Here is a 144,179-nt window from a genome sequence, read left to right as displayed (position 1 = left end):
ATAGCCCAGCTAACTAAACTAGATGACAGGCAGGGTTCTTGGTAACATAACATGGCTAGTCTCTTCACAGGCCCAGGCCCACACAACAACCTCCACTCCCTCAAGGAGAACATACAAAGACCCGGCCCTTTCCCCTAGTACTGCATGCTGTGTGACTTAGTCACTGATGACGACGGAGAAGCTAACCTGAGTGGAACAGCACAGGTGACATGCCCATGGTCTCTCTGCCATCCACTCCTTCCTTTTTGTCCCAAAGTCCTTGGGACATTTCTTGCTTGGTACCCCTCTCCCCAATCCCAATGTCTAGGGAGATCCCTGCCTGTCTAGCACTTTTTTTTTCCACTGTGTGGCCTTATTGTCTGCACTCACCTTACAGTGCAAAGCGCCAATTAGCAGCTATGGGGAAAAGCAGTTACATCACCGCCAATCAACGCCTTGTGGGGTTTGAAACACCCCTAATAGATTCCCAAGCTTTCTCCATACACACTTCCTCCAGGACATACAGCCAAAGGTGTGGCTTATCACATACAAAGAAGGAAAGTGAGAGAGGAGGAACAGACTGTCTTTGGGTAGCAATTGAAGATCTCTACCAGGAATTTGGAAGGAACAGCACGCATAGCTCATATGACTTGGCTTCCCAATGGCATCTTAAATTGTCACAATTACGGCCCTAATAAGGGTTCTACACCCTGCTGAAAGACAATCCTGCTTTGGAGAGCTCACACCTGCCTTCCCTCCCACCAGTCTTGAGGAACTATTCTCAACAAACAAACTCCTCTCCAGAAAGCCACAGTGCACAACAGACTGTGCTGTGAGAAAAATGAGAAAACGTCTTCCGTGTGGGAAACTCAGAGGCAGAGGGCTTGCACCTGCTCCCCTCTGTCTCCACATGAGTCACTGGGACACAGGAGGCTGGCATCAGCTCCAGACCACACAGTGGCAGCACACACGGAGGGCAGTAGCCTCAGCCCATCCGCCACTTCCACTGCTTCCTCGTCCACCCTTTCTCCAAGCCTTGTCAACAGGGCAAAAATCATTGTTCAGGAAATACCTGGAAAGGAACGACGCGTGGGAGTGATGATCCACAGCTTCTTATTCACGGTTGACGTTCATTTACATCCGGTTTCCATGGATCTTAGGCTCATGAAAGAGCAGCTGCACTTCTTTTTTTTTTTTTCCCCAAAGTTGGGTTCTCATCTTATTTTCCTCACCATGTATTTTAGGGACCTCGGCTCACGTAGATTTTCTACCAGTTACCTATTTTCCTGGGTATGATGTCAAGTGTATCTTAACTGGAAAGGTCTGTGCTGCCGGTGATGTTGGCGGCTTTGCGGTCTAACACATGGCTATATGTTGCGATGTCTTTCCTTCAGCAGCATGGTACAAGGCCTTCGGTAAATGGTGGCTGGGCAGGTCAAAGGAGAAGCGGGAGGGTAGAGTGTGTACATATGCATGCGTTCCCACAAAGGCCAGAAGAGGGTGTCAGGTCCCCTGAATCTGGAGTTACAAGCTTTTGTGAACTGTCCTATGTGTGTGTGATGGGAACTGAATTCAGGTCATCCGTAAGTGCAGCCAGTGCTCCTAATGATTGAGCCATCCCTTCAGCTCTGTAAAGTAGATTCTTTATACTAAAATAATAATCCAAAATTGTCATAGTCTAGCACAAAATATAGTAATTCACATGCATGCACCCTAGGATATAGGCATATGTTTTTTGAGTTACCCACAGCATTATTCCACATAAATAATTGATGCCTAAATTTATAATCCACAAATTTTAATTATCCTATCTTTCATTCACTTATTTAATTCTCTCAGTTATCATTTATGGAGAAGTAGATATGAAGATCCCTAACCACATTAGCTTACATCCAAAAGTGTTTGCATCTTTAGTTAGACCAGAGAGGAATAATTTTTTAATAAATTCTGAGATGAGGCTGGAAGATGCTCAGTTGGTAGGACACTTGTCTTGAGAGTGTGAGGCCATGATCTTGAGCCACAGAACCACTTTTTAAACAAAAAGCCAGGCATGGTGACATGCTGTTACATGCTTACGATGTCACCGCTGAGGAGACAGAGATAGTGATGTCTTTGACTTGCTAGACAACTAGCCGAGCCTACTTGGTGGACTCCAACCAAGGCAGTGAGAGGCCGTGCCTGACAAGCATGGCATGAGGTTAGGGGGAGGGCCTTCAGAGTAAACATGAGGCCAGGTCCTCTCCACCCACACACAAACACAAATGATGGCCATGTCAGTGTATTACTGTCATCCCAGGTCTTGGTGACAGAGAAACAGGGATGCTGAGGATGCTGAAGGAGACCAGGTATCCAGGCTAGCAGAGTCAGTGAGCTTCAGGCTTAGTGAAAGGACATGCCTAAAAAAATAAGATGGAGAGTGATAGAGGACAAACACACACACACACACACACACACACACACACACACACACACACAGTGTATCTGGCACATGAGTGACAATAGCTGAGAGTGTCCTCTGACCTCCACACGTATGTGGGCACACATAAACAACCTAAATTCACTAGAAAAGAAAAGAAATGAACTAGATAGACATCTTGGTTTTCACATTATTCTTTCATATACTAATAAGCCAGCGCAGGGAATGGAGAGACTGCACACAGACACAGACACACACACACACACACACACACACACACACACACACACACCTGGTGGAATGCTGCTTTCTTACAATTGTACTGCTGGCAAAGCAGCAACCCATGGATTTGTGATGATCACTAGCTGCTAGTCCTACAGACGGGGTGAACTCCAGCTTCAGAGAAAGACTCTGTTTGATAAAAACAAGGCAGCCATGATATAGAAATATGGCTAACGTCAGCCTCTGACCTCCACACAAATGTGTGCACGTACCCAACACACGCACGTGCACAAACACACACTTCAAAGAAAAATCTAAGCCAACACAGATAAATCAATTAGCTAGGCTGTCCAGCCGCCAAGTTCATGGATTGGCCTGTCTCTGCCTCCCCAGCACTGGGATTCCAAACACAAACCCCCAAACCTGGCTTGATTTTTTTAGGTTGATTCTATGGGATCAAACTTTTGTCACCATGCTTTTAAGGCAAGTACTTTATCAGTAAAGATGATAATCAATGTCTGTCATCATTTTTACTTACAAAATTAACCCCAAGTGAAATATAGATACTGTGAGTCAGGACCAACAAGCATATAGTACAAACACATTTAAAGCAAGCTAGTAGAAGGTGAACGATTCCATGAGCTTTCACTGCGGCTAATCTAACTTAGATGGAGTGATTTCCCACCAGGGTTATATATGGATTAGTTGCTCTTAAGAAACTTGAGGTCACCGGTGGCTTGAAGAAGCTAGTGAAATATGTTGACCCTTTTTTAGGAAAAGCCTATATCATGTGCAGAGTAAAATATATAGAAAACACAACTTTGTTATTCAAAAATTCCATTCACTAACCCTAGACTCTGCACAGCTATATGAAAAGAAAACCTGGATTTGGTAAAAAAAAAAAAAAGCCTGAAAATTTTGACCTCTTAGGTGCCTAGGGGTGTAAGGGTTCATTTTCACTTTGACAGGCTTCCTCTAAGGCGTGTCTCAATTCTCTTCACCTCCAAATTAATGCTGCTAGAATTCAGACGTGTTTACCAGTCAATATAGACATTGAAAGCAGGGTGTATTTTGTTTGCTTTCTGAAGAGCTTTTATTCAATCAATGGCGATTCTCTTGCAATCAATAGCATCTTAGAAGTAAGAAAATACAGAACAGCAGGCACCGGATGTTATGGCAGTGCTAAAATTAAAAGCAAAAGCAAATGCCTTCCTTTGAAAACTTCATAAACTGGAGTCTGCCCCAAGATTTATGTGACAAGCTAATTCTTAACCACACAGGGCTAGCAAGAAGTCCTATGTGTGTCCCATACCTGTGATGGAATCCCTGACAGGACAACAGAACAGAAAAAGAAGGAGGAGGAGGAGGAGGAAGAGGAGGAGGAGGAGGAGGAGGAGGAAGAAACAGAAGAAGGAGGAGGAGGAAGAGAAGAAGGAGGGTCAGTCTAGAATATTCTACACAATTGAAAAAATGTGGTTTTGTGACTGAGGCAGGTTGGTATTTCAAACTGCCAGTGACTTACTTTAGGTGTCATAGGTGAGGAGCAGGAAGCACCCCCCAAAATAAGTGATTGCACGGGGGATGGTGTCAAGAAACTTTTTTGCATTCTGTGGTATAGCAAAAAGTTGTCCTCTACAAAGGTCATCCCTTGTTTCTTCTTTGTTGTTATTGTTGCTTGTTTATTTCTTTGAGACAGGGCTTTCCTAGGTATTCCTGGATAGCTTGGAAATTAGCATGTACACTAAACTAGCCTTTAACAGAGATCTGCCTGCCTCTGCTTCTTTAAGTGCTGGGATTAAAAGCATGCACCCTCACAATTGGCTCTTCTTAATTTAATACTTTTTAACATTTATTGACTTTGTGTTTTCTGAACACCTAGGTAAGAGAGGAACATGCACAGCATGGCATGGTATAGAGGCTAGAAAACAACCTGTGGGAGTCACCTCTCTCATTCTGCCGTGTGGATCCCAGGATCAAATTCGAGTCCTCAGACTTGACAGCAAGTACCTTTATCTGCTGAGCCATCCCCCCCACCTACATCCCTTGTTTTGAGGAACTCCCTCAGTGAACCATTTAGTCATAGGCATTTGGAGCAAGTGTGAACTTGCTGTGTGAAGAAGACAGGAACACATTCCAGTGACCCTGAATGTGAAAATCACAGTCCTTCATCAGGGGCACACTTGCATCCCTGAGATGTTAGTTATGTTTTGACCACATACCACATTCTGTACTTCTTCTTAGTCAAATCTACATGCTCAACAAACAACAATAACAATAATAAAAACAATAACAAAAAGAACAGGGAAGAAACAGAGACAGTGAAGTTTAAAAAGACCAAGTATGGGATCAACTCTTTGGGGCCAACAGCAGGATAGCTATGAGCCAGGGTTCAGGGTGACCACTAGGGAAACCTTCATATTCCCAATAGTTAGATTTTTTAAAAAATTGTACTAAGTTCCTCTGTGTGTAATGTATATAGATGTTCAAGTGGGTGTATGTGAACACTGCATGTGTGCACATGCATGTGTATGTGTGGGTGTGGAGGCCAGAAGTCAGTAATGGGGTGTCTTCCCCCTTTCTCTCTACCTTAATTTTTGAGACAGGGTCTCTCATTGGACCAGGAGAGATTCTTCTGTCTCTCTCCATCCATCCCAACCCTGGGTTATAAACCAACTGTTGTGCCTGGTTCTTATACAGTTGCAGGGATTTGAACTCTGGCCCTTGTGATTTGCACGGCAGGCACTTTGACAATTGAGTTGTCTCCACAGTTCCACATCTCCCTCATCACTGCAGGGTAATCCTCTAAGCTCTAACTTCCATGCTACCATCTTAGATGAACTCTCACAACTCAAAGAAGTCTTATGGTCCTTACAGACCACAGAATGTGACAGTTAATTGAAGAGGTCTTTAGGCATTGGGAGACTTGACTCCAGGCATGTGGCTCTGCAGTGAGCTGGGCAAGCAGGCAGATTCCCAGATGAGCCCAGAGATGCCCAGGGGAGAGCAAGTTCACTTGATGTTGGTGGTACTGTCAAAGGAAACATGGTTCTTTAAAGACCTTTGAGCTTGGAGGTAGGAGTACTTATGTACTTTGGTTTATAGCAAGGCCCTTGGGGTCTCCTCCATGTGTGTTCTACAATCCCAAATAACTTTGAACCACTGAACCAAATGCTGAAAATGAATTGGACAAGTGAAAAAGGAGAGGAGGCCACACAGAGAAACAAGATGCTCTCTAAACACACATCTCAATACACTAAGGCAAACAGCCTGGAATGTGAGCCTCACATTTGATAGCACATTAGGTGAGATTGGTCCTGGAGACCCACTGTATTATGCTCCCTGAGTATCATTGGCCTTTGGTTCCACTGCTGTCTCAGCAAGTCAACAGATATTGCAGCTGCCCTAGGGAGCTCACTCTGTGAGGGAGTTTGCAAAGCCCTCAGCACCTGGCTAATTAATCGCTATTTATCATTTTAGACTTCTACCACATTAAGGCATGGCAAGCATTGGAAGTGAAATTCATCCTAAAGAAATACATATACAACACACACACATACATTCATACATACATACACATATATATGCACATATAAGCATATACAAACATACACATATACATGAATACATAAACGTAGATATATTATACCATATAAACCCATAATTTAAAATAAAATAATCTTAAATATGTTTTTAAATAAAAAATAAACTTCAGTAACTTATAAATTTAAATAAAACTATCACAAAACTAAAATCTAGCAATATAATCTAGAGAGGTTTATTACCTGTAGTATTATAAAACTCTCCCTCCCCCAATTTTTGGCTACCTGGTATCTGACTGCTGCTTAAAACTGTATTGGGTGACTCCCATACACTGTTAACTGTAACATCATGTACCTTTTTTATGATCCAACTCCAACTTGATATATCAGTCTCTCCAGGCAAAGCAAGGAAGAAAAGTCAAGATAGGTTTAGAGAAGGCATGGGCAGTTGTTTGTGCCTAGATCTGGCTGGCTTTCTTGTCCATTGGTATTCATTGGCTACCACAGTAGTAGAATGTGCTTATCACCTCTGTTTTCATTCCTGAGTTATAGTACAGATGTAAAGGGACATCTGCACCCCCCAAGTTGTTGCTTGTGTAGATGGGTGGTTTATGTTGTCCTGCCTTCTGGTCCTCAAGTGGAAGGGTTCCGCAACTCCAATGGCTGGAAAGGTTTCACATCCCTGAGGGGGAACAGTCTCTCAAGGGTGTCCTGAGGTACAGGAACCCAGGAACCACACAGCTCTGAGAGGAGTCTTCCTCAACAGAGCTGTTGTAGCTTCCAGTGGATGGTTGCCCAAATCCTGAGAGGCTGAGGAGCCCTAGAGCCTGAGTTCTGCTCCTTCCCCAGCTGCTGCCACTCCCAGGGGAAGATTGACCCCAACCTTGAGGCGCTGAGGACCTTCAGAGCCTGACCTCCACTCCTTTACTTCTTTCTTCTCCTCTTCTTCGTTGCTTCTTCTGACAAGTGAGTCACAGCAGGCAGTAAATTTCTTAAAAGAGATCTGTTGGAGGGACAAATCCAGGACAGGCTTCCTCTGTTCCCAAGAGAAGACAGTAGGGAACTGGGCAGACACAGCCTGTATATAGAATTTCTTAGGGGGCAGAGCTTTCTGGGGCAGGGATTTCCAGAGTGTGGATTGGTGGGATTTCAATATTCCTGAGCTGGGGGAAACTCAGGGATTGGTGGGCTCTTGTCCAGCCATCTCATGCCAGAGTAGCATAATCTAAGATGAGTCCTACTGAGGGGCTGGAGATGGCAGTTACAGAAGTCTGGGGATGGGGGCTGCTGGAGCTTTCTCAGTCAGAGGTCTGGCCACTTTTCTGCCTTGAGGGGTAATAAAGTTTACAAGGTGTCCAAAATTTACAAAGAGTTCACTGTGAAGGCAATAGGCTGAAGCAGGAAAGGTTGTCATCATCGTGGACAGGTCCCAAGGCTGTGGCAGCAGGCTTTTTCATAGAGCGTAGCCTAAAATGGGAATAGTCACCATGGACAGCTCCCATGGTGCCGGAAATGTGTCCAATTCTATAGCTGTTGGCTGAGGCAGGAATTGTCACCACGGACAGCTCCCGCTGAGGTGCTGACAGGAGCCGCCATTTTTTCTCTCATCTCCAGCTCTGGGCTCTCTCTGCTGCGGCTTAGGGAGTTTTGATTGCTGCTGCTGCCGAGATGGAAGGCCTACACCCCAATTACAACCAAGGAGACTTAACTTCTGTGACCTACAACACTAGGGACAGTGCTCACTGAGCTCTTTTGGACCACAGTGTGAGCTAGCCACTGCCCTGTTGATTCTGGCTTCACCTGTAACACATAATTACAGATACCATTTGTCACTCCAACTGGGACACTTCTGAGAGAGGAAAGGAATGCCATTTGTAATTGAACTGGATCAAAAACATCAAAGGGTAAAATTTCAGATGAAGCAGGATTTATGGTTACCCATTGGCATTGGTGTGGGCATTGGTGAAACACATAAAACCATAAATGTGGAGCAGGCAAGATGGCTCAGTCAGTAGTGTTGGCTGTGCAAGCTTAAGGACTTGAGTTTGGTCCCTAGCAACCAGGTTAATGTCAGGAACACGGGGCACCCATTTGTAACCCCAACACTAGGGAGGCAGAGACAGGTGGGTCTTTGGAACTCCATGGCCGACCACCTGCAGCAAATCAGATAGCCCAGTTCCCAGCAACAAACTGTCTCAAGAAACAAGATTGATGGTGCCAGGGGAATGATGCCGGAGGCTGACCTCTGGCTTCCATATGTAAATACACATGTCCACAACACACATGCATGCACATAAGTCCACAGCAACACATGCACATATGTATGTGCACAGATGAAAAGAATGTAATAGCAGACAAAATAATGCCTGAATGTTTTTCTGGAGCATTCCAATATTTGTGTCTTCCTGCTTGGTGATTCTGAGTCCTTCCCACCCCTTATGTCTGTTTCTGATCTTTCTGAGGGAGATCTGGACTAGACTTTAATTCCTCAAAAAGCTTCAAATTCAGCATATCCACACTAAGGGTGATCTCCCACTGGTCACACTCTTTCCCTTGCCTTTCCTGTTTTTGAAAATACAACCATCCTTTGTCAGTTCGCGAGGCATGAGACATTAACGGCTGCATGCAAACCCTCTACTCTATCTCAGTGACTCTGGGGCAGTCAGATGTCCTTCACCCTGTTACCTCCCGTCTCTTTCACTCTCTCATTTATGTCTTACAAGACCAGGCCTCTGCCAGTTTTGTTACTGTTCTCACCACCACAGCCTCCTGATTGGTCTTACACTTCTACCCCTCGCCTTTCGTCTCTTTACTTGTCCTAGTTAGGTCCTGGGATTCTCAGATCATGGTGCAGGTAGAATCATATAGCAAGATTGTGTGTGTGTGTGTGTGTGTGTGTGTGTGTGTGTGTGTGTGTGTGTGTCTGTGTATTATGATGGTTAATTTTGGTTATGAATATGATTGGATCTGAAAATCACCATATAAACAGGCCTCTGTGTGTGTTTGTGAAGGTTTCTCAACTTAATTCACTGAAATAGGAAGACCAATTCTAACTGTGGTGGCACCGGGCCTTGGGCTGGGGTCTCAAACTGAATAGAAGGAAAAAGCCAGCTAAGCACCAGTATTAATTAATCTCTCTCTCTCTCTCTCTCTCTCTCTCTCTCTCTCTCTCTCTCTCTCTCTCTCTCTCCTTCCTGACTGTGGACACATGTGACCAGCTGCTTCATGCTCCTGATATTGTGACTTCCGTGCTGTTATGGACTGTACCTGAAGACTGTGAGCCAGAATGAGCCCTTTCTCCCTTATAATAAAATAAAACCAAGCCTCTTTGGGTTCAAATTAAACATTTCCTATGGTCAGATCCAAACCAGCTTGCTAGCTTCACTCACTGTCTCAGCAATTTTTCTTTTGCTGTGAAGAGTCCCCATAACCAAGGCAACTTAAAGTAGAAAGTTTATTTGGGACTCAGAGTTTCAGAGTGTAAATCCATGGCTATCATAGCAGGGAGCATGGCATCAAGCAGGCCAGCATAAAGCTGGAGCCTACATCCTTATCCAGAAGCATAACACAGAGAGATAGAGACAGAGACCCACAGAGACAGATGGACAGACAGATAGACAGACACACACACACACACACACACACACACACAGAGAGAGAGAGAGAGAGAGAGAGAGAGAGAGAGAGAGAGAGAGAGAGAGAGAGCGTTGGGAATGGGAATGGCTTTTGAAACCTCAAAGAAGACCACCCTGCCATGACATCTCTCCTCCAACAAGGCCACACCTTCTAATCATTTTTCAAATAGTTCCAAGTGGAGACCAAGAATTCAAATATATGAGCCTGTGGGTATCATTCTAATTCATACCATCACTTCCACCTCTATCTCTTTCCCAGGTATCCTATGTCACCAAGCTTCTCCAATGACTATTCAAATGTCTAGGTCTTTTCAAACACAAGGAATTCAATTCCTACCCCCCCTTTCAGTTGCTGTACCCTATTCATTTGTAGTGCTTATCAATTTCTGTGGTGAACATCGTGTCACTCTTGGCCAATTTTATGCCACCAAAAGGACATGCCTGGATACAGGGTTGGGTGGACATGCAGGTCTTAGATTCAACATATCAGTGCTCTTCCTGTCTGCTTCTAGAAACTCCAGCCATCTTTCAAGAGGCAGTTTCTGTGGCTACATCTTCCTAAAGTCTTCTGGGAACCACCCACCTTTTACTTGAACTATGGCCCATTTAGGATTACTCACATTTCCCATTGTTCTTTCGATGGACCTGTGCAGAGCACATGCTTTCTTTTGCCCCAACACTCAGGCAGCACATTAGCTCATGCTAAACCCCTTCTACAACACTAAGAGTTTCTTCTATGATACATAGTGTATTGGGTTTCTCGGGTCAGTACTCTCCACACACGAGAGCTTTGCTTAAAGTGAGTCTGTCTTTTACTGTGGCTTGCTCTGGCCACTTTGAAGGAAATATGTAAACATGATGTGCACATCTATGTCTCTTCTTTTCTGCATGAGATTCATAAAGCCATGAGGTACTAAAGAGCCAGAAGAATTGGGCTTTCCGAATCTTTAAATCTTGTTGTGCTTGTGACTCAACATCACAGGAACAGGCAAACTATTATCTCAGAATTAGCCCACAGGAACACTTCCTGCACTAACCTCTTATAGCATGCTATTTCATCCCAAAGGCTTGTGAATGGAGTTTAAGAAGCTGTGCAAAATTATTGACCTACCACATTATAGCTGGGTGATACTGAATGAGCATTTATTCTCTGCCTCAGTTTCTCCCCACAGAACATGGAAGTAATCATAGACAAACTTTAGAATGTGGGTCTTAACTACATGAGATCATAGCCATGAGTGTGTGATAAGGGGACTGAGCCCCTCCACATCATGGCTGTCCACTATCCAGTTCTAGCAACCACAATTCCAAGAAGAGAGCCACACTCACTTTGTGTGGATGCCTTGACCTGCTTGCCCACTCTTGGCAGCAGGCCACATGCATGAATCCAGCTTGTGTAGTCATCTTGCTACTGTAGTTCTTGGGTGTGGCTCGAGTACCCAGGGTATCTGCTGCTGCTATCTTTAGCCATTTGTTTTCACCTCCTCAGTGCTCTGGTTTTCTAAAACTGTTAACTCTTCTGGCCTTCATGGTGATCTTTTTTCTCCTCTCATTTAGGAAGTATAAGCCTTCTTAAAATTCCCCTTCAAAAACTCAGTGGAGGAGCTTGGGAGAGGGCTCAGAGAATAAAGCATTTGCTCTGCAAATGTGAGGACTGGAGTTTGGATCCCCAGAACCTATGAAAATGTCAATCAGGCATGGCAGCATGCTAGCACTTCCAAAGATGAGGAAGAGACTGGGGCATCCTCAGAGCAGGCTACATAGTTAAACTAGATGAATCTGCACAGTCCAGGTACAACAAGAGACCTGCTCAATGTATAAGATAAACAATCAAGAAAGACATCAGATATCAACCTCTAATCCCTACATGTATGTGCACAAAAAATATGTGCACTCACATACACAAACATGTGTACATGTAGGAAAGCACTATCTATCTATCTATCTATCTATCTATCTATCTATCTATCTATCTATCTCTATCTCTATCTCTTTATCTAAATCTAAAACAAGAAAAGTTCAGTGGTGGCATTGAACCTATTTTGTCTCACTTTCTCCACTTGTTCAGTTGTATTTATGCAGGATAGTAACTTTGGTCCCATTAAGAGAAGCTGAAAAGATAGGGAAAAATTTTGTTGGATTAAATAATGGTTCAGGTGGGGATCAACCAGGAGTCTATTCTTTGACATTGGTGTGTTCTTGCCTCTGTGCATCTTCTACATGAACCACTCACAGGTTCTCCCGACACAGTGACTAAAGCAAAGGGCACTCTGATATCATTCCTGATGAGGGTTTATTGTCATGAGCCAAAAAGTGTTCTCCTTCCACCACCAGCCTTGCTATCGAACTGTTGTCAAAAATAAATAGCTCCAAACCACAGCTGCTTTGAAACTGGCCTTAGTTTTGGCAGGCCCTGAGCTGGGGTGGTGCCAACAACTCTATAAGCAGAACGATTCATTTGACTATTCCAAAACATTTCACAACTAGCTTATCTCAAAGAGGTCACCGGGGTGTCACAGATGTAAGAGTGGTTGCTGTTAAAGTATGCTTCTGAGGTGTTTTAAATGACCGTGTAGACCGATGGGAAATGCCTTCTGAGATGGTCCTGTAGGCTAGTAAATTTCAATGTTGACAACATGATAGAATCACTTGAAGAGCTTTTGAAAAAATTACATTTTCCAAGCTGTATCATATATGAATGTTATAAGAATAGTCAGGCATAAGACCTTGGTGTCATCATTTCCAAAACATACCCTGTGTGTATGCAGTGTGTAATGAAGGCAGAGAGCCACTGTTCTGCTTAAGATGATCACCGTCTTTGGAAGTTGTCCTCAGACATTCATCCACAGTTTTTAGCTCTATATTTGTGGTGTGTGTGTGTGTGTGTGTGTGTGTGTGTGTGTGTGTGTGTGTGTGTGACTGAGTGCAATTCCTCAAGAAGCCTGAAGAGGGCACTAGATCTGCTGGAGGTGGACTTGTAAGCTTCAGGGAGCTAGCTACAAATGTCCACTGCTGAACCATCTCTCTAGCCACTTATATTCTATTATAATTCTCTACAATATTATATCATAAATCTCTATAATAAGATGAATGAGAAGAGATAGGCTGTTGAATAGAACTTGTCCTCTGGAATGCAATCTCAAACTAGTTGCCTCTCTCCTAATGAGCAGGTAGGATAGGATTTCACAGAGTAAGTTACAAGAGGGTCATCCATCCTGGGTTTGCTCTCTTGCTGACCACTGGTCATGGCTCAAGGAATCGAGTGGACATTGAAAGATTCACCTGAGTGACCTTGGGGAGTGAGTCTGCTGAGATGTCTTCATGGCCTCTTCTGTAAACTGTTTACTGAAAACAAATCCAATCCAGAGCAAGACAGAAAGATCTCAAGGAGGAGAAATGGTGTGAAGAGATGGAAAGAAGTGAAAAAAGTCACACAGGGAGAAGTTGTGTTACATGTGCACATCACTCTCCAGCCTGAGACTGCAGCTCATTCATCACAAAGCTGGACAGAAAGTAAGTGCTTAGCAAGGATCGTTAGTACAATCTCCTCAACCACTCTCTCCCTTCTGGGTATTTTCTCCCTGTTTTTGCTCCCAACACTGTATCCATCTGTGAGTCCCCTGGGCTTTGGCACTGATCTGACATTGTTCTTTGATTTTTTTTAAAGCAATAAAAGCAACTCCCATTTGCCAGATATTTTCTGAGTGCATAAATTTCCAATTTTGATATACTGTTCATTTAATTTCTACAACCATATTTACTTATTTATTTATCCATTCATTTCTTATGTGCTTTATTTACTTATCTATTTATTTTTAGTATTTTTAATTAGTGTGCAAGGTAACGGGGTTCACACATTTTCATGCATATATATCATCATATTCTGTTTTTTATTTGATCCTTCCAACAACATCTTAGGTCTCTTCCTCTACCCAAGTATCTCATTTCTACTTTCATTTCAAATATTTTCATTACCCTTTCCTCCACTTCCTTACCTCTCATAGTTCCATTTATACTTTCATGTCCTAAACACACACACACACACACACACACACACACACACACACACACACACACACTTTTTGAGTCTGGCTTATTGTTTAACATGATAATAATCTTCAATTCTATCCACTTTCCTGTAAAAATAATGATTTCATTGTCTTTACAGGTGAGTAAATTTCAGGTGTGTTTGTGCCATTCTCCTTACCCGTAGATCTGTGGATGGGCATCTTGCTGGTTCTGTATCTTGGTTGTTGTGAATAGCACAGCAGTAAACATGGCTGTGAAGTCACCTAAAGCACTATATTATTTTTGGCTCTCAGAGGAGAAACCAAATATCAAAGCAGTTCAACCACTTTCTAACATCACCCTGCCACAACGTGGGGCTACTGACCCCCATGTGTTCTTTCACCATCAATGCTTAAATGGTTTTCAAAATATAGCACTAAATTAAAGATCAATAATACTGTGAAACATTAACTTATGAAAATAGGAAGAAAGAAGATTGAATCTGGCAGAGAGAAGATTGTGGACTTCTTTGCACAGAGGAGAAGCAGGGAACAGAGGCAAAACAAAACAAAAACAAAACAAACAAAAAACCTCTCACAAATTCCCACAGCTGGTTCAAGACAGGCTGGGATCTGCATAGGTCTTAGCAGCAGGACAGCGCATGCCCAGGAGAGTGGCCAGTAGGCTCAGATGGGTTTGGTTTGAGACTCAGCACCTTCCACTATAACTATTGCTGAGCAGACTCTATGCAGTGGTTCTGGTTTTATTGAATATTGTGAACAAAAGCAGTATGGCTTTGATTTAATAGAATGATCCTCTACTCAAAAGACACATATACACAGGTACAGACAGACAATAAACAGGAAGATAGACAGACACATAGATAGATACATAGATATATAGATGATAGATAGGCAGGCAGACAGAAAAACAGACATAGAAAGAAAAATGGAGAGATAATAAATGGATAGATAGATGATAGATTGATTGGTTGATACAGAGATGTTAGATGATAATGCATTGATTCGCTGATGATAGATAATACATAAATGACAGATAAAAAGGTAATAGATATATGTCTTAGGGGTTCTATTGCTATGAAAAGACACCATGACCACAGCAACTCTTATAAAGGAAAACATCTAATAGGGCTGGCCTACAGTTCAGAGGTTTGGTCCATTCTCATCACAGCTGGAAGCACGGCAGCGTGCAGACACACATGATGCTGGACAGGCAGCAGAGAGTTCCACATCTGGATCCAAAGGCAGCAGAAAGATTGAGACTAGGCCTGCCTTCAGCATCTAAAACCTCAAAGTCCTCCCCCAGCGATACACTTCCTCCAACAAGGCCACACCTCCTAATAGTGCCACTCCCTATGGGCGGGCCTATGGGGCCATTTTTATTCAGACTACTACATCCCATTCCCTGGTTCCCATAGGCCGGTAGCAATGTCATACTGCAGAAATGCATTAAAGAAACCTCACTTTGAAGGTCTTCATAGTCTAATACAGTCTCAACAATGTTTAAAAGTTCAAAGTCCAAGCCGGCATGGTGGAGCATGCCTGTATTCCCACCACTGGGGGAGACTGAGGCAGGAAGATCTCTGTGAGTTCGAGACCAGCCTGGTCTACAAAGTGAGTCCAGGACAGTCAAGGCTACACAGAGAAACCCTGTCTCAAAAAAACAAACAACAAAAAAAGGCCCCTTCAGAGACTCACGGCAGTCTCTTAATTATAATCCTCTTAAAATCAAAGTGAAAAAGCAGATCATGTGCTTCCAATATAAAATGGCACAAAATAAACATCACTATTCCAAAAGGGAGAAAAGGAAACATAGTAAGGAAATGCTGAACCACAGCAAGACTGAAAACCAGCGGGGCAAACTCCAAACTCTGCATTCCATGCCTGATGTCAAAGCGCTGTTCCGACCTCCAACTCCTTTCAGCTTTGTTGACTGCAACCCCAACCCCCCACTCCCACCCCCCCCCCCACCCCACTCCCACCCCTGCTGATGCCATTTCCTAATAGTAGCTGTCCTCAACAGGTATCCCAAGATTCTGATATTGTTTTTAAATTATTATGTATTATCTATAGGCCTGGCTAGCAATCAATCAAGACACAGACACTTGTTATATTGTAAAATAGCCTTAGTTAACCTGGGGCAGGGCAGATATCAGTCCTTTAAATTACCTCCCATAGTGGGGCAGACATGGGATCCCTGTTTTAATCCCATGCCACCTGCTTCTAATAGCTTCTATCAAGCTACCTCCCATCCATAATCCCAAATACTTGCTCATGTTCTTCATCTGGGCTGGATTCTCCATCCACGCCACTGGCCATGTGCTTCTCCTCCAGTTAACCCATGGCGGCCTTCCTCTCCTCTCCTCAGGTCTCTCTCCTTTTTCCTCGTTGTGGTCCTTTCTTCTTCCCAGAATTCCTCTCTCTCTCCTAGCCCCACCTATCTCTTTTGCCCAGCCCAGGTGGGATGGCTTTTTATTAAGCAAAAGGTGGGTCACATAGACAGCAAGCAGTAATTAGCATCAAAATACATCAGACTACCCCCAACACTGGGATCTCCGACATCTTGGGGGTCTCTGAGGCAATCCAGGCTCCACCTTCACAGCTTCACACAATGGACACTCCTGACATATGCCTGGCTTCAGCAGCTTTCCTTCATCCTGGAGGGAGATTTCACATCCCCTTTCTAGCTTTGATTCTAAAGCCAGAAAACACATTGCTGACGCTGCCGAGCTCGAGTTTCACATCAAAACCAGCTTTTGTTTTTGTTGGTTTCCTTCAGTACCTAAGCTTGGCTGTGCTAGAACTTGCTAGACCAGGCTGGCCTTAAACTCCGAAGTCTGGCAGCCTCTATCTTCTGAGTATACTAGGATTTAAGGTGTGTGCCACCACACCCAACTCTAAGGTTTTTTGTTGTTGTTGTTGTTGTTGTTGTTGTTGTTGTTGTTGTTTAAGTTGCCTTTTCACTTTTCTTTAGTTCCTTTTCACAAGTTGGAAGCTTAGCTGGGTGAGGACTTGCTTTAGGGCCATCAATCACTTCCTTTATTCCACCTGCCATTGGGCTTTTCTTTAATCTGTTCCCTCTTCCTGGTGCCTCTTTTCTCCTCTTGCCTGCTCAGCTTGCTCCTTTTCATTACGGATCTGCCTAAGACTGACCACTACTTAGCCACACAACACAGTCAGTGCTGGGTTGTTTGGAAATGTCCTCTGCCAGATCTGTTAATCCATAGTCTTCAATTTAGCCTCAGTCAGATTTTTTTTTTAGACAAGAGCAGAAAGCAGACACGTTCTTCACCAAAATATCACAAGAATGATCTATCTCTACACCACAAAGGACATTCTCCTTTGAGATCTCTTGAAGTGCCTCCACCTGCCACACAGTCCAAGTCACTCTCAACACCACTGCCTGGCATGCTTCTACTAGTATGGCCCATTAAGGTCAGCTCAAAGTGTCCAATAGTCCAAAGCCCCAATATTCCTCCGAACAAAAGCATGGTCAGGCCTATCACAGCAGTACCCCAGTCCCTGGTACCAACTTCCATCTTAGTTAGGGTTTCTGATGCTGTAAAGAGACACCATGAGAGTTCTGCATCCAGATCTGAATACAGAGAAGAGACAAGTGACACTTAGCTGGGATTGAGAATCTGACACCTCAAAGCCCACACTCAGTGACATATGACACACTTCCTCCAACAAGGCCACACTTCTAATAATGCCCCTCCATATGGACTTATGAATGTCATTTTCATCCAACTCCCCTTACACACAAATATATATATATATATATATATATATATATATATATATATATATATACACACATACATACATACATACATACATGATAGATCAGTAGATAGATGATAAATGCTTGGTTGAGTCATTGATAAATGATACATAGTGCTGGGGTCCTAATAGTCACAAGAGTCCAGCAAAGCAAAACTTTATTTTCCTAAGACAGGGTTTCTCTGTGTAGTTATGGCTGTCCTGGACTCACTTCGTAGACCAGGCTGGCCTAGAACTCATAGAGATCTGGCTGACTCTGCCTCCAAGAGTGCTGGGATTACAGGCATGGCTACCCCTCCTAGCTCAAAATATTTATTAGAATTAGGCAGCAATAACTGTCCAGTCATGGACAATAGCACAGATTTGGGAGCTGACTTCATCTTCAAACATTCATCTTAGTAAGCATTTTAACAGACAAAAAAAAAAAAAAAATGCATTATCCTTGGGCTGCTACTGATCAATTAAGGCCACAGAACAGACTTGGGAGCTGAACTGTGTGTGACCTAGAGCAAGAACCTCACACTTTTTAAGCTTCCAAACCACAAACATCTGTGCCCAATTATCCATCCCACCAATCAGGATTAGGGATAGGGAACTTCCTTAGGAATGTGTCTTTGTGGAACTTTTATCCTGTTCCCATTGGTTGGGTTACTCAACTGTAGCAGATCGACTTGCCCAGACTTCATGTCTTACCAACTTACCAACCAGGATGTCAGTTACCCACATACATTTCTCTTTCTGTCAAGCAGGATGTCAATGACCAAGGGAGGTCTTGGGAACTTAAACTCTATTTGACTTTCTATTCAAATGGAAGCTTATTCCAAATGGCTTCAATTTGGTTCCTTTGTACGACAGATGTTAGACACTACTGTCTTGATTTGTTGATAGTAGGTAGATTGATATATAATACATATACAGCAGAGTAAAAGATGATTGGTGGGTAATAGGTAGATAGAGGTAAATAGATGGCTGTATACTTGATCAATCTATAGATAGATTGTGGGGCACATAGGCTGGGTGACCAGGAAAAACAGAGACATGCCCAAACCCCCAAAACTCAAACCTGAGACCAAAAATCTCACCACTCCCTCCCTGCTTCCTTGCCTGCATGCCCTGGGGCACATAGACTGGTGGCTCCCAACTCTGCAATTCTCTAGATAGTCACAGGTAGTCACATAGTCAGGTACCTGGATGCAAATAGATCATCACCATCATCCCAGCCACGACCAATGAGATCCATTCACCACCACCACCACCACCATCACCGCCCCCCCCCCCCGCCAAACAATGACGACAATGAACAACAACAACAACAATAGCAACAACCTTGATTTGCTTTATGACCAAGGTTTATATAATCCATGTCCATTTCAAATAAACTGGCACAAGTTATTTCACTGAAGATCATCTGGGAGTGGTTGATTCACTGAGCTGTAACACTGGAGGAGCCGCTTTGGAAGAAGTCTTTCTCCAGACATTCAATGTTGAATCCTCAGACCCATCTGCCCAGCAGCTAGGTTCCTGCTCCTGCCCAGCCTAGCACTGCAGCCTGAGCTCCCACTGGAGCCGCTGCCTAGCTTTCTCCTGCCCTCGCTGCTCACAGAGTTAGCTGCTGGAACTTCTCCTCTCCTTCTTTTCTTCGTGTCCCTCTGGGAGAAGAATCACCCACCAAGATAAAAGATCTGTAACACTAAAAATCTGCGGAGAGTTTCCCTCTTCCACTTCCCTACCCCTGGCATTCCCAGCTGGACTGGAATTCTCCAGAGACCACCTGTTTGGGGGTCTGCTTCCTCCCTCCCAGACTCGGTGTTCTGGGTGGTGCCAAGGGACTGAGCAGAACGAGGAAGGACAGATAGATGATATGTGAATGAGAGATGACAGCATTCACCTTAGTAATTCCAGTGATGAGAGAAATGGTGAAAACTAAAGTAGGGTCTCACATGACATGGTGAAAGAGCAAGCAGACACTATGACAAAGGAGAGCTCTCCGTAAGGAGGAGACGGCTTGCCACATCCTGACCGATGGAATAGCCCATCTCAGAAAGATCTGGAGGGAAGCAACTGCCTTGCACATGGAGCATGAGAAGAGTATGAGGACCAGCCCCTGACTAGTTGCCAGCCCTTGTGTTCTCTGGGCCTCATTGCTCTCTTTCCAGGAGATACAGTAAAATTTTCCGACCTTGGCATATGATTAACACTTCGTATGAGTTATTGAAATAAATGGCTTTGATTCCTCTCTTTATTCACTTTACCTGTTGTTCGACTCCTGTCTAAATGAGCCGTTCTGACAATTTTGAACTCTCAGGGTTATCCATCTTTCTAACAAATTAAAAAGAAATACTGCTCCATCAGTAGAGCTCTTGCTGTACAAGCACACAAGGACACAAGAGGGATCCCTGGAAGCCAAGCTAAAAAGCCCAGCATGGTGGTACACCCTTGTAATCCTAGCAATGTGAAGGTGAAGGGAGGCAGATGCCCAGCGCCTGCTGGCCAGCCAGCCAGCCAGCCAGGCCAAAGAGATGAGGGCTGAATCCAGGAGAACCTATCTTAGAAACCAAGGTGAAGAACAAGGCATGAAATATACTTTTGGCCTCCATGTACACTTTACACACACACACACACACACACACACACACACACACACACACACACACACACATTGTATGTCCTTCAGGGTCTCAAAAGCAATCCCCCAGGTGCACAGCCATGCTTAGCCAGGGAACACGGGTTTGTCTCTACTGTTCCCAAGAGCCTTGATTTGTTCTCTGTCTTAGTCTGTCTCTCTTAGATGGAGGAAACTTAATGTGAATCAGCTGCCCCCGCTTTCTTGTGAGAGACAGTCATTTGAAAGAGACATGAGAGACCGAGCGACAGGTGGTGGTCCTTTCACAACCTCCAGTTTCGTTCTCGAAGCAGACAATAGGAAGGCTGGTGCTAAGCCATAAGGCCCTAGGTTAACATGCACTGCAGACTAAATAGGGTGCTAGCACCCCACTTGCACTCCTGCGGCTGCCAACTTGGTGCACTTACTCGGCTACCTCAGTCTAGAAAGAACCCTGCCAATAGATCCTTTTTCCTCTGCAGCTGTTCAGGAGACACTTACCAAGCACTTCCTGTGTGCCACGCACACTGCCACGCACTGAGGTTAGACAAATGAGATGACAGAGTCCTGCCTTAGTAAGGCTTGCATTTGACAGAGGGGACAGCATTCGTAATAATCAAATAATGCACATTATTTGTAATGTAATTGGTAATTGTAATGTAATGCTGTACATTAAGACCTTGGAAGACTGACGCAGAGTGGGTGGTGTTATTGATGACAGAGAAGAACACCATTCAGGAAATGACCCAGACTGCAACAAGAGTGAGGGAGCTGGACAGCCAGTGCTTTTTCTTCCATGGAGAGAGAACCTCAGACACAGGAGGAAGAATCCTGGAGTCAGCAGCGCAGGAGGCTGTGGCCATTGGCCCTTTCTTTCTTCCTCCTCTCATACCTGGAGAGCGTCCTGACTGTTACATGTTGGTAGTTGATAGTTTGTCCAGGTCTCAGACCCTCCAGTGTCTGACTATTCTGTTCCCTCTGTCACCTATTGTAGCCACCAGGGCCTCTTTGCCAACACCCTCTAGCCCTCTGGTCATTGCTGGCACAATTTGTACTCGATCTCATCTCTAGGTCATCGGATCTTGCCAGCTGTGCTATAGGTTTCTAATGCCAGAAAGTTTCGTTGCACACACACATTTACACACACATAAATGTATGATGCCATTATATAACTTTTGGATTGTAATTAATATATGTGTGTGGGGGTTTCTGGACGTGTCAAGCTAGGCAGCGATCTGCAAAGAGGCGAGAATGAGAACTCAGTTCAGATTGACTTCATCAACCTGGATCAAAACTTCTTGAAAGTCTAATGCCAGGTGGCTTATTCCCAACAAATTTAAACATAGTATAATTCAGAAAAAAAAATTCCTGGTGCAATACAATCTCTGGTGCACAAATAAGCATAATTACAGGGACACTATACTCAGGGTATATGTCATTTTTTTTCTAAGAAGATGGGTTCTAGAGATAGGCTACCTCTATGGCTTAATGGCCTGAGGGAGGATCTGGCTTGGTTTCAGTCATATACATAACGTAGAGGTCATTTGGGCTGTTAGCCATCTCTGTTCTTAGTTGTGAATGGTTGGGGGTTCCCCTGGCTGTAAGGGTCATTTAAGTTATTAGCTGCCTCTGGTCCTGTTTGTAGGAGCTTCATATGTCCTGGAATAGCTGTTAACACAGAACCACCAGGCTGTTCATCACTTCCAGTCCCCAGCTTTTTGGATGGAAGAACAGGTTTTTATGTCCATTTCTCTGTGAGGACAATCATGCACGCTTAACATTCCTGGTTTTCCTTGAAGATCTGTGGGCAGAAGGGAGCTTCACGCTCCCAACACACATATATTCACTGTACAAAATAATAACCCCAAGAAACATATATTCATTGTACAAAATAATGACCCACACTATGACATTTTTGTACATGCATTAGCAAGTGTTTTAGCACCGTTCACCCTTCACTGCCTCCTACTGTCCCAGCCTCCCCTCCGTCTGCTCCCTTCCCTCACTCCAACTCTTCCCCCTTCTACTATTAGATCTTTTCTCTCCTGTCACGTGGCCCCTCTAAAGTTCCGTTCACTTCCCTGCAACCTAATTAGTGTTGAGAGTGGAGCTCAGTGGTCACACGCTGGTCCAGCCTGTGCAAAGCCTTGGGTGAGATCCCTAGCACAACAAAAAAACCCGAGGGTGGACAAATTAATTTGTCTTTGGAAAGGGCTTTCTTTAGTCTCTGCTGGGCTGAAACTCATTATGTAGTCCAGTCTACCCAAAATTCCCAACATGCCCCGCCCCTCACAAGCCTCATGGTGTAGCTCAGTCTGCCCTAAAACTCATAATCCTTACAGTGACTGTCACCACATCTAGATGTGCTTGTTTTATTATTTGAATTTTTTTAAATGATTCTTTGATGTACACAATGTCTTCTAACATGCATGTGGAGGACAATTTGCAAGTAAATAATGAGACATGATCTTGCGTGCACAACTCCCATAGCTGTGCTGATAACAAATTGCTTCTAGTTTTGAATCTTTATTAAAGTGAATCCCCACCATAAGTCCAACATGCGTTCCATAAATCCTAGCTCCATCTCTGGGCATTCATCAGACCAGTGTTCACATGGCCCACAGCACACAGCACAGATTCTGCCTACAGAGAGCACCAGCATTTCACTAATCTTTTTCCTTGTCCTGGTTTGAATCACTGAGCCTTTAAAGCCAGGCCTTTAGCTCATGGGTTTGCCTTGATTTTCCCTCCTGGTGACAGTGGGGGAGGGAACAGGAAGAGATGCTTGCTCTGAATTAGAGCATGTTTTATAAGGGAAGTGACTTACCTAACTCTTTCTCATGTCAAGCACACTGGCCTACGAAAGATACTTAATAACTTGTTTTTATTAAATTGCAAAACCGAAGTCTTAAACTATCAGTTACTAGACAGTGCTTTGTGGACTGTGGTCTCTGCCCAGCAGGAGTGTCAGGGACATGGGAGCAAGATGCAAACTTCCTGTACGTATGTCTGCGGTCCATGCTGCCACCAGAAACCACGAAGAAGTCCATGATTCATGAGCCTGCTGACTGTAAAGGGCAAGGAAGCTACTTTTGCAGTGATATTGGTGCCTGCAGACTCAGAGTTGAGAAAGAGAGACATAGAAGGCTTCTCCGACAACCCCTACCCCCAACTCCACCTTCCCCACTCAAAAATGTAACAGCCTAGACAGGAAACAATCAAAGAGAACTCTTAAAATTTGTATAAGGATGCTGAAGTACACCTCTCCACACTTGATGGTTTCCGGTGGTGGGGGGGGTTTGCAGATGGGGAAGGACTCAGTTCTCTTTATGGGTCTGGCCACTGGGAGTTAGACATGCTCCAGGCTGTATGTGGGCAACACAAATTGGACCTGTAGGTTTATTTTTAATTTGGGGACATAGGTACAAGTGTAGAGGGGCAGACGTTGGAGAACTCGGAAGCAGATGTGCTCAGGATACATTATGTAAATTTCTGCAGTTAACAAAAGTATTATGTTGAAAATAGAAAGAAACGAAGGAAGGAAGGAAGGAAGGAAGGAAGGAAAAAATTCAAGCTATCAGGAAAGATCCTGGTCCTAGGAAACCAGAAATGAAAGTGGGTAGGGTCCAGATATTCACAGTTTCATGAACGTTTGAGGGCACAAATTAGGAACAAATTTAACAGCTAATACAAGTCCTATACATATGTGGTCCCATAAATTGCTAAGGCAGGCGTGGCCACGCCCCCACTGAACAGGCATGGAGACTGAGATGAAGTGTTCTCCCACCCAAGGTTGGCACAGTAAGTACACAAGCTGCAACCTGAGTTCCACAACATCTGGCTTCGAATCCCAGCATCGTTTCTGTGACTGTGGTTAAGTACCCAAATAAAACAGCTCAAAGGAGGGAAAGGTTCGCTTGGGGCTCATGATTTTGGAGGTTTTGCTCATCGTTCATGTTTCTTTGGGCCTGTGGTGTGGACTGACACAATAGCAGGGATGTGGCTCCCCTTATTGTGGCCAGAAGGAAGAAGAAATGGAGGAGGAAGAGGAGGAGGAGGAGAAGGAGGAGGAGGAAGAGGGGGGAAGGAGGAAAAGAAGAAGAGGGGGAAGAAAAGAATGAAAGGGGATGAGGTCTTAATTTTCCCTTCAATACCACCAGTGCCCTAACTTCTCCCCACCAGTCCTTGCCTCCTAAAAGTTCCAGAACCTTCCAACAATAGCACAGGATGGCCAAAAATGATGTGAGCTTTGAAGGAATATTTATGTTCCAAATCATAACAGAGTCAAAAGACTGGGAGACTGGGGATGGATATTAATATAGAATCCCAACAAGGAAATACCTTGGGGCACAATTCTGCTGTCCTCGGTCCTGAGGAGAGGCTCTGAAAGGGTTAATCTACCTTCCAGAAGCATCCATCTTCTTCCCAGTGAGTCACAGGGCACACAAGTGACCAGTTTGCGGGTGTCATAACACACAGTGCAGAAGGCATCCACACACGTGCACATCCCACTGGGAGCAGAATCAAACTCGAAATAGAAACCAGACCCCTCCTCTTGGTGCCTGTCTCTCCCTGTCACTTGCCATAAATCTTAGAACCCAAGAATTCTGTGAAAAATGAGCATCTCACAGTCGAGTGCATGTGGCTTTTGAGGATTCCTGTCGAGGAGCACACCGGCCGTGGGTGCTCGGTGCTTTGCACGGACATTACTGTCAGCCACCAGAATCTGTGGCTAGAGAAAGAATAGCGCAAAAGAGAAGCAGAAAGAGGAAGGTAACTGGTTATTTATATCCCTTCTGTCGGAAGTGGTGACAGGTATAATTACTGAGCAGAAATTACAGGGCTGAACTCCAATGGCGTTCCTCCTGCTGTTTTCGAGAAGATAAAAGATTGAAAGTGTTTCTGACATCTCTTCAAAGAGAGGCTGCTCGGGCACACATTTCCATTTATCTTCAAATTGATTAAAGACAACTTCCTGTTGTTTTTTGTTAAACCAAGGGTCACTCCTGATCCCCAGGACTCTGCGGCACCTCTTGCAGGAGGACTACTCCGGAAGTCCTATCCTCATCCATCTGAATCCTCCTCCAGGTCCTGTGTGAAGTGTCCTTCTACTCAAGAGAAAAACAAGCTATTAAGTTTGCTCACACGATGCCGTTATTGATTTAATAGGCTGTAATCTCAGGGGGGTATTTATAAGGAAAACAGGAACGGAACATATGGTAAAAAAAAATCTATGGCATGGAAGCCACGAGGGGGCTTTTAAAAAGTCATCAAACTCAGTCGTGTATGAACAATCAATTATCGGAATTACCTGGTCCCTTCAGATATAGCCTCGCCTTCTCTCCCCACCCAATGACCCACTCAGGTCCTATGAATCAACCTCTCTGGGTATCAGATGTAAAAAAATTTCTCGTTTTATGAGTTATGTGGGTCATTTTGGTGATTAAATCTGTTTAGGAATGCACATAACTCACAGATCGGGGGAAATGAATGTAGCAAGATAGCGGCTGTGGCGGTTTGGATAGAAAACTCTTCCCAGGCCCACCAGCTTAAGCACTTGGTCCCCAGCCTGGGGCACAGTGCAAGAAGGAGGGGCCATACTTAGAAGGTGGAGCCTTGCTAGAGGAAGTGGGTGGGTCCACTGCGGGTGGGACTTGAGACTTTGCAGCTTGACCTCACTTTTCTGCTCACTCTCTGCTTTGTGACTCCACGGGCCATGTGGTGGCCAGATCCCATCCACTCCTGTCCCCATGCCGTGATGGAATGCCCACAAACATAAGCCAACATGGACTGTTCCTCCACGGAGATTATGTTTATCAGCTATTTGGTCAGAGTATTGAGAAATGTAACTAATACAATTCAGGGTAAAGGAAGAGTGACAGTCCAGACTGGAGTGAAAATGAGGAATGCCACAAAAAAAAGTGGGGGAGGGGGTGTCTCAGAAATATTGCAATATGACAGCTTAGTGTCAAAACCCATTGCACAAGGGACAAAAAGTCAATTGCAGATGAGACAGATTAGAACCACTGATGCTTCTTTTTCTCATGCGACAAGTATAGATCAGCCTAGAACTGTCGTCAATTGCTCGGTAAATATTTACTTTGACTCCTATGGATTTGGGAGTGTACCATAAACTTCACTGGAGGGAAGTGTACCTCAATCTCTCCTCTATATATTGGACCAATATTTAAATTGGATGCTGATGGAGGTATGTACAATCTAGCGAAGGGATTGTTTTAAAGTAGAGAGATGGGCTAGAGATATGGCTCAAAAATTAGGCAATTCTTCTTGTAGAAGACCCAAGTCTGGTTCCTTGCACTTGCATCAGGTAGCTCACAATGGCCTGTAACTCCAGTCACTGAGAGCCAACACCTTTGGCAACTCACAAGTATGTACACACTACCCCAACACACATAGATTCAAAATTAAATCATTAAAAAAATAAAGTAAAAAGATTTTATGCACATAAACATACAAATGTTTAATTCGAGTGTGTGTGTGTGTGTGTGTGCTTATGCTTGTGAAAGTATATGTGTGTGCACATGCATGTGGAAGCCAGAGGTCAGTTTCAACTGTCATTCTCTCATTTGTCATCTAAGTTGGTTTTTTAAAGACAGGGTCTCTGATTGGCCTGTTGCTTGACAACTCGGCATGACTTCATGACTTGTTAGTGCCTGTACCCAGCCTATCTCAAACTCCCAAGTTCTGGAGTTACAGATGTGCACCACCATTCCACCATCCCCAGGCTTCTGGCTTATTTATTTATTTATTTATTTATTTATTTATTTATTTATTTTTGATGTAGGTTCTGTGGGATCAAATGTCACGCTTTGTCAACTGAGCACTCTCTCCAGTTAAGTCTCCTCAGACTTAACGTTAAAAAAATTATGTCTCATCACAAAAAAAACGTGAAGCTTTGTTTTTAATATTTTCATGATGGTAATAGGCAGTTAGGGCAGAAAGGCTGTTACCTGAGTTGACAGGGCTAGATCAGCTACACCACATCTCCATAGGGACTTCTCTTCTTGATTTATCCTAACTTTTCCCTGTGGGTGTTTGATTTTTTTTTTTTTTTTTTTTTTTTTTTTTTTTTTTTTGTGATTCCTGACAAATCAGGAGGTGGCTCAGAGGAGCCATGGTAAGACAGTACTTAGCTCAGTAACCTCATTTACTCAAAGGCACTGATAGATAAGCCATGACTTCAAGGCCTGTATGCGATGGGGTAGAAGCCCTACCCCTTCTCTGCCTTTGGTTATTGTGTAACATGTATTTATTGTTGGATACTGGCATGTCTACCACAATACTAATGTGGAAGTCAGAGGACAATGCATGGGAGTTGGCTCTCTCTTTCTAGGACGTGGGTCTGGGGGTTTGAACTCAGATCCTCAGGTTTGGCAGCAGGTGCTTTTCTGCACTGAACTATCTATCTGTTTTTATTGCTGATTCTGAGACCCTTGATTTTATTCTCTTAAACCAACACCCCAAGTAGGAAAATTAAAAGCAAGGCAGCTAGATGGCCAACTGCTGTATTCAGATTGCTTTCCCCCAACTGAACTTGCACCTGCTGCCTTTCACATTTGTGTCTCCATCTTTTCAAAGAGGAAATCCTGTGTGGACCCTTTTCCTTTGGGATTTGGAGTACTGCTGCCCTGTCACCTTGAAACCTGGAGATTTGTCCATGACCATACAAGTTGTTGACAAATGTTTATAATGTGCTTCTTGAGTACAAAACATGTATCCTTAACAGTGTACCAACAGATAGGATTACCACTCTCTGGAAGTTTTGCTCTATTTGTAGCCCCACACAAATGGTGATGTTAACTGCATTTCCCCACAAACTCCGCTGCCAGTTTCTCATCAAGTCTTCACATTCATACACACACACACACACACACACACACACACACACACACACACACAATATGGGACAGAATAAATACCATGTAGGCAGTAATATGAGAAATACATCCAGTTAAGAATAAACAAATACATACTTTTAAAGATAATGAAGTAGCTGTAAGAGCTAAATTTAAAGACTTTATTTATTTATTTGTGTGTGTGTGCACAGATACCAGAAGGGGCCATAGGATCCCCCAGAGCTGGAGTTACAGGCAGCTGTGAGCTGTCCTACATGGATCCTAGTAATTGAACTCCCCTGGTCTTCTGCGAGAGGAGTAAGTGCTTTAACTCTGAGTCTTGTCTCCAGCTCCGACACTTAAAAATGTGAAAACACAATGATGTTTAGAATTAATCATGACATATCTATTCTGAATAGTAGTTATAACAACTGGGAAATAACTCATGTGCTCCATCCTCTGTGCACTGCCAGGATCTACCAGCTCCTGGTAGATCTGAAATACCCATAGCAACCATGGTGCTAATGCAAAGACGCATGATTCAAAGGGAAAGCCCCCTCAGCAGGCAGTAGTCAGCTCGGTTCTTTAAATTCACAAATCGGGAAGTGCAAATCCATGCAAATGAAGCTGCAATGTTTCCTTCCTGTTCTGCCTGAAGACATGTGGGGGTCTGTGAAGAGGAAGCTCTGTGCTCCGTTTTCCAACAAGGAGGGCTGGGCTCTACAGATCGTCCAAGCTCATGGTGTATAAGGACCACAGACAACACTCCTTCCACTCTTCACTAACATGGCATACAAGTAGCCAGCGAGTGTACCAGAATTCACATGTGACAAAGGTCCTGAAAGGAGGGGGGAAACTCCTCGATCAAGGTTTTTTGGATTCTTCAGTTTATCCTAAGGAGCTGGTGGAGTAATGCACGGAGCTTTAAGCACAGGATGCCTGGGCCCAGCTGTGCACAGAGTAATATGCAGCCAATAAAAGATGATGTAGGTACGTGACTGTTGACGTGGAAAGATGACAGCCACAAAGCAGAAACATCATGGGGCACATAAAAATAATTTCACATGCATAAATTTGCACAGAGAAAAGCTGCAAGGATATTCACTAACTCTCTTAGCGGTGATTTCTAGTGATTTAATGATCATTTTGTATACTCACATTTTATATTATCTGAACAAATAAATGGATAAAAAGGAAGGAGCTGTGCCATTACCACACCCAGTACTTATTTACCTAGATTGGAAAGGATTCTGCATGGGAGAACGTATACATGCTCTTGTTCGTCCAGAAGCTGCGTGTCGATCGCTCTTCTAGATGTAAGCGATGCAAAATTAGATGAGACCAGCAAGGTGCCTCACTTCCCCGAATGCCCTATCCAACGTAGGAGGCAAATGACTATCAAACAGCAATGCATAGGCAATAATATAAGAGGCAATGATAAATGCTTTGAGGAAAATTTATCAAACAATTGAGGATGGTGTGGAACATATGGGGCACGAGAGACTTCTGTAAATTAAGGGATAGGTCTTTCGTGGTGGTAAAATTGAAATAGAAAGGCAGCCAGAGACAGGTGTGGAAAGGTTTGAAAGAAGAGAGAAAACAGAATGAAGGCCCTAAGACCAGAGGGAGCTTGGCATACTTGTTGTGAAGAAGAAAGGTGTGTGTTAGATGCAGCGAGGATGACAGAGGCACTAAGAGACACTACAACGGACAAGAGCCAACCACACAAAGCCATCAAGGGTCATTAGAATGCTATCCAGAGCGTGTGACAGATGGAAGTTTTGGTTATTATATCAGAGAATCTCAGATACGCACCCTTGAGAGGTTATTTAGATTGACTTCTTTGGATCACATTGGGCATATCTGTAGGGGATTGTCTTCGTTGTTAGTTGATGCTGGGAGACCCTTCTTGCATGTGCAATGCATCGGTCCATGGGCTTGGCTCCGAACTATGTGAGAGTAAAGGCAGCTAGCTGGGTATCAGCAAGCAACTGAGAATGTGTTCACTCTTCTTGGCTCCTGACTACAGATGTGCCGTGACCAGCTGCTTGAGTTTCTGCCTTGGCTTCGCCACAACAATCAACTGTGACCTGTGATTGTAAGTCTAGTAGCCCCCCTTTCCCCTACGGGTCTTTCATCACAGAAATGAAACTAGGAAACCATGTAAGCCATTGTCCCATTTTCAAGTCTACGTGTCACTGGACTGAGTCCCTTTTTAGAAAGTTCCACTTACAGGACTGAAACTCAGGCAATATTTTACTTTGAATGAGGTCTGAGAACCCAGGTGGAACATTTTAAATCACAGAACACCGTAGAAGCCCTTCAAAATGGAAGGTTTCCCAGGCGGCTGCCGAAGATGGCGGAGGGGCAGGTTTTGGTGCTGGATGGCTGAGGCCATCTTCTGGGCCACCTGGCGGCCATCGTGGCCAAACAGGTGCTGCTGGGCTGCAAGGTGGTGGTTGTACGCTGTGAGGGCATCAACATTTCTGGGAATTTCTACCGAAACAAGTTAAAGTATTTGGCCTTCCTCCGAAAGCGGATGAACACCAACCCCTCTCGAGGCCCCTACCACTTCCGAGCCCCGAGCCGCATTTTCTGGCGCACTGTGCGAGGCATGCTGCCCCACAAGACCAAGAGAGGCCAGGCTGCCCTGGAGCGCCTCAAGGTGTTGGATGGGATCCCTCTACCCTATGACAAGAAAAAGCGGATGGTGGTCCCTGCTGCCCTCAAGGTTGTGCGGCTGAAGCCTACCAGAAAGTTTGTTTACCTGGGTCGACTGGCTCATGAGGTCGGGTGGAAGTACCAAGCAGTGACAGCCACTCTGGAAGAGAAACGGAAGGAAAAGGCCAAGATCCACTATCGGAAGAAGAAGCAGCTCTTGAGGCTACGGAAACAGGCAGAGAAGAATGTAGAGAGCAAAATCAGCAAGTTCACATATGTCCTCAAGGCCAACGGACTCTTGCTGTGAGCCCAATAAAGACTGTTTGCTAAAAAAAAAAAAAAAAGGAAGGAAGGAAAGGTCCAGGAAACATGCACCCGTTATGTCTCCCGGTCCTTCGACTCTACCGGGAATCATGTTAGGTTGTTACCTAGCAACACAGAGCTCATCTCTGGTCGATTTACAGTCATTCCTCATTTGTCATCATTTGTCTAATCACATCTGATCATAAGCAAAATCTGCCCATATCCCACTGACTTCTGTTTGCAATTAGGATCATTCTCCATCAGGGGAAGGACATTAATAGTCCCACACCTCTCACACGCTGATTGATTTGTGTCTTTCTGTCACTGTCTAATGTGCCACTCCCTACTGTCTCCCATGACTTCCTTCGGTAAAATTCCATCTTCCCTCATAAGCTGCCATCAATCCAAGTGTCTTTGCGGAGTATCTGCACATTGAGCATCTCACCTGTGAAGGTGGCTCAGTTTGGTGTTATATTGTTTATGTTAACACAGTCTCTTCCATGAGGTTATAGAAACTCACTTTCCTAACACGAGTCCACACTAGAAGCATTTCTTATTATCAGTGGTGGTGGTGGGCGTATGTTGTTTATTTACGTTTGTTTGTTTAATCTGCCTGGCATTCTATCCTCCTTATTCTTCTAACACAAATCCTATGCCTTTGGGGACTTTGAGCAGCAAGAACTGTCCTGCATAGTAGACACAGCCCTGGATTATAAATCCGGATGAGTCGGCCATCAAACCTGTTTTGTTCACCATTTTATCAAACAGTTTTAGTAGCGACTGGTTCAGAATAGAGTTAAATACACTAGTTAAACACAAACGAAGGCTAAAATGGTAATTTTTTTTGTGAAATCCATAAAAAACAAATGAGCTGAGATTCCCTCGTGTTAAGTGTCCTCTTCCGGGCTTAGAGAAGGTGTGAGGACTCTCTTGATTTAGGTGGATTGACATCCACAACACCTGCTCTGTAAGGCGAGCCACATCATTTCTTTTACCACCTGAATTTCTCCCGCCCCACCTGGGGACACCTGGGTCAGCCTGTGAATCATGCTACAGGGCCCCACTGACCTCAAGATCTGAAAAGATACCGCAAAGCATAGCACGAAGGGCAGTGCGGCACGGGGGCACGCACTAGTGGGCTTTGAAATGTCAGAGGGAAAGAAGTCACATCCCAGGCAAAGGACAGCTCTAGGAAAGGGGAGACAGGAAGAAAGGTAGACAGAAAACTCAGTGGCTTTCACTGCTGGGTGCTCCCATCAGTCACAGCAGCGGTTCAATGACAGGTCAATGACAGCCACCACATTGCCTGAAACACAGACTAGACGGAAGATCTTGGTGATGGAAGGGTACGTCCCTAGCTACTGACTAATGAAAACTCTGTGGCAAGGATCTAATACACCAGCTACCATGCCCCCTCACTGTGGGCACTGATTTGCCTCTCTTTGATTTGTTATCCACCCCATAAGGTGCTGAAGATGAACATGTACAGCCACTCTCAGATCCTCAGGAAGGTCATAGGCGAGTGTGGTCAGAAAGCCCAGCTTGCTCTGACTTTAGCAGAATTCAGAGACCAGGTAAGTAAATCAGCCAGATTAATTATTTAAAATTGTCAGGATACCTCGATATAAACTCATAAGAAGTCTCTTCGGAAGGAGGTTCAGGAAGAGAATCTAGCAAAGCCTTGGTCAACAGAGATGTCTTTCAACATGATGAGTTTGTTCCTCATGTTCTTTTTGTTCAGCATAGACCCATGTCTGGATCTCTGTGGAGATATGGAGGAGAAAACTGTGAGCTACAACTACAAGACTACTGTATTCTTTGAGCCACTGGGCACACTGAGGCTGGATTGCCTCTCTACTGTGTCACCAAAGCTTTGCAGAAGCCGTGTCTATCTAGCCATGGGCTGACTTCCTTAATCGAAGGAAATATGCGTGTATGTTTTCACAAGTGTGATTTTCAAACCAATTATACTGACATTAACAATGTAACATATATAATTTGACATTTATAATATATTATCAATATTCATTACATTTTTAAATTACTTGTTCAGTGTGTGTATGTGTGTGTGTGTGTGTGTGTGTGTGTGGGTGTGTACAAGTAAGCACGTGCACATGCCATGGCATGCATGTAGAGGTCAGAGGACATCCTGTAGGAGTTAGTTCTCTGGTTTCACCCTGTTAAGTTCTGGAGTGCTACCGCATCCATTTATTGTCAGTCTTAGTGGGAAGTGCCTTTCCCCCTACACCATCTCACCAGCCCAATATTCTTTCTTGTACGTTTCATGCAGCCCCTTTACTCCTTACAAGAGGCTTTCTTTTGATTTGGGAAAAACTCTTGTGTCCATAACCAGCCTTGGGCTATAGCTGACTCATGGTCACGATGACTCCTGCTGCCATGTTCACAAAAAAAAAAAAAAAAAAAAAAAAAAAAAAAAAAAGACGAAAGAGAAGTAAGCCACGTGGAACTTGAGGTACAGAATTCATTTTCCCTGAGGAATATTCCAAGAATTATTTTGAGCACTGGAGGATCGTTTCTTGAAGCTTTTTGTCTTGTTCACAGTGTGATGACTCTGTATACAGCCACTTAAAAGTAGGGCCTGGAATTTTGCTTTTTAAATCTTTGCATTTCTGTGTGCCGGTGTGTGGTGTGTGTGTCTATGTGCATGTGTATGGGTGTGCCAGTGTGTCATGGCATAGTGTGGAAGTCAGAGAACAACCTCAGGTGTCAATGCTTGCCTTTGACCTTGTCTCTTGTGTGTCACTCTGTATAGACCAGGCTGACTGGCCTATGAGCATCTGAGGATTCCCTCACCTCCCTGGCACGAGTTTACAGCTACAGCATATTCACTTCATCCACCTTCAATTCTTATGCATCAGGAATTGGAATAGATTATTCCTGAGGTCTCTGTAGGTTTTTTGTTGTTGTTGTTGTTGTTGTTGTTGTTGTTTTTGAGACAGTATCTCATATATAACAGACTGGTCTCAAATTCACTACACAGCTAAAGATGGCCATGAACTCCCCATCTTCCTGCCTCCATCTCTGGAATGCGGGGAGGAATCACAGCTGCGTGCCACCACATCCATTTTTTTGTCATGCTGGAACTATAACCCCGGGCTTTGTGTGTGGAGCTCCAGTGTTGTATATGGGTCTGGACAGTTCAGCTGTGAAGTCTACCCCTGCCTTGCCAGCTGTGGTGGTCCTTAGCTTGCCTCGCAGCGATCTCCTCCTGTCACGTAGAGATCCATGTGCACCCACCTCATTGAGTCATTTTCAGAATTAAGCAAGATGATGCATAAGGATTTTTAACAGCTTTTTAATTAACATGTATTAGTTATGCATAATAGTGAATTGTAGGGTATTAACACACATGCATATCAGGTGGGATCAGCCAAGGTCTTAGCAAAGTAACAGACATACAAAGTAAAGTCTCAGTAAATTTCACTTTCTAATTTATATAGCAGAAATGAAGAGTTTACAAACTGAACTTTTCAAAGCCTCAGTATTTGGATTGGACTTTTCTTCTTCTTCTTCTTCTTCTTCTTCTTCTTCTTCTTCTTCTTCTTCTTCCTCCTCCTCCTCCTCCTCCTCCTCCTCCTCCTCCTCCTCTTCCTCCTCCTCTTCTTCTTGTACATCATCTACAGGATTCAGGATTCAGTTCAACAAAGGTAATATGGCACCACTAGAACTAAACTAATACAGCAAGCCCTGAGTATCCTAACACAAGCAAAACATGGGAAAATGACCTTAAACCTATGATTATGAAGATGATAGAGGCCTTTAAAGAGTAAATGAATAAATCCCTTAAAGAAATATAGGAAAAGATAATCAAATAAACAGGAGCCTTTAAGGAGGAAATTAATAAATCACTTAAATACAAGAAAATACAATCAAACAAGTGAAGAAAATGAGTAAAATGGTTCAAGACCAGAAAATATAAATAGAATCAATAAAGAAAACACAAACTGAGGAAATCCTGTAGAAACAAACTTAGGGAAGAGAACAGGAACTACAGAAGTAACTATCACTAACAGAAGGATATACTCACAAACAGAAGGAGGATATAACTTCAGGTATAGGCGATACAATTGAAGAAGTTGATACATCTATCAAAGAAAACACTAAAAATATTCCTGACACAAAACATCCAAGAAAGCAAGGACACAATGAAAAGATAAAACCTAAGAATAATAAGAATAGAGGAAAAGAAGATTCCTGGCTCCAAGGACCAGAAAATATTTTCAACAAACTCATAGAAGAAAATTTCCCCAACCTAAAGAAAGAGATCCCTTTAAACATACAAGAAGTTTACAGAATATCAGATAGATTTGACCAGAAAAGAAACTCCTCCTGCCACATGACAATAAAAACACTAAATGTGTAGAAAAACAACAACAAAAATATTAAAAGCAGCAAGGGGAAAAGGCCAAGTAACAGATAAAGGCAGACCTTTCAGAATCACACTTGACTTCTCAACAGAGATTCTAAAAGCCAGAAAGGCATGGACAGATGCTTTGCAGATCCTAAGAGACCAGAGGTATCCTGGTATAAGCCCAGACTACTGTACCAAGCAAATTTTTCATTCACCATATATGGAGAAAACAAGATATTCCATGAAAAAAGCAAATTTAAACAATATTTATGCACAAACAATAGAAGGAAAACTCCAACCTTAGGAGGGTAAATATACCCAAGAAAACACAAGACATAAATAATCACTTCAGCAAACCAAAGAAGCCAATCATACAAACACACTACAACCACCAACATAAAAAAAAAAAAGGAACTAACAATCATTGGTCATCAATATCTCTCAATATCAATGGACTCAACTCTGCAATAAAAAGACACATGATAACAGAATGGATGCATAAACAGGACCCAAAATTCTGCTGCATACAAGAAATACCTCAGCAACAAAGACTTTACCTCAGAGTAAAGGGCTGGAAAAAGAGTTTCCAAGAAAACCAAAGAAGCAAGCTGGAAGACATCTTAATATCAAATAAAATAGACTTTTAATCATAAAAGATAGGCAAAGACACTTCCTTTTATCAAAGGAAAATTCCATCAAGAGGACATCTCAATTCTGAACATCTTTGCCCCAAATACAAGGGCACCCATATTTGTAAAAGAAACATTTTTCTGTTTTCTTTTTTCTTTTTAATTTGTTCACTTTACATCCCAATTGTAGATCCCTCCCTTGTCTCCTCCCAATTCTACCCTCTCTCTTTCATTCCCTCTCCCCTTTTCCCTAGTCCTCAGAAAGGAGGAGCTCTCCTCACCCATCATCTGATCCCAGCTTATCAAGTCTCTTCTAGTCTGCCTGCATCCTTAAAAGAAACATTATTAAAGCTTAAATCACACATCGATGCTAACACATTAGTAGTGGGAGACTTCAACACCACACTTTGACCAATGGACAGGTCATCCAGACAGAAACTAAACAGGAAAACAATGAACCTAACAAATATCATTAATCAAATGGACCTAATAGATACCTACATAATTTTCCACCCAAACACAAGAGAATATACCATCTTCTCAGCACCACATGGAACCTTTTCCAAAAATTGACCGTATAGTCGGTCACAGAGCAAACCTAAACTGATATAAGAAAATTGAATTAACATATTACATTTTATCAAATTACCATGGATTAAAGCTTGACTTCAACAACAACAAAAATAACAAAAGGCCTACACACTGATGGAAACTGAACAACTCCCTACTCAGTGACCACTGGGTCAGGGAAGAAATAAAGAGAGAAATTAAAGACTTTTTAAAATTCAATGAAAATGAAGACACAGCATACCCAAATTTATGAGACATGATCAAAGCAGTGCTAAGAATAAAGTTCAAAGCACTAAGAGCCTTCATAAGACATTGGAGATCTCATACTAGCAATTTAACATATCTGAGGACGAGAGGGCAAGAAATAATCAAACTTGGGGCTGATATCAATAAATTAGAAACAAAGAGAACAATACAAAGAATCAATTAAACCAAGACCTGGTTCTTTGAGAAAATCAGCAAGATAGACAAACCCTTAGCCAAACAAATTAAAAGGCAAAGGGAGATTATACAAATCAACAACATCAGAAATATAAAAGGGGACGTGACAACAGACTCTAAGGAAACCTGTACTCCACAAAACTGGAAAATCTAAATTAAATGGACAATTTTCTTGATAGATTTCATTTACCAAAGTCGAATCAAGATCAGGTAAACAAGTTAAATAATCCTATAAGTCTCCCATTAAAAAAAAGAGAGTGGGATGAAGAGAAAGGGAGAGAGGGAGGGAGGGAGGGAGGGAGGAGAGAGAGAGAGAGAGAGAGAGAGAGAGAGAGAGAGAGAGAGAGAGAGAGAGAGAGAGCTGGGATGGATGATTTCAGGGTGTAATTCTACCAGACTTTCAAAGAAGAGCTAATACCAATACTCCTCATACTATTCCACAAAAAAAGAATCAGAAGGAACACTGTCAAATGCATTCTATGAGGCCACAGTTACCCTGATACCTAAACCACATAAAGACTCAACAAAGAAAAGTAATTGCAGACCAATTTCCTTTATGAACATTGATGCAAAAATACTCAATAAAATACTTGCAAATTGAGTCCAAGAACACATCAAAACTATCATCCATCATGATCAGGTAGGCGTCATCCCAGGCATACAGGGGTGGTTCAATATACAAAAGTCCATCAATATATCCACTATATAAACAAACTGAAAGAAAAAAACCCACATGATCATCTCATTAGATGCTGAAAAAGCATTTGACAAAATCTCACACCCCTTCATATTAGAAGTCTTAGAAAGATCAGGAATACAAGGCACATATCTAAACACAATAAAGGCTACATACAGCAAGCTGATAGCCAGCATCAAATCTTGTACAATAAAATATCTTCTGGGGTTATCTCAATTCCTGATTTCACTCCGTACTACAGAGTAATAGTAATAAAAATTGTGTGGTACTATCATAGAAATAGATTGGTTAGTCAATGGAATCAAGTCAAAGACCCAAAAATAAACCCACATACCTATAGACACTTCATTTTTGACAAAGAAGAAAACCCATATGATGGGGAAAAAAAGAAAGCATCTTCAACAAATAGTGCTGGTCCAACTGGATGTCTACATGTAGAAAATGCAAATAGATCCATATTTATCACCCTGCACAAAACTCAAGACCAAGTTAATCAAAGACCTCAACATAAACCCAGAAACACTAAATCTATTAGAAGAGAAAGTGGGGTAGAGCCTTAAACTCATTAGCACAGGAGACAACTTCAGCCTGAACACCAACAGTTCAGGCTCTAAAATTAACAATTAATAAATTTCATGAAACTGAAAAGTTTCTGTAAGGCAAAGAGCACTGTCAATAGAATAAAATGGTAGCTTATAGATTAGGAAAAGATCTTCACAAACTCCACATCTGACAAAAGGCTAATATCCAAAATATATAATGAACTCAAGAAATTAAACATCAACAAACCAAATAATCCAATTAAAAAATGGGGGTACAGAACTAAACAGAATTCTGAACAGAGAAATCCCAAATGGCTGAGAATAACTTAAAGAAATGCTCAATATTTTAGTCACCAGGAAAATGCAAATTAGAATGACACTGAGATTCCATCTTATACTCATCAGAATGGCTAAGATCAAAAACTCATATGACATCACATGCTGACAAGGATATGGAGAAAGGGGAATACTTTTCCATTGCTATGGGAGTACAAATTTCTACAACCGCTTTGGTGCTTTCTCAAAAAATTAGGAGTAGCTCTACCTCAAGACCCAGCCATACTACTACTGGAAATATACCCAAAAGATGCTCTACCATACAACGAGGACATTTGCTCAACTATGTTCATAGCAACTTTACTCATAATAGCCAGAAACTGGAAACAACCCAGATGTCCTTCAAACAAAGAATGGATAAAGAAACTGTGGTACAGTTACACAATGGACTACTCAACTATTAAAAACAGATGGGTAGAACTGGAAAAGATCATCTTGAGTGAGGTAACCCAAACCCAAAGAGATACACATGGTATGTACTCACTTATAAGCACATTTTAGCCATGTTTTACAGAATAACCATACTACAATTCACAGACCCAATGAAGATAAGTAACAAGGAGGACCCAAGGGAGGATGCTTTAAATCTCACTCAGAAAGGGAAGTAGAATAGACAGGAGAAAGGGTTGAAAAGAGGGAACAGGGTAGGAGAGGAAACACAGAGAGAAATGAGGTGGAAATTAGTCCTGGGAAGGAGGGCGGCAAAAGGACAGAGGGCTAGCAGAGAGAAAAGAAACTGTGGGAGGGGACATCTCTGTGACAAGCTGGAAACCAAGGACAGGGTAGGCTCCTGGGAAGATACGGGCATGACTCTAACAGAAACTCCTAGTCTTTGTCATGGAGACAGAAGAGGCCACCCTCTAACAAGACAGGACTCCTAGTGGAGGGAGGGAAACACCAACCCACCCACAAAAACTTCAACCCAAAATTAACTCTGCCTACAAGATGTGCAGAGGAAAAAATAAGAGTAGAAATTGAGAGAAAGTCCAACCATGCCTGTCCCACGCTGAGACGTACCCCATGGGAGAGAGCCAGCCCCTGACATTATTAGCAATACTCTGCTTGCAGACAGGAGCCTAGCATAGCTGTCCTCTGAGAGGCTCCATCCAGCAGTGGATTGAAACAGATGCCAAGGACTCACAGCCAAACATTGAGGCCAGCACAGAGAGACTTGTGGGAGACTGAGGAGAATGATAGAAGGACCCAGAGGGGACAGGAGCTCTACAAGAAGACCAACAGAGCCAAATAATCAGGACCCAGGGGACACTTGCAGAGACTGAAACACCAGCCAAGGACCATAAATGGACTAGACCCCATATGTACCCGATGGGCAGCGTGGTCTTCCCATGGATCCCCTAGTAAGGGGAGTGGGGGCTCCCTCTGATATGGCCTCTGTTGCCTGCTTTTCAATTACCTCCCATGACAGAGCTGCCTTGCCGGGCCATAGGGGAAGAGGATGTGCTCAGTCCTGATGCAACTTGATGTGCTGGGGTGGCTTGTGGGGGGGGAGGGGCTCTCCTTTTCTGAGGAGTAGGGGAGGGGATAGTAGCAAGAGGGAGGGAGGGTGGTATTGGAAGAAGGGGAGGGAGGGGGCTACAATCAGGATGTAAAGTGAATAAATAAATAAAAAGAAAAAAATATATGCATATATTTAATGTATCACATGACTGTGGTTAAGGCCTAAGATTCTGGAAAGGAGACCATAGAGTAATGCTAGGTGATAGGGAAGGATGGGATGAACACAATGACTTTAGGACAGGGAAGGGCCAAGAATCTGCCTGGGGAGTCTGTAGGATGGGGACAGAGGATGCAAGTGATGAGGGTGATGGGATAAGGAGAACTACATACTTTATCTGAAAATGCCATAATGGATCTAACACATTATGCTGATTTTTAAAAAAAAAATACAAACTTAGGGGCTGGGAAGATAGTTCAGTGTTTACCAATGAGTACTGCTATTATAGAGGACCTGTGTTCAGGCAGCTCACAACTGCCTGTAACTCCAGGTCAAGGGAACATTGCCTCTGAGGCCACTTTACTCACATTCACAGACACACAGACACACAGGCACACACACACACACACACATACACACACACACACACACACACACACACACACACACACGTATAACTTAAAAAGTTAATCCCTAAAATAATTAGTAACAATATTAAAACCTAACACCTCTAATTCAAAGTAGACTGTTAGTAAGCCTGTTTGTTAAAAAGAGAGGGGTCCGGATGGGCACTGTGGCTCATGCCTGTAATCCCAGGCTCAGGGAGACAGAGGCTGGAGGATCTCTGTGAGTTTGAGGCCAGCCTGGTCTACAGAGGGAGTATAGGATAGCCAAGGCTACAGAGTGAAACCCTGTCTTGAAAAACTAGAAACAACAACAAAATAAAAGAGGGGTCCTATTCTATGGCAGAGCTTGATTCTAGCTGAGGTCCTGCAAGATGGATTCCTGGGACAAAGCAGAGAACGGAACAGAAGTATTTCAGGTCTACCTGGGAACCAATTACCAGTCCAGTTTTCCTTCCTCCAGATGATAACAGTAAATAATCAACTGAGAGAAATAAAATTGGTACAAACTGGTAGAGCCCTTGACTCACAGGGTTCCTGCAAAAGGTGGTTCTGAGTATGTCCTGCTGGCAACACTGGGGATGTGACATGGAGGGGCCAAATTCACCCCCTTACCTGCCCCCACCCTGAGGGAAGAACATTTGTGAGTGTTTCCCGCCTCGTGGTCACATAGGGTGCAGTTACTCAAGAAAGCCATTTCCAAGGGGATCTTTTCTTCCTTGATTCATTTGGGGGATTGTAGGAATTGAGGGAAAGTCCAACCAATACCTGTTCCACCCTGAGACATACCCCATGGGAGAGAGCCAACCCCTGACATTATTAGCAAATCTCTGCTAGTTCCACTCGGGCATTGCCTGAGGTAAAATGGTCTTCGTGGGAAGTAACCACACATTTCTACTACTACTGGGAAAATATCAGATACCAGGAAGAGACTCTCAAAAACAGCTATCAGTTCCCAATTTACGTCTTGCAGGAGACGGTCCAAGGAGACCGTCTATGTGTCTAGGGCTGACACACTTTGGTAATAGAAAAGAAACTGAGTGTTCCCCAAGGAACAAATGAAGCATTAAAATGCTCTTCCTTTGACAACTCATCCACACTTCCTCCCGCTCTCAGGCTGGAGGAATAAATGGCCAAGGAAATGTGCTTTTAAAAGGATGTAGATTTCTGGATATTTTTTGAAAGAGGTTGTCCTACTTAAGTACTGAGAAGCCTTCTCTCATCTGGCAAGGTTATGGGCAAAGGAACACTGTCTGGTACACCCTATATTTTGGTGAAGTCTGGGTAAAGCATCTCAGGGTATGTGAAAACAGGGGAGTTTCTTGCGAGATAGCTACTTACTGTTTTCAGTTCTTAAATTGTTTAAATATATTCCGAAAGAGTTACTCTTTCACAGCTCCCCGAACTGGTAGAAGCAATGTGGTCCATGGGTGACACCTGACAACAGTAAAGGAACTGGGTGAAATAAATAGTAAAAAGTTCGGCATGCAGTTTTATGGTTCTCAACATAATAGAGGGTACATGGGCAGACGTAGAGTGAGATGGAAGTGAGCAAATACAGGAGATAAGCAAAGTGTCGTTTTCTATTTTTACTTATGTTGTAGTTTGCCTGTAGAAAGGAAGGGCGGGGGGGGGGGCGTGTCATGATTATTCTTGCTTGTCAACTTGACTACACCTGGAATTAACTGAAACTCAAATGCACCTGTGAGTGATTTTTTTTTCTTAATTGAATCATTTGAAGGGAGGAAGACCCACTTCTAATACGGGTCTTTGAGGTAGGAAGATCCACCTTTAATCTGGGTCAGACTTTCTGCTGTCAGCCTATACAAAGCGCTCTCTTTGCCTGTCTCCTCTTATTCTCTTTGTCAAATCTACTCCTTCACTAGCATTAGAGCCTACTTATTAGGGATTCCAGAGTTCACTGAAGACCAGCTGAGACAGCCAGCCTCATGGGCTGATCAGCTACTGGATTCATGGATGTCAGAATCGTGAACTGGAATCAGCTAGCTGAAACACATCACACAAATGTAAAACCCAACCCTGGGGTCTGCACGCCAATGGCATAAACACAAAGAGAGAGACGGGAGTTCATGAATAGCACATGGGAAACTACTCAGAAAGACTGAACAGATAATAAATGCCATTATCAGGACTGTGACAAGCACAGTAGGAGAGCTGGGTATTTAAAACACCCACTTAGGAGCGATGGAGGGTTAAAATAGAAAATGGAGGGGCTGTTGTATTTTCTGGTCTTCCTTGGAGCATCACTCGTTGGTGCTTAGGAGGGAATGGGACCACGGGTAGAGAAAAAATGGAGGGTGAAGAAGGGCCAGAGCTTTGGAGCTCAGGGCTCTGAGTGACACATGTGCTCAGACACATACTCCAAAGGTTCCAGTTGAAGCCCTATTCTGTGGATTCATGAAGGCCTATGCCCCAGAAGGTGGGGGATACAGATACTTCAACCCTGGCAATCCACATTGGGAAGTGCTGAAAGTTATCAAACATATCTCGGAAATTGAAGGCTTAGCCTAAACAGAAATGTGTAAAACACCAAATCCATCCTAATAACACATATCAACAGGCCTTTGTACGTCTGTGGTAAATAAGACAAAGTATTAAAGTTGTTCTTAGGAGCCTGGCTACACATTCTCCCAAGTCGGAAGCACACAGGTGAGCTAACCTGCTCAGTAGCTAACGGGAGAGATGGGAAGTGCTGTTCCTCACTTGGAGGGAACTTGGGTCACAGGACCTGAAGAGGCTATGTGGAGCGCATGGGTTCAAGAAAAGGGCTTACAACTCCCCCTTCCCCAGCACCAGAGGACACACGAAACAGAACACAGAAGCTGCAAAGACCAGAGCCTTTGACTTGCCCTCCCCGCTATAGCACCAAGTGGGGACTGTTAGAACTTGATGATCCAAAAACGCCATCTCCAAGCCAGGCCAGCTGTGCCAGGAACTGACTGTTATTTTTTTTATCTTATATTATTGACTCTCCACTCTTGAGCTATGCCTCCTCCGGATGGGTCATCCTTGTCTATATCCTAAGCCTACATTTTAAGCTTGCTATGTGACTCTACACTCAGTCCAAACGAGGCGTTCTCTATCCAAATCTCTTATCACCCCCTCTTCCTTTTACATATCCTCCTCTTACTGTTTCTTAGAACCCTCCATAGCTTTTGCAGACTCTAAAGTCTGTGGACCCTGATGGTGTCCCACATTTCCCCTCTCACTTAGTTTACGCACCCTGATTTTTTTCTTTTTCACAGTCGGTCTTATTCATCCCTATTCTCCCCCACTCTTGTTCCCTCCCAACTTAATCTACTAACATGTGAATAGGCTCCATGCTACCTTTGGTTATTTATCTCTTTGCAGTGGCTGAGGTCAATGGGGACACTGTACAAGAGTTGCTTACTGGCCATATCCAGCAGCTGTTCCTATAGTTAGGGGATAATATAAAGTCCACACCAGGTGCCCTGGGCTCCTGAACAGAAAAATTCTCTGCTGAACTACACACCTCAACTCTGCCATACTCAAGTCACACGAGTACTTCCAATACTTCAACTGAAAGAAAATAGCTGATAAAATAAAGTCTGAAAAAACACAATAGCCAATGTCTAAATCTCAACTCTGTGTCATCAAAAACCCCAAAGCCATAGCTTTTTCCAATAATTATGGTAATGGTGCCTATTGAGAGTGAGTTATCTGAAAGCTTAAGAGAACTTAAAAGAGTGATTGTATGTTCAAATAAACTAAGGAGGGAGATGAGCTCCTGATCAAGACCAAAAAGAGCTGAATAAAATGAAGAGAGTGATGTGAGATATGAGGTAGGAATTCAAACAAGAGGCATACAGAATAAACCTGTCCTGAGACGCTGGACACTCAAAACCTAAGCCAAATCAAAAGCTGCAGGTAAATACTCAGCGAAAGAATGGATCAAGCACGGAGGAAGAGCATGAGGCCTGAGGACAAGGAGGAGGGGACAGAGCAGTCAGAAAGGGACAAAGATTAACTAATAAGAAGGAGCGCATGGGAATTCCAAGACAGATGTGACACTGAAAAAAGGAAAATCTATGGTTTATAGGCATAGAAGAGGGAAGAAAATCTCACCCTAAAGCACAGAAAACATCTTCAAGTCAATCATAAGAGAAACTTCCCCAGAGCTTGGAAAAGCCAGTCCACATATACACAGACATTTAGGAGACCAAACAGACAACCCCCAGAAAACCCTTCCCTCCTCACTTCATAGCTAAAATGCTAAGTATACAGCATAAAGAGCAACAAGAGAATAATGAAAAGGCAGGGTTGGCACAACAACAGCAGATGACCCAGCTGAAAAGCCAAGGAAGGCTTTGAGTGATGCTGTCTCAAGGTCAGAAAGACAATAACTGGCACCGCAGAGTCCTACACAATTTGAAGTCAGACCAGTTGAATTGGGTTCTGCCCTCGTGGCCTCAGTGTTAGCCTCACTCTGTATTAGTCCCTCTTCCCGTTAGTGTGACAAATACCTCTTAAAAGCAACTGAAGGTAAAAAGAAAAAAAAAGAAAGCTATTATTTTAGTTCACAGTTCAAGGCTGCAGTGCATCAACACTGTTCAGTTTGCACCCACATTCAGAAATCAGAGAGAAATGAATGCGGGTGCTCGGCCCTATGTCTCCTTTCTATTCAGGCCAGGACCCTAGCCCATGGACAAGAAGCAACCCACATTCAGGGTGAGTCTTCCCACCCGTTACCCTCGCCCAGGTGACCCCTGACAGACAGGCCCAGAATTTTGTTCCCATGATGACTCTACATCACCGTGAGATGACAGCCAAGATAGCTGTCACCGTCACAGTCACCGTCTTCACCTCTACACGGGATTCCGGGGGTTGTTTAGTTTGTGTTTCCATCATGTTCTCACTTAAGCACTGATGGCATCTCTCAAAGTGGGTGTGAAAAGTCTACTGATAGAGCCAAGTAATTGATTGGTGTCCTTAGTTGGTGTAAGGAACTAATTGTGTGAGCTTCGGTGTGTGAGTCCATCTCCCTGAAGCAAAGCAGCACAATGACCTAAATCAGGGCTGAAGAAGTTTGCCAAATGGTTAGCGTTTGCCTAGGATGCCTGAACTCAGTGTGCAGGAGGTAGGAGCTCCAGGTTACTCTTGGTATGCTAATGAGTTTGAAGCCAGCCTGGACTACCCTTTCTCTGAACAAACAAACAGTGGATGAAGGGGAAGCCTCATGCCAAGCGCCACTCAGGGACCAGAAGTGTTAACAGGTGGAGAGTGCTTGCAACCATCCTCTGCTAATCTCCTCCAGTGTGAGCCCTGTATATAACCTAACTTAAACCTCTGTAGAAATTCATAGTAACCCAGTTTCCCCTCGGCTGTACACCAGACCTCCCCTTTCTGAAAGGCCAGACCCCACATCTGCTCACTTCTTATCACTCACAGTCCTGCACAAGCATGCCTTATCCTCTGTCTGAACTGTAAAGGTCCCGCGTGAAAATTCTGTATCTGTCATACTGCACCGAGAATGGTATGTGTCCCAAAGTGGGTGATAAATGAATGCCAACTGAGCTACTAGTGACAGCAACCATTTATTCAAAGTCTATCGGTCCCAGCCGCTGCACAAAGCTTAAGCTTTTCATATACACATCTAATTTATTCTTTACTGGAAAAGCCAATATTCATCTTACCCATTTTATAGACAGACAGCAAGTCTTTCAGGGATTAACTAGCCATGATCACACCCATCTCCAGTGGAAGAACCTGAACTTGAGCTCGGACTGGCTTGGGCTGGCTCAGGCTGCCTTCCTCCAGAGCTCGTGATCTGAACCACTGTACCAGAAAGATAAGTGGACAGGGCTCAGACAAACAGAAGGATGAGTCAAACGAATGATGGACCGAGGCACAATGTCTGCGTCCTCAAACGCTAAGTTCAAGATCAGCTTTCAGACCAGGCTTTCCTCCCAGCATTCAATGGGGGAGTTCATCAGGAAAGGAGGGGCACATTTCACCATTTTAAAGATTCATAATGAGCTAAAAGGCCAAGTCAAAACCAATTTATTATTCACCCACATCTCAGGTCCCTGCCTGTTTTGTTCTGCTGAATAAAACATACCTTCCTTCTCGAGTGCAGGGGCTGCCAGAAGCTGGGAAGAAAGAGGAAGCCAGTAATATATATTTACATAATCAGGAAGAAGAGAGACACATTCAAGCAGGTTTCCTTTTGAATGGTTATGTTTGCCCGAGTCTCTGGCTCAAGAAAATGTTTACCTAGTATCCAAATCATGGGTCTTTTTCACGCGAAAGCAGGGTTTTCATGAGACAGGGTTTCTTTATTGTTGTTGTTGTTGTTGTTATTATTATTATTATTATTATTATTATTATTATTATTATTTTAGAACTGCAGCATTTAACAGCTGCCCTGAGTCACTCTGAGCTCAAAAGAAGAAATGCCAGTCCAGGAGACCTGGGTCCTTCAGATGGGACAACACCAGCCCAAGAGAGGGCAAGTCCACCAGCTTCCCTGGTATGGGTTAGGACCGAACTCTGGCTCTGAAGGTGACAGTGATTATGACTTATCACCCAGGCTGATGCCCAGGACTTGGGTCCTTGTGCAAACAAGTAAGCATTTTTGCAATTGCAAACCCTGCTGGATAAACAGGTGGACATTGTGTTATGTACATTACACGTGCACAGATAACACATCCCTGGGAAAAGAAGTCCCGTGTGGCTTCTTTTGAACTTTAAAGCTGTGTTTCATCGATGCATTTTCAGGGAAATAATGCATTTCAGAATCAACAGCCTTGCTCCCACTAAGCCCAGAATGTGCAGGCGAAATAGAATCCTGGCTGCACACATGCTTTCCCTCCCCAGCCCTCTCTGAGCATTTTGCAACAGGAGCCCTTTTTTATTCATAATGTCATATTTTAATCCGATCAATGCACATTAGCCGTGAGGTAATGTAAATGCCATTGTATTCTTTCCTGAAACTGTCCTTTTAATTTGTTGAAGTGCAGTACTTCGCAATCTTTCCACCTCAAATTAATAAGTATTGGACAGATTTTCTATATTCCTTTCCATCCTCGAAAGATTGCTATTGAACAAAGCTGACCTAGGACACTCCAGGGCCATGCGGGACTGAATTTTCCTGGCTCCCCGTGAATGTTGGCAAGATCAGACCTTCCCACCAGGACTCCTTGTTACCTGCCCCTGTCAGGTGGTCATGTTCTCCAGTCCACACTCTCCACACCCTTCACCCCACCCTCTGCACCCCACACTCCACACGACGCACCCCTCACTTTCCACAACCCTCACGTTTGTTCAAGTTTCTTCTGCTGCTTTGCCGTTCTTCCCCCATATCTTACCTGCCTGTGTCTGAAAAGCCAATCAAGGACTTCCCCCTTTAGGAAGCCTTGCTTGATTTCACCCTCATCGTGCCCAGTCAGGGAGGGTTCCTTTACTCTCCAAATGCTCAAAGTGCTGCCGGTGTAGTTGTCTTGACCCCCGGAAGCAGTTCTTTGGTTCTAGCTTATTTGTGTCTCTGTACTGTCTCCCTGTGCAGCACATAAGTAACTAGACTGTAAGGACAGACACATGGCATCTATGTTTCTCTTGTATCAGTACAACACCTGCTCGAAGGTGCTAAAAATGTCAGCAAAGATATAAGGAAAGAAGGAGTGAAGAGAGAAAAAGAGAAGGGGAGGGAGAAGGGGAGGGAGAGAAGGATGAAGAGAAGACTCCAGACTCAGACTCCTCTCCGTTTTATTTTCCACATCATCATCATCATCTTCATCATCATCATCATTGTCATTATTATTTATCCCAGGGTCTCTGTCTCCTCTTAGGTCCCTATCTGTGTGCACTGAGTGACTTTCCCGAGAAGACGTGAACAAATACCTATTCGAATGTGCCGGATAGGAGAGCAGCAACAGACTAGAGAAACAGGTCCTTCCATATCCATCCTGGAAGCCCAGCTAATCTAGTAACCAATGAGTTTTTGCCCCAAATCCCAGCCCAATTGAGTGGAGAGTGAGGTCTGACTCTAGTGCCCCGTATTTGACCACGTCCCCTAGATGGGGAGGCCTGGGGCACTCAGAGGAAGGTTAGCAGGCTACCAAGAAGAGACTTGATACCCTATGAGCATATACAGGGGGAGGAAGTCCCCTTCAGTCACAGTCATAGGGGAGGAGAGTAGGGGGAAAGCGGGAGGGAGGGAGGAATGGGAGGATACAAGGGATGGGATAACTATTGAGATGTAATATGAATGAATTAATAAATTTTTTAAAATGAGGCAATGAATGCTGGGAGAAGACTACTTCCCCTGATGTGTGTAGGGAGGAGCATCTTCTCTCTAGACACAGAAGTATGATGGCTCATCTTTATTGACAACTTGTCTAAATTTAGAGTCTCCATGGTAACACACTTCAGGGCGTGTCTATGTGTATGTCTTTGGGGAGGTTTAACTAAGGAGGGAGGATCTGCCTTGAATACTGGGCTGGGGACCTGACCTGAATAAAAAGGAGAGTGGGCTGAGCACCGGCTTCCTGGTTGTGTCTGCATTGTGACCAAACATCTCATATGCCGTCCCGCCATTGATGCATGGTGTCCTCGCAAAATGAGCCCAAACACTTCCTTCATCACACTTCTTTTTGCCAGGTGCTTGGTCATTTCAACAAGAGAAATAATGCAGGTTGTGACCACAATCAGTGACACAAGGTCCTGGCTGCTATGACCACCATTTTCATCACCACTCATGCACTCCATATATTCCACGCTACACTCGTTTATGAGGCCTCAGCCATCGTTTCCATCCTGAAGGATCCAAGGGGTGATGGTGATGGCACAATGGCGTAAGGTCTGATATTAGTGTTCAGTACACCATGAAGTGGTACTGGGGACATTCAGTAAAATTGGAAGGCCTCCGACTGCCTAATCACAAGCTCCCCTCCCCCAGAAGAAAGTCCTCAAAGAAGAGGACACCTCAAATAAGAAGACCAGGCTCTCCTGCAGCAGGTCCCTCATGCAATGCTCCCTAGCTGCCCTGGCCCACAGACTCATTCAAGCAAATCAATCGCAGCCTCTCTTGGAAATCGAGAGAGAGCACACCCGCTTATAACCACAGAGCTTGTCTCGCGGCCTCTGGTTTGTGAAAAGGCCCTCTGCTGTAACCTTCGGATTCTGAGCAGGATCGTTCTCCAAGCTAGGACTGTACCTGACCAATATTCTCTGTTGACCCTAACCACGGCAGGTGTCATGTATGCTCATGGCCTTCCCAAGCACCTTAGGGTAGTATGTCAGCTCTCACCCATGGCGCAAAAGAGAGGCATAAAACAATTTTTATGTTTGTCCTGGTCCTACAATTCAGTCCAAAGGAAAACATTTGGGGGTAAATGGGCTGAGAGGTGAAGGTGGAGATAGATTATGCTATGCAGGTAGAGACAGAGAGAAGTGAGATTTCAGGGCATCAGGAATCACAAATACTGGCGCATCTTTTAGGCCCACAACCCTTATGTGTGTCCTTGCTAGCATGTACATCACTCCAGCTGCCCGCCTACAGCTCATACCCAGGTTCTGTCCAGTGAGCAGGGCTCTACTGATTCCATGCTGAAGCCTGATGTTGGTGCTCTGTGCTTGAGGTAGGGCGCTGGGGTCCAGACCGCCTTAAGCCTGGCTGACTCTGTCTTTACTGTTCTGTTTCCATTGTTCCAAGGGTCCCTTTCAAACTTCTCTCTTTTCACACTCTGCTCTCGAGTATTTCTCTGCTGCAATAGAGTAGCTTGCCAACATCACTTGTCTTCTGCTTCCCTGTGTTCTGCGGAAAGCACACTACTCAATCCCTCTGGAGAGCTTAGCTGAGCCCATCAACCACCCATCCAAGATGAGAACTTTGTCAAAGGCAAAAAAAAAAAAAAAAAAAAAAAAAAAAAAAAAAAGACTCTGTTGCTACAGCTCCTTCTAGAAAATGCTTTCCTGTTTCTCTTCATTCTCTCCTCTGCCTTCTGCCCATCTACCTGCCTCCCTTGCTTTTCTCTTTCCTCCCTGCCTGCCTTCTTCCTCCCCATTCTATACACACACACACATATATATGATATATATGCACATCAAATTTATTACATGTTTTAAATCAATAATAGCATTTAGTATTTGAATGCCTATTGGGCCCCAGGCACTGTGGTAAGGATGTTAAATCCATTATCTTGTTTAAACCTTGTTTAATATTCCCACAGCCCTTCGAGGTATAGAGTTTTCTCAGTGAGAAGCTAGACTGGTGAATATCGAGTCATTGATCCAAGGCACGAAGTCACTACATATAAAATTAAGTATTTGGTTTGGGACTAGGTTTTCTTGACACGAAATCCCTGTTCAGAACCCCCTGGCTACCCTGATGCATGTATGTTGTCTCCAGGTGAGGCAGAGAGGCCAAGTAAACTGGCCACCAGTTTGAAAGTTTAAATCCAAAGCACCTGATTAACCCCCCTACCTCACCCCACCCCACCCCACCCCACCCCAATAACCATGAGCCAGCTCCTTAAAAACAACCCGTTAGAAACAATTGCCATAGATTCACCATAGATTCCTTCTTGCATGAACAGAATCTTGTTTTGCAGTCTTTCAAGCCAGATGACATGTTTATTTGCAGGCCCTGCCTACGAGGAGTGAACTAGGTTGAAGAACACAAGATTTGGGGCTGGTGGCCTGCGGTTAAGTGTTTTTGGAAAGATCTGCAACTTGCCTTCCTTTCTCTGCACCTCTGCAGGCTGGCGCCTAAGCAGACAGAATTCATCTTCCCTCTGTGAACATCATAGAGAAACAGTAGCTTAAATAAGCCTTAAAACACAAAAGAAAACAGCTTGTGTTTTCTCAGGTGAGACTTAGAAAAGTCAAATGGGCTGGAGGCTGGCTTTTCCAGGGGACTCAATTATCATAAATCCGGACAGATGCTGATGGTAGAAAAAGCCACCCAGAAAACCAGGCATGCAGTCCTGGAAATGGGCTATCTGGAAATATCTGTCTGTCCTGAACTGTCCTGGCCCAGGATTTAACAGCTTTCCCTTTTTTTTTTTTTTTTTTTTTTTTTTTTTTTTTTTTTACAGCTTTCCCTTTTGAGACATTAGAGAGACTTCAGCAAACTCCATCCAAGTGGCCCAGAGATGCCTTAACACCCAAGAGTGGGACTGAATCCCCCATGTTTCTGAGCAGTCGAGCCAGGCAAAGAAGTTTAGGCAACCGTCTCTTCTGGAAGTAGTCCAATGATGAAAAAGAAGACCCTGACTTCTGATAGGAATCTGGACCCAGAGATACCCGACCTGACGCCTTGCCCTGTGTCTACTGCCAGGCTTTCCAGGGAAGGGGGACTATCCAGGAAGCAGATACAGAATCTCCAGCAGATGAAATGTGAGTGTAACATCAGCTCTAATAAAGCAGCTAAGCTTTACCCGAAAGATGCCTTAATTGAGAAATATCAGCTAGAGGGACCGTTCTGCATTTAATCAATTACTCGTTTAAACCACCAAATGCTGGAATAAAGAGAAATAAGAGAGTGCCAGCGGAAGGTCACAGTTATGGTCTACTGAGGTCCTCTGCATGCATAGTGACCACAGCGGCCTCGTCGGTGACCACAGATGATGCAGGGAGCTTTTCTGCTCATGTAGAAACACTGGTTGTAATTCCTTTTCCTTTGGTGAGAGGTTTAAGATCTACTGGTGTAATTTAATATTTATTTACTTATGATCATACATGTACCCTGAAGAGATCAGATGATAGCATACGGTCACACAGCTAGAGGGAAGCAAAGGTGCCAGGCACCAGCCAGGGCTAGCCTGCTGCATCTAAGCAGCAGCAGTGGGCTTGTTTCTCTGTTGTTGAGAAAACATCATTGGAGAGACCATAGTCTACCAAGAACCTTGGAAGAGACGGAGGCCTCCCAATTCCTGCTAAACAATGTTTCTATGAAGCCCCTTTGCTTGCTTGCTTATTTGTTTGTTTGTTTGTTTGTTTGAAGTAGGGTCTCACCTTATAGCCAAGAATGGTCTGGATTGGCTCTGTAGTCCAGGCTGGCGGCAAACTAACGCAGCCTCCCCTCAGCTGTGAAAGGAAAATGTTGCATGAGTTAGATGAAGGAAGGTATGACAAATACCGCCCCCTGAAGATACCCACTGTGAGGACCCCTCCTTCAACAGCTCATTCAAGGTTAAGTGTTTGGTAGTTGTGACCCATCCACACTAGACAAACACCCTCCCACTGAGCTACCACCCAGCCCAAAGTACCCTTTCTAGTGCTACTTAAAAATGTTGATTTCTACTCCTCACTCTGTGTCGGGAGATACCTGATCCACATTTATCCCTGTACATTACTGAGTTAATTTCCATGGAGTCTGAACCTACTAGAATCTTCTACAGGTGTCCAGCTTCTCTCTCTCACATCTATACAGAATAGTTTCAAGGTCTCCTCCAAATAATACTACCTCATAACTGTCTCCTAGCTCACTCTAAGTGATGCCTGCACTTGGTGTCTATACCTGGGTGTCTCCTCTCAGGTGGAACAAGGCAGACATTTTATCCAATAGAATGTCCTAGAAATGACAAAACATCATTGCAGTGGCAAAATCTCTGATGCTTCCATTATCTCACGGACGGCACTGCCTGCGGGGGAAACTGGATGCCTTGTTGTGCAAGAAGGCCCAGAATTCCCCTTGCTGAGTACCACCTGCCAGTGGCCAAGCGAGTGAACTCTTTTGAAGAGGACTGCCAGTCGCGGGGCAAGGCTTCACACGCCCTCAGCTGCAGCCAACATTTAATCTGTAGCTTTATGAGAGACCCTGAGTCAGTAACGCCCAGCTAGGATCCCAGATTATGACAGATACTGCAGGACGCATTGATTTTTTTTTTTGACTCTGTCAAGCCTCTGAATTTCAAGATAATTTGTTACATAGGCTACATCCCCAGAGCTTAGCTTTTGGGACATTTATTTGTCGTGGGGGAGGAGCTGATGCATCTAGAGGCAGGAACAACGTTGAATGTTGTTCCTCAAATGCTACTACTTACCTTGCTTTGCTGAGAGATGGCCTAGAACACTTTAATTCGACTTGAATGGCTGAACAGTGAACCTCAAGAACCTCCCTGTGTTTATTTCCCCATGGCTGGGATTTACCATCAGGCACCATTTCATCTATCTTTTTATACCTGGGTTCTCATGTTACCTGGCAAACATTTGTCTACAGAGCTCACTTCCTGATTTGTTGTTCATTTGTTGCTTTATTGTTGTTATTACCTGTTTTAGCTTTGTTTCCTGTTGTGATAAAAAAAAAATACCCTGACAAAGGCAAGTGAAGGGAAGAGAGAGTTATTTTGCTTACAATTCCAGGTTACAGTCCATAATTACAGGAGGATAAAGGGGCCAAGATTTTGAAGCAGCTAGTCACATTATATCTGAAGTCAGAGGAAGAGAATGATGAATTCTGATCTGTGGATACTCAGCTTCAATTTCCTGCTCTTATGCAGGACCCTAGGCCAGGGAATGGCGCCACCCATAGAGGGTGGGTCATATACAGTCAAGATAGCCCTCCCACAAGCATGCCCACAGGTCAACATACTTTGTACAATTCAAGATTGAGACTCCCCCCTGAAGTGAGTCCAGTTGACAAATGAAACTAACCATCATGGCACGGGCACTCCGTGGTGTCAATCTACGTTGCTTTCTCTCCTCCTTTGTGTGGCCTGGGCTTTTCTTGTCCCATTCTGGCACCATTCCTGCATGTCAATGGCCTTTGTAGTGTCAATCTGTGTTAGTCAAATCTCCTTTGAAAGTAACAGAAATTCAAAAGGCCATTTGTGCACAAAGCGGGGACTATGAGTGATGTCTCAGGCTGCTGAATTCCAGAAGAGAGGACTGGTCTTAGAGATAGCAGAAACCAGGGTTTTAAACGATTCCTAGCTCATATTCTGCCCCCTCCTAACCCCCGTCTCCCTCCCTTTATCTTTTTATCCCTCCTGCTCCCGTCCCTTCTCCAAGGTATTGGCTTAATTTTAGAAGCATCTATTTCCGGGAGGTTATAATCAATTGCATATAGTTTTCACACTCAGAGATGTGTACCCAAAAACCAAAGAATGTTGAAAATATCAGCATAGAATCATGCTCCTTTCCCCAAGCCCCTGTAATGTGAACACCTTCTCATGCCCCTATGGGTTGTATGTGTGCCTCCCTGTGAACAGAGGCTCATGGAGTAGAAGCTTATAAGAGCTGCTGGGAGAAGTAACTCTAAAATGAAGGTGTCTTAGGGCAATAACTAAGTTCAGCTGTCTTTTCTGGGTGACATGACCTCCTAGCACCCAGATTCCTGCCACATGCATGGAGATTGTTTTCTGGTCATCAGATCAGTCCACTTTATGGGATAGATGTAGAAGGTTGATAGAACACGGGCTCTCTAAGACTAGGGAGATGCTCAAAAGCACGGCTGAAGGTAGAAAGAAAACCCATTCTTTATGGAGCACAAGGACAATGGGGCCAGAAAAGTGTTTGTTCTAGGACAAATAGATGCATGCCTAGGCATGGCTCCATAACTATAGAGTCGGGGCATGCTAGATCATGGCACCCTGCAAGACCATTTGGGAAGCTCACCTCAACACAGTGCAAAACACAAATAAACTATTCCTTTTATTTGATGCAGAAAACCACACTGTCCATCAAGCACATGGCAGGAATGTCTGGCTAGCAGGCATCCTGAGACACGGTATGGTATGGTGCCTGGAAAGAGAGGCATCATAGAACACAGCCTGGGTTTAAATCTTTGATCTGCTGCTTATTCTATGCATATCTTGGAACTGGTTCCTCAAACTCTCTCCATCTCAACTGTGTCTCATCATAGATTAAAAAAAAAGATTTATTTTTTTTAAATATCATGTGTCTTGATGTTTGCCTTCACGTATGTCTTATATGCAGGTTTCAGATCTCCTGGAACAGGATACACAGGCAGGTGGGAGCTGCCATGTGGGTGCTGGGAATTGAACATGGGTCTTCTGGAAGAGCCCTTAACCACTGAGCCATCTCTCCAGCCATTAGTCATAGAATTTGATGCCATCACTATAGGGGTACAGTAAATCAATCAAATGAATTAATATTTACAAAATGCTCCCAAGCTTCTGGCATATGATAACTTACCACATAGATAGCAACAATTATCATTGTTATTTTCAGTGTCATTTTGCTTGAAAAGGAATGGGAGTTGTTTACGCAAATCTATCAATGTAAAACTTATAATACACCCTCACGGGAAAGCGCCACCTGTCCAAATGCCCTCTACCCTGGATGAGGAACGAGAAGATAATTTAAAAGCCATTGCCAGCATCCAGCGGACTCGCTCGTGTTCTCTAGGATGAGCGTGATAAGACAAGTGAGTAAGGGAACGTTTGTAGGACGCTGGAAATAGAGACTTCTTAGAAGGCCTCCACATCTCTCTCGCCATGTGCTGATGGCATACGGATCTGTCTTCAAATAATACATGGGCAAATATATCCCAATGCGCTTCTAGGAGAAATGAGCATTCATCTGTGGTTTTGTTGGCTTTCCAAATGCAGAAGCAGAGACTTAAACCATATTTAGGTCCCAACGTATCCATCCTAAAAGCCAATCTTTCCTAATGCCCATTTTTATCCAAGTACAGTGCATAATTAAAACACGAGCAGGGAGAGCACCGTATTTAGAAATGCACAAGGCAGGATCATCGGCCACAGCTATTTATACATGTCTTAGCTCACATATCTCAGTCTGGGCATGCTCACTACTGGCATTGCTTAGTTTTAAAATTCTTTTTATAAAGTATGAATTTTGTTTTGAAAGGGTGTGTCTGTTGGACAGTTAAATCTAATAACCACACAGCTCTAAAAGCGATGTGACACATGAAGAGCATTCAGCCCACCCAGCAGGAAGGAAGAGGTTTTTTATTAGATGTTTAGAAAATGCCTGTCCATAGGTCATAGGCAGACTCAGTCACAGAACAGGTTAGTCACATGCAAGCACTGACCATGACTAGTTTTATTAAGGCACACACAAGCAATCCTGGAGCCATCATGAGCACTTCTTTGTCACATAAAAATGCCCTGCCATGGGGACACCATGACCACTTCCTGTTTGTCACACAGAAACACTGCCCTAGGGCCATCACGAACACTTCTTGTAAGTCACCTGCAAGCACTGTCCTGGAGCCATTATGACCAGTTCCTGGCAAGACTAGATGGAATATAATAGTGTTCCCACAGGAATCCACACAGACACATCAAATCAATGAAAATTAGCATCAGAACTGTTTACTCTGCCCTAGGACACTTCATTTCCATCTTTATCTTATTACGTCATTCAACCCAGTTATAAATGATCTGAACCAGATTTGTTCCTCTCTGTACTGCACAGATGACTCATCCATGATGGATCATTCCACCTCAGGGAATGCGCTCCGGGACCTGGTCAGTGTTGAGCCCCAGTACACAAAATGCCTTTTCAATGGGGCATAATTCACTCAGATATGCTTTTAAAGTAAGCAACACTGTAGATATTACTATGTCCTCAAAGCGGTTCACTCTGGCTAGCTTCTTTCGCTTACCGTTGTGCTCTCAAAGCTCGTGCTGCGACATGAGTCAAGACTTCTTTCCTTCAGTTGGTATGAATGATAATTGGTCGCACGAGGTACCACATTGCTCTTCTGTGTTAAGGAGCTGATTGATAGACATTGCATTGATGTGTTGTTGTCTACTATACATCAGGCCAATAATGCCACAAGTGACACTCCTGGACAAGGACTTCTCCCTTTGCTTTTTCTTATTGCCATTCTCTTGTTTTGCTTGCTTGTTTGTTTTGAGACAAATTATGTAGCCCAGGTTGCCCTCCTGGTCTAGACCTTCTTACCTCAGCTTCCCCAATTCTGGAATTGTATCTACGCACCATCACACCACTTTAAGGGCTTTTATCTAATGCTTTCAAGTGTTGTCTGTTTCCCTGCTTGCTTGCTGTGCTGAAGATTGGACTCAAGGCTTATCATGAGCTAGGACAGCACTCCACACGGAGTTAGATACCTACCCCACATTTTTCTTTAACAGAAAGGATCTGGGAATGTATGCCAAGCTAGCTTAGAGCTCATGTTATAGCCCATGCTGACCCCAAACTCTAGTGATCATCCTGCCTTAGACTAGTGAGTGCTGGGTTTATAAGCACGGGCCAGCACATGTGGCCCGACAAGTGTTTTATAGTATGATTTCAGTTCTCTTGGGAATATGCCTAGAAGTGATTATTTCATTGTAGAGTAGCCCTATGCTTAACCCTTGATGTACTTTCAGCCTGTTTTATAAGCGGCTGTAGTGTAATGTTCACAACAGCAGTGCACAAGTGTCACTCCCCTCCTCACTCACTGCTGCTGTCTGTCCAGGTATGAGCACTCTCACCACTGTCTTGTCTCAACATGATTCTGATTGCATTCTTTAATAACTAATAGTGTCAAGCAACTTCCCGTGTTCATTAGCATTCTTCTAGCTTATTTGGAGAACGCAGTGTTCAAATACTAGGCTCTGTTTTAATTAGGCAATTGCTCTTTTTGTTATTGGTTTATGCCAGTTCTGTTATTTGTGATCCCTCGGCATGCGCCAGATACATGCTCTACACATGTTTTTCCCGTCCCGTGAATCATCTTTTCATTTTCTTGATGGTGCCCTTGATGCGCCAACAGTTTTCGTTTTGGTGCCAATTCACAAATATTTTCTTTAGTTGCTTCTAATTGCGGAGCTGTTATTGAACCTCAGGCCTCTAAGTTTCCGTGCTACATCTTCATCCATGAGGTCTCTGGATTTAGCTCTTTCTTTTCTTTTTCTTTTTTTTTTTTTAAGATTTGTTTATTTATTATGTACACAGTGCACATCAGATCACATTACAGATGGTTTTGAGCCACCATGTGGTTGCTGGGAATTGAACTCAGGACCTCTGGAAGAGCAGTCAGTGCTCTTAACTGCTGAGCCATCTTTCCAGCCCTAGCTCTTTCATTTGTAGCTTTGATCCATTAAAACCAATGAAATCTCAGTAGTGTAAATGTAGAAACTCTGTTTCTACTTAGCTTCACCCTCTTCTCTTGGGCTGGCTTTCCCACATAAATGACATCATCTGCGTGTGACATGCTTATGGGCACAGATCTAGAGCTCCACTTCATATAGTGATCTTTTGATTTTTAAATCAGATAGGGCAGAAATAACTGTCAAAAGAATGGGATCTGCATCATCTGTTGCCTGTTATCCTCGTGGATGCAAGCGTCTTCCAGTTGCTCTTGATAGTCTTGTATTACAGTGAGAAAGGTTCAAGTTGGACTTTCTTGCAGAGATGATCTGCTGTGTTATGTACTCTGTGGCTGTTGTTTATCTGTCCTTACTTCTCCTTCATTTCTGAAGGACAGTGTTTTGGAATGTAACTTCTTGGTTGAGAGACTCTTCTGTCAAGATTTTGAGCATAGTGTTCCACTGTCTCCTGATTACTATGGCAGCTCTTGAGGAATCAATTGTCAGTCTTTTTAGTCTTATTGAAGATCCCTGGTCTACACCAAACCACCCACATCTTGACTCTGTCAAGGTTATCTCTTGGGCTGTGGAAGTGGTAGCCACAGAGTACTTACCTAGCACGCTCAAGGTCCTAGGTTCCATCCCCAACAGATGATGATGATGATGATGATGATGATAAATATTCCCTATTTCTGAATTTTGATAACTTTATTTTGATTTGTCCAGATGAGAATTACTGGGTTTTAGCTTATTTAAATTACATTCTTTCAATATTTCTGTGTATAGATTAATGGAATTTTAAAGTCAAATTTGGAGAATTTGGCCATCATTTCTAAATACTCTCTCAGCCCTGCTTCCTTTCTTCTGCAGGGTCACATTCATTGTCTCGATCTTGGTACTTTCAGTGGTCTCCCCCAGGTCTCCCTCAGGTCTCTTCAGGGCTCCCATGGGTCTCCCCCAGGTCTCCCCCAGGTCTCTTCAGGGCTCCCATGGGTCTCCCCCAGGTCTCTTCAGGTCTCCTATGGGTCTCCTCCAGGTCTTCCCAGGTCTCCTGTGTGTCTCAGAGACTGTTGCTTCTTTTCCTTGTGTAGACTGAACAATGCAAGCCATCCCCTCTGTTTTTTCTTCTGTTTGCTCAGATCTCTATTATCTGTCAAACTTCAAGCTTGTCTTGTTCATTGTTCAACTCAGAATGTCTGCTTAGTTTGTTTTTATAGTCATATCTTCATAGATAGTCCTTATCCCCTCACACATTTCTACTTGGTTTTTAACTCGTTTGGCCATGTTGTCTCTTCCTTGAACATAGGTAAGCATCGAAGTCCGGAAATGTAGTGTCTGGGCTCCCTCCCAGGCTCGCTTCCCCCACTCCTACTTACGAGCTACACTTTCTTGCTTCCCTTTGCCTCTCACAATCCTTTGTTGAAAACCACACATTTTACATAATGCAAATTAGTAAATATGGAAATTGATATTCCCTTCCTTAGGGTTTCTTGGTTTTCTTATAATTAGTAGTGTTATCTGTTCACTTTTGTGAATGAACTTTTTAGGCTGTAGTCTCATTTTTAGTTTGTGTGCTCACTGAAGTCGCAGTGCGACTCTCTTAGAGGACAAGCATCTCCTGAAATGTCTCAAACCAACAAAGCAACCAACCAGCTTTTGCCGAGGCCCTGCAAGGTGTGTGTGTGTGTGTGTGTGTTTGTGTCTGTGAATATCTGTCTGTGTGTATATGTATACATGTTTGATATGTATATATGTATGATTGTGTTAATGAGTACACATGTACATGTGTGTGCATATATGTATATGTGTACACATGTAAGTACATCTATGTATATAGGTGTGTGTACATGTGTGAATGTACATGTGTGTTGGAACATGTTTTCAACACTCAGAACACGAGCTTACAACTCTGCTTGGAAGTAGAGACTTAAGGAACCCCAAATTGAATAGAGTAAAAAGTAGTGCTCACACCTTTACTCACTTTTCTTTTGACTTTTCCCTTCACGTCTGTCTTTTCTTTATACAGTATTGCTTCCGTTGTTTATACAGCTTTCCAGAACACAAAGTCCTTGTGGTGAATTACTGGACGCTGTGTGAGCTCATCTCTTGGGTTCTCCTTGGCTCCCCTTTCCTGAGGAATAAGGGGAGGGGGAGGGGAGAGGAAAGGGGAGTGGGAGGAGAGCAAGGAGGGAGCTACAAACAAGATGTTAAATAAATAAATAAATAAGTAAATTTTAAAGTGTTCTGTCTCTGTCTGTCTGTCTCTCTCTCTCTCTCTAGTGTGTGTGTGTGTGTGTGTGTGTGTGTGTGTGTGTGATTGCATGCATATGCACAGAAATGTTCGTGAGTGTATGTGTGTGTGAGTGTGTTTGCACATGTGTTCATGAGCCCCCAGAGGTCTTACTCTGGAGTTACAGGAGGTTATGAGCCCTGACATGGGTGCTATGTCCTCTGCAAGAGGCGTGCATGTATTCAGCTGTGTGCTTGTAACACCTGAGCTATATCTGAATCCCTCCCCTCCCCCTTGCTCTTTGTTGTTGTTTCTTTTCTTTCTCTTTCTCTCTCTTTTTTTTCACTTGAGTGTATTTTCCTGACTTAGAAACCCCATAGAGTTTGGATCTCCAGAACAACCTTTTAGAATGAGAGCTGGAGCTGCTAAGCATCAGAGAAACAGCCCAGTGTATTGTGGAAGCACAGAAAAATGACCTCAGATCTCTTTCATCTCTTGGAGTAGTAGATTCACAACTTATTTCATTTAAAATAAAAAGTCGGGACAAAAACATCAGCAAATTTAATCCCAGATGCATCTTAGAGCAGCTTAAAGCACAGAAGCCATACGTTGGTTAAGCAGATGAGAGTATATGCTTTATTACAGTGCCGTAAACCTCCAAATGTCCCTGGCAAAAACATTAAAATGCCATTACAGACATAAAAAAAAAAGTTTCCATTACAGTGGCATCCCGGTGTTTCATATTTATCCTTTTGTTGTGCAGCACTCGAAATCAATCTCACTTCCTAAGCTTTATGCTGCTTTCCCTCTAATTGGCAAGCAGGGTGTGCATGAGACTCTAAGCACCTGGGGGTAGAGGCAGAAAGTGTGGTGAACCCACCTGACTCAGCACTATGACTGACTGCAAAGCTCTGTAAAAGGGAGACTTAGCTGCCTTGTTATGGGTTATGCAGAAATGGGCACTAACCCCAGTTCTAAGACAGGAGGCCCATCTGCCATCTTGGATTTCCCTGGGAAAAAGAATTCAAGGCATGTTTCACCATGCCAGTGTGCTATACTGTGGCTTTTCCCCACCAGCACCTCGTGAGATCGTCCCATTGACAACCTTAGAATAGCGGTAGCTTTGGCCTGGTAGCCATTACAATGAAATAAACAAAGCACAGTAGTGGTAGGGGAGTTAGACTTGTCTGAGATTCCATCCTCCACTCCCTCCTGCTCTTCCTCCAGCATCTTAAGAGATGTAGGAAGCAGAAAGTTAAGTGTCTTTCCCTCCCAGTCTTTAAAAGCCATTCCATCCTTTTATTTCTGTAAGTAAACTGATTTCTTCATCAACTGGAAAGGGAAATATTCACTTGGGAACATGAGCAATGCCCCTGAGCATGGGGTAGCTCCTTCTAGGTCACCGAGATGTTGAAATTGCCCCCACAGGGCATCAAAACCCCGGGTGGCAGACTGTGGACTATAGAGAAAACGACAGTTAGAGTTTTTGTAGGAATAAGAGAAGCCAGGACTTGGAATCAAGAAAAACTGCCAATTATACTCCCTCAGCTAGATTAACTTAGAGCCCTTAAAACAAATAACCTTGATTTATTTTAAATATTGGATGTTTTCAAGCCACCACCCTTGAAACCATCATCTTTGATCCCGAGGCAAATGATTGGTCATACTTGACAATCTGTAAGATATTGTATTCGACAGAATCAAAATCACTGATGTAAAAGGCAGCTTAGGGGGCAAAAACGGCCCCAATACTATACATACATTTCCAAATATTTCTGCCAGTTCATACACCCCACCTACACATACAACCCATATACTGCACATGTGCGTGCACATGCGCAGACACACATCACTACACATACACCATAACACACAGCAATAGATACATGATATAGCCATATATACCCATATATACACCCCACACAGACGTCCACACACATCATATCATATACATACATACATACGTACGTACTACGTACGTACATACATACACACACCCATTTATATATCCTACAACTGGTCCCTTAGTGTGTAAAAGAGAGCTTCTGTGTATTCTCCAAGCATCTGCAGACTGTTTCACAATTCCCTGTGTCCTATTTTTTTTTTCAATCCAAATGATCATTTCCTTTTTCCTGGACATGGTTTCAAGCTCTCATAATGCATTTCTGCATGCACAATTCAACACCCCATGCTTTTCATTTCAAGTCTGCAGCAGAGGCACCCAGTGCCCTCTCCAACCCTCTTCAACCATATTCCAAATCCAGGCCCCTGTTTCTCTCTACAGTGATACCCTGACCCATCCACTATTCTGGAAAATCTTCCATTTTAACATCTAGTCCTTTACCCTGAGATGGGTGCATGTGAGAGCTGTTCTTGGTTGTAAACTTGACAACATCTGGAACTAAAACCCAAAAATGAGGGTGCCCATGTAAAGGGTTTTGTTTTTTTTCTTAATTTGAAGAAGGAAGATCCACTTCTAATCTGTATCTTTGATCTTTCCAGCTGGGAAAAGTCACACCTTTAATCCAGATCCTGAGGCAGGAAGACACAGGCCTTTTATCTGGGCCACACCTTCTTCTGGAAGTCTATAGACATGGAAGAAAGAAGCTGTTATTCTTTGCCTGCTTGCCTTTGCATTGCTAGCACATCCATTTCTTCACAGGCATTGGAGCCTGCATCTTAAGGATTCCAACATATACTGAAGACCAGCTGAGACATCCAGTGAACTGAACAACTTCTAGATTCTTGGAATTTCTGTTCACAGCCAACCACTGTTGGGTTAGCCTGTAAGTCATCCTAATGCACCTCATATGTTTTGTGTGGAGTGGTGGTGGTGGCAGCAAGGTTCTCCTGAGGAAAGACTTTGGTAAGCCACCTAAAAGTTTTACTGCTGGTCTTTCGCCAGTCCTTCAAAGAAGGGACCTTTGGCCTTTTATAAGAGTAACTAACTGTACACTGGGGGAAATTAAATAATCAGCCTGATCTGGGCAGGATGACAGAGGGCACAGATCCATCAGAATAAAGGTGAGGGCCATTCATCCAGGAAAAGATGCAAGAGTCTGCCGAGGCACTTGCTGAGGGTGGAGAAAACACGGGACGGGTGGTAGAGGAAGGTAGTCATAAGTAGCAGCTAAGGCCATGTGACCAGTTACATTAATGAGGATTATAATTGACATAAATGAATGTTTATGTTGTATTTTGTTTAAAAGGCATTTGTACAGATATTTGTGCTTTCTTTCTTCACTTTCTTTATCATGTGATGTAGCATAAATTAAGAAATGCCAATGGTTATCATACTCAAGCTTGAGATACTAAAAGAATGTCCCCCAAGGGACATTGCCACATATTCTAAATTTATAATTTGTTTGTGGCTGTACAAGGAATAGTTATAGCAATTTAGGCATAATTATGACCTGGTTAATTACATGATGTATTTGTGATTGTAAATGGGAGAGTTATATTACATTTAGGCGTTATTATGCCATGGTTATTCCATTCATAGACAGCCACTGTTGAATGAGCTGAACCACTGCCTGGAAGTCATTCTAATAAATCCATATACATACATACATACATACATACATACGTACATACATACAGACATATACCCACTCTATAAGTTCTGTTACTCTAAAGAACCCTAACTAATACAGCATGCCTTGTAAATTTTGTGTGTTTTGTAACTGAAATACTATGACACCTTCGTTCTTACATATCACCTGAGAGTCCCTCCAAGTTTAGCATTCTGTATGTCATCAAATTAATAGACAATTATGGACTTGTGCCTCAGTGGAACATCTCTTAGTTTTAGTGGAAACTTTCTCTTCCTCCCTCCCTACCTCTCTCTCCTTCCTATTCATACTCACAGGTATTTTTTTATGTACCTGATCATGCTTAAGGCATGTATCTTGTGTTGTCAACTTTAATCATAATTCAGGGATCAACAAACAATGGATTACAAATCTATTATATTCTCGGTCTCAAATTCATGTTCTCTCTCTCTCTCTCTCTCTCTCTCTCTCTCTCTCTCTCTCTCTCTCTCTCTGTCTGTCTCTCTCTCTCTCTCTGTCTCTCTCCAAGGTCTCTCATGTGCTTCACACTTGCTTCAAACTCATTATGTAGCTGCCTGACTTTAAACTCATGATCCTTCTACCTCCACTTGTAGAATATTGCAATTGCAAGCATGATCCACCAACCCAGTTGTGGCCTTTCTATTCTGCTTTGCTTCATTAGAGATTGATTGATTGATTGATTGATTGATTTGTATGTGTGTGCAACTCCATGAGCTTGTGTGTACTATGCGTATGCCTAGCGCTGGGGCCAGCAGAGGGAATTGGATCCCTTGGAGCTGGAGTTTCAGATAATTGTGAGCCACCTTGTGAGTGCTGATAAAAAAGAAAGGAGAAAGAAAAAAGGAAGAGAGAGAGACAGAGAGAGAGAGAGACAAAGAGAAAGGAAAGAAACCTAGTCCACTTAAATAACAGTCAATGCACTTAACCACTAACCCACCTCTTTAGCCCCTCTTCTCACTTTAAAAGTAAAGTTTTACTGAGCCTCAGCCACCCAGGTGTGTATGGGGGTCACCTGTCTATGATGCTTCTTGGTGACAATGTCCAGTGACTTGTTGCCACAAGAATTGCAGAAGCACAGAGGCTAACTTACTTTTTGGCTCCAGAAAAAAAAAGATACCTGCTAGTCCCTGTTCACACTAGTGTTTCCAGTCTTGCCTCCATTATCCTTTCCCCAGGGAGCCTTTGAGGCTTTTTGTTCTAAGACTCCCTGGGCTGTGAAATCCATGTGTTGAATACGTATCTGCAATTCACACAGGAACATACCAAGATTTTCTTTCATCCCTAAAAACAGATTTTTTTACCCTGTCAGCTGCAGGATTACACCTGTGGAGAAGGCATGCTCTTGTACAGAGAGTCTCAATTTTAGCACTATTGACATTTTAAAGCATGTAATTCTTTGTTGTGGGAAACTGTCCTGCCCACTGTGGGATCTTAACAGCATCCCTAATGTCTCCCCACCAGATGCAAACAGCCCTCCTTCACAGAATCCCTAAGAGCCCAAACCATCTTCAGACAAGGCTTACTATGCATGGCAGGGCCAGGCAAGCAGGAAACAGACCAGCTCAGGTTGAGAAAGGCTTACTTCAGATGGTATCAAAACCTAAAGAGGTGTAATTTATATTATGTCATAAAACTTATATATTTTTCTTTATAGCATTTACCATTAACATAGACCATTTTTTTAACTTATAGTTTTGAATATGAGGTCTGGTGTTCCAGGTTGACCTTACACTTGCTATGGAGCTAAGGTTGGCCTTGAACTTGTGACCCTCTTACCTCTGCCTCCCAGGTTCTGTATTTGTGGGCAGTCTAGAGCCTTGTATACTTTAGGTGTAAGTGTTTGTATTGATGGTCAAGATGGAGTCTAGAATCACTTGAGAGCCAAACTTCTGGGCTTGGCTGTGAGGGCTGATCTTGATTAGAGTCATCGGGGTGAGAGAATCCACCCTAAACTCAGCAACACCATCCTTGGGCTGGGATTCCTGGGTGCAGATATAAACAGGGAGCTGGCTGAGCAGAGGCACTCACTGCTCTGCTCCTTCTGCGGACAGTGTAGCCAGCTGCCTTGACTTCCCATCATGATTTACTACACCCTTGATCCGTGAACCAAAACAAACCCTCCTTTTCTTAAGTTAAAAAACACCCACGTTAATTGGTGGGGTGCACAAAGCAAAGACCTTGTGTTCTGTCTCTAATATATATAAATATATATATGCTTTTTTATTAATTATAATTTTGTAATTTATACTTGTAAAATTAATATTTATAGCTATTAATATTTATTAGTATTGATAGATATATAAGTGTGAGCCACCATGTGGGTGCTGGGAATCGAACTCAGGACCTCTGGAAGAGCAGACAGATCTCTTAACCTCTGAGCCATCTCCCCTGGCCCTTTTGTTTTGTTTTGAGATAGGATCTCACTAAACTAACAAGACCGACATTGAACTTTCAATCCAAATATTTTGGTTTCCAGGATAGATAAGGTTATAGAACTGCAGTACCAGGCATGAACTTCATAAGGAGAGACACAGCACCAGTAGACACACTACTCTAAACTGTCCTCTAGATTTGATATTCTACTATTGGAAACCCCTAGTCCATCTTGAATCATCATGAACATGTTCTTTTTTAAAATATTTATTTATTTTTAATTAAATGTACATGTGTGTGGCTATTTGCACACAAGTGCAAGGGCTTACAAAGGCCAGAAGAGGGAATCTGTTTCCCGGGATCTGGAGTTATAAGCAACGTTTAGCTGCTGGGTATGGGTGCTGGAAAGTGAACCTGGGTCCTCTGGAAGAGCAGTAAGTGCTCTTAACCACTGAGCCATCTCTTGAGGCCCCAGTGCTTTCTATTTTAACCCAGTTCTTCAAGTGCCAGCAAGATGGCTCTACAGATAGAGGCTTTTGCTGTGTAAGCAGGATGACCTGGGCTTGGCTCCTGGAAGCCACAGTAGGAGTAGAACACAGATCCCTGAGAGCTGTGGTTTGACCTCCACACATGTATTCATGATGCTCATGAACCTGTGCGCTCATCGCCTCCTCCTACCTTACTCCCATACTTTATTAAATAAAAAGCAAAGCTCAAGGATCTCCAAAAGCCAGCCATGGACTCCAGTCATCTTAACAGTTCTCTCTGTGTCTCTTCCAGGCTGAGAATACCGAACTCTAGAGAACATCATCACCGTCCTCTTCACATGTCAAGCGTCCTTCCTCCGTTAACAAAAGCCATTCTGCCATTTCATGTGTGGGCATAATCCTCATTGACAGGAAACACAAAGGGGCGATACAAACAGAATCTATTTTCTCTGCCATTGAACACATCCAATCAAATACACATTTGCTCATCACGGCATGGAGGACTGCCCTGAAAACAAGGCATTTGGCAACACGCATGGGCTTCTGAGATGGATGAGGGGATACTCAAGACCTTGTGCACCCCATGTGATGCAAGGAACGAAGACTGAGGGCAGGACTGTCCAGAACAGGACAGACATTGGTTTCTGACTTGTTTGCGGCATCACGTGTTTATGCCAAGGAACCAAGTTTAGCACACACTTAATGTTGCCATTTCTGCCTCATCTGGTGGAACTTGGCTTTTACAAGACAATGATCCAGAAGAAAAGTTAAACAGCTTTTTAGCATCTCTTGAAATCTGATTAGCAAGAGAGACTGGAAGTGATGTGGGAAGCAACTGAAAGGCATCGCCACGTCTGAATGGTGTTGCTACATGCTACTCTACTCAGCAAGGGCCACCTCGCTGAGAAGGCAGTGTCTCCAGAAAAACAAATGCTGAAAGTTGGGTCCTATTAAATTCTCCCTGACTCCTGAAGAGGAGAGGATGCTATTGGGTACTCTTCAAGTAAGAACACCATGGGAGCCATTGACAGTCCAGATGACATGCCCCAGGCCATGTTTAACTTTGCCTCCATGCCTCAGCAGTGTTCTGTGCTGGCTGGCTGTTCTATGGCTTGCGGTCAGGCTGGAAAGAAGCCAGAAGGAAACTCCTTAAAATATAAGCTTTCAGTGGAAGCTTCACCAAAAGGCCACTCCGTCCCCCTACCCCCAGAAAGCTTAAGACTCGAGGCAAGGCTGATGCCCCTAGCAGTAACAATCATTTCAGAGCAGAGCGGAGCAATAGAAAAAAAAATTAATTCCCACAGGAATACTCCATCCCCCCCCCCTTCCTTGAGATGTTTGGTTAGCTTGTGCCTTTCGCTTTCCATTAAGAGTCCCGCCAAGGACAATACAGGCGGTAAACCTTAAACCCCTACCCAGATCTAGACAATGGACAGAACACTCTCCGCAGTAGAGTGGAGAGTGGGATATGACCTTCTCACATACTCTGGTGCCTCACCTTTGACCATGTCCCCTGGAGGGGGAGACCTGGTGGCACTCAGAGGAAGGACAGCAGGTTACCAAGAAGAGACTTGATACCCTATGAGCATATACAGGGGGAGGAAATCCCCCTCAGGAACAGTCATAGGGGAGGGGAGTAAGGGGGAAATGGGAGGGAGGGAAGAATGGGAGGATACAAGGGATGGGATAACCATTGAGATGTAACAAGAATAAATTAATAAAGGAGAAAAAAATAAAAAAAAAAAAAGAGTCCCTTGAAGAGGACAACTGGATAGAAGGCTCCAGAACCAAAGTGACACTGCTCTCAGCTGGTGTCATTTTTTTAATGACCCACTCTCTGTCTCTCCTTATTCTTCTGTGAGGCCACACAAGGATTAGCAACACGGGTGGTACTGGAAGGCTCCAGGGAGGGGCTACACCCCTCAGAGCTGCCTCCCAGATTGTCAGCTGAGACTGGGGCCCTGGCTGAAGCTCGGGGTGGTTGCCTGGCAGAGGCAAGAGTGCGGTGCCCAGAACCATGCTTGCTCCAGCTTCTTCCTTGTGTTTCAAAGCTTCTGCCTTGCTGGGAGGCCACCAGAGAGTGGGGACAGACTTCCTGGCTCCCTCTGCTTCCAGGCCACTTCAGGACTCTGAGCTGCTTGCGGGAGTGACAGCTGTCATGGCAGGTGCCCTGCAGGGTGGGGGTGGAAGAAGCTGAGGGGACTAATGACAGGGTCTGTTTCCCATCCCCAACCCTCACCCCACCCCAGTCGCTTCCTTAGCAAGCCTGGCAGAGACAGTCGTTTGAAGGAAGACGCTGAAGGTGTTGCTGTTTTTCCTTACTTTTGTGTGGAAGCTGCAGAAAAGGAGCTGTCATCATTTCCAGCAAACACGTGACCTTGATTTCCAGCAGCAGTGGCTGTTAGCCACTCAAAGTCTGGGCCCAGTTTACCTCCTCACGATCATCCCAGGGCCTATGGCTTCTTCAGACCAACTTTTAAGACTCATGTCTTTCCTGCTAGCCCAATGGGTTGTTTCTGGGCAGGAAGTGCCCGACCCACTGTGGTGGTGTACTCGTCCGGCTTGCTGTGTGACTTTGGCAGAGCCACTCAACTCCTTGGATTGCTCTGCTCTAAGATGAAGCCCTGGAAATAGATGGCCCCTTAAGTCCCTTCTAATTGCACAGAGACAGGCACTGACCTAGGCTGCTTGTAGTTCCTGAGCTAATACAGGTTTGTCATCCTGAGGGAGGTGACATTGTCTGTGGAAAGAGAGATACTACCACTTGGATGTTGAACCTGCAGAAAGGCTGGGTAAGGCTTAGACTTTCCTCTGCCTCCTGGGGCTGGAGGACTGCTTCTAGCCTAGCAGGAGGACTTTTGAGGAATTACAGCATCTCAGGTCCTTCCTCTTTTCCCTGTGTTTTTTGACAAGGCGGGGAGCCCTCTGCTCTACCACAGGCCCCCTCCACGGCCTTCCAGTTTGCCCAGCATAAGCACTGAGCCAGGAGTCTATCCTGACATGGCCTGAGAGGGAGTTAGTGAGCTCTATGTTCTGTTGTGCTGACAGGAAGCTGCCTGGCACCGAAGATAATCCTGTTTCCCAAAAGCTATGAAGATATTAAATATTTATTATTTAATCCCCAACATTCTGCTGTCTAATCACCCGTGTTCTTCGTCTTCTAGTTGTCCCGACTCTGTAAGTGGAGTCTGTCAGACTCCAGGTGAGAAAGCAGACCCCCCTCAAAAAACGAGATTCCTGGCCCAAGTTCATACAGTTAGACTAGCAGGATTTGATGGCACATGTCCATTAGGCCAAACATGAGAGGTTTTAGAAAAAAAAAAACACAGAAATGATGAAATAATAATCTATAACCTCAAGTTCATTTTTTATACAAAACTGGGTTCTAGAAGCAAATCTAGAAGATGAGGTTAGCACGCCAGCTGCATGATCCTAACACTCGAACACAGCTCATCAGTTGTCTATCTTTAGCGTCTCAGTCTCCTCGCTCATCAAGAACACAGGCCTCCCATACAGCCCATTAACCCCATTAGTTATGGCTGCACAGTACACACTGAAGGCTTGGTGTTGGTGTCTGGGTGCTTTGCCTTTTCTCTCCTTTTAAGTTGGAAAGAATATTTTGTGCTCAAACATAGACTCCTCTCTGTGAGAACAAAAGTGGCTCAGGACAGAGGAGAATACACAACCAGACTACACAGTCCCAGTGCCATATGCAAATGCATGTACCCATGCAGGCACACACATGCACATACAGGCATATACACACATATGAACACACACACACATATACAGGCATATGCACACACATGCACAAATCTGTATATGCTAAGACTTGTATACACACATTCTTACATATATACATGTACCCATACACACAGGTACACAAATACATACACCTGTACACGATGAACACATATACACACACAAAGACACACAGATATGTCCACACATATATACATATACATTCTCAAACATGCACACAAATATCCACATGTCTGTGTATGCATGCACACACTTGTACATACATACATACATACATACATACATACATACATACATACACACATGTATATACAAACACACAGGCCCCCTTTCCTCCCTCATCTTGTTGCTACACCTTTAAGCTCACTAGCAGTGACTACGACAGCCTCCCTTGCTACTAAGAGCCCAGAAGAATAGCCAATCAAAAAACTGAGGATTTGAAATGTCAGTGGGAACTACTGCTTCTTCAAAGAGCAATCAGTGGGTGATGTGGAGAGGAGACAGATGCGTAACTCCCACAGTGCAGACATGTATTGATTAATGCATTCCTGGCACTACAGATGAAGCCTGGGGCGGGGCAAGGAAGTTACACAGTTGGGTAATGGCCCCATAGCTCTTAATTGGTGAACCTGTAATTCTGTATTCTCAGACTTAGTTTTACAGAACAATGACCCTAAATACAATGTCCTTAGTAATATTAATTTTTGTTTCCACTAAGACTGGAGTCAGCAGTTATTATATTAGCAACTTTACACATAGATGAGACAAATATCTAACAAAAACCTACTTAAAGAAGAAAGGCCTTATTCTGGCTCATCGTTCAGGGCTTCAGTCCATCAAAGCAGGGACAACATGGTGGCAGTAGCCTCAAGCAACTGGCTGTGCTGTATCCACAGTCAGGAAGGAAGAGGAAAGAAATGTTGGTGCTCTGCTCACTTTTTCTTTTTATCTATTCCTGACCCCATCCCCAGAAATGTCACCATTCACATTGGCGGGGATGGGGGGTGGGGAATGGTTGGAGGGGTGGGGGAAGGTGCAGGGGGGCGGGGCTGAGTCCTCCCTCTGCAATGAGGCTAATGTAGACGCCTCCCCAAAGGTGTCAAGGTGACAATAGTAGCTCTCTGCACGGTCACCTCTGCTCACGTTTGATAGCTTTTCTTATGAGTTAAAGTTTTAAATCCAAAGATATGGCTCTATATCCACAAATTTCGGGAAGTCCTTGTTTTTAATAGCTGAATAGTATTCCATAGTGTATATGTACCACAGTTTCTTTATCCATTCTTCTATTGAGGGACACTTCGGCTGTTTCCATGTTCTGGCTATTATAAATAAGGCTGCTATGAACATGGTTGAGCAAATTTTCTTGTTGTGTGCTGGAGCATCTTCTGGATATATTCCAAGGAGTGGAATAGCTGGGTCTTGAGGAAGCCCTATTCCCATTTTTCTGAGATAGCACCAGATAGATTTCCAAAGTGGTTGTACTAGTTTGCATTCCCACCAGCAATGAAGGAGTGTTCCTCTCTCCCTACATCCTCGCCAGCATGTGGTGTCGCTTGAATTTTTGATCTTAGCCATTCTGATGGGTGTAAGATGGAATCTCAGAGTTGTTTTGATTTGCATTTCCCTGATGACTAAGGAGGTTGAGCATTTCTTTAAGTGTTTCTCAGCCATTTGATATTCCTCTGTTGAGAATTCTCTGTTTAGTTCCATGCCCCATTTCTCGATTGGGTTATTTGGTTTGGTGGTATTTAATTTCTTGAGTTCCTTATTAGAAATGATCATAATAAGTGAGTTAACCCAGAAGCAGAAAGACTCAAATGGTATATACTCACTTATATCTGCATATTAGCCCAAGGGGCATGTCCCACAAAAGCCTTCACTTACCAGGAAACTGAGACAGAGGAGAGGACATTCTAGTGGGATTCTAGATGAGAGAATCATGGGAGAAAGGCAAAGTAGAAGGACCCAGAGGGTCCTAGAAGCCTACAAGTAGAACATTATGATAGGCAGATTTGGGCATAGGGGTCCTGCTCAAACTAAGGCACCAGCCAAGGACAATACAGGCGGTAAACCTTAAACCCCTACCCAGATCTAGACAATGGACAGAACACTCTCCACAGTAGAGTGGAGAGTGGGATATTACTTTCTCACATACTCTGGTGCCTCACCTTTGACCATGTCCCCTGGAGGGGGAGACCTGATGGCACTCAGAGGAAGGACAGCAGGTTACCAAGAGACTTGATACCCTATGAACATATACAGGGGGAGGTAATCCCCCTCAGGAACAGTCATAGGGGAGGGGAATAAGGGGAAAATGGGAGGGAGGGAAGAACGGGAGGATACAAGGGAGGGGATAACCATTGAGATGTAACAAGAATAAATTAATAAAATAAAATTAAAAAAAATAAATAAATACATTAATCCCATAAAAAAAATAAAAATTAAAAAAAAAAAGATATGGCTCTTTGAGTTTTGTTTTGTTATGTCTCTCCGTACGTGGGTGGCATCTATTGACGCGAAGAGCAATTCCTTGCTCGGTGCCCTCCATGTCCTCCCTAGCAACCGGTCTTAGTACTTTGAGCCCTACATTCTCAGTTGCAGGAAGCAGCTAGTATCCTCTGCGTTCCTTGACTCGATGAGGAGCCAGCCTAGGCTGGCAGATAGCAGCCTTTGGTATTCAAGCCTCTACTTTAGCGTGATTTAGTTTGGGGTGAGCCACTTTATTTCTTGGCAATCACTCGGGGACTCATTTATTTCCAAATCCTTATTGAACACCCATCCTCTGTCAGGTACCCTGCCAGGCGCTGGGATTATATTGTTGAACAAAACAGTTTCAATTTGTGCTTCTTGGAATTTACAGCCGAATGGAGATACGGACCCCCGACAAACAGCGAGGGAAGAAAGAACAGCCGTTGATTCTGCAGGCGTGTAACAAGGGGACCTTTTGTAATCTGAATGTAGGAGAAAGATTTCTCTGAAGAAAAGACAGAGATAAGAGAAAGATAATAAAAAGCAGTGAGCTAAAGGGAGGAGGCTGGTAACACGTGTACTTCAGCAGTGTGATAAGAGAGATGGCATCAGTGGGTCTCCAGGGATTTCACAGTGCATTTTTCTTGATGGCTATCTCAGAACTCTCCACATTGGGGGCATTCATCTGTGAGCCCATCACTTCTCTTGCTTTTGTACTAGTTACAATGAATTGTTCTTTGCTTCTTTTTCTGTGAACTGCGATAAGCTTTAATTTGTTTTTATTTTTGGTACGAGGCCTGATAGTTTACAGCTCACACCTTTGCTTGACACCCAGTGTATTTTTATATTGTCTCTGTGTACAGTGTGTTCATTTGCTTTCGAGTGTGCTTGGGTCTTCCGCAGTCTCCACATGTTCGTGTGTGTGTGTGTGTGTGTGTGTGTGTGTGTGTGTGTGTGTGTGTGTGTGCTCATGCATGAGCAGGCCAGAGGTCCATGTAGTATCGTTTCTCAGGCCTGGCTACCTTAGGGTTTTTGTTTGTTTGTTTTTTAAAGCTTTTTTTTTTTTACCTTTATTTATTTATGTGGGAAGCAGGTGGGTGCATGCCACAACACACTGGTGGAGGAAGAACTTACAAATGTCAGTTCTTTCTTTCCATCGTTTGGACCCGGGAACCAAACTCAGATCGCCAGGTTTACATCAGGCACCTCTGTTTAGTAAGACCTCTCATGGACAACCCTGCCCTAGTGTCTTAATACAAATCTTTCACTGGATGAGAGCTTACCAAATAGACTAAGTAGGTTGCCCATCAAGTCACCAGGATCCTCTTGTCTGTTTCCCCTGTACTAGGTTTACAAACTCAAGCCGCCACACACAGCTTTTTTGTGTAGGTGGGTTCTTGAATTCAGATCATAATGTTTGCAGAGCAACCACTTACCAGCTGGGCTTTGCCACAGCCTATTCATCTCCTCTTTTCAGTTTCACTTCTTCCTAAAGGGAGAGACATTTTCCTCACCTTGTTACTGCTGCAACCGGTATCAATGTGTATCTGTTAGCTATTGCTGTATAACAAACTAGCCTGAATCTATATGGTTTGAAAGAAATCATTTATGATTATTATGGAGTCTATGGGTTTCCTGGATGGCTCTGTCCAGATCTGAGCTGGGCTGGAATGCTGAGCAACCCAGGCATCTGAAATCAGCTGACGCCAGTGAGATGACGCCGGTGGCTTATGACCTAGGCATGCATGGTGTGGTTGACTTGTTGTGATGCTGTGTGTGACTCTGTAGGCCTCATTCACCAGTGTGGTCTGTTTTGGGGGTATGTGGAAGCAGGCTGTGACGGGAATGTGAAGTTGTGGGAACTTGTGCTTAACTTGGGCATGACGTCACTGCTCTTGATTCCTGTCAGCCAAAGCAAGTGGGAAGGCTGGCAGTGCTCAAGGAGTGGGGACACAGACACAGTATCCTCATAGGAGGAAGCATAAAGCTACACTCCCTGAAGTGGTGAGCAGCCAGGTCTGACTGGTAAGCCATCCACAGTAACTGGCACGTGGGACAGGACTCACTCTGTACACCAGGCTGCCTTTCCCTCCGTGATCCTTTGGCTTTCACCCCCATGGTGCTTTGATGGCAGGCATTGCCACATCTGCTTCCTTATTTGTGTTCAAATATTGCTTTCCCCAAGGCCCACTTCAAACTCGTTGGCTTATCTATATCCTATGTTTCTCACTGTCTAGGGGAGAACCTTGAAAAACGTTCTGTTCTTGCCCAGGGAATTTCAGTAATAAATTGGTTTTGAGGGGGGAGGGTATTGTGATTCCTTCGATTTTGCAGTTAAAGAAATATTCTTCTGAATACAACTTCTATTTTAGCGTTTTAAAATCATGTATATGTCAGCCTGTTGGTCTGAGAGTATGTGCAAATCAGCGAAGGTGCCAGTGGAGACTGGTGGCACCAAGTCCTATGGAGCTCCAATTACAGGCACTTTGCAACCCAGTGTAGGTGCTGGGAAGAGCAGCAAGTGCTTTTAGCAACTGAGGCATCTCTCCAGCCCAGAACATAACTTTCCTTAAAGACCTAAGGCTACGTTTAAGGCTCTGAGCTTAACTTTGAATATGATATGAAAGTTAATGCTTTAAATTCCCGAGCTCTTGCCTACATAAAAGCTATTTATGGAAAACATTTAAGAAGTTATATTTAACCCAAATCACCACATTTCATCTTCTGCTAAAGCAAATAACGGTTTTGCTAGTTAGTGTAAACAGATGTATATAAATAGAATCCATCTATTCTAGAAATCCCCAACTTTAAATGCTATCTATTAATTACTTTCTACAAATTAGAACTAAAACCACACTGCTGAGTAGTAAAGAAAAGTGTCCGTCAGTTTTCCAACAGCACAGAGAAACATGTTCCTAAAAGCATAGGAGGTCAGGTTAGGCTTTCATAGCCCGAGATAAAATCAGGACGTCTACAGCCAGTTGGGTGCCCTCTGTGATGGATGACAAACAAAAATGTAGAACTAGGGACTCAGAGAGTATAGAGGACAAGTTTTATCTGTGACAAGCCAGTCACAGGCCCACAAGAGAGTGTTGATTGACAGCAGCCCATTTGAGCAATAATAGTGAGTTCTAGACCACACAGGGCTCTGTATGTCTTTTCTCGGCCCAGAACCTGCATCTGTTTGCTGTTCTGGGAGACTTTGGGAATCAGAATGTCTTTTCCATTTCCTGTCTCTGCATATACACATTCTTCCCACCCTCCCCCCAACTCCCCATTCGTAAGCACGCTGGCCTCAGTGCCCCCGGGAGCGTTAAAGTAGAATGTGCTTATTTACTTTTATTTTTTACTTTTGGTACCGTTTTCCTTCTTTTTTATGATCCCGGTTTCCGACTGTGTGGCAGAAACACATAAAAAATTGGCATAAAAGTAGGAAAATGTGCCCCAGATGCTATATTAGCTGTGGAATAAGTTAAAGTGCCTGCACACAAGGTCTGCTCTCCTATCTGTCACCTCACTGAAACCCATCCTCAAATCTTCTGTCTATAAAAAGGGGATGGGTGCTGCTAAACACACTGCCAGCTCGCCTCCCTCCCCCCAGGGCTCTGGCACAAATCATGTCACCAACTCAAGAAGCTCTTCCCAAGAGGAGCAGACATGCTAAGGCTCCAGTTCTGTCTGGGAAGCTATTGAGGTGAGGATTTAAGGTCATAGTGGAGCCAGTCCAGAGAACGTTTTGAGCATAAGTCAGCATATGTTGAGGTCGGGTCTGATGCTGGCAGTTCTCAAAGGCCCTTTTGAACTCAGAAGTTTAAAAAAGGATCCATGGTCATTACCACACTCCTGAATCTGTCTCCTGGCCTCCTCACGTACTCCATCCTCAAGATCACAGGAGCTATTGTTTGTTTGTTTGTTTAAATTTATTATAATTTATTCAGATTACAATCCAATTGTTATCCCCTTGCTTTTATATTCCTGTTCCCTTCCTTCCTTCTTTTACCCTTTTCCCCTCCCCTAGACTTCCGACAGAAGGGGACCTCCTCCCCCATCACAGGACCACAGCCTATCAAGTCTCATCCAGATAGCCTGCTTCCCCTTCCTCTGTGTGCCCCCTTGGGCTCCCCACTGAGGGACAGTGATCAAATCATGGACACCAGAGTTCATGTCAGAGGCAGTCCCCACTGTCCACACAACTGTGGAGAATGAGATGTCCATTGGGTAGATCTGAACAGGGGATCTAGGTTTACTGTATGCATTGACCTTGGTTGGTGCAACAATTTGTGCAGGCCCCCTGGGCCCAGACCTCCTGGCCTTCCACCTGCCACACCCCATTCTTCCACACCACTCTCAGTCCGCCACCCAGGAGTCCAGTAGAGAGCTCCAGCGCCTTTCCTGATACCCTACTGGGTGGAGTTTCTCAGAGGACATCTACGTAAGTGAGTATATACCATGCATGTCTTTCTGAGTCTGGGTTACATCACTTAGGATGATCAGTCACCTGCCTTAGCTTCAAGAGCACAGGGATGAATGTATACATCCCCAGGCAAGGCCTCCTTACCCTCATGTTAATGCCACAGTCTGGACAAAAGCTTACATGACTGCAGTGGCCCAGGCTTTTACCCTTATCCTAGCTCAGGCCCATGATGTCAAATCCCCTGGGCTCCTTTTATCATAACAATGCTTTTTAGATACTGTGTCTAAGGTTTTTTTTTAATTATATAAGTGATTTGTGCTAAGCTGAGCATCAAGTATTAGAGATCAGGACAGCCTAATGGTTATAGCAGCTAGTTCCTACGTTTAGTTACTGGCTTTATCAAGTATTATCTCAATGGCTGACCCTAGGCCTTCCAAACCAAACTGTGCAACAAGCATAAGACTATAAGCTACTTCACTGGGTAATGCTAAATATCATATTAGTTTTAAAATATTAATTATTTTTTAAAATTTGTGTGTGTGTGTGCTTGTATATATGTACATCACATGAGTGCTGTGCTCAAAAGGGCCAGAAGGGGGCATCAGGTCAGAGCTGGAGGTACAGGAAGCTGTGAGTCACCTGTTGTAGGTGCTGAGAACTGATCCTGGATCCTCTGCGAGAGCCGGTAGTGCTCTTGACTACTGAGCCATCTCTGAAGCCCTAGGATTGTATGCTGATTGCCGTGGGTTCTTGGTACGGAATAAATCCCACAGGGAGCCCTCAATACCAGCTGCTGCTTTGCAGCTACTCCACTGAGTGAAAAGCTAAAGTGTCTGCTGGGTGGTTATGTTGGATCAATTTAGTTTCTCCATAAGGGATCTGAGAAAGCAGAGACATTATTTCTAGGGAGCCACGCAAAGACATGCAAAAGACACAGGCATCTCTGCTATCTTTCCAGAATTCTGTAGAACAGGTGGGTGATGAAGAAGGGAAAAAAAAACCTTAGAGATGTGAGGTGAGTTTTTAGGATCCTCAAGACAAGCAGGAAAGCACAGCTAAGCCCCCAGTCTAACACCTAAGATGAATCATCATGGTGAACGCAAACGCATTTGAAATCACCTAGGAGACACACACACATCCGAGTATGAGGCCAAAGGTGTCACCAGAGTGGTTTAACTGAGGAGGGAAGTCTTGCTCGGATCTGGGTTGCATCACCTCATGGGCTGGGGCTTCAGGCTGAAGGAAAAGGAGAACGCAAGCTGAGCACCTGTGAGCATCTCAGTCTGCTTCTTGACTGTGGTCACAGTGGATGAGCCACCTCATGCTCCCACCTCTGTGGCCTCCCCTCCGAGATGGACTGTGCCTAATACAATGCCTCACATATTGTTATTTTGTCAAAGGCATCTCACTCTCTTCGTGGATAGCAGCAAACTAAGCTGCTTCAACCCCACAGACCTTAAAGCCGCAAGGAACCCTACCTCTCTCTCTCTCTCTCTCTCTCTCTCTCTCTCTATATATATATATATATATATATATATATATATATATATATATATATATATATATATATAAACCTGAGGAGTCAGAAGGTGAAAGGTCAACCAACAATATCCAGCCCCCAACCGTGGGCTCCCTCTCAGGGCCAACAAAAACCTCAGCAGGACTCTTCTGAACTTATTTCTTTGCTTTGCCTAGAATCCAAATTCCTTCTTACATGATAACACCTTTAATTAAGGATCAATTAAGTCTGAGGCTAAGCAGATAAGATAATTTGAAGTGAAGCTTTTTTTGTAATCGGTGCTACTACTGAGCAGGAATTTAAAGAGCCTGTTCCTGGGATAATAGGCAGCACTTGGTGGTGTTTCCATCTGATGTTTAGCACACATCTTACTCGACTGCAGCGGTTTGAGTGCTTGCTCTGTGCTGGGCCCTATTTCTAGGCGCTCGGGCCACTGAAGTAGATACACAAAAACGTTACTTGTCAGTAGCTGATTTGGACTGTATACCATTCTTCTCTACACTTAGATAAGGTGCTTTGCATAAGCATCCTGAACCCCCAAGTGTTGAAGGCTCGGTCCTCACCCTGTACGCTCATCAGAAGGTAATGAAGCCTTTAGGAGGTGGAGCCTTGGGAAGGACTCTGTAACCGTAGGCTATTCAATCCCTTCCTCTTTTCCTTTGCTTCTCCTGAAGAAGACAATCTACCACGGACTGAGATCTCAGCCAAGATGAGCATTTTCTCCTCATGAGTTGTTTGACTATTTTGTTACAGCAATGGGATGCCGACCAATACAGTGTGTTGTCCGTGTTATCAGCAAATATTAAAAGCTTAGTAGGTACTGGGGAGATGACTCAGTGGGCAAACTCGCTTATTACACAAGCCTAGATCCCCTGAATCCTCCAATGAGTGTTTGTAATCCCAGTGTAATCTGACAGGGAAATGGGCTGATGTCTAAAGTGTGTCTAACTCCCCTTCATGCAGAGTCAAGTGTACCCCCTACACACAGAAGCAAGTGAATGCCCCAACACACACACACACACACACACACACACACACACATACACACACACAGAGCAACATAAAAAAATTAGTATTTGTAATGTCCGATTATACAATTGTCAGTCTGGCTAACTACCCACACTAAAGGCTAAAGTGTTAAGTGCAGTCTACCATGAAATGCTTGGCTTTATTCTTATCCAAGTCCATATAGCTGGCCCTAGCCATGGCCCTAACAAGTGACATCATGGTCATCCCAAGGGAAGATGACTCTGCGTGTCTCAAAGCCATACTTTTATCCTATATACACTATATACACTGACCCACGGAAATGCTCTTTCAGCCTCCCTGGCTTTCTTCCTTGGTGACTGAGTGAATACAATTCCTGGAATCTGAGCTGAAAGGACCCATCAACGTCATTTTACAAACTGAAAAATCTGCGCTCCGGAAAGAGAAAAGGGGGAGTTAGGACTAGAGTCCCAGTCCCCTCGCTCCTTGTGTATCTTTCCTACAGATAGAGCCCTCTCCACTTCAGAAACGGTATGGGGTGCAAAGAAGCCTGTCCTGAGCATCTTAATGCTCAACAAGATGAGAAGGCCTTTGGGTGTGCATGTGGGTGACTATCTTGATTACACTAACTGAGGTAAGAAGGCCTGCCCAGTGTGAGCATCACCATTCTCCAGCTGGGATCTTGAGTGTGCAAATGAGAACGGAGCCAAGTCACAGTACATATTCGTCACTCTCTGCTTCCTAAGCATGGTTGCGATGTGACCAGGGTAGCAAGCTGCTTCAAGTTCCTGCTATTTTTATTTCCTTGCTGTCATGGACTGTACCCGTGAACTGTGAGCCAGATTAAGCCCCCCTCCCTCCCTTAAGTTGCTTTTGTCAGGCTATTTTATCACAGCAACAGGAAGAGAAACTAAGACAGGATCTTTATTTTATAAAGACATGAGTGAGAAGGGAAGGAAACGCCACCACTGGAAGCACCATGCGAATCCAAGATGGAGGCTCTCTACCCTGGAGATACTGCTGGGTCGAGACCAGAGGGACCATACACAGCCACATACAATACCTTCAGAGGAGCCTTAACCTTAAAATAGGAGAACTAGATGCAGATTAGGACAAGTGCTGTCTAGATTAACTCAACTCAGCCTCAATTCTTGGCTCTACCACCTGTCTTACTTGGTCTCACACCAGGTCCACGCGAAAGGCCTTAGGAATCCTGGATAGGAGCAGAAACCCCCATGAGCTCAGCTCCCCACTGTAGCTACACACACACACACACACACACACACACACACACACACACACAAAATAAAACAATATTGGACCTTCCAGACCAGCCCAGATCCCAAATGGACACTAAAAACTATATCTAGCCACACCCTGCCCATCAACCAAGTCAAGATGTATAGTAATATTAATTCTTAATGTCAGTTTGTTATGTTATATAATATATAATAGAGGACTAGGGTATGCTTCTGGCAACCAGCACAATAGTTAACATATAGAAGATACAACAAATACATTTATTATATAATAAATAAATAAATAAATAAATAAATAAATAAATAAATAAATACTGGAGATGTGATTCAGTTAACAGAGGGTTTGCTTAGCATGTGCAAAGCCCTGGGTTCCATTCCTAGCACCATATAAAACAGGGGTGGAGGTACATGTCCGTACCCAGCGATTGGTAGTTGGGGGCAGGAGAATAGAAGATCATGGTTATACTCAACTACATTGATGAGTTCAAGGCCAGCAAAGGCTAGATGATTCTTCACTGAGAAAAGAAAGTGAGGAGGGAGGGAGAGAAAAGCAAGGGAGGGGGAAGTAAGTTTTAAAAAAGAAGAAGAAGAAGAAAAGAAGAAAGAGAAGAAGAACTGTGTGGAGGGGGAGAAGGGAGGTCAAGGGGAAGACCCTCCTCATCCACCCTAGGACAGACAGCCATTTTTCATGACTTTATAAAGAATGCTTGGTATAGAACCATAGGAGAAAAGGGAAGGTGGAGGGACTCAAGAGGAAGTAAACAAATGTCACCTATCTGGGAAAGCCAAAACTTGTAAACTTCTCCAAGGCCCCTCCCCAGCTGTATAGAAGCTGTTACCAGATGCAGTGGGGGGTGGGGAGAGGAGGGGGGAGCAGACTCCGAGCTCCCAGGCAGCACAGAGGACATTCTCAGACCTGAAGCTGCCTGCAAGCTATGGGATAGCTCAGGGCTACAGCTGTCATGAGTTTGTCCCTGCATCCCATCCAATTCCATGTTAGGGTGGGTTTTCAGTGATGTAGCTACTTCTGGGTAATCCCCGCTCCTGTAAGCGCCCCCTCATCCACACTTCTGTTAGTGACCCCAATAAGAACTCAGTGGTTCTCCAAGTTAGACTTGGGTGCAGCTGTTATGTCAGTGTGTCAGGAGTTCCTTTCTGGGATGAGTAAGCGCGTGCACGTGTGTGTGTGTGTGTGTGTGTGTGTGTGTGTATGTTTGTGTGTGTGTACATGGGTATGTGTATATATATGAATGTATGTATGTGTGTATATGAACATGTGTATGTGTACATATGTATGTTTGTGTATGTACATGTGTATGTGTGTTAGAGGATGTTCTAATGTATTTTGATGCTAATTACTGCTTGCTGTCTCTGTGACCCACGTTTTGACCTATAACAGGCCGTTCACCTGGAAAGGGCAACTGAGGTAGGTATGGCTATATTTCCTGAGTTTAGACAGAGAGAATCTTGGCAGAAGAGAGACCGGGAGGAGAAGAGAGGAGAAAAGGCCCCTATGGATTAGATGGAAGAAAAGCATGTGGCCGGCGTGGATGGAAGATTTGGCCCAGATGAAGAACATTAGCAAGTATTTGGGGATTATGGATGGGAGGTAGCTTGATAGAAATTATTAGAAACAGATGACATGGGATTGGGGCAAGGATTCCATGCCTGACCCACTAAGGGAAGTAGTTTAGAGGATTAATATCTGCCTTGCCCCAGGTTAGCTTAGGCTATTTTAAAATATAACGAATGTCTGTGTCTTGATTGATTGCTAGTGGGTTTTACTGAAGTAATAATAACTATAGGCCTCATAATAAACATGATTAGGCCCTACTGATAATTAAAAACAACATATGTGTATGTATACATGTGTGTGTGTTGTGTCTCCCCCAAGAAGTCTCTGATACAGAAATGTTTTGCTGTTATCCTTGATTTCCAAAGCTGAAACTCAAATGTTAAAAAACATTAAATAACTTCCCTGAAGAGATCTCAGACCCAGGTACAAGAAAAACAGGATAGTAAGATCCCAGTCTTAACACACAATGAACAATAAACACATATGATCTTTTAAAACAGAAAATCTAGGGCACAATTCCTTCATAGATGACCCAGTGATACTGTCACTGCACAGTGAGCTGTGGTAGTGGAGACAGTCCTGTGGGAGCTGTTGCTGGATACAGAGCATGTCTGTCTTACTACAGCAGTGTGAAACAGAAAGTGCCCAACACACTACAGAAACGCAGAGCCTGGCTATGGTCATGGCAATCTCACCCCTTCCCTGTCCAGATTCTTCTGACCTTGACTCTGAAGTCAGGCTGTGCGCCCACTGGGGGACGTATGATGGGCTTTGCAGTAAGACGTGAATCGGAGTGGTAATTCTGTCGTGTGTTTCTTGTTCACTTCTGAATGTCATTTAGTTACTCTGGGTCTGTTAGAGAAATTAGACAAGGGAGAAGGGTATTACGTATCTAATTAGGTCATGGTTAAATTAGATATATGTAAGGAAAGCCTAGTCTCAGGGGCACCTGCTGATAAATTATTATTAAAGTATGGAACCCTGAAAAGAACAAGACAAGAATCCATGGTTTCACATCTTCTCCTGCTAGAGTTCATTCTATCTCGAAAAATTGCCCATAAACTCCCAGGATGAATGGGTCTCACTCTGACATTCTGTTGTGTACAGGGACAGGAAGGCCTGACAGGAACACAGATGAGGGCTCTAATATACTGTCCACTGTTTACTAAATGCATAACTTTGGAAGTTCAAGGTGACTTAATTGGAACTGCCCATCACTTAGCTCCTTCTCAAAGAGGAGAGGTAGCATGTGTTAAAAAGGCATTTGAGGTGGACATGCAAGGGAAAACACTAGAGACCTACAGGAGGGGCTGAAATCCCATACAGTTCAGACCTGGAATGCCAGCATAGGAAGAGAGCCCATATGCTAGGCACCCACCACCCTGGCTCCATGGTTACAGTAAAGAAATGTGCCGCTGCAGGAGTAGGGGTGCGAATGAACTCTGTCAGTGTGGATGTGGAAAATGTTCCCTGTCCTCACAGGCTTTTCTACAAACTTACCTAAGTGACCTAAGATGTCCCCCACCCCCCAAATACATGCTCAGGCAACTCAAGTATATAGCCAGGTGCAATATTAAGAAATGATCCATTGGCTGAGTTCAGAGTACTTTAGGGGTCAGAAAACCATGTGTGGTCCTATGTCCACTACGATATAGGCATTCTCCTATACTGAATCAAAGGGGAGGCACCTTGTAAACTCAACTTAGCCCAGTGGGATACTGCTGAGCCAAGCCTACTGGCTGCCTTGCATGGTAGAGCACCGGTGTCATAACCCGAAGAGGCATGGAGAGAGGTGTCCTCAAGAACTAGAAGAGAAGGATGCTGATCCCCAGGGACTAAGAGCATGCATGGCCAGTCACACAGAGACTAGCAGCAATACCAGGACCAAAGTAAGATGCCCAAATGTTTCCATCTATCCCTCTGTACCACAGAATGGGGAGACAGTGCAGTTCTCACTGCTATCCAACACACAGGAGTGTACTGTGGAGCCTTAAGCGACTAGATCGTATCAGTAGACACCCCAGCTCTAAGAAAAGATAACCAAATGGGACCAAGTGGAGTATTACCCAACTATACCGACAGTCCTTCTAGGCATGCATTATACCGCAGGAGTCAAGGGAATGCACATCTCCTCTTGCCCCGACTACCAACGGAGTGGAAGAAGAATGAATGAACCTGATCATTCCTATTGTAACCCCACTTATGCAGCCATCAGCCCTTCCCTCCCCCCATCACCTTCTGTTGTCAAAATAGGGTGCTGCAGAGTCTGGGTTCACAGTGGTGACTTTTCTGAGGACAAATGCTTCAGGTCCCCTGGACTCAACGCCATCACACATCTTGTGTAGTAGCAAATCTAACATCAACAGTGCCAGAGAAAACCATCATCACCCGATTAGAGCACCACTCCCTGAACTGTTTGAGTGTCCCCACACTCAGGTGGCCTCAAGAGGAAGTGGATCCTTCCAATTCTGATCCTGCATGTGCTGCTCCCAAAGTTCTCAATCACAGGTGAATAAACTATAGGGAGACTATCATGCTAGTTTTCTTAGGCTGCCCTTACATTGCCCAGACACTGTCAATCATGCAATCGTTACCAATCTGAAGAGCATTCACCTGGGATGCTGGAAGCCTTGGCAACAGGGCAGGGCATGGGTTATGTTTCCCCTAAGGGAAGGGTTCTGAACCAAACCCAGACTCATTTGAAATCCTGGATTAAGCCCTAAATTGTCGAAAAGGGGTATTCCATGTCCTACATAGAAAAACCAGCAAAGTGAAAGTAACATGGCAAGGACATTTCTTTTTTAAAAAAAGGATTCATCACAATCTCAAATTGGGCTAACAAGCAGAAACACACATGACCAAGATGGTTTCTGTCTTTTATTTCCAAGGTTAAGTGGGAGATTGGGTGTTCCACAGAGGCTGACGTTCAACCTCACAGTCTGTTCTTCGTTGGCTTATTTGAAAAACATTGTGAACAAGAAGAGGGAAAATGCAAAATTAGCCATGTTTAGATACTTAAGTATTTCAGGAAGCCAATTGCACCTGGTCAAACAGACTTACCTAACAAAGAATTAACAAGAGAGATCTCAGGAGAGGGAAGGAACATGACAGAAAAGGACAGAAACAGCCATTAAACCTGTCTGTAAGAAAGTGAGTGATTGAGCCTAAACGAAAACCTGTTTGTAAGAAAGTAAATAGTGGAGCCTCGAAATTCCATGGCCTTCCTGCTCATTTTCTAAAGAGATAGTTTGATGTCTGCAGCCACCGGCTGTTCTTGGAAAGAACTGAGTCAATCTCTGCACAGTGTCCCACAGTGTCATCACCACAGCCTCTCACTACAGGAGGTTAAGTCACATAGAGTATTTTAGAAGAAGCCGGTCACCAGACATCCTGTAATACAACACACACACACACACACACACACACACACACACACACACACACAATTCTCCCAGTGCACAAAGTCAATGATACTAGGTTCCCTTATAATCATCATGAAGTGGCAAATGTCCCAGAATAGAATGCTGTCCATGGGACCCAGGAATACAGAGTAAGGAAGGAAAAAGGAAGCAGAAGAAAGAGGAAGAGGAAAAGAAAAACGTCTTATTTGAATGCACCATGCCTCTCCCCAGAGACTCACATTTGAACATTTGTTCTCCAGTCGGTGACACTGTTTCAGAAGGTTGTGGAATCTTTAGGCAGTGGAGCGTCACTGCAGGAGGCGGGTCACTGGAGATGGACACTGGTATTTCATACCCTGGCCCACTTCCTGTTCACTTTGTGCCAGCTGGCCTCGCACTCCTGCTACTATGCCCTCCTGTCGTGGTTTAATATAGTCCCTTATTCTGGGTAGTTATGTGGTCACGTCAATGAAGAAAACAGCAGCACAAAACAGGAGAAAAGACTAGCAAGAAAGAGAGAGGAGCCGGGAAGTGGCAGCATTGAGCAGAACGCGTTGTTACAAACAGTAACAGAGGGGTGCGCATGCGCATTAGTCTCACTTCGTCCACCATGAACCTATGATGCTGTGCCATGGATACTAGAAACAACAAAAGATTATCTCTGGTTTTATCATGTCTTTAAATTATTTCCACCCTACGAAAGAACCTTAATCTCCTATGTGCTATTTGAGTCAGTCCTAAGATTTGGGGTGGGACGTCAAGGCTGATGCTTTGTTACAAAGCAAAAAGTATGACGCCTTGCGTTTCCTCCTTCTGGCTGTCTTCCTAAGAGGCAAACTATGACTTGGATTTTCTGCCTCCTTATCTCTGAAATGGAAACATAAAAAGCCAAATTTCCCTAAGAAGTTAATGTTTCTGCATGTAGAGCTCTTAGAACACATCTCAGTACAATAAATCCTATATTAAGTAAATGGCCCGGTAGAGCACTCTTTCATACGTTATTTTGCACCTGAAAGTTTTCCAGATTATACAACCAGACAACAAGAAGGAAGCAGACATTGTAGGAGTGATTAATTAGCATGCACATATAGGACAACTTTATCAACACTATAACCCAGAGCTTCCCATGAGAGTTATGCCATTACCCCATTGCCGGCTATATATCCAGAACCTTCCACCAGAGCTGTACCTTGGCCCTCTGTATGCCAAGTTCCTTCCATCAAGCCTGTGCCTGGTCCTCTGTGTGCCCAGCACCCTCAGCCAGCACAGTACTACTTATTTCCGCTCCTAACAACTGCTGCTTGGTGATTTATGTAAGCAGAACCCTACCCTCTGTTTAGCACTAAGCTCCAATAGGTCCCTAAGATTAAGGACACCTCAGTCCCTATTACTCATTGATGCCATCACAGCCCCAAATGCTACTTGGAAGACACTCAGGTGTTCAGTGAATGGACCAGAAACTGAGCTTATTTAATTCCCTCCTGTGCTCCGTTCCCAGGAGCTACATTTTTTATTCCATGAGAAAACGATGGGATGACATCAGCTTCGGCTGCTGGAGAAACACTCTAATTCATAACTTTTAAAATGTGTAACTTGAGTCATTAGACTCACTGCCAACTCACATTTAAAGCTATAAAATGTGATCATAGGCGTTTTCCCCTATTTTTTTTTTGAGTGTCTTTATAGGCTTTAGAGATAACAGTGGAAAGTTCTGCCCATCTTCTGTGCTTGAAATGGAGCATTTGTTGCTGGCTCAGATGCACTCACTGTACACTAAACGGCTCATTCACATCCCTTCAAGTAAACCACACGTTTTGACCATATCCACCCCTTTGAGCTCCTCCCCTAAAGCTTTTTTACATTTCAGAATTTGTTTTTACATGTGTGCCACAGCATGTGTATAGAGGTGACAAAACAACTCATGGGAATCAACTTTCCCTGCCCACCATGGAGGGTCCGGGGAGTGAAGTCCCTGACAGGGCTGAGGGGCAAATGACTTTACCTGATGAGCCATCTAGCCAATGCCCTTGCCCTCCTCCCTTTAGTTCCCTTCCCCCCAATACCAGTCTCCTCCCTTCCACTAAGCCCCCTTCTGCTTCCTCTCTCTCTCTCTCTCTCTCTCTCTCTCTCTCTCTCTCTCTCTCTCTCTCACACACACACACACACACACACACACAACTTTATATACTTATAAGGAGGAGAAATTTTGATATTTGTCTTTCTGTGTCTGACTTATTTCACTAAATATGATGATATACAAGTAAGCTCATCTTTCATTCTTTTTGTATGTATTTGTGGGGGGCTCCATGTGTGCCATATGTGTACAAATTCATGTGGTATATGATTCATGTGTTTTGTGTGTGTCTGTGTGTGTGATATATATGTGTTTGTGCACATGTATATATATATGTATATATATATATATATATAATGTGCGTGTGTCTGTGTGTGTGATATATATGTCTATGTGTATATGTATAATGTGTGTGTCTATGTGTGATATATATGTGTATATATGAATATATGTCTATGTGTGTGTGTGTGTGTGTGTGTGTGTGTTCCTATGTATATGTGGAGGCCAGAGAACAGTCACAAGGATCACCCCTCAGGTGTAGTGCATTACAGTGTTTTAGACAATGGTCTCTTGTGGTCTGAGGCTCCCAAATCAAGATAAGCTGGTTAGCTAGCAGGCCCCAGGGATATGCCTGCCTTTATTCTTATAGAGATGGGATTATGAGCACCCCCACCATGCCCAGCTTCTTTTGTTTACATGGGGATCAAACTCTTGCTTGTGTGGAGAACATTTTACCAACGTTTCTTCATTCTGGATGAATAGAAATCCATCATTCATACATATACACACCACAATGAGAGAGGTCCTCTGACCTCCACATGCTCACTGTAGCATATGCATTTACACATACAAATGAAAAATAAATGAATAAATATAATTTAAAAATTTTCTAAACTAATAGGAATTTATTTTTGTTTTTCTTTACCTTATTTTTCTTCATTAATTTATTCATTTAATCACTTTACAGCCTGATGTAAGACCCCCTCCTTTCTCTCCTTCCAGTCTCACTTTCACATTCCCCTCCTCCAATTCCCTTTCCCCTTCTCCTCAGAGAAGGGAATCAACACAATCTGGAACATCAAGTGTCAGCAGGACTAAATGCTTCCTCTCCCACTGAGGCCAGACAAGGCAGACCAGCTAAGAGAAATGAATTCAAAGGCAGGCAACAGAGCCAGAGACAGTCCCTGCTCCAATAGTTAGAGGAGCTGCATATCTGCTACACATGTGAGCCTAGGTCCAGCCCGTGCTTGCTTTTGATTGGTAGTTCAGACTCTGTGAGTGCCCATGGGCCTAGGTTAGTTTATTCTGTAGGTCTTCTCGTGGTGTCCTTGACCCCTCCAGCTCCCTCTATCCTTCCTCCCAATTTTCCAATAGACTTCCCAGGTTCTGCCTATTGTTTGGTTGTGGATCTCTGCATCTGTTTCCATCAGCTTCTGGGTGAAGCCTCTCAAAAGACAGTTATGCTAGGCTGTCCTGTCTGCAAGCATATCAGAGAATCATTAATAGTATCAGGGAGTGGTTCTTTTTCATGGGGTAGATTTCAAGCTGGGCCAGACATTGGTTGGTCATTCTCTCAATCTCTGCTCTATCTTTATCCCTACACTTCTTGTAGACAGGACAAATTTTAGGTCACAGGTTTTATGGGTAGGTTAGTATCCCCATAACTCTACTGGAAGTCCTGCCTAGCTACAGCGGTGGCTCCTTCAGGCTCCATATCCCCCACTACTAGGAGTCTCAGCTAATGTCAAACCAAGGACTAGAAATAAACCCACATACCTACAGACATTTGATTTTTGATAAAGAAGCCAAAACCAGACAATGGAAAAAAGAAAGCATCTTCAACAAATGGTGCTGGTCTAACTGAATGTAGAACAATGCAAATAGATCCATATTCAAAACTTAAGTCCAAGTGGATCAAAGACTTCAACATAAAACTGGATGCACTACTACTAATAGAAGAGAAAGTGGGGAAGAGCCTTGACTTCATTGACACAGGAGACAACTTCCTGAATAGAACACCAACAATTAATAAATGGGACCTCATGAAGCTGAAAAGCTTCTGCAAGGCAAAGGATATTGTCAATAGGACAAAACCAAAATGGCAGCCTACAGAACTGGAAAAGATCTACACCAACCCTACACCCAACAGAGGGCTAATATCCAAAAATGTATAAAGAACTCAAGAAATTAAACACCAAAACACCTGAATAACCCAGGTACAGAGCTAAACAGAGATTTCTCAACAGAAGAATATTGAGTGACTGAGAAACTCCTAAAGAAATGTTCAGTTTCCTTAGTCATCTGGGAAATGTAAATCAAAACAACTCTGAGATTTCTTCTGATACCTTTCCAATGGCTAAGATCAAAAACACAAATGACAGCTCATGGCTGTGAGGATGTAGAGCAAGCAGAGTGCTCCTCCATTTCTGTGGTAGTGCAAACTTGTAAACCACTGTGGAAATCTCAGAAGATTAAGAATAGCTCTACCTCAAGATCCAGCTATACCAATCCTGGGCATATACTCAAGACTAACTGCTAAATAATGCTCCACCATATCACAAGGACACTTGCTTAACTAAGTTCATAGCAGCCTTATTTGTAGTAAACAGAAACTGGAAACAACCTAGATATTCCTCAACTGAAGAATGGATAAAGAAAATGTGGTATATTTACACAGTGGAATATTACTCCGCTATAAAAAGCAAGGAAATGTTGAAATTTGCAGGCAAATGGGTAGACCTGAGTGAGGTAACCCAGACCCAAAAAAGACACATATGCTATGTACTCACTTAGAAGTGGATTTTAGCCATAAAGTACAGGATAACCATGCTGCAATCCACAGACCCCAAAAAGCTAATTAACAAGGAGGACCTGAGGGAGGACGATTGAATCTCACTCTTTTTTTTTCTTTTTTTTCTCCTTTATTAATTTATTCTTGTTACATCTCAATGGTTATCCCATCCCTTGTATCCTCCCATTCTTCCCTCCCTCCCATTTTCCCCTTATTCCCCTCCCCTATGACTGTTCCTGAGGGGGATTACCTCCCCCTGTATATGTTCATAGGGTATCAAGTCTCTTCTTGGTAACCTGCTGTCCTTCCTCTGAGTGCCACCAGGTCTCCCCCTCCAGGGGACATGGTCAAAGGTGAGGCACCAGAGTATGTGAGAAAGTAATACCCCACTCTCCACTCTACTGTGGAGAGTGTTCTGTCCTTTGGCTAGATCTGGGTAGGGGTTTAAGGTTTACCGCCTGTATTGTCCTTGGCTGGTGCCTTAGTTTGAGTGGGACCCCTGTGCCCAAATCTGCCTATCATAATGTTCTACTTGGACCCTCTGGATCCTTCTACTTTGCCATTCTCCCATGATTCTCTCATCTAGAGTACCACTAGAATGTCCTCCCCTAAGGCAAAATAAAATAGACATATGAAGTATATGGAGGGAGAGAACGGGGTAGGAGATTGGGTGAGGGTCAGATATGGGAGAGCAGGTATGTCAGAGAGTGGTGGGAGAGAGAGTGGAAATTGGTGGGGGGCATCTTTGGGAAGGGATGGGTTCCTGGAAGTTTGTTGGGGTGACAATAAAAAGTATTAATCAGTCTAGGAAAATGGGTCAGTGTATAAAGCAACTGCCATGTCCTATGAGAACGAGTTTGCACACTCAGAAGACTTAGTCCGGACACAGCAGCACACATCTATAATGCCGGTGCTCCTGTGGTGAGGTAGGAGGTGGAGAGAGGAGTGTGCCAGCTGGCTTGGCGTGCACAGTGGTGAACAGTAAGAGACCCCGCCTCAAAACGAGGTGGGTCTGAAGCATTGGGGACCTTGGCATGGTCATGCCCGTGTCAATCATACACATTCACTCAGGACTTCCTCTGCTCCCCACAGCTCACACACCACCAAGGTTCACTAATGAGTGCTTAGTATGTGGAAATGGGCTGACAGAAGATATATATATTAACATATATCTTCACATAGTCATTTAATGCAGAAAGTATCCTGCTCAAAAGCCCATGGATATGAGGTTCATAGCCCCTATAGGGGACCCTACTGATGATATTTTGTTTTGGTTTTGTTTGTTTGTTTTTTGTGGGTTTTTGTGCTGCTCTTAATTTAAACAAAGAATCTTCTTCTTCTTCTTCTTCTTCTTCTTCTTCTTCTTCTTCTTCTTCTTCCTCCTCCTCCTCCTCCTCCTCCTCCTCCTCCTCCTCCTTCTTCTTCTTCTTCCTCTTCTTCTCATTTGGTAGTGGTTATTGAAGAGACTCATAACTGGTCAGAGTCTCAAGTGTAAATGGCTGTGAATGCTCAGCTGTAGTTGGGTCATATCTATCATCTTTCCTACCATCAAGGCTCAAGGAATGTCATAAGTGAATAGGTGGAAAGAATATAAAAATTTGCAGATAGAGAGGAGAGCTGTGAAATGCTCACTTCTGGGCATGAGATGGCTGTTGCACACTTCAACTCTCAACTATAGTTGCCTGCACAAGATGTATACATGCTCCATCCAATCACTTGTAGCATTGATGAGTGAGGACCTCTAAACCTCCACCTTCAATAGCACTATTGACAGATGATAGATGCTGAGGTAAGGAGAGTCACCCTCCTTTCAGGACATGGGTACTGGAAAGTTGCTAATGTCCCATTGGGACAGAGTCAGATGACCATTACCTTAACTATGGAAGCCATTGTCTTTGGAAAAGGCCCATAATGAGTTTTCTCAGAAGAGAAGAAATGATATAAGTCATAACTTGTTTTGACATGGGGGACTGCTGATGGATATTTTGTCTTTCTCTCTTGTCAGAACAAAGCCTTTAATAGTCCTCATGGGACACATGTATACAGTGGGGCTCTTACCACATGCTTTTACGACACCTCTCTATGACTTCCATTTTCAAATCTGCTTGGGGCTTGAGGTTGCGAGGCGAGGGAGGATATCCTAACCCACAAAAGTTATGGCTGAAAGTGAGCCTGGAGCACACCCAGTGGAAGACAATCCTCATGTCATCACTATACCCCTTACAGAGATAACAAGTCTCAACACACGGAAGATGCTCAGTGAACCTTTAAAGTTGATAGGTAAATGAAGGAGATATTTGTCGGAGGTGTGCATATATGTACATGCAAGCTTGGAACCCAGAGGTCAACCTTGGGTGTTGGTCCTCATGCCCTCATCACTTCATCTTTTGTTTTTTGTTTGTTTGCTTGTTTGTTTTTGTTTTGTTTTGTTTTGTTTTTGAGATGGTGTCTTTCACTGGTCTGGAACGCACTGGTCACTGACTAGACTCAGATGGCTGATGACTGAGCCTCAGGGATCTTCCTGTCCCTCCTTCACTGGTTCTGGGATAAGTGTGCACCACCACACCCAGTTTTGTTTTGTTTTATCATGTGGGTTCTGGGGTCCTTGTGCTTGGAAAACAAGTGCCTTTTCAACTGAGCTTTCTCCTGTATCTGAAGGAGAGGCGGTAAAGAGGGGCAAGTCGAAGTTCAGCCAAAGAAATCGGATTTTTCCTAAAGTAACCCTGAAATCGGAAGCAAAAAACAAGTTGTACAAAATTATTTTTTGCGATCTCTTCTTAGTCCAGTAAATTGATTTTTTCACTTGGGGGATGTGTTCTTCATTAGATGCTGAGAGGAGGTACATGATAGAATGAGAAATATATATCCATTAGGGAAAATGAGATGGGCTGCCGAGTGGGAGGAGAGAAAACAGGCGGTGGTCCTTGCTTAGCATCCTTATACAAGCCAACTCCAGAAAGCACGTGTATGAGACATGCAGAGACATCTTAAGATGCTGAAGAAATCCTAATGCTTCTGCACCTACCAAAAGGATGCATAGCAAGCAAACCCGATGGTTGTACATCAGAAACCTGTGTGTGTGTGTGTGTGTGTGTGTGTGTCTGTGTGTGTGTGTGTGTGTGTGTCTGTGTGTGAGAGAGACAGAGACAGAGACAGGGACAGAGACAGAGAGCTATTATGGCATAATCATTAGACACAGTACCGAAAGGGCCTTACCAGAAACATAGTATTGGAGACCATAAACATATGTACAGAGTGCATGTACCATATGCATAGTTCTAGTCCTAAATAAGAAGTTTGAAGCCTCTGAGTAGCTTGTATGTATCTCACAAGCATCCTGCTGGGCCTGTGTGACACACATAACCATATAACCATATTGAGTTCAATTAAGATCTCTCAAAGTCAAACGCCTTCACCTAAAGCAGTCTGGGTTTAAGGTTAGGCTTAGATTTTTCAAAACCTACATTGTTTAGGGTTTTTTAAACACTTCAACCTCACTTCTAACAAACTGACGAGAGGAAGAGGAGAAAGAATGTTAATAGGAAAAAAAGGATTGGGGACCTATTTAGATGTAGTTCCTTGGGCCAATTCCACTCTGTGTTGTCAGGATACCAGCAGTCCAGACCAATAGCCAACACCAAACAGCAGTAGGAATCCATAGTGGTCCCACAGAGCAGCAAGGCTCCACCAATTCAGCACCAAGTCAGAAGTGGCCTGAATCATCTGGGGTACCATGAGAAGTTCTCTGGGACATTTCTCTCTGCCAAGTGAAGACCAGAGAAGACCAACAAAGACCAGTGACCACCAGAGACAATTTACACAGCATAGCAGTGTAGCAATGCCAAAGGTATTGTCCCACTGTCCGTAGGTTTCTATTTATATCTTCCAAACATCACACAACCTATCCCCAAGACATCCTCCAGCAAAACACCAAGTGACACAACTGAGTCTGCAAAGAAACCAGAAATTTCCACTTCACTAGGCTTGAGAAATGTAAGTTCTGTCTATATTTGCCGTCTACATTTCCAAAATTTTCTAGTTTACTTTTCTGTTTCAGAAATAAAAATACTTGGACCAAAACCAATCTAATTGGTTCGCAGTTCTAGGTCAGAGCCTTGATGAGGGAAGCCAGAACAGGACCTCAAAGCAGGAACTGGAGACAAGAATCATGGAGGAACAATGCTTGCTGGCTCTCTCAGGTTCATGTTCAGCCCAGGGAGTGCTGCTGCCCACAGTGGACTAGACCTTACTCCAACTAAGGTAATCAAAACATGGATCTGTCCAAAGACAAGACTGATAGAGACAATTATTCAACTGAGGGTCTTTCAGTTGAGTCTAGGCTGTGTCACATTGACACTCAATACTAACTGGAACACAAGATGCATCCATTATCTTTAATAGGGCCATGGCTGACCCCAAAGATGGGGCATGTACCCTGGGATATATCTTGCTCAGCATAGAAATGCCACTGCCTTGCCCTTCTGGGCACTTGATTATGTCCCTCCCTCTCTTGCTGAAAAGGGCATAGGAAGACCCCACGTTTAACTTCCCTACCTGAAGGAGAAGTGAGTTGTGAGGTAGGATGTATGTTTGGGATGCTGGGATGCAGGTTTTAATGGTTCATTTATTCAACTTACTTATCGATGGCAGACTTTCTCATGAAAGATGACAAAAATATGAAAACTAGGGAAGAAAAAGCAGAACACGCAGACATGGTAATGGCTTGAGTAGGGAGGATGGGGGTGGTGTGAGTCAGAAAGAAGAGATGTTCCTGGTGAAGCCTCTGAATGGGTCATTTCTTCCTCAACAATCCACTCTATGCATGGCCCCTGGCAGACCACATGGGCCTATCACTCCTCCAGAGAGCCTGGAATCTGTGCCTGTATCTGGCTCTCCAGGCTGAATGGTCCTGTTCCCCAAGGCAGAGGCCAACAAGCCCCGTCCTCTCAGGCTGCCTGCCTACTGACTCTTAGTTAGCAGGGTAGGGTGAAGTGGGGTGGAGGGGGAGGGGGGATTATGGCTTCATTTTTATGCATTTAGATATTAGCTAAGTGCAGAAAAAAGACTCAGAAAATCCTAAGTGGGGGTGGAGTAAATGAGGAAAAAGAAATATAAAACTATGGTTTGTGTCCCCGTTTCAATCTTGACTGGGGTGGTTCCACCCTCAGTTTCCATGCCCATCAAGCCAAGGGAATTGACTGAATGCTTTTAACAGCATTCAAGCCCTATAGTTGGGTTTTGGCTTCTGGATTGATCCATCCAGGAAATTAGAGTGCAGCCCAAATGGCTTAATGCTGCCTTCCCTGCATGAATTCTGTAAGAGCTCCCTTTCAAAGAGATGGCTGTGACTCTCGGGTACCATCTCTCTGACGATTGTCCAGAGCTGTTACCACAGAGAAACTCCAATCAAATGCTTTCACCAGCCTGTCTGATTCTGTGGGCAGGTGAAATAATGAGACCTTGGACTTACAGCAATTTTTACATTTACAGCAATTTTTGCATTTCTGAAGTGTAATACATCCCTGTCCTGGACTTCATACTTATATTAATATTAGAACAGAGGCATGGTAGGGTATCTTAAAAATCACATTTAAATAATGAGGAAGCTCAGACTTGAGCTGTCTCAGGAAAGTAGCAATAATGTAGTCAGAGGTGGATGTTAACACAGGGCCAGCTGTTTGCTTAACTGCTAGCAGGCTGGCTGGGAGACTCTGGGCAAATGTCTTAATTTCCTCAAGTTTCCATTTAGCTATGTTTGTTGGGGGTAATAGTCACCTGCAGGATCAAGTGAGGTGATGTATGCATTACGTCACAAAAGCCAGGCTTCGCCTGCCAGTAGTCATCTTGTGTGAAAGGAGGTGAACGATGAAGAGATAGCCAAGAGCTAAACAGGATTAAAGAAGACTTGGAGAAAAGGGAGAAGGGGCCATCTGCAGAAGGACACACTCTTCTGATGGGCATGTCTGGTGAACTGATGGCATTATCCATTGGGAGAGTGAACAATGAGGGGCGGGGCTTATGGAGAAGAGGAGGGGTCAGCTTCTGAGTCTGCACAGGCTGAACGTAAATACCCTTGACAGTTTAAAGGAGATGTGCAACCTGGAGAGATGACCTTCGGCACACAAGTATGAGGAACTAACTTGAACTCACCAGAGTCTATATGGGGGGGGGGGGTGAGGGGGAAAAGGAGGTACACGCTAGTAATTTCCAGTCCTGGGACTGAGAAGGACCCCTGGAGTTTGCTGGCCAGCCTAGTCAAATCACAGAATTCCAGGCTCAGTGAGAGACCCAACTCAAAAACCAAGATGGAAACCGAGGAGCATACACAACACCAGCCCCTGGCTTCCACATAAATGTGCATGCATGTGTGACCCCGTGGGGATGGACACACACACACACACACACACACACACACACACACACACACACACACAAACACATGCACGGGCACACCACAGAGATGCCTAAAGGCAGATCCTGGGGCCATAAATGCTGTTTGCCTGTTTGCCTGCAGGCACTTTGCCTCTCTGAATTCAAAGCAACATTTTAGGATGGTATCTTCACTGAGGGTCCTATATTTCCCCAAGTGGTAAAATGATACCACACACTGAGATGTTGCCTCGAATACTCTATACCAAAATAATTTAACTCAATAGATCTCTCTTGCATTCTTTCCTTCCCCTAAAAGACTGGCAGGAGTTTATTAAACGCTGTCAGAGGGATGGTCCGAAGGAAGGCAAGCTTGTTTAATTTTAAGCTCACGGTCTGTATCATCAGACCACAGAATCCCCATTATTTCCCATCGTGTCATTCTAATTGATAGTTTGTAAACCAAGTTTCACGAAATAGATTTTGCAATGTTTCCATGTGTTCACGGAGGAAAAAGAAGCCTCTGCAAGGCCCATGCTTGTGCCTAAAGTATCTCAGTTGCTATCTTGTCTGACAAGATCACAGGTTCTCTGACTGCGCGTATTGGCTCCTGTCTGCCTCCCTGCTCCATCCACAGGGCACCCTCTGTGGGAGAAAAGCAGATGGGCAACATCAAACGCAGCCCCTCCCTTCACTAGACCTTGCAACATAGCCTCTGAAATTGGCTTCACCCTGCTGCCCACTTACGCCATCAAGAAAGTAATCCAATTCACGTTTTAATAACATAAGTTTACACTCCTGTCACACCTATTACTTGGGGCTATCAAATCATTCAAGCAGCCTTAATGAATTTTTACAACCCTCCTGGAAAAGAGATTAAGGGGAACATTTCACTGATGTGGCTTTCTGGGACTATTTTAATGAGCATATTGATAATATCCACTGAATGCATCTGCAGGTCATGTCTGGTGTTAGAGAGGATGCTACTTTTTTTTTTGTAGTGACTTCATGTGGTGGTCTGAGGGAGATTTCTCCCATAGTCTTAGGCATTTGAATATGTGATATGTGGTACCCAGATCATGGTGTTGTTTATGGAAGCTAAGGAAGTTCTTGTCACTCAGAATCTGAAGATAATGGTACCCAATAATGCTGCTGACACAAAAATACATCTCTCACCTTGTACGAGACAAGAGAGAGTTTATTTTGGAATATGAGTGACCATGGCCCAGAATGTGGACATGAGTCAGCCAAAATTCCATGTTCCAACATGGTTATAGTTTGACAAAAAATTTATAAGTAGCAGAACAAGAAAAATCATAAATCAAGACACTTTTCAAATTTGTTGGTGAGCCAGGCATCCTTTAATCCCAGCACTCGGGGAGGCAGAGGTAGGTTCAAGGCCAGCTTGGTCTACAAAGTAAGTCCAGGACAGCCAAGGCTATGTGGAAAAAAACATATATTGGGGGGGGGGGGAAGCACCAATATGTTGTTGAGAACATCTTTGAAGGTTAGAGCAAAGTGGGGAAGTCTCAGCTATTGGCCTTGCAGCCTCTCTGACAGCATGCTTAGGGTTTTGCCTGGTGGGAACAGTAGTGTGTTGAGTTCATCATTACAAAGGCTTTTACTTATCAGTCACAGGGTGTTAGGTCAGACAAAGAGGTGGACAAGAAATGCCCATTTAGTGGCTGAAGATAACCCAAGATAAATTCTAAATAGGGTTTGGACCTGCAACATTCTAACCCCTATACAATTGCTGACATTCTAATAAGTTCATCAGCCTTGATAAAGGCTAAATGGAAAGTACAGTCGTCCCCGGGGATCTTTTCTTCCCAGGATGGAAGGAGATTTGCTAGTGGAAACAAGTACCCAACAGAAAACAGGCCCTGTGACCATGTGACCATGTTACAGGCTTTTGAAAGATGCTAATGCCTGACTCGGGCCTAATAGGAATAAAAAAGCAGGATGAAAACTTGGCAATTCTGCTTTCTTCTTCTTGCTGTCTCTTCTTACATTGGCGGAAGGCAATGGTCTCAAGGACAGACACCTTGCATTCAGAGAACAGTAGCTTCATGGAGCAGGCCACCTCAGTGCCAGTGATGGTAATTATCCACACACATAGGCACGTGGGGGCGCACACACACACACACACACGTGCACACACCTTCCCAGGCAGGGCTGCACAGTCAAGTGGGTTAGTCTTCATCACCTGCAATCTTTTCAGAGATTCCCTGGGCTCCAATGCCTGTCCTAACTCCAATCTCACTACTTGAGTCTCTATGGCAACTTTCCGGAGCTTCCATCCTCCGCCAGGCGGCAAAGGGATGGACCTGTACAACTTCTTTTGCAGCTGGAGAATGTAAAAGCAAATCTTACATTTAATCACACTCCCAGAGCTGACATTCAAATCAAGAAGCTTTGTTAGGACTCAGGGAAAATGGAGTGTCATTTTGCCAGCAAGATGTTTCTCTCAAAGATGCATCCTCCCCACTTTGAAGTCCTAAATGAATGGTAAAGAAAAGGCTTTTTTGCTGAGGGGTTGAGGGAAGGAAGGAGGGAGGGAGGAAAGGAACAAAGTCTGGGTGAATAACAGGAAAATGAATAAATGCTGCTGAATCAAATTTTAGTTCAAGGCAGATGCCGCTGGAAATCCTCCTGATATCTTTTTTTCTCTATTTTTTTTCCCCCATTTAAAGAGGCAACATCACTTATTCAAAGAGCTTTGAAATCAGTCAAGTACTTCCTCCTTCATTATTCTGGGGCTTCTGGAAAGTCACTCCTCATGACTGGATATCAGCATACAAACAAAAACTAAATAAATGTCCACCTGAGAGAAAAATGGTGTGTGTGTGTGTGTGTGTGTGTGTGTGTGTGTGTGATATAGAGAGAGAGTACTAGCATATGCCTGCAATCTCAGACAGGAAGGTCAGAAGTTCAAGGACAGCCTGGGAAATGTGAGACCTTATTTCAAAGAAACAGACAACAAACAAATAACAACCTATATAGCATCACTTCTATCACAAAGTCAAGCAGACACAAATTCCTTCCAGAACTAGAGTTCATTTTCATTGCTTTCTTCTTGCTGTGATACACACCCTGACAAAAGCAACTTAAAGAAGGCAAGTTTGTTCTGGCTCACAGTTCAGAGCCATGTACAGTCAGCCGTGACAGGAAAGACAAGACATCAGGAACAGGCAGAGGGGACTGGTCACTCCACATCAGCACTCAGGAAACAGAATGAAAATCAAGTTAGGGCTGAACTATAAAACCTCAAGGCCCAACCCTAAGGACCACTTTGTTCAACTGAGATACATCTTTTAAAGAATCTTTAACCACCATATGGTTCAAGTGTTCAAACATGTGAGCTTGGGTGGGTGGGGGTGCTACATCTAAACCATAAAAAAGCCATTACCTACATTTTACAGGTAAAGACACATTCACTTAGAGAGCTCGATAATTATTTTTAAAACTAGACTAGCAAGAAAAGGTTGACAACACATCTCTTCAACACTGAAGCTCCTGCTAGCAGGATCACTCAAAGTTTATTTGCTCCTTAAATAAAATATACCTTCAGAAGACCTCTGATTAATTAGACCCAGACCCTTACACAGAGGATGTTAATTTATAAACAAGGGCTACATAACACATGACTGCTGTCTGCTAATGAGCAAATGGTTCTGTGCAGTAGAAACAATAATCCCCAGAGTGATTGGTTCCGCTGCTCTGAGGAGAGGGCACTTCTTTATGTAACGTGTCCGTTTTATTTCATTGTTTTCCCCCAATGATTATATACACCAACTTTCAACCCCTTCTTTGGATATCATCCTTCTGATCTCTTCATCAAAGAGATAGTAAAATTCGTGTGTGTGTGTGTGTGTGTCTGTGTGTGTGTCTGTGTGTGTGTCTGTGTGTGTGTGTGTGTGGCAGTTCTGATTTCTGTTTCAGCCCTTTGCAAATTACACATTGAAGTTTTTGTCCCAAGGATCACTGAAGTAGAAATGGAAACAATCCCCTGTCTCCCCACAGGCTTTGCTCTGGCATCTGGGAATCCAGACTACCATGTGAAGAAGTACCAAGGACAGCAGCCAACTGCACCATGATGAAGTGTAGTTCTTACTGCGGCCTGGAATTAGCTTCATGAAAACTTGGAAGCGAGATGTTTGTGCTCCGCTTTTGCAAGAGCTATGGATGACAGAAGATCTCATGTTGGAGCAGACACTGGGAAGAGCGTTAGGACAAGATGTGCCTGGTGTCGAGGATCTCCAAGGGCTTCAGAGAGTTAATGGCATGTGGGTAACAACATCTATGGTCATTGTGCCCAGTCACTTTATCCCTACCCGAGGTTAATTGAAGTAGGTATTTTTTAATTCTGACATGAGACTGAGGGATGAAAGCTCACAGAGCTTCCTCCAAAGACAGACGAAAGCAAGCAGGGTTTGGAGACCAAGTTCTTGCTGTGGGGGTTTTCAGGTCCCCCAGTGCTTAGCCTGGAGGGCATCATTTCCATACATGTACCCTAGCTTTAGGCAGGAGAGTCATTTCAATTTCACTTGACTTACGAAGAGCTTTTAGAGGCGCAAATGGGAAAACGACTTGTCAGCTTGAAAGCTGTCGATGAAGGGAGGCTTTGAGATGAAAACCCTGCCCTTAAGACTCTCTATGGGCTCCTCTTCCTGACTACACATTCTCTGGCTTGCTTTGTAATCCTCAGTTATCCATCTGCGCTATATCCAGGTAAGGAGTAGAGAAGGGACAAATGTCTTTCCTCACGTCATCTCTTGCCACCCCACACCCCAGGTCTGCTTTTCCTCCCTGGGGTACCCAGGCACACAGCACACTGAGCTGGACTGGAAGGAGTGGGTGAGGTGTAGACAGGATCATCGTCAGTATGAGTACAGAAGATACAATCTTCTCCGGAGACAGTTTTCAGTGAAAGAGCTCTCTTCAGTGTTCTGATCCGAGAAAGTCCACGCTCCTCCCGTGTGCAGGGGCAAGCAGGTCCTCCGCACCCTGGTCCCTCCGAACCGTGGAGCACTTCTGCTGCCATGGTGTGGGGACCTTGGTGTTCCTGGCTCAGAAATCTGTGCAATTCCTTGAATTGTTCACTGGAGCTTTCAAACACGGTCCACACTGCTCGCCGCCATCTTGGATCTCCTTACACAGCTTAATTGTGCTATCTCAGAAAAATGGGAATAGGGCTTCCTCAAGACCCAGCTATTCCACTCCTTGGAATATACCCAGAAGATGCTCCAGCACACAACAAGAAAATTTGCTCAACCATGTTCATAGCAGCCTTATTCATAATAGCCAGAACATGGAAACAGCCTAAGTGTCCATCAGTAGAAGAATGGATAAAGAAACTGTGGTACATATACACTACGGAATACTATTCAGCTATTAAAAACAAGGAATTCCCGAAATTTGTGGATAAATGGATTGAGCTAGAAATGATCATAATGAGTGAGTTAACCCAGAAGCAGAAAGACTCAAATGGTATATACTCACTTATATCTGCATATTAGCCCAAGGGGCATGTCCCACGGAAGCCTTCACTTACCAGGAAACTGAGACAGAGGGGAGGACATTCTAGTGGGACTCTATATGAGAGAAGCATGGGAGAATGGCAAAGTAGAAGGATCCAGAGGGTCCTAGAAGCCTACAAGTAGAACATTATGATAGGCAGATTTGGGCACAGGGGTCCCACTCAAACTAAGGCACCAGCCAAGGACAATACAGGCGGTAAACCTTAAACCCCTACCCAGATCTAGACAATGGACAGAACACTCTCCACAGTAGAGTGGAGAGGGGGATATGACTTTCTCACATACTCTGGTGCCTCACCTTTGACCATGTCCCCTGGAGGGGGAGACCTGGTGGCACTCAGAGGAAGGACAGCAGGTTACCAAGAAGAGACTTGATACCCTATGAACATATACAGGGGGAGGTAATCCCCCTCAGGAACAGTCATAGGGGAGGGGAATAAGGGGAAAATGGGAGGGAGGGAAGAATGGGAGGATACAAGGGATGGGATAACCATTGAGATGTAACAAGAATAAATAAAGTAAAAAAAAAAAAGAAAAAAAAAGAGCTCTCTTTATTGGGGTGGGGTGGGGGGGGATAGGGAGAGAACAAGGGTTACATAACCCTTGAGGAGAAGGGAAGGGTTTTCAGGGTGAGCGTACATCATTGCCTGGGGTCTAAGTGGTGGCATGCTTTATTTGCATGAAGAGGAATCCCAGATACTTGCTGAACATGTCCTTATAAGCAGAAAGGACCCTTAACCTGAAATCAGGCCACCAGGCTACCTGACTACCTCAAGGGTGACAGAGGTGAGGGTCACAAGGCTATGTTCACTAGGACATGCAGGCCCAGAAAAGGCAGGGAACAGTTCTACTCCTGCCAGTCTCAAGATGAGATTTTTGGGGCTTTTGGGCACATTTTGACCTCACTTTTGCTCCTGGCCAGCTCCCTGGCTGATCCTGCCCCACAATCTTTGTTGAGGAGAAATGATTCAGTCCATGGCTATGGGCCACCAACAGAAGAACAGAGTTAACTGGAGGGAATGTGAAAAGAAACAACGGAGGACAGTCAGCAGCCCACCCTTCAGACGTTAGGACGGCGTCTCCTACTTTATCCATTTGCTGACTTGACGCCACAGCTCCTTGAAGCCTTCCTTGGATCTCTACAATTTCGTCCTCAAGAAGAAGATGGAAGATGCAGCAGAGGGAGGTGACAGAATGAATACTGGGCTGGGAGTCTAGAGACTTGAGATCCAGGCCTGGGTGGGTTTCTAGTTTGCTAGACATTGAAACCTAGAACCTAGTTCTGCCTACAACTTGCCTGGCCAACTTCCTGGGCCTGTTTCCTCATCTAGGCATGGAGCAGGCTGGGTAGTGGCCCACTGTATGTCAGGAACAAACAAGCAATAATACTGGAGTCACACAAAGGAACAGGAGAACAAAGCAAAAGTGACTTAGCAAGGCAATGCTTGTAGAAAGCATGCACGAAACCCAAACCTGACTAGCAAGCATGGCAGAGTAGCAAGTTTTGTTGCTTTTTATTCGAGTGCAGGTAATGACCATGTCTTTCCCTCACTGGCAGGAGTCCCACGTCATACCTCGTCTTTCTCAGTGGTCTAGTTCTAAAAGAATCCTCTCAGTAGGACTGAAGGGAAAGGGGCTAGAGGCTTGTGTGGATGGAGTGGAAAAACAAAACTTTTTCCAAGGATGGGGAACAAAAAGATTTGCACAAAGATTTTACAAGGTGTTCCTATGGGGGAGGGGCATGAACTATTGACAAGCAAACTACCTTTGATTAAAATTTTTTTTTCTCACATTTAGGAAGGAAGGTTATTCATATGATTGGGGCTTCCCTGTGAGAGGCTGCCCCTGTGAGAGGAACATAGGACGTCATGTTCTCTTCCTGGGTCACCAGTAAAAGACACAGGAGCAAGCAGCTGCTCTGAGGTGACCTACTCTTGTCTGACTTCCCACAGACCCTCTCCAAAGGGTGCCTAATTCAAGTTCTAACGCACCTCTGGCTCCTCAGGTACTTCTCCCTGACAGCTCTGTCAGTTTGCCCGAGGGAATCAGAAAGTTAGAGTTTAGTCCTGGTTCTCGCCACAGTTACAATGGGTGTTGTCCTTGGGACTCAGGTTGCCTCTGCAAGTGAGAGTGAGTTAATCATGCTCATGGCTATGAGGTAGTCCGATAACACACAAATTTTCTATCATAACACTTACCTAAGCCATGTGCTCACCATCCTGACAGATGAGGAAGCTGAGACCTAAAGTAACTAATTTGCATGTGGTCACACACCTAGGAGTGAACCTTTGTCTGCATGTTTACACTTCCAATCCAGGTGAGGACAGTCACTTACAACACTGTTTCCCACTTCCTAATTCTATGAATCCCTTTCTATCCTCTGTTGGTCTCTCTATTTTGGCTCTATTCTTATTAATTTTATTACTAACTGAAACAATTTGTATTTATTTATTAATATTTCTCCAACCTTCCAAGAACAGTGCATTTCACTTGGTACATGTTTTGAACTAGCGGATGGTATTCCTTGTATCTTCTCAGAGCTGGGTGTCCCCGTCTGGACTAAGCAGATCTTGGGCCTCTGCCACTGACTGAGGAGAATTTTAAATGAACAGAAGTTGGGAGGGTGGCAACAAGCCAAGGCACATAGGTCTCTGAAGACCACAGTGTGCAGTTACAAGGGAAGGGTGTGGGAGACCCATAGAGGACATAGCCTGGGGATGCTCTCATCTGACCTGCTTTTATGGGAACACTTTGATTTTTGTAGTGGGTGCAGCAAGATTGCCATGAGGGGTGATTCAACCTGGCTTAACCCAGACACCCCAGCAGTGTCGACTGGGTGGCATTCAGTGTTGTAGGGAGACTTATACAGGGAGCACAAGTCTTCTCTAAGCTCGAGGAGCCACAGGTCAGCCTGCTATCCCCCTCCAGGCTCTCCAGCGCTCCTGACCACACCTGCTCCTCATCCTTCCCCCCTCCTCTCACCCACAGTACTTGTCCACGAGGTGGATAAAAAGCTGCTCCCTATGGCTAAGAAAGGAGCAGAAAAACCCTCTGTGGAGACAATTTCTCAGGGTTGTTAGCACACTCAGGACCTAACTCCCTATTGGCCTAAGAAGCAGCCTCCCTAGTTAACCCCAAGGAAGGGATTTATCCCAGAGGGAGGAGTGTTCTCTCCCCTACTATCTTAGTCAGGGCTCTAATCGTTGTGATGAAACACAGTGACTAAAAGCAACTTGAGCAGAAAAGAGTTTATTTTGCTTATGCTCCCATTGAAGGGAGTCGGGGCAGGAACTCAGACAGGACAAGAGCCTGGATAAAAAAAAAAAAAAGAACCTGGATATAGGACCACCCACAGTGCCTGGGCCCTCCTTCATCAATCACAGTTTAAGAAAATGCCCTACAGGCTTGTCTACAGACAGACCTAATGGAGACATTTTCTCAAATGAGGCTCCCTTCTCTGGGGTGACTCTACTTTGTGTCAAGCTGACACAAAACCCTAGCCAGCGCACCTCCCCTGGTTACCCTTTAGTGAGTTCCCTTTGCTACAGGGGCATGGCAGTTCCCTCTGTCACTGCAGAGCCAGCTTGGCTGTACAATGAGGAAGGAAGCAATGGAAACTGGGAGCTGCACCAGGAGCCAGGGAACTCAATATAAAGTCAATGAACTCAATTCTGTTCACTTTAAAAGGAAATAAACTTACCTTAACACAGTGAAGCAGACACATCCTTCCTTCTGGGAGGAGAAGCTACACTCACTGGTAGACAGGGCTGGGAGCTGTGGGGCTGAGATTTTTCTCCCTGATGGTGGTCAGGACCTCGGTGCTAGGAGCATGACCCTCAGCCTCCTTCACTCACTGGCGTCTCCTGCCTCTGGGCACAGAAGCCCTGTATCTAAAAGCACTTCTCCTGTTCCTAACCTCTCCAGCCACCCCACGCCCCTTCCTTCCAACATCACGACACACTCTATTAAATGCCCTTAGTCAATCTAATCATCTTACCCCTTGTCAGCTACTGGCTCCAAATTCCTATCAGATGTGCTCTTGTTTTGAGAACTGTCTTTCCCCCTCTCTTTTTTTTTTCTTCCTTCCTTCCTTCCTTCCTTCCTTTCTTTCTTTTATTAAGACATAGCCACATTACATTAAACCCTATTATCCATCCCAAGGTAAAGGAGACTTTTTCTCATGGTCCAGACTCAGAAAAGCCTTGCCTGTTTTGGGGTGTCTGCTTTGCTGTCTGCCAGATAAAGGGACTGCCCCCCAAGAACATGGGACAACCCAGGCCAGGTGTAGTCATTGCTTTTCTCGCCTTTGTGGCAAAATACCTTTAAAAAAGCAACTTCACACAGGAAGGGTTTGCTTTGCCTTACAGCTTAAGAAGGCTCACAGGCCATCACCATGGGGTAGCCATGGCTACAGGAATGGGAGGCCTAGATGATCATAATCTTAATCCTCAGGCAAGAATTCAGGGACCAGAAAGAAGGGAGGCAGAACTATCAAACTTCAAGTCCCAGCCTCAGTCACCTACTCCCTCTAGTGAAGCTCCACCATCTTCTCAGGTTCCAGAACCTTCTAAAACAGTGCACTAGCATATGAACCAATGGGGGATATTTCACACTCAAAGTATACCATCCATTCTCTTGAGTTTCTGTCCTGTAACCTTTGTGGCCATCAAACATGGCCCTTGAACTCTGGGAGGCAAATTCTGATGCATACAAGAAGGGGGGGGCTTTGTTTCTTATCCATGTTGACAGACAGGGTTGCCCAAAGGCAGTGTCCTAAACACTAGCAGCTTCAGTGCAGGAGAGTGGACTTGGCAGCTGCTGGTCCTCATGTGTCCCACGCTGTCTACCTCAGGCAGAAAAGGTAGCCTTGACCCCACATCCTAGAGGGCACCTCTGAGGGCTCTCACTTATATTTGGAAATGTAATGAGAAGGAGAAAATTTTGCTGGAATTCCCTGCTAGGATGGATGGGAAGGAAGACTTAATCAAGGTCTAGAGAGATAAGAGTCTCATCACCATCAGACAGTTAACTGTTCTTAGACTCCCAAGGGGCTCAACTATGGGTTTCTAGCCATCTCCTTCACCGTTCATCCTCCCCCAAGGGAATCCTGAGTTTTGCTGGTGCCTGCTCAATCAATGCAAGAGAGAGACATCCCATTACTTACTTTTCTCCAAAAGACATACTGATTAATCCAGGCCAAGGACTATCAGGCAAGGCCCATAAGCCAAAGATAGACAGCCACTACTGTCCACAACAAAGACAGTCCTCCACAGTCACCCACATCAAAACCACTACCACCTGCAGCAAAGATGGCCAACCACTTTTAACCATACGCAAGAATAATTTTTTTTTAATTTTTAAATGGTTGAGATGGTAATGCATCTCCATGTATGTGATTCAGATTTCAGTATCCATGCAACTTTTCTTTTTGTAGGGAGACTGACTGACATATAATCCACAAATAATACATGGTATCATTCACAGTTTAGGGCAGAGAATGCAGCTCAGTCACAGAATGACAGAAACTTCTGCCCAGTATCAAGCACAGGAAAAAACAAAAAACAAAACCAAATTATAGAAGACAGCTGTTCCATACAGATGGTGAACTGCACTGGGTGTGCTTTCAGTCCTGAATAAGTGGTTTTACTAGGTATGTATCGGGCAAAAGTAAAAGAACAATCAGACAGAAAGCAGAGAGAGAGGAGCAGCAGCAGACGATAGCAAAACACCATCAGATTGAGATTTGCAGCATCCAGCAGGGATGACAGGGGAACCCCGATGAAACTGTCATGTTGGAGGCTCTAACTGAGGGATTTCCAGGGAGAGCAGAGCATTCTCTCCATGAACGATCTTCTAGATTCTTTTTATACCATGAAATAAAAAGTCATAACCCTTGTTAGAAATGGTTCACATCCGGACTGTTCTAGAGGACACAATATTCTTAATACCTTCTGTCCCTTTCTCCCTGTTCCAGGGCCAGGACCAGCCTGCTCCAGGACAAGAAGTCTTGAAGGACACTTAAGAAGGTAAGAGTGGAGTCTGGGACAAGAGGGTCCTCCTCAGTTTGCTATCAACAAGTTTCAAGAGCACATGACAGTTCGCTAATATGACATCTACATAACAGCTTAAATATTCACTGTAACAGATCTGTGTTCACAATGTGCCTTAGCTTGAGATTATAGCTGTAAAGGGACACCATGACCATGGCAACTCTTATGAAGAAAAGCCTTTAATTGGGGCTGGCTTACAGTTTCAGAGGTTCAGTTTATTACCATCATGGTGGGAAGCATGGCAGTGTGCCGACATGGAAAAGGAGTTGAGAGTTCTACATCTTGATCCACAGAAGGAGACTATGTGCCACACTGGGCATAGTTTGAACATAGGAGACCTCAAAAGTCCACCCCACAGTGACACACTTCACGCCTACTCCAACAAGGCTACACCTCCTAATAGTGCCATTCCCTATGTGCCAAGTAATCAAACACATGAATCTATGGGGGCCGTTTCTGTTTAAATCACCATACCAGATTTGACAATGATTAATAAAGTTTAGAACATTGTCATCAAGCCCAAAGAAATCTTACATCCTGTAAGCTCTTACTCCTCACTTTCTTATCCCCTTAGATCTGAAGCAGCAACTGACCTGTAAGCCTCACTCATCTGTTCTGAACATTTCTAGTTTGTTTGTTTGTTTGTTTGGGGTTTTTTGTTTATTGTTTTTTGGGGTGGTTGTCTTCATTTTGGTTTTGGTTTTTTGTTGTTGTTTTTTGTTTTGGTTCTTTTAAAATACCGGATTTACTTTCAGTGAGATTCCTTCCTCATACAGTTTATCCTAATTATAATTTTCTCTCCCTCTACCCTTCCCCCATTCCTTCCCATCTTCTCTCCCACCCAGAGCCACTCCCTGTATGTCTCTCACTAGAAATGAACAGGCTTCTAAGAGATAACAACCAAATATGATGAAATAAATTATAATAAGATAAAGGAAAAACTTTCATATGGAAGTTAGACACAGCAACCCAGCAGGACGAAAGTAGTCCCAAGAGCAGGCAAAAGAGTCAGAGGCCTACTTGTTCTCATAGTCAGAAGTCCCATAAAATGGCTATAGCATGTACTCAGGGAACCTGGTGCACACCCATGTAGGCCCCATGCTTGCTGCTGCAGTCTCTGAAAGCTCATATGTGCCTTGCTTAGTTGATTCAGAGGGCCATGTTCTCTTAATATCTTCCATCCCCTTTGACTCTTACACTCTTTCCTCCTTCTCTTCTGCAAGATTCCCTAAGCTCTAAGTGGAGGGATTGATGAAGATCTCCAATTTAGACACTCTCTCTCTCTCTCTCTCTCTCTCTCTCTCTCTCTCTCTCTCTCTCTCTCTCTCTCTTTCTGCATAATGTCTGGCTGTGGGCCTCTGCATCTGTTACCATCTGTTGCTGGAGGAGGCCTGTCTGATGATAATTGGACAAGGCACTGATTTGTGAGTATAGCAGAATATCACTAGGAATTACTTTATTGATTTTTTTTTCATTTTTTTAGACAAGTCATGTCTCCTAGTTCTCTGAGCTACCTAGTCTCTGGTTCTTGGTTACCCAGGCAGTGTCAGGCATGGGTTCCTTCTTGTGGAGTGGGCCTTATGTCAAATCAGATATTGGCTGGCCACTTCCACAAGTTCTGTGCCACCATTACACTAGTGTATTTTGCAAGGAGGACAGATTGTAGGTCAAAGGTTATACAACTGTGTTTGCACTCACATTTTTCTTTTGGTAACTTCCCACATAAAAGAATCTAGAATGTAGGAATGAAGGCTCCATATAAGTACCAGTGTGACGTCTCCATATTCAATTAACTATATGGGTATTGTCTGCAGCAACGGGGTCCTACTGTCAGTTTGTGAAGAGCAATCCTTTGTCTTAGCATCAGCCCAGGTTGTTTCAGGATTTCTATGGGACGCCTTGATCAGCAACCCAATTGAATGCAACCAAGTCCTTGCCTGGCTATAAGAGATGGACAGTTGAGACTCCATATCCTCCATTACTATGAGCCCTCATTAGGGTCACCTTCACAAATTCCAGGAAGTTTCCACTGCACTCGGTTTCCACACCACCTCCCAAATACTCCCCAATTCCAGCTGTCTCCCTCTGTACTTTCTGCTTGTGAAAGTAAGGTTTTTCTATGTCTACCTTCCTTGGAAAGAATAATGACACAGAGACCTTTATATTTATTAAAAGCTTCAGGCACTATGGTTGGACAGCTACTCAGCTATTTAAACCAACAAAGCTAGCCTGGCCTAACAGCCATATGACCTGTTACCTGCCATCTTAGTTTTGCCCTGGCATCTCCTTTTTCATCTGTGTCCTGATGGCAAATCTCTCTGGTCCCCACCTGAGACTTTCTCCCTGGGCTCTGGAAGTCTCTCGTCTTTTTCTCTCCTACCCAGCTATTGGCTGTTCAGCTCTTTACTTAGCCAATCAGAAGATGATAAAGAACAATACTTACAAAATACTAAGACAGGAGATGCTTCATAATAATAACAATAGCAAATTCTGGCCTGCAACAAGATCTCTGCTGGCACAGAAATCAGCTTTTGAATATACAGTGCACAAAAATGACAATAGCCCCAACATCTCTACCTTTTAGTCCAATGAAAGGCTCTTTCTCTTACAATAATAAGCTATATGCAATAAGAACAAGTATGAAAACCATCATGTAAGAATTACATTGACAATATCCAGCCCATTTGTACTTGGCAACCTTGGAGAAAGTGCTCTACTATATATCCTGCCTTGGTGAATTCAGAGTTCTGTACTTAAATCACTTTCTATCATTTATCAGCATTTATCAGCCTATAAATATAGTTTTATACCTTAAAATGTTTTCTTAAACCCTAAACATCTTAAGCTTATTTGTGAGACTATAACTATCTAGTCTTTCATTCCATCAGGATAAGGATAAGTATTACCTGAGTAAACAGGAAGTGTAGAGCAAGCAGCTTCCAAAATCAGAGAAATGACAGAGATAGTTGGCTGTATGGACAGTCACCTCTGCAATATTGGGACATCATTTTAAGCCTTCTGGCCCAGTATATGACAGACGTTCCCGTGAAGCCAGGATTATGAAGGAGTGCAAAGCTCAGTGGTCCTGCTTCTTCTGTGTCCTGCTTGTCCACAGCATGGCAGCAGGCTGTCTGCAGTTGAGGCAAGGAAAGTTTCTTGCCCAGTGGCTAGCTTGCCACATTAGAAGCAGGCTCCATATGGAGGTTCTTTGGTGCCCATCATCTTTGAAGTAGAACAGGGGTGCTGCTAGGGGCTGACATGTCTCACTGTCAAAGAATCCTCAATGGCAGACAAGTCTCTGATGGAAAGCTGATAATCAAAACAATATTGTTTGGGATTCTAGTACCCTCTGCCTTCATGTTTTACATTTTTTAACAGGATAAATATTTTTCTTTTTAATCTCTCTAGCTCTCCCCTTCCTTTGGGGACTTCACCTTATTATGCACATTTACAGAGCATTTTTTTTCTTCCCTTCTCCTTTCTTTGAAAACTTTATTTTTATGTGCATTTATCTATCTCTCTTTTACTGCTTTTTAACTTAATATCTTTTTCTGTATTTAATTTTTCTAAGCTCTCTTCCATCCTTATGTGGCTTATTCTTTTTAATTTCACTTAATTCTCCCTTTATGGACTTTATTTTATTACTTTCAAACTATTTATTTCTGTCTATAATTTTTATAGCCAGTTTCTTTTCTTTTCCTTTTCTTTTTTTCTTTTTCTTTTATTTTAGTTTTTTTCTAGACAGGGTTTCTCTGTGTAGCGTTGGCTTTCCTGGACTCGCTTTGTAGACCAGGCTGGCCTTAAACGCACAGAGATCCCCCTGCCTCTGCCTCCCCGAGTGCTGGGATTACAGGTGTGAACTGCCGTACCTGGCTTTCTTTTCTTTCTTTAGGTCTTAAGGACAATTCCAAACATAGTTACCTGATCAGAAGTGCTTCTGCTGTTTAGCTTAGCACCTGGCAGTGCCTGGATCCTCCCCAACACATCTGCCCCGTTCTGGCTATAGCATGCTGCCTGCTCTTAGAGCAGCGGTGGCAGCGGCAGCAGCAATAGTGCTCCCTAGGCTGGCATGCCTGCATTCTAGGCCCACGTGCCATCCTGGGCTGGGTGGCCACTTCTGATCTCTGCCCTGGCTAAGCTTCATATACATGGGCACCAGCTGGGAGCCACATCTCGTGCAGCAGCTGTCTCCAGTGTTTCTCTCAGCGTAGCACACAAGGCAGCCTAGACCGGGTCTTTGTAGGACTAGTTCAGCCTGTCAGGCTGCCTGGGGGAGTCCGTGGCTGTGCTCATCAGATGCACAGCTCCTCCTCCTCCTTGAAAGATGCACCTTAGCTGCTACCTCTGCTTGCACCTCTAGCCCTCACTTCACATTGCAACTCTGGGTAGTGTGGTTATGGAGGGAAGATGCCTTTTCAATCCAGGAGTAACCTAATAAGCCCTACCTGCCATGCCAAGCTTGGGAGGATTACTACCTGCTTGACCTGAGGTTCTACCCAGTTAAGCCTCTGGCCCAAATGGCATGGCCTGACCTCAGTGATTTCACTGTCCCAGCTACAGAAAGTATGCAGTTGCTAGGAAACCATTTTTCCCACCTTCCACCTGGGACTTTGTCTAATACCTGAATCTTTTGTTCTAGGCTTGGATTTCTGTATTAGGTTGGATTGCATGCCTACCACGTTGGGCCTCAAATGTGACTATAGGTCCTTCTATGCCTGCCCTGGCTCCCAAATTAGGACATAGAGACATACTATATTTATTATTAGCTTACGGCGCTAAGCTAGGCAGATTCTGAGCTATTCTAACATGGCCCAGCCTACCTCCCAGCCACATGGCCCATTACCTGTCCTTCCTAGTCTCACACTGGCACCTCTTCCTTCATCCCTGTCTTGATCACTCTCTCTCTTTCTCTCTGGTCCCTACCTTAGATCCTCTGGGCTCATCTTTTCCTCTCCTGCACAGCTATTGACTGTTGAGCTCTTTGTTTAACCAATCAGAAGGTGATGGAAAACAACGTTTACAAAATACTACGACAAGAGATGCTTCCTAATAATTATAGTACCAAAGTCTGGCCTCCAACCAGATCTCTGCCAGCCCAGAAATCAGCACTAAATGCACAGAGCACAAAAATATCACTCCAGCACTCCCTGCATCCCATCCCTCCTCGTTTGATTCCTCCCGTCCCAGTCCCCACCCAATCCCAGTCTACCTGTACAATTTATTCTATTTTCTCTTCCAAGAGATATCTATGTGGCCCCCCCTCCTTAGGTCACTCCCTATCACTTAACCTCTCTGGGATTGTGGATTGTAGCTTGATTATTGCTTACTTTATGGCTAATATATACCATATTTTTTTTTCTGGGTCAGGATTACTCAGGATAATTTTTCTACTTCCATCCATTTGTCTGAAAATTTCATGGTGTCATCTTTACTTAACAGTTGAGTAATACTCCATTACATCAATGTACATTTTCTTTATCTATTCTTCTGTTAAGGAACACGTAGGTAGTTTCCAGGTACTGACTACTATGATTAAAGCCACCCTGAACATGGTGGGTGCTTGTGGTAGGATAGACCATCCTTTGGGTATATGATATAGAGTGATGTAGCTGGATCTTGAGGTAGATTGATTCCTAATTTTATAAGGAATCACTATTTTGGTTTTCATAAGCAGCTGTAAAAATTTTCATGCTAACAAGCAATGGGCAAGTGTTCCCTTGCTCCACATCCTTGCCAGCATGGGCTGTCATTTGTGCTTTTGATCACAGCCATTCAGACAGGTGTAAAATGGAATCTCAAAGTAGAGTTGATTTGTATTTATGTGATGGCTAAGAATGTTGAACATTTCCTTGTTTCTTAGTCATTTGAGATTCCTCTATTGAGAATTCTCTGTTGAGATCTCTACCCATTTTTAAAATAAATTATTTGTTCTTTGATATCTAGTTTCTTGAGTTCTTAATATATTTTGGCTATTAGTCCTCTATCAGGTATGGAGTTGGAAAAGAACAATAACAACACTTTTCCCATTTTGTATGCTGCCATTTTGTATGATTGACAGTCCTTTGCCTTACAGAAGCTTTTCAGCTTTGTGAGGTCCCATTTATTAATTGTTGAGCTTAGTGCCTGTGCTATCAGTGTTCTGTCAGAACGTCATCTCCTGTGCTGATGCATTCAAGGCTATTCCCCACTTTTCTTCCATTAAGTTCAATCTATCTGTTTTTATTTTGCAGTCTTTGAAACACTTGGATTTCAGTTTTGTGTAGAGTCATAAATAAAGGTCTGTTTGCCTTCTTCTACATGCAGATGTCCAGTTTGGTAACTCTAACCAAGAAAGTGAAAGAGTTGGATGGAAAATGAAAAAAGAAATTGAAGAATCATTGGAAAGATCTCCAATGCTCATGGATCAGTAGGATTAACATAGTAAAAATGGCCATTTTACCAAAAGCAATCTACAGATTCAATGCATTCCCCGTTAAGTTCCAACACAATTTTTTCAAACCATGAAAGAACAGTTCTCAACTTCATATGAAAAAAACAAACAAACAAACAAAAAACCAGGATAGCTGAAACAATTCTGAACAACAAAAGAATTGGTGGAGATATCATCATCTCTGATTTCAAGTTGTACTGCAGAGCTATAATAACAAAAACTGCATGGTATTGGCATAAAAACAGACATGTTGATCATTGAAATTGAATCGAAGACCTAGACATAAGTCCGAAAACATACGTACACTTGGTTTTTTATAAATAAGCCAGAAATGCACACTGGAGAAAAGACAGCAACTTCAACAAATGGTGTTCTGAACATTTCATAAGCATAAAGCTTTATTGTGACACACTCATTTGCATATAACTCATGCATGCCTCTACACTAGGATGACAGACAAATTCCTGTGACAGAGACTGTGTATCTCACTCTCTGATCATCTCCGAATGCTTGCAGCTACCAGGTCTAAGCCAATAAGAATCTGATTTTACTTTGAAAACCTTCTGTGGACAATGACAAGCAGTGCCCTACAATGACCCAGTCAGACAGAAGCAATGTACTCTGTTCCTCTTCACAAGAAGCAGCCCTTCTCCTTCTAGGCTCTGTAAGATGCTAGTTGCAATTGGAACAGCCTAGGGACAAGAGTGGAGATGGTAGAGGCAAGAAAGAGAGAGAGAGAAGGGCTGGAGAGATGGCTCAGGTGATAAAGTGCTACCCATCCAAGTGTGAGTACTTGCTTTCAGTTCCCAGAACCCACATTTTAAAAGCTAGGCATGGTAATGCACACTTGTAATCGTAGCCCTGGAGAGGTAGGAAGAGGTAAGGAGGCTCTTGAGGAGCTAGCCTTGCCAAATCAGCAGACTCCTGCTAAAAGTAAGACTCTGACTTTAAAAAAAAAAGTGGTGGTATCCTGAGAAACAATACCCAGCATTGACCTTTGGCCTACACTCACACACACACACACACACACACACACACACACACACACACACGAAAATATTCTTATATAGAAGAAGGAAGGAAGGAATAAGGAAAGAAAGAAAGAAAGAAAGAAAGAAAGAAAGAAAGAGGAAAAGAAAGAGGAAAAGAAAAGAAATGATGTGGACACAGGTGTGTATTACATGGACTGACCCAATTCTGAAAATCTCTTTGCTTTCGATTCCTAGTCATATGAAATGTTGTTATTAAGACAAAGTCAAATAGAATTCCCGTAATCTGTGGCCAAAAGCACTCAAAGAGGAGGTGCAGTAATTTATGCTGATTTGAACCAAAGTTGAAGTTTCCTGGGCGGTAGAGGGCCACCTACAAAGTAGATACTTACTCCAGAGCTGAGGAGTTTTGTTTTGTTTTGTTTTTCAAAGAAGCTTAAATGTTCAGCCTGATGGGAACAGTAACAGGAGAGAGCACAAGTGGCTTTAGGGATATCGAACTCGATTAGCTAATTCACATTTAGGAGTCCCAGACAGCAGCAAAAGCTTTTAAAGGATACAAGCCAGGGGACTAAGTCTTTAAAAAAAAAAAAAGCAGAAAGCTAAATAAGAGAGAATTAGCAGGCTAGTGCCACAGGGCATGCTTGTGACAAGGTCAGAGCTGAGCTCCAGCCGAAATCTCTCCCAGTTCTCTTTGTCAGTGCTCAGTCTCAGACGCAACAAGGGCATCCCTTGTCATGGCCTGGTGGCTTATCTGTGTCCCTTGCTTTGCTTCTAACCTATCCAGTACAGAGACATGGCACTTGACTGTGTTCATAAATATAGATCAGAGTGGGGCTGCTGCCTATTATGGGGACAGCATTCTGTGGAGATCTGATCTACAGTTTACTCTTCCTGTCTGAGGGTATTACACTGGCATGGACGGAGAGCTACCACCTTCTTAAGTAAGGAGATGTTCTGGTTTCTATTGTACTGCTGTCATAAAATGCTCTGACAAAAAGCAACTTAAGAGAGAAAGGGTTTATTTCAGCTCACAGTTCCAGGCATCCATTCATTATTGTGGGAAATCAAGGCAGCAGCAACTTGAAGCAGCTAGTTACATCGTAGTACAGTGAAGACAGGCACACACACACACACACACACACTCACAGACACACACACACACTCACACACACGCTCACACACACGCTCACTCACAGACACACACACTTACAGACACACACACTCACACACACACACACACACACACACGCTCACTCACAGACACACACACTTACAGACACACACACTCACACACACACACACACACACACACACACGCTCACTCACAGACACACACACTTACAGACACACACACTCACACACACACACACACACACACACGCTCACTCACAGACACACACACACTCACACACACACATTGCATGTGTGCTTAGTGCTCAGCTCCCTCTCTACACTTACAGGCCAAGACTCCCTGCCTAGGGAATGGCACTGCCCATAGTGGGCCGAGTCAACCCACATCCCTTAATGCACAACTAAGACAACCCCCTACAGACACGCCCACAGTCAACTTGATCTAGATAATCGCCTCGCTTCAGTGAGACTTTTCTTTCCAGGGAAGTTGTGTCAAGTTGAAAATTTAATAAAAACAAACAGTCAAGCAAACAACAAGGAACCGCCATAGCAGGAAACACACTGATACTGAGACATTTCCTCTGATAGCACTTGGATGAAAATTCCCCTTAGAGGCTCCTGTGTGAACACTTGGTGCCCAGATGGTGACTCTGTTTCAAAAAGGTTGTTGAATGTTTAGGAAGTGAACCTTCCTAGAGGAGGCGGATTTCTGGGGAGCAGGGCCCTGGTTTAGGGAGTCTCTTTCCCATCCTGTCTCCGCTTCTGGATCTATCTAGAAGGAAACAAGCAGCTGCCCACGCTCCCTGCTGTGACAAGAGCTACTTTCATCCCCATGCCTGTCCCACCCTGGTGGACTGTGCCTTCAAACTGTGAGCCAAATTAACAACCCCTCAATTCAACCTTCTTTAGGTATTGTATCTCAACAAAGGAAAACATCTAAAAGAGCCTCCCTTCTGCCCTGCATTCCTTCTCCTTGTCCTGGTAAGTGAGTGACCATGGCTTTATTGTTAAAATACGATGCTGCAGGTGTGTTGCTGTTTTCATTACTTCTTTCACAATTCTGAAGTCTCTTTTCTAATGAACATGGGTACTTTTAAAGTCAAACTTCAGTAGAATTTGGTGCTTTAAAATGCCAACTGAAACCAGGCCCTGTGGTGCACACCTGTAATCCCAGCACTTGGGGAGGCAGAGGCAGGAGGATTGCTGTGAGAGGCCAGCTGGGTCTATAAAGTGAGTCCAGGATAACCAGGGCTACACAAAGAAACATTGTCTCAAAAAAAATAAATAAACAAATGAATAAAAATAAAAGACTGACCCATACCTCCCTCTGAAAGCTCAGTAGCTCACCTGTGTGGCATTTTGCTTTCCATATAAGGACCTATTTTGGGTTTAGCAAAGTAAATGAAGTAAAATTATTATTCCATGTAATTCCTGATGCTGGGGCCAGAGCTCTGACCTTGTCACAAGGAAAGTCTGTGACACTAGCCAGTTGTTTCCCATCTACTCTGCTTCTTTTTGAAGCCTTCATCCCCAAGCACATGTCCTTTAAAGGTTTTTGCTGCTGTCTAGGCCTCCTAAGAATGAATTAGCTAATTGACTTCAATACCCCCAAAGCCCTTGTGCTCTCCTGCATGACTGCTCCCATCTGGCTGACTGTTTAAGGCTCTTTTTTCAAAACTCCCCAGCTCTGTAGTGAGTGCTTTGTAGGTATGAGCTGTCTCTCTCTCTCTCTTTTTTTTAATCTCAGTTTCCCCGAATTTGATACAGCCTACACACTCGATAAATGCTTTCCAAAGGAATGAATAACCGGCTTTCATCATTTCCTCTGCAGCATAAGGCTGTTGGGCCAAGCCAGAGACTCCTTTCATCTCTAAAATGGAATTCTTCTCTAATGGCTAAGTGCTCTTTAGTAGAAGTGCTTAGGAAAACAAAAAGTTATAACTCAGGAGTCTTTGTGTGTGGAGGGAGGGTACATGTGTGTATGTATGTGGGGCATGTATGTATATGTGTATGTGTGTGATGTACTGTGTCTGTGTGTGTACATGTTGTAGGTGAGGTGTGTGTGTTTCTATGTGGGTGTTATGTAAGTGTGTGATATATGTGTGTGTACATGTTGTGTGTGAGGTGTGTGTGTGTAAACATACATCAGTATGGGTATGCATTTGGGGAGGCTAGAGATTGACATCAGGAGCTTCTTGTTTTTGTTTTTGAGATTTAATTTAAAGTGTGTGTGTGTGTGTGTGTGTGTGTGTGTGTGTGTGTGTGTGTGTGTCTGTATATCATTTTCTGCCTGTGAGTGCAGGTACCAGAATGAGGTGCTGGAGACGGAATTACAAGCAGCTGTGAGCTGCCCAACTGGAGTACTGGGAATCAAACTCAGTTTCTCTGAGAGAACACGAAGTAGCCTTGACCACTGAGCCATCTTTCCAGCCAAGACGTCTTCCTTGATTGCTCTCTACCTTACTTTAAGAGATCGAGGCTCTCACCAGTTAGCTGAAGTGCTCGCCAGTCTCTCTAGTCCCCGGGAATTACTTTTGATGGATAATGACAGACATCCATAGTAATAGTGTGTTAAGTAGGGTTCACTCATTGAAATGACATGGAGTGATGGACATTGATGCATCAGGGACTCCAGACCTGTCTCCCAGTTCTACTGTCCTTTCTGATTGGCTGGTTCTCTCTGCTGTCTTCATGGTCTTTAGTGACTGCTGCAGCTGCAGTCATTAAGAATACATCCCAGGCAGCTGGAAAGGGACCGTAAAGAAGAAAGGGGGTGGGGGCTCGTTTCTGAGTCCTATTTTTTTTTTCAAAATAAACAGTGAAGGATGCTGATAAATACAGACTTATACAAGCAAACTGCCCACAGTCCACTGCATCAGGGCCTCTTGCTGGGATGGCTGTGTAACAGCCATTGGATTTACAAAATGAACTTCGCATTTGTGCACTGGTGGATGCCCATCTCTGTCTGTCATAGAAGAACAGGACTGGGGCCAGAGAGATGGTGCAGCTGCCAAGAGCATGTGTCGCTCTTCAGTTCCCAGCTCCAAGTTGGGCTACTCACAGCCACTTATACCTCCAGCTCCAGTGGGTCTGATGCTCTCCTTTGGTTCATAGGCATCTGCATTCGTGTGTGTGTGTGTGTGTGTGTGTGTGTGTGTGTGTGTGTGTGTGTAAGAAAAAACTAAAAATAAGATAAATCTTTTTAAAAAGACTTTTCCTTCAAGCTCCACTAGGAGCACCTGGTTATCACCTCTATGGTGACAGCTGGGCCTATAGAAGTTGACCCTATACACATCCCAGCATAGTCAGTGTTTGAACGTAGACCTTAAACTGTTAGAACAACCATTAGTCATTGGGAGTGTGTGTTTTACCCTCTGCTTCCCCTCATGCTGAACAAAACAAAAAAAATTTGTCTTTTCACCCACAGAAGTCCATGGTATGAGAACATTCCAGACAGGGAAGCCCAGGGCCCTGGGAGCATCACTAAACTTTTCTGGTTCTCAGTGACTCTAGGACAAGACATACAGAGGGTGACCAAAGGGTCACATTTAAAGAAGGGCAGTCATTTAAAATTTTATGTATTATCATGTGTGGGTAGCATGTACAATGTGTGTGTATATGTGAGATACGCGCGCGCGCGCGCGCACACACACACACACACACACACACACACACACACACACACTCCATTGTCAGTAATGGGGACTCAATCCAAGCCTTTAGGTTTGTGTACCCAGCACTTTTACCTACAGCTATCCCCAAAGGCAATTATTTAGACATCCCAGCAGCTCTTGGTATCTCAGTTCTCCAATGAAAATAGTAAGTTTCATCTAAGTCTGTTACTTGACCAAGCTCATCATTCTGGATGTCTAGCATTTGGTCTGATGACATGCTGCAATGTGCAGAAGGCTGACAGCTGGGGCAGAGAACTAAGTTTTGGGTGTCGGTGTGCCCATGGGAGACACACACCAGAACCACCAACGTCGTCCCTGAGCTACTTGTCAGTATCTGCTGTTCTACTAGGGCCCTTGTTCCTCCTCCACATGAGATCTTAACTGCATCCTACAGCAGTGAGGCCCAGCTTGTTCGTATGGGACAAGCACCCTCATCAACACACACACACACACACACACACACACACACACACAATCAGTCTAATGGCTTCTACAAAGAGCTCGGGGTTTCTGATAGTTTTTTCATTTTGGTTGCTTTTATATTTTCAGGAGATTATTGAACTGTTTCCAGGGTGACATTTTGTAATCACAGAGACTGAAGGGGGAAAAATTGCCATAGTGACAACGTGCGAGGCACAGGGCTCTCTCCACAAATCAGCCTGGTTTCTGATGACCCTGTCCACCTCCCCCCTGCCAACCACCCTGGGGCTCTAGCCAGCAACAGGGACATAAAAGGCCAGGAGACGAAAGCCCAGAGATCTCTATGTCTCTGAAAATCCAGGCAGTAACAGAATACTGTTTAAGTTCAAATGATCTTAAGAACCTGCCTCTTTCTTTCCTTTCTCTTCCCTAAACCCAAGTGAGTTACTATCCTCTGAGCTTTGGTACTTTAATTTCTGAGCAAAGAAAGTACAAACGGAGGGGTGGGGCTGAAAAAAGAGAAAGGGACGCTGAATTTAAATGTGACATTCTTCCATCCCCAAGACATACCAAATTTGGCTTCTCAGGTTTGGTTAGGAAGGGCAAGAGCGCAGCGAAGGCTTGAAGGCTCGCTGGGGCTCAGATTCTTGAACTTGATGGACTTTCTAAAACCCAGCAGTGACCTTGGGACCAAAAAAAAAATCAGTAACTTCCTTGCCTATCTGTGCAAGTAACAAATATCTGTAATGATCTGTAGCAGACACTTTGTCGCAGGCTGGGAAGATGGTTCACTAGGTATAACAGTTCTTGTGACACCAGCAAGAGGGCCTGAGTTCCAGTCTCCAGTGTCCACACATACCTTTAACCCAAGTGCTGACAGGAGGATCTCCAGTGGTCACTGGCTGCCATCTTAGCTCCAGGCTCAGAGACAGGCCCTGTATCAAATGAATAAGGAAGAGGGTAAGAAGGCAGGACACTCTTTGGACTCAACATGCATGCACAGGCACACACATGTAAGCACACTGCACACGCATGTAAGCACAATGCACACACATACACACAGAGACAAGTCTTTTAAAAAAAGAAAGAAAAGGAAATCTGTCCCAGCAAAGGGCCCGTCCACAAGACATTAAAGGAACATAGAAGCCGGTGCACTCTTTCCTGCCTTTTAGGTTCCCTTCTCATCTCTAAATTATAGGATCTGAGATCAGGGATGGTTTAAACAACTGAAATGTCTCTCAACTCTATTGGCAGTAACTATATACATTTTTTTTCACTATGTGGTTCACCTCTTCAGCTCTCACAGCATTTAATCTTGGGGAACGGCATTTGACAAACTGTAAATTAAAATGATCATTAAAGATGGTGATTTAGATGTGGTAACATCCCATTACATCACACATGTGATCCTGACCCTGAATTGAGACAACTCATGTTCCCAGGGTGACCTTCCAGATCCTGAAGGGCAGCAGAGCCAATGATGAAAGGTTAAATTTGTGTGTCTTTTTCTGTGTGTGGTGTATCTGCGGGTAGATGTACCCATGTATGTGCTGAGGCCAGAAGAAGATGTCAAGCATCCTTCTCTATCACTTTCAGCCATATTTTCATGAGATGGAGTCTCTCATGTACCAGAAACGAGGCTAGCAGCCAGCAGACTCCAGCAATCTTCTAGCCCTGCCTCTATGCCTGAGCACTGTGGCTATAGACTATACCCAGCTTTTTATGTAGGTGCTAGAGTTGAACTCTGGTCCTTGTGTTTGAGCAGCAAGCACTTTACCAGCTGAGCCATCTCCTCAGCCCTGAGCCCAATTCACTACATTTTTTTCAGGGCAGAGTCTGTCATTTCTAACCTTGGATTCTGTGTACTGAGGTGCCAACTACTCCGTGTTACCAGCGAGCAAACAACAAAACTGAAGTTTGGAATAAACTGCACACTTAACCTTTGCTCTGTCACTCCTGCTGAAAGTGCGCTGGTACAACTTGAAAGCTCTTTCCCACCTTGTTCTAGTTTGTTCTCTACAAATGTCACACTGTCACTCTTCAAGAGGCCTCCATTGGCTGTATTGACCTGGTCAAGTGCATCAGACAACATGGGTGATATATTCTCTCTCTCTCTCTCTCTCTCTCTCTCTCTCTCTCTCTCTCTCTCTCCCTCCCTCCCTCCTTCCCTCCCTCCCTCTTTCCCTCTCTCTCCCTCCCTCTTTCCCCCTTCCTCCTCTCTCTATGGGTCTCTATTTCTCTTCTGCTTTCCTTGTCTCATTGTCTATCTAGTATTGCTCTCATCAACTAGGCTGCCTCTCTGAGGCAGACACTCTGGCCATCTGCTGTAGTATGCCCAAGAATGCCACACACACCCCCAGGTGGCATGTTCCAGTCTCTCCCTTGATAAGACCTGTTAGTTGTACTTTGTAGGTGTTAGTGCATTTCACCATTCTTTGAAATCATTCATATATATATATATGAATATTATATATATATAATCTTTATACTGTGTGTTTATAGATAGGTGCATGTGTGCGTGTGTGTGTGTGTGTGTGTGTGTGTGTGTGTGTGTGTGTGTGTGTATCATTTCCCAAGTGACAATCACCTCTTTGTCTGAGACAGGGTCTTATTTCACACTGTCCTGGAATTATCCAATTAGGCTAGATGAGGCTGAAGGATCTAATTCCGATCCATGTGCTCGCAAGACAAGCATTTCACTAACTGAGCCATCTCCCAGCCCTTTTGTTGCTGTTTTGAGATAAGATCTCCTGTATCCCACCAGCCTTGAACTGATGTAGATAAAGATGACCTTGCACTTCTGATCCCCCCCCCCCCCCCGGCCTCCTCCACCCTCCACAAGCATGCATTACCATACCTAGTATATATGGTGCAGGGGACTGAATCTGAGACCTCATGCTAAGCATGCAGTCTAACCACTGACCTACATCCCTACATCTCATCCTTAAAGACATTTTGATGCCAGCACAGTATGTATTTTGACCACACCCCCTGCCCCCCCCACACACTTGCTACCTTTCTCTTCCTTCTCCCCTCCCGTACTCTCCTTCCTTCCTAGATATCTCCCAGACAGTCTTGCTGATACTCTTTGCATTCTTGGTTTGACTCTAGAACCTCAAACTCTGACATTCTTTCCAGTAGCTTCACCTCTGCCCAGCTCTGAGCCCTCCCCTACCTGCCCTCCTCCACCTGGTAGTATATATAATCTGCTTTCCCATCTTCTAACTCTCCCAGTTCCTGGCTCCAATCCCAATCCCCTCAACCTGCTGCCACCCACTACAGCAGGACGGAACGACTGGACCAATGGTGTTTTCAGTGGAAACACAACCCCCAGGCAAACCATGCTTGAATTTAAATACTCAGACTGTATATCTTGGCTAAGGGATCCGAAAGCAGGGAGTGCTCTGCAAGGTTTTCCAAGCCTTGTGCTGCTGTGCTAAGCAGACTCTGGGGTTATCAGAGAACTTGATGGGTGTACTTGCTGTTCTTCTACTGACCTTGGCAGATTGCCCTGGGTCCTGGAATCCTTCTCTGAAACCCAACGTGGAGATTCTGGCAAGGGAGATTGCTAAATACAGGCCAGTAGTGTGGTATTTACCAAGAGCAGATGGTGACAGAATTCCCACCCCCCTCACCCCCCCTTCCTTCCCCTCGGGTCTGATACAGCTGAGAAAGGATGGAGTCAGACGCATTCCCTCCTCGGGCTTGTCTACAAAGAGCATGTTAAAAAAAACATTCATTTTTAGAAATAGGGAGTTCTGCGGTGAGCCACGCTGCTGGTGCCTAGTCCATGCGGCAGCATCATACAGGAGAGAAACCAGGCTCTCGGTCTACTTCAACTTCGGGCTTTGAGTTTCTCTGAGCTCCAGATGCCCTGGGCTCCCTATATTACTCTAAGTTCTAATGCCATCCAAGGCTGAAAATAACATGGAAAGCAACAAAAGCTAACATTTACCTAGTGCTTATGTGTGCCAAAACTCCTCAAAGCATTCCTAGGTACTCTGCTACTGTTGCGTACATTAATAACCGCGGCACAGAAAAACAAATCTAAGTCTTTTTGAGACAGGATTTTCACATTTTACCTGCACATTCTAAGTTAGTTACCCTCTCTGCAACCTGCCTCCAATGTCACCATTAATACAACCATTTGCTTTGGTTCTTGGTTCCATCAATGGTTGATTCCAGCCATATTCTTGTCGGTCTTTGTTTTCTCAAAACATGGCCTAAATCCTAGCGATAAAAGGTGTTCAGTAAGTGTATAATTAGTGAATGATCCAAAGCCACTTTAAGGTAACCTCCAGCCAGAACAGTAGAATAGCAACTGCTGCTGGGATTTGAGTGTGAAACAGCCCTGACAGGCTGTCAAACACTTAGCCCCAGCAGGTGGCGCTGTTTTGGAAGGTTCTGGCACCTTTAAGAGGTGAAACCTTACTGGAGGAAGTAGGCCACTCGGGTGGGCCTTGAGGTTTCAAGCCAAGCTCCTCTCCCCTTTCCCCAGTTACTGTTCATTTTCTACTTCCTGGCTGTGGATGTAGTGAGACCAGTCCACTTTCTTCTCCTGTTGCTATGCCTTCCCACCACAATAAAATGATCCTTTGATCTGTGGTCCATAATTAGCCCTTTTTTTCTTTATGTTACCCCTCGTCATAGCAATGAGAAAAGCAACTGAGAGCAACTTAGTCTCTTGAATTCTTCTATTCTCTATGCTTAGAGTCACAGATCCTTGGCAAGAATCAATGGATACCTATTAATACAAGGATGGATGCATTGATGGTGCATGAATGAATGGGGAGATGGATGGATGGATGGGTGGGTGGATGGATGGATGGGTGGATGGATGGATAGATAGATGGATGGGTGGATGGATGGGTGGATGGATGGGTGGATAGATAGATGGATGGGTGGATGGATGGGTGGATGGATAGATGGGTGGATGGATGGATGGATGGATGGATGGATGGATGGGTGGATGGGTGGATGGATGCATGTATGTATGTAAATTTACTGGAGGGCCTGTGGAATGGGTTGTCTCAGCACAAGGCCCAGAGGTCTGCCTTGTTGTCCAGGCAGTAACTTGCATTTAGCCAACGGATCATTCATCCTGAGAATAAAGACATGATGAAGGAGACCTACAGCTGAGGTTGCTATGAGGAATAAAAATGGACTTTTCTTTCTTTCTCTCTTTGGATGAGTTCCATATACAGTCTCAACTCCCTCGACTGTACTCTGTGCTCAGTCATTTCAGGAAAGGCCCACATGTGTTTCCATTCCTCAGACCTGCAAGGGGATTGGCGAAGGAAGCTGCCACCTCACAGGTGTTACATTGCCAACCGTTTTTGAATTGTGGCAATTGCTCCAGTTCTAACCTTTCCCTGTCCCCACCCTTTTTTAACCTGCAAACTTTTATCTTTCTCATTTCACCTGTCTTCTCTTTTATGCTTAGTTCTGATGCTTGGAATTAAAAAAGCAGCTTCTGATGGTGATTTATATCTCCACAGCCCAGACCTCTCCATTTGCCCTTTCTCGGTAGGGTTTCTCCTATGACAATACAGGTGAGAGGATCTTCAGATTGCAACAACAGACAGAACCAAAGATATCTATGGAGGGGTTACCAATTACAGCCCTTGATTGTGTAGAGTGAGAGAGAGAGAGAGAGAGAGAGAGAGAGAGAGAGAGAGAGACAGACAGACAGACAGACAGACAGACAGACAGAGACACAGAGACACAGAGACAGGAACAGACAGAGACAGAGACATACTGAAAGACAGAGAAAGGAAGGGAGAGAGGGAAAGGGATAAAAAAGAAAAAGAAAGAAAGCTAACCAACAAGAAAAGAAGCTTTCTAAAGCTTTGACACACACCTGGAATCCACATTGTTGTATATTTCAAGCCACTTTGTCAACTTTTGAAAATTCATTTTTTATTGATATGTCACTTTGAAATGCAAATTGTCATTGGATATGGGATGTGGACAATAGATAAGGAGTTGGTGGGCTAGTTTTCCCTCCTAAAAATGCTGGTTGCATATCTTCATCTTACGTATGGCCCTTTAAACTGTTACAGGGAAAGGAAAGGAACATGGTTTAGAAATGAGAAATTGCATGCCCTAGTGAGCTTTGATTGTCAGCTTAAGAGAGCCCATTAGTTGGGGAAGCTTCAACTGAGGTATTCCTAGGTCGGATTGACCTCTGAGCATGTCCATGGGCCAGGGTCTGATGTAGAAGGGCCCAGCCTACTGTGGGTGGCACTAACCCTATGGTGGTAGCCATGGGTTGAATAAAAAAGCTAGCTAAGCATGAGCCAATGAGTGAGCCAGGGAGCAGCGAGGGTTCTGTCATAGTTTCTGCATTCGGGTTCCTGAATATAGTCACCATCTTGACTTCCTTCAGTGATAGATTGTGGACCTAGAAGTATAAGCTGAATAAGCCCTTTTCCTCCCTTAAAATTTTATCACAGCAGCCAAGAAGAAAATAGAACAAGCCTAGCTCAGGTTCCTATTCTGTATTAGTTACCATTCTTGATGCCGAGGCCAAATACTGCACAAGAGGAAGCTAAAGGAAGCAGAGGTTCTTTTGGAGACTCTAGAGTCCACCATGGCAGGAAGGCCATGGTGTCAGGGGCATGGAGTGGATGCTCACACTGCATCCATAGTCAGGAAGCAGAAGTGAATGCTGATGCTCAGTTCACATCCTCCTCTTTCATTCAGTCCAGGACCCAAGTCCATGGAGTGGTGTAGGTTTGTATTTGTTTGTCTATCTTATTGGGGTTCTGCTACCTCTACTTCTTTTCTCTCTAACCCCTTCCAACACCCCAACACAAGGTAGGAGGGAAAGAAGGTTAAAGGGAAAAGGGGGCAGTGTATGTCTCTTTAGACTTCTTCCTACTGGTTGGGGTCATTGGGGTCATTGGGTTCTTTGGGGCAAGTCCAATCTTCAGTCAGGATTTCTCCAACTATCTTCTATTAAACTACAACTACTGCAACCAGGAGCAGCAGGGGTGGGGGCAGGGAGCAGCAGCAGCCTTCTTCTTCCTTGGGGCACCCCCCATCCTCTCTGAGCTCTGGCATTTATTCCTTCTGTGAGACCCCAGAACTAAACTCTCTGCAGCTAGCAAAGATCACACCCCTCTCAGAGCCCACAGGAACCAAATATTCTGGCACTTTGGACAATCTGAAACAGCCCCATAATCCCATACCTGGGATTAAAACAAAAATATGTTTATATAGCAGAACTGAGCTTTTAAAGAAATTCAAATTCCCACTACAGGAGGGTGCCTCTTGTATTCAAAGGAGGTTTCTTCCTTTCCTCAGGCAATCCTCTCTGGAAACATCCTCACAGGTACACCCAGTGGTGTGTCTCCTAGGTGATTCCAAATCCAGTCACATTGAAAAGTAGACAATGTGGTCTCAGAACAAATGGCCATTCCACTGAAAATGAGAATTGTAAACAGGATGATGGTGTCTTCTGTCACTAAGATTTGAGAAAAATCTTCTGAGCCGGATAGTGTGCACAGTGCTTCGTAGCTACCACAACACCCAATTCTTATAATACCAGCATGAGGTGGCAACTTTTCTTATCCCCAAAATATCAATATAAAGACATGTGCTTTAAAACAGTTCAAAACTGACTTCCCAAACTAGGTCACATCCCCTCATTACGCTCCGTCCTTTTCTTTCATATCACTTATCAAAGCCAATTCTTAGCATTTGGCACATTGTCCAGTGCCTGCCTTCCTCTGGACTGTACACTGTGCAGACCTGGTAAGAGCCGTTGGTTTATGTAGGCTGGGCTGTGCAACAGCCACTGGAGGAGTACAGACTGGTGGCTGTTAGAAGAGGTGCCTCCCAAGGAACCCAAGGGCGTAGGGACAGGTACTAGCTCCCATACAAGCCCAGAGAAATCCCGGGACCTTATTTGCAGGGTCGGGGTTTTTATAGTAAAGATGACACACACACCATCCAGGAGATAGGTAAGCGACAGAATCCCATGCCCAAAACTTGAGCTGAGCAGGAGGTTTCCATTTCTGCAAGAGCGAATGGTACACATTCCTCCCCAGACCTGCAGGGCTTTGATTTTTGGTATTTCAGTTACACATGGTGGATTATGTTCTGGAAATATTAAATAAAGAAGAATACTAGACATAAGTCCCTAGGTTTAAAATTGCACATGTCTTGTGCATTTCACACTGTCATGATCCGTCTTTCTGGGGATAAGGAATGTCCTTTTGCCCCGTGTACCAATGCTGTATATATGACCCTCCTATCACTGTGCTTTTATCATTTTTCCATAGCAGTGGTGGGATGTGAGCAATTCAGCTCCAGTTGGAGAGAAGACCATTGACTGCTTCATGATGCAAAGTGAACATTTATTATAAATATTTGAAAGTGAAAGCATACATAGGGTTAGTGCTGCCCAAGGTTTCAATCAGTGTCTACTGGGGATATTGGGGTGTGTCCCCAGTGGTGAAGGGCCTGGGACTGCTGTAGTAGAAAAAAAAAATATCAGGAGACAAAGTGTGGCCTACCCAGGATGTGCAAATTACAGAATAAACCAAAGAAAAAACTATGCGCCTCAAGGGAAATATACAACTATGTACCAGGAGAGGTATGGTGGTGTCTGTGTGTGATCTCAGCACTGGAGAAGCTGAGGCAAGAAGAGTCATGAGTCAGGACCACCTGGAGCTACATAGAGAAAGAGAGACCGCCACTCAAAAATTCAGATGAAATGAAAGAATACATATATGTTTTAGAAAATGGTAGGGGTGTGGCAAAAATCTTTCCACTCCCCTACAATTTTGGTTGGCTTTGATTAGTGACTTGCCTGAGTTGGGCTGGAGGCTAGCCCTGTTTTGAAATACCTCAGGGCACAACCATGCTGGACCCTAGACATCTTGGCCACGGCCACTCCTTCCATGTTGTATAAATTCTTGCTCAGACTGCAACGGCAACAACGCAGTGTAGTAACTTCCTTTAGCCATTTGCACGAAAGGAGAGTGGCTTTTACACTGCAAGGTTTAGTATGTGGTAAAAGGTAAACTGAACTGAAAGGTGCCATCAAATAACTGCATTCTGTGTCATCTGTCCCGTTTTAACAGGGCTATTAGGGTCCTCACTGCTTGAGTGGCCCAGTGGCTTCTTGGCCTCTGGGTCTCAGTCTAGAGACTGAAGGACTTAGGGCTGGGTGGGAGCAGAGATTTTGAGAGCAGAAGGATATTTTGTCCCTGTCCAGTTTTTACCCTTTATAGGTTGAGAGATGTACGGCTTGGAGGCTCTTATCTCTAAGCTATTTCTGTTTGGCTAACCAGCACCCTGGTCTGTTTAAGGATGTGGGTGTGTGAGGGAGGGCAAAGGTGACGTCTAACTTGACTGACAACTGCCTTCTCTGGGCTTGGGAGCTGCATCTGCCCAAGAGTTTCCAGAAAGCTCTTATTAATGGGTTCTTGACATCTTCAGTTCCCTTGAGGCAGATCAATCCATTGCTGTTTATCCTCATTGCTTGCAAATCCTTAGAATGGACAACAGATACACGACTAGTGGATGAGAATTTTCCACTGTTTCAGAGATCTGGTCTTTGAAATGCTTGAGGTGACACAGCCTAGTCTTGACCATGCATAGTCCACATTTGGTCCACAGGAATGGCTCGCTCAGAGAACATTTGTGGGGTGTGTGTGTATGTGTGTGTGTGTGTATGTGTGTGTGTGTGTATGTGTGTGTTACATTTACATATGTGATGTGTGTATGTGCATGGGTTGTTGCCTACATATATACATTTGATGTGTCACGTGAGCATAATTGTGTGTGTACCTGTGAGTGTGTCTGTCTGTATGTATGTCTGTATCTATGTGTGTATGTGTGTATGTGTGTGTATGAGTTATCATTTCTCAGATTCTTGAACTTCATAGGCCAAAAAAGGCAAGCAAGGATCTAGGGGTGGTGAGCTGTGTATCTGCTACCATCTTTCAACAGACCTGATACAGCGCCTTTAAATTGAAATGTGGCTGCTAAGTCCTTTCTGCTTCAATTAACACTAAGATAAGAAGCCAAGCTGGCCCAATTAAACCTCCTCTCACCCTGGAATCATTACTCAAACATTTTCTTGGGTTAGGTTTGTGTTTGGAGTACACAGCTACACGTGCATTTGCAGATATTTGCTAATTTCTCGAAGCATTTTAACATTGGTGTTTCGTTTAATGTCTTCTCTGGTTTGACCTGCAGAGTTCTCTGCATTTCCTTCATTTGATTAGGGCTTTCATTCAGGAAGCAGTGGGGTCCCCGTTAGAATACAGGCCACACCCTCCCATATCCAGCTGTCTCCTGTTAGTTTTTATTTTAATAAAATGGTAGCAGAGCCATATATGGTGGCACACAGCTGTGTCACAGCTACTCAAGAGACTGAGGCAGGAGGATCAGAAGTTCAAGCACGCCCAGGAAAACTTAGTGAGACAATGTCTCAAAATAAAACACAAGTGGGTTGTGACCTGGGGATGCAGCTCAACTGTGGTACTTGTCTAGCATTTGGGGGGGTGGGGCCTGGGATAAGCATTTGTCCCACAAAACAACAATAGTAAATACTAATGAGGTGATATGTTTATTTCATATGGAGTGTAACAGCTTTGTCAACCTCACAGTTCGAGCATGGAGAACATCGTGGTGCTCTCTGTCTTACTAATGAGAAAAACCCCCACAGGGGAAAAAGGTTAAATAATTTCCACAAGGCCATGTAGTTGGTTAAGAGTCCACACCTCCTTAGCCCTCAGGAGACAGAGTGCCTCTCTACCATGCACTCACCCTGCAGAGAACTTGGTTAGCTGCTACCTAGTTTGGAATAAGAAGGGACAAAGATTGCTTTCTCCTCTGACAGGGATAGAGTAAGACATGCAAACTGAGTAGGAGACTGATGTGAGGTCACGCTTCTTATGGGCGCGGCCCCATAAATGTGAACGCAGAGCTCTTGAAGTTCTAGGCCGGATTCTCTCTAGCTGGCACTCCTGAAAGAATAAGAAAACATAGTAGGGACCTAACAGTCTAGCTGCTAGCAAACTTACTGAGGCTAAGAGAGGCATCTGGGGGAGTGCAGATGAAGGAGAGTAGAATTAGAGGGAAGGTCCTGTTCCTAACTTAACAACAGTCTCGAAGCCGGGCGTGGTGGTGCACACCTTTAATCCTAGCACTCGGGAGGCAGAGGCAGGTGGATCGATGTGAGTTGCAGGCCAACCCGGTCCACAAAGCAAGTCCAGGATGGCCAAGACTACACAAAGAAACCCTGTCTCAAAAAACAAACAAAAACCCAACAGTTTCTACCTTTAAAAACACTTGTGTGTACATATGCATGCACAAAGGTGTGCCTGTGTGTTCATGTGTGTGCATATGCCTATGCATGTGGGGGACAGAGGACAGCTTGGCTGCTTTTACACCTCCTTCGGGGCTATCTGCCTTTTCTTTTCTTTTTTTTCAGTTATAGAGGTATCTTCCTCATATGGGGTATATCTTACTGGAACTCAGTGCTCCCAGATTTATCTAGACTGATTGGCCAGCAAATTCCATGGGTCTCCTCTTTTCTGTATCACTAGTGCTGGGATTTTTAAGTGTGTGCCAGCTGCCCTGGCCTTTTAAACCTGTACTCTGAGGATCAAACTCTTGGCTTCATGCTTACATAACAAGTCCGTTACCCCCTGAAATACCTCCTCAGCTGGTCTTTCTAGCTGTAGGTCAGTTTTGTGGATATATTTTTATTTGAGATTTCTATTTGAATAAAGAGGTGTGCTACCATTCTTTATGTGTAGCAAAACTGTTGTTTCACCTTCAGATTTACAAGTAGGGAAACCGAGGCCCAGAGAAAGCAAAATCACAAAGCAAATTAACACAGAGCTCAGTCCAGACAGTTTCACAGTTCTCTAGTCCAGCACTTTTTCCTGGTCCCTGCTGGTCCCTCCCCTGTGATCACATACCCTGGGGTCAGGCTGGCAGCTGACACCCAGGCAGCATGATTTAAACTCATAACTTGGCTGTAAAACAAAGTGATTATGTTCCAATTAATGACATATGCATATGTATGCCAGAAAGAAATACCCTGCCATGCATATGCATACATTGTTAATTATGCAACATGCTTTCTTACATTTATATTTTCACCGCTTTTTATAGCATTAATTACTTCATTAAACTGAAGAAAAATGTAAGGGATGGCATAAACAGGCTTTCCTGCCAGGAGGTAATCAAGTGCTAAGTGGCATGGGCTGTCTAGGTGTCAGTGAACTCTTCACGCACCCCCAAGTATTTGACAGTTGAGGCATTTCCTCGTCTTGAGTTCTGTGGTGATGGCCACATCGTCTGCATGTTGGGTTCTTGAGATCCTAGAGAAGCCCTGCTCCATCACACTATCTGGGTGTACAAAGCACTAGACTTGGAGTTTGGCAAGACAGAGCTCTGGCAGGCTCTGTATGTTTTGGTATTTCCTGTTCTTTCTCCAGTGTTAAGGTTGACTCTCAAAAAATTAGAATGGGGGCACTGTCTTGGCAGGAAACGGGGGTAGGTAAGGAAACAGTGGGAAAGTTGGATGAGGCACAGGAGAGAGCCCTCACCCAGAGGGGAAGAGCCAAGACCACACAAGCCACAGAGACCACACAAGCCACAGAGACCACACAAGCCACAGACATCACACAAGCCACAGACACGATACAAGCCACAGACACAACACAAGCCACAAAGACAATACAAGCCACAGACACCACACAAGCCACAGACATCACACAAGCCACAGACACGATACAAGCCACAGACACAACACAAGCCACAAAGACAATACAAGCCACAGACACCACACAAGCCACAGACACCACACAAGCCACAGACACAACACAAGCCACTGAGACAGCATGCTTGCACTGCTCTCAGCCTGGTGGTCTCCAGCCACAGTGCTTTCCTCCTCTTCTCCAGTCAAGCCATGCTTTCTTTTCTGTCCTACATATTGTCCCCACAGGCTGGCTCCTGCTCATGCAGACTTTATTGCTCATTCTGCCATTAGATCTCCAGGTCCCTCCTAAGCGCTCCATCGGATGGCCCTGGTCCACACATCATCCATGCTTTGTCTCTCATCAACACACAACAGGACCGTCCTGCAATTACTTATTCAGCAGCTGCCTCTCTTGGTCGATGAATCCTCCCTAATGGCAGAAACGGTGTCTGTCCAGTCCTTGGCTCTGTCCCCAGAGCCGAAGTGCTCAAATATTTATTGGAGGACTGGTTCCTTAAAAGAACACATTCTATATAATTCTGTTTGTACAAAACCCTTAAAATGCAAAATATTCTCTTTCTAATGACATAGAGTGTAAGTCAATAATTACCTAGAGACCTGCAAGGATGGGAAAGAGAGAGAAGCGTTTTACCAGGGGCGGGATCTTAGAAAGATCTGGAGCAGTGGGACAAGGGAATGAGGAAGGATGGGTGTCATTATCAGCACAGCACACAGAAAAGAGCCCAAGAAACACAAGACCATTGGGACATCGCAGGCCGTTCATGGCTGAGGGTCTATTTCTCTCTCATGTCACCATCTAGAATGAGTTTTTCTTATCAGCCCTGAGACTGCCGTCAAGTCAGCTGTTTGAATAACTAGACTACCTCTGAATCTTCCCTTGTCATTACCCCCAGACCAACTGTAATCACGAATTAAATTAACTTTTGCTTTAAAAATAACTTTTGAAGCTCCCAGCATCTTGCACACCATCATTGCCAACCACTTTCTTCTCTTATGTGCTGATGACGGGGACCTCCAATCCACCCTTGGGCTCCCTGCCATCTGCTGCTAGAGTGATGCTGAAAAGGAAGACTTGTACATTTTACCTGCAAGGAATATGTCCCTTTGTCAGTGGGGTTTCTATCCACCCCCAGGCCTGTCTTGTAGAGCCATCCTTGGTCAGTTTCTACCTTCTTCACCTCCTGTCCCTTGGTCTATTCTCTCACCTCTCCTTGGCTGGCGTCAGACCCCAAAGAGATCACACTCTCTGTGTATGAGGGTGTTTGAACACACAGCACCTCAGGATGGAGTAATTAACTGCCTCTGCTGCTGCCAACTTCCTGGATGAATCCAGGTTCAGTTTCTTGTCGTCCATTGCTCATTCCTAACACTCGGTCCCACAGTGAATTAAATATTTAACACCCGTTCCAATAAACTGACCGCCCTGTGAGGGCAAGGGTCGTCTGCATCATTGACTGCGTGTTTACCTTTTGGCCCTAGACCTGTCACTCAACACACATTTATTGACGAACCAAGCAGCTAATATGGAGTCAGAGAAGTGACACTAAGACAGAATGCTGAAGGGCTCCAAATGCCAAAGTGAGGTGAGGAGACTGAAGAGCCATGGTGGCCTGACTCCCCAGGTCCCTCCTGCAGCTGCCCTCTTTGCCACTGCTCCCAACCTTATACCTCACTCTCTGATGCCTTGAGGGCACAGACGACTTTATTAATCTCTGCATCCTCAACTGCTGTCACGGGGCCAGCCATAAAATAGTGCAGAAAACGCACAAAGGCCACATTTCTGCTACACTGGGAAAAAGCACGGCCAAGGATCCACTTTGAGTTATGTCTTTCCTGATGTCCAACACAAGGGTGGCTGAGCTCTGGGATGGAAATCTCCATGTCACAATCAGCATATGTTTTGGAACACTTGATCCCCAGATGGTGGGGAACACTTGATCCCCAGATGGTGGCACTGCTTAGAGACGCTACAGAACCTTTAGGAAGCACAGCCTTGCTGGAGGAATTACATCCTCTGGGGGTGGGCCTTGAGATTTTATAGGCAAGCTTCACTTCCTGTTCACTCTCTGCTTCCGAAGTGTGAAGGAGAATATGATCAGCCAGCCTCCTTCCCCTACTGCCATGCCTGTCCCGTCATGACAGACTGTAAGTCAGAATTAATACTTTCTTCCCTAAATTGTTTTATTGTTGGGATATTCAGTCACAGCAACAGAAAAATGACATGGGCAAAAAACATAAATTTGTCAGCAATATGTTTAAATATGTCAACAATGTATTAAATACGTAAATAATATATTAAATATGTAAGTAACATATTTAATAAATGTGTATATAACATACATACACATTTTTCTAGCAGTATGTCATGTGTCTCTTTGAGGAAGGCATGTATTTATTCATTTTTATTAAAATAGGAAATGGCTACTAGTAAACAGAACCAGTGTCTGGCCCAGTTTTGATTACGTAATGATAATAATAAATGACACTGGTACAGGCTAGGAGTAAGAAGACATCCTGGCTCTGAGAAGAATTTGAGTTCATGGTGTCCCAGGTCCCTGGTTCCGAGTCGTGCTGCGCTCTGTACGAAACCACCACTGTACCGTTGTGGCTCTTCTTTCCCTGGGCTCCCTTCTTGTAATAAGTAATCTACTTACTTGTCCCAACTTAGACTTCAGTAGATGCCATCACTTTCTATTTTCCCAAGCATCCGTTTCAGGCTCCCAGGCCTGTGTCTCTCTACCCCGTTCTCTGCACTCCCTTTGACCTCACCCGGTTCTCTCAGGCACTGATCTTAAAACTTGTATATTCTCTCTCGTGGTCCCTTGCTGTGGCCTCACTCTCCTCTTTCCTCTGCTGGGCTCATGCTCAGCCAGCATGGTCATCCTCTTTGATACCCCTTAGTTCATTTCCCATGCCCTACTCCCCTAAATGAATCATATCTGTGCACCTAAACTACAGTGTCCCAGGTAACTTTAAATTTGAATTTAAATCCTCATTCAGATAGGGACAGAACTTGAGCAAGACCCTCCCCCCGCCCCCAGAAAAAATCCATTTCCACCAAATTCTTGATTTCTCTCCGGGCCTATGATTGGCAGGTTCCTAGGCTGCCTGGTCACAGGCTGCAGTTCCTTGGCCCAGTCCCCTCCCCCACTGCCGTATAATCAGCCCATGCTTTCTCATTCCTCCTCAAATCCTCAACACTTTCGCCTTCATCCTGACTCAGCTTCTAACTTTGCTCTGCACCTGACAAAAATGAAGAATTTGGAAAAGAACATCTCGACCCTTGCACCTACACAGGGCACTGTTCTGGAATCTCTTTCCATCAGTCCTTTCTGTTGGACCATGTGCCTCTGTATCCACACAGCTGTTCTACGCCTCTTCCTCTTCCTTAATGGCTTCCTTATTCTACTTCTTTCAGGAGCCGCGTCTAAATTTTGCTGCCTCTCATGCCTCTCCCTTCCGCACGCGTTTCCTAAATCAGTCAGCACATTTTTTTCCTCTCAACTCCTTTGCAAGAGCTGGCCTTGTGTGGCGACGAACCAGGCTGCACGGAGCCAAGTGGATAGATAATTCCATGACTCTGTTTCACGCTCGTCCTCCGGGCCTCGCTAGCCAGGGTCCTCCTGCTCTAGAAGCGTTTATGTCTTTTGTTTCCAGGTGGCGCACCCCTCTGGTTTTCTCGTACTCTGCCAGGTGCTTTCCCTGCCCTATGACTTGACTAGCCATCCACATGGCTAGGAACCTCCATGTTCAAGTGTCCGATGGCTCAGCTCCTCAGCTGTTTCCTTTCCCATCTATACTCAATCCCTGGCACTTCTCATGTAGTCTTCTCGCCTTAAAGGCCACCCATATGCAAACAAATGCACAGCCCCAGCCTGGAGTTCTTCCCCAATTCCACACTCCCATACTTAACTTCCTACTTGACATTTCCACCTGAATGTTTAATAGGCATTTTAAATTAAACATATGTCTAAAAATGAGCTCACAAAAGTCTCCCACCCAACAAATATGCTTTATTAATGACAACCCCATCCTCCCAGTTGCCTGGGTACAATTTAAGATCTTCTCTCATTTCCTATCTCTAGCCATTTTGCAAACCCTATTTTTTCTACCTTCAAAATAAATTAATACTTTTTAGTAAAGATTCATTTTTGTTACTTAAAAGGCTTTGCTAAGATTTATTTATGTATTTTTATGTGCATGAGTGTTTTGCCAACCTGTATGTATGTATATCATGTGTATGCCAATTTTTTGTTATTTTTATTTATGGTTATGTGTCCGTGTGAACATATACCATGGGAGTACAGTTCTCACAAACAAGAGGGTGTAAGGTGCTGTGGAACTGGAGATACAGGTGGTTTTGAGCCACTTGACATGGGTGCTAGGACCCAAATTCATGTCCTCTGGAAAAGCAGTAGGCGCACCTAACCACTGAGCTGTTGTGGGATGGTCTGATGTGTGTTGATGCTAATTACTGCTTGCTATCTGACCCACCTTTTGTTTAATAAAAATCCATCCCACCTGGGCAGGGCAGGAGATAGGTGGGGCTAGGAGAGAGAGGGACCCTGGGAAAAGGAAGAAGAAAGGACCCCCACGAGGAGAGAGGAGAGAGACCTGAAGTGAAGAGAGGCAGGTCATTATGGGTTAGATGGAGGGGAAACACATGGCCTCCGTGGATGGAGAATCCGGCCCAGATGAAGAACATTAGCAAGTATTTGGGATTATGGACGGGAGGTAGCTTGATAGAGGTTATTAGAAACAGATGGCATGGGATTGAGGCAGGGATCCCATGCCTGCCCCACTCACTACGGCAGGTAATTTAAAGGATTGATATCTGCCCTGCCCCAGGTTAACTAAGGCTATTTTAAAATATAATAAGTGTCTGTGTCTTGATTGATTGCTAGCTGGGCCTACAGGTAATACAGATAATTTTTTAAAAATAATAGCGAGCAGTCTCTTCATCTCTACCTCAGTTTCCTCTCACTAAACCCTCTATTCTGGTTCTGATCCAAGCCACCAGCAGCTCTTGCTTAGGTTGCTATCAACGATCCCAACTGATCTCTGAGTTTCTGCCCTTGGCCCTTTTAGCCTAGTTCTCACCTAGCCTGTCTTTTTTAATTATTATTATTATTATTATTATTATTATTATTATTATTATTATTATTATTTTATTCAGATTATAACTCAGTTGTTATCCCATCACTTGTATCCTCCTGTTCCTCCTTCCCTTCCACTTTCACCCTATTCCCCTCCCCTAGGTCTATGATGGAGGGGGACTTCCCCCCCCACACACTATATGGCCATAGGCTATCAAGTCTCATCTTGGTAGCCTGCTTATTCTTTCTCTGAGTGCCACCAGGCCTCCCCACCACGGGGAGGTGGTCAGATATGGGGCACCAGAGTTCTTGCCGGAGTCAGTCCCCGCTCTCCACACAACTGTGGAGAAGGTCCTGTCCATTGGCTCAGCTAGCCTGTTTTATTGAGTACCCCCTCTTCCACAGCACCCCTCAGCCATCAGAATCTTTGCTAACTCAACAGGCTTTCTGGGCTGAGTTCCATTCCCCCTGTGGTCTCCCCTCGGCCTCTCTCCCTCTCCCTGCTCTCCTGGCCCTTGTTTTATCCCCAGCCCTCCAAGTACCTTCTACGCATGGGACCCTTTGCTTCCTTCTGCCCCAGTACTCTTATCTTGCATAGGGAGGGCTCCAGCTATGACCCATAAGGCTGATTCACTGCAGTTATGTCTGATACCCAACAATCCATTTCCTCCAGCCAGAGGCTACCTTCAATGGCCTCACCCCCCTTAAACAACACCACCAGCTGGGGACAAAGTGTTTAAACATGTGAACCCACAGGAAACACTTCCTCCCGGAACCCCAACTCCTCCCCTGCTGGAATCTACACACAGCAAAGGCTAATTGCTGATTTTTTCCCCCAACCTGGTGATACACTGTCAGCAATTAAACACTCAAGTGGACTCACATGCAAAAGTTCTTTGCAGGAAAATTGCTTCGGGTGCAGTCCCAGGCCAACTGAAGAGAGAAAGGGTAAGCCGGCCCAAGAAAAGAGCAGTACCTTATCCCTGGGAGTTCTGCTTCTGACCTCTCACGTACCTGCATCCCAGAGGTCTGTGTCCTTGGCCAGAGGTGAGTCGATGGTTTCCTGTGCTTCCTGAGGGGACAGAATGCACAGGCTGATGCAACGGGAGGGATTTTCCCCACGGATTTAATGTGCTTTGAATTACTAGCATTTTTTCAGTCTGTGCCTTTCAAAAAGCACACGAGAAATCCACTTGCAAGTCAAACCCCAGCTTGTTGCTTCAATTGGCTGAATGCCCAGCCAACTTACAAACCCCAGGCCAGCCAAGCCTTTGGATTTGTTTAGCTTTGCCTCATGGCTATGCCTTCCGTTTCTCTTCAGATCTTGTGTACATTACATTAGTATACAAGTCGAATTGAAGTAAAAGCTCACACTCAGCCTCTTCAATTAGCTCTTCACACGGGAGGTGGTCATTTCTGACACGCACTATGAGTCACTTGCTGCAGCCTGTCTCGACAGAAAGGGAGTAGTCAGTGTGGCCCATTTACCTGGGTATGCGTCACTTGTCACTTATCTTTGTGTCACCAAAGAACCTCAGAAAATCTTGGCTGGCAATATTCCCTTGAAGGAAAAAAAAAAAGGCTTCATAAAAACACGATGCAATGTAACCATCATAGGCCTTTGTGAGTCCTTGACAGCCCATAAGGCTGAAGAGCCTGGGTTCCGATGTTTGCTCTCCCAGCAGCCAGCAGCCATGTACATGACCAGCACAGGGCTCAGCCACTGTGAGCTGGCATTCTCCATACCAGATTGGTGCTTATTCCATCCCCCAGACCTGTCAATCACAAAGTCCTGATGACTAAATTGGCATGCTGAAGTCTTTAGTCTGCACCCACTCTGTGGTCTCTCTCCTGCATAGCTGTCCACTGTGATCACGAAAATGTCATTTTTGTCCTCAGTTTCCCTCCTTCTCTCCTGCTGAAATACAGAGTGTGTCCGAGCCAACCTCACCCTGGCCCATCTTTACTCAGGGACTGAGAACCTCCTGGTGTTTGTTTGTTTGTTTGTTTTCTCTCTCTCTTCCACTTCACCAACTCACTGCTTTTCCTACCTCAGGTCTTGGCTCCACGTTCTTTTCTTGGAGAAACATTTGAGAGAGCTGTCTCTTTGTCATAAGCACTTTGTTAATTGTTTTGTTTCCTTTTTAATTATGCGTCTATGTCTACATCTGTGTATGGGTTTGTGCGTGTGTGTGTGTGTGTGTGTGTGTGTGTGCGTGCGTGCGTGTGTGTGTGTGTGTGTGAAGGATGCCAGGAGAGGATGCAGCGGTCCCCTGGAGCTGAAATCACAGGTGACTCTGAGCTGCCTGATGTAGGTGCTAGGAACAGAAACCAGTCCCTTAGAAGAGAAGTTTGTGCTCCTAACAACTAAGCCATCTCTCCACGCCCCCCCCCCCAATTATTTTTAGCGCAACTGCCACACACTAGTTCTTTACCTCACTGCTCATTAAATGGCAACCTCTAAGAAATCAAGAATCCTTTAAAATATCTTATTCGACAACGCATGTTCAGACCGTTCCATTCTGGACATTCAGCGTGAGCCTCTAACCCTGTCCGTGGCAAACTCATTTTTCTCACAGGGCTGTGAGGGTACTCACTGTGCTTGCTGGAGGCTGCCACAGACCGAACAACCAGGACATGTGGCTCCATCTTGCCTTGTGCTAGTTACACTTGTAAACTAAATGGCTCCGTCTAAAGGCTAGGGGTGTTGAAGAAATGAGGGACTGGCTTCATCTATGCCACTAGCACGCTTGAGGGCTTAGTCCTTGGGTACTTGGCTTCTTCTCTGTGGCCTCTGCAAAACTCCTAGTGCTGCCTCATCGTCCTCCAATCTCTTCCTTGAAGACAGCCTACCAAGACCCTCAGGGGACAGGACCCAGGTTCAGTTCCCAGCAACCGCATTGGGTGGCTCACAAGCACTTGTAACTCCAACATATTTTGGTCTTCACTAACATTGCACTCACAACCCTCTCAACACACAAAGAACATTAAAAAAATAATAATGAAATAAAAATAAATGTAAGAACAGTTTCATGATGTTCCAACCACCGTAGCACAACATACGCATCTTCATATTACAATTCTTTTTTTCTTGCTTCTTTCTTTCTTTCTTTCTTTCTTTCCTCTGGTCTTACCTACAGTCACTGCCAACAGGGGTTATTTTGAAGCAAATGTTAGACACTCTCCTCCTATTCATCCATATTTCAGTATCCCTGTGAAGGGCTCCTATTAAAAAAGGACCAAACCCTCATTATCACACATAAAAAGTTAACACATGCTTAAATATTAAATATCTTGCCAGGCTTAACATCCTACGTGTCCTAGTTGGCTTCAACTATCAACTTGACAAAATGCAGAGTCACCTGAGAAGGGAGCCTCAGTTATTGGACTGCACATGCTCAATTACTCTCTGGGCTTATATATGAGGCATTGTCTTGAGTGTTGTTTGATACAAGAGGGCCTAACCCATTGTAGGCAACACCATTGGCTGGTCAGGAGCTCCAAGGCTGTGTAAAGGAAGCTGGCTAAGCATGAGGCTGAGAGAAAGCCAGCAAACAGCATCCTCCATGCTTTCTGCCTCGTGTTCCTGTTTTGAGTCTGTGCCCTGACTCCCTTCAATGATGGGTAGGGACCTGGAAGTGTCATTCAAGCCAACCCTTACCTCTCCTAAGCTGATTTTGGTCAAAGAGTTTTTAATCATAGCATCTGAAATCAAACCAGAACACTGTGTCATTCTAAAATTCCCTTAAACCGTCTATTCAAATCCCTACCCTGTGAAGGTCAGAGCATGACATTGACTTTATATGTCTATTGAATCTTATGGGATCTGTGGGGTCTTATTTCTACTTGAGAGAAAATTTCCCTTGTGATACATTTGTTACAGATGCTATCAATTTATTCTGAGGAGATTTCCATATTCTGGATTTTCTCATAGTGTGTATCTCTGTGTCTGATCCCTGAAAGTTGTCATCTGTCTTCAGCTGTTTGGCTCATATTCCAGCAAACACTTACAGTAGATGTTTCTGAAGCAGGCCCTGGGCAACAGCAGCACAGTTGTATGTGTGGTAAAGTGTGTGAGGTGTGATCTCAGTCCACACCAGTGTAGATGGG

The 144,179-nt window shown here is 44.2% G+C and overlaps 1 protein-coding gene and 1 long non-coding RNA gene across 2 annotated transcripts; one reads left to right on the top strand and one right to left on the bottom strand.

Annotated features, from left to right (window-relative positions):
• Positions 1-30,399: 30,399 nt before the first annotated feature.
• Positions 30,400-31,065, top strand: LOC311586580 (large ribosomal subunit protein uL13-like). Its single transcript, XM_084762642.1, has one exon. It carries the CDS (start codon positions 30,600-30,602, stop codon positions 31,026-31,028), a length of 429 nt encoding a protein of 142 aa, XP_084618768.1. The 5' UTR covers positions 30,400-30,599; the 3' UTR covers positions 31,029-31,065.
• An 11,022-nt stretch (positions 31,066-42,087) lies between these two features.
• On the bottom strand, positions 42,088-84,160 carry LOC311587244. Its single transcript, XR_014775802.1, has 3 exons — positions 84,072-84,160; positions 52,688-52,759; positions 42,088-42,127 (listed from the first exon to the last, which is right to left on the bottom strand). It is a non-coding gene; the product is annotated as an uncharacterized lncRNA (long non-coding RNA).
• Between the last annotated feature and the right edge of the window lie 60,019 nt (positions 84,161-144,179).

This window comes from Acomys minous (genome assembly GCF_964271855.1).
Source record: "Acomys minous genome assembly, chromosome: 16".
Classification (NCBI taxonomy): Eukaryota; Metazoa; Chordata; class Mammalia; order Rodentia; family Muridae; genus Acomys; species Acomys minous.
This window is presented reverse-complemented; position numbering and strand designations above follow the sequence as displayed.

Excerpts from the sequence above, each read along its gene's own strand:
- LOC311586580 (XM_084762642.1), top strand. The coding sequence starts at position 30,600 with ATGAACACCAACCCCTCTCGAGGCCCCTACCACTTCCGAGCCCCGAGC.